This window comes from Canis aureus, chromosome 26, assembly GCF_053574225.1.
Source record: "Canis aureus isolate CA01 chromosome 26, VMU_Caureus_v.1.0, whole genome shotgun sequence".
NCBI lineage: Eukaryota > Metazoa > Chordata > Mammalia > Carnivora > Canidae > Canis > Canis aureus.
Genome location: NC_135636.1, coordinates 37,315,523 through 37,417,600, shown reverse-complemented (window position 1 = coordinate 37,417,600; position 102,078 = coordinate 37,315,523). Strand labels below are relative to the sequence as shown.

General features: G+C 47.7%; 3 protein-coding genes across 9 annotated transcripts; 1 reads left to right on the top strand and 2 right to left on the bottom strand.

Moving 5' to 3' along the window:
- Positions 1-585: 585 nt before the first annotated feature.
- On the bottom strand, positions 586-61,443 carry HNF4A (hepatocyte nuclear factor 4 alpha). Of its 7 annotated transcripts, none has more exons than XM_077873269.1 (10): positions 61,247-61,443; positions 22,198-22,372; positions 20,804-20,898; positions 15,790-15,896; positions 14,900-15,055; positions 11,389-11,476; positions 10,093-10,248; positions 7,788-8,054; positions 4,824-4,976; positions 586-3,762 (listed from the first exon to the last, which is right to left on the bottom strand). In XM_077873269.1, the coding sequence occupies exons 1-10, from the start codon at positions 61,293-61,295 to the stop codon at positions 3,620-3,622; spliced, it is 1,389 nt and encodes a 462-aa protein (XP_077729395.1). In that variant the 5' UTR covers positions 61,296-61,443; the 3' UTR covers positions 586-3,619. The 7 variants fall into 7 exon arrangements, with proteins under 7 accessions (XP_077729395.1, XP_077729396.1, XP_077729397.1 ...); XM_077873270.1 differs by lacking the exon at positions 61,247-61,443 and adding an exon at positions 36,519-37,110; XM_077873271.1 differs by lacking the exon at positions 61,247-61,443 and adding an exon at positions 35,255-35,390.
- A 7,579-nt stretch (positions 61,444-69,022) lies between these two features.
- On the bottom strand, positions 69,023-78,837 carry R3HDML (R3H domain containing like). Its single transcript, XM_077873273.1, has 5 exons — positions 78,553-78,837; positions 75,716-75,834; positions 75,465-75,597; positions 73,820-73,935; positions 69,023-70,213 (listed from the first exon to the last, which is right to left on the bottom strand). Exons 1-5 carry the CDS (start codon positions 78,808-78,810, stop codon positions 70,081-70,083), a joined length of 759 nt encoding a protein of 252 aa, XP_077729399.1. The 5' UTR covers positions 78,811-78,837; the 3' UTR covers positions 69,023-70,080.
- Positions 78,838-94,474: 15,637 nt separating this feature from the next.
- Positions 94,475-100,601, top strand: FITM2 (fat storage inducing transmembrane protein 2). Its single transcript, XM_077873264.1, has 2 exons — positions 94,475-94,701; positions 96,957-100,601. The coding sequence occupies exons 1-2, from the start codon at positions 94,529-94,531 to the stop codon at positions 97,570-97,572; spliced, it is 789 nt and encodes a 262-aa protein (XP_077729390.1). The 5' UTR covers positions 94,475-94,528; the 3' UTR covers positions 97,573-100,601.
- The last annotated feature ends 1,477 nt before the right edge of the window (positions 100,602-102,078 follow it).

Here is a 102,078-nt window from a genome sequence, read left to right as displayed (position 1 = left end):
AGCTCAGGTCATGGTCCCAGAGTCCTGGGATTGAGCCCTGCAACCTCAGGCTCCCAACTCATTGGGAAGCCTTCTTCTCCCTCTCCTCCCTGCTTGTGCTCTCCCTGCTATTTCTGTCTCTCTCTTTCAAATAAATAAAATTAAAAAAAAAATTAAAAGACAACACTTGCCTTTATGAAATTTCCCCATGCCTACGCATCCCGTATTGCTGGCAGTTGGTCCAGGTCCCTGGAAATGATCCAGGATAGGGCTCCATCTTGGACCTCTTGCCAGTCTCCCAGATCTTTCCAACACTCTCCCACCACATCCCTCTGCTCTTCAAGAGGGAGGATTGACTTTCACTCTCTCTACATAGTGAGCCCTTGGAATCAGGGATCAGAGTTAGAGTCCCGCTTCTACCTCTACTCTGAGCCTGTTTTCTTGACTATAAAGGCGGGCAGGAGGCAAGGAAAATAATGTCTAACCTGCTTACCTCTTGATGTGAGATTAAAAAGTAATAATTTTGCACACTGTCAAGGACCAGCTGACTATTCTCATTCTTACTTCTAACACCTGACAAGGAAGAAAGGACACCCATCCAAGGACTTAGAAAACATATGTGCCATTTATTTTGCTTTATAAACTTTTGTTAAAACACACAAGAGTAAGAAATATTTTTTTGTTTTTTGTTTTTTGTTGTTTTTTTGTTTTGTTTTGCTTCCTTGCCCCATTGGGTGGCAGTGACGGGCTCAGGGGTTAGCACAGGAGCCGGTGCATTCACACCTGCAGGAAGCAGCCTGCTTCCGGAATTGCTTGGTATAAATTTCACAATTCATCCCAATCAGGGAAAATCACAGAACAATTTGGCAAAAGTAATTGGCTTGGTCATCACAAAAAAACCAGGAGCATCTGTTTCCTAGCCTTCTCCATCCATGCTGCAGGGAGTTATATGGATTCTGGAAGCTCCTGAGAGCTGCCCAGAGAAGAGGCTGTCTTGGGGAAGAACTGTAGGGTCCATGCTCACCCTCCCAATCCTTCTTTAGTTCTCCAGATTTTATATTTTAGGACCAGAACTCATGTGCTGTAAGAGAAAGAGAGAAAGAGAGGGAGGGAGGGAGGGAGAGAGAGAGAGAGAGAGAGAGAGAGAGACTTTCCAATGCCATGTCCTCAGAATTAGAAAACTAAATTGCTCTTTGTTTTGTGCTTTGTACATTACAATAAAATTATTAAAATCGAATGGATTTCTCCTCCTGGATGGGTTAATTTGGGGTTGAGGACTGAGCCCCTGACCCAGAAGTCTGCTACCGTTAAAAGCCACCCCTACCCTACTCCAACCTCCAGAAAATTCTTATTCAACTTCACTCTCACAACAGAGGGCTGAGCAACACTGGAGGCTGGAGGAGCAAAGAGTGGAAATGACCAAAATGACAGAATGATTCCAGCTTCCTCACCTCGCCCCAGGTGAGTCTGGTCTCCCTGACTGGGATTTCTGGGGACTTGGAGTGAGGGATGACTGGGGAAGGCTTGGGAGCTCTGAGCAGGAAAGTCTCTCCTGGGCCTGGGGACTTGGTGAAGCAGCATGGCCAGGCTGCTCCTGGGACCACTGGACATGGAGAGGTCTCTCTTGGACATATTGCCCTCAAACTGCCTTATGTGCCTCTTTCACAAAAAGGAGCGATCACTAATAGTGGAATTTGGGGGTACTGGGTCTTGCCCCTGTCCACTCAGAAGGGTCAGCCTGGGGTGTCTAACTGTTCACTCTCCTCCCTCAGCACAGCTTTGGCCCCAGGACACATCTCTTTCATTCCCACTGGTTAGTGGCATTTTCCAGAATTTTCCCAAAGCCACCAAAATTCTGCATGGATGATGTACTAGCTGTTACATCGTGGGGCTTAGTATTTCCAGAGCAGTGCTCAAACCCAGGTCTCATCTCTCCCTGGCCCACCAGAACTATCCCACTTCTGGACTGCCAGCACACATCACCCAAGAATGAGACTCCTGCTACCCCTCCCCCAAGCTTGGGGAGTGAGGAGAGAAAAGGGGTCCAGCAGTTATGAATTCTCCTACTCTTCAGCAGACAGGATGCTGGACCCTACCTGGACGTTAGTATAACTCCAAGCCAATTTTAGTCCAAGATGTTGGCAGGGCCCTGGGAAGAATAAGACTTTGGCTTCTGAGGCTGGTGACGGGGGCAGGAAGTCCCTCAACCGATCACAGGGAAGACAGAGGGGCCCTTTTCAGCCCCCGAGGTTAAGAGCTCCTGTTCTGACCCAGGCACCCCAGGATCAAATCCTGACTCAGCCCCTTATCAGCTGTGCTAGTTGCAGGAAAATCGTGTAACCACTTAGATTTCAATTTCTTCTTCCTCAACAGTCTCTGGGTAATAGGACAAAGGAGATGTTGCATGTCAAGTGCCTTAACACAACGCCAGAAAAGAGGCAGAGTTTGAGATCGGCCCTGGGGTGGGGGTAGAGGACAGATGTGGGGGTTCCTCCTCCCTAACCTCCTTCTGAGCTGAGCATGCACCCATCCATTCTCATCTCCAGGTCTCCTCACTCTCACCTGGATCACATCCTCAGCCCCCATCTGTCCTCCCCAATCCCCCCACCCCCACCCCCTGCATGTCCTCCCAGCTGCTCTCGGCCTAGGAGCCCAAACCTCAGTGCCTCAGTCTGGCATTCAAGACCTCTGTGCTGTTCCAGCCAGCCTGGTCTTTCCATCGCCTCCCTCTCAGGCCCTTCTTCCAACCTGAGGTCTTGCCAGACTGTTTGCCCTTTGTTGGAAAGTCCTTTGTCACCTGCTCTACCAGCTGGAATCCGGCCCTTTCTGAAAGGCCTAGTGCAGACTCTGCCCCTTTCCCAGTGGTTTCTCTGACCACCTCAGCCCCTCCAAGTTCAGCTGTCCACCTGGGATTGTCCTCCTGCTGATAGCCTATGGGGAGCATCACCCCTGAAGACCCCGCCCAATTCCCTAAGAAGGGAGGAGCCACGCATCAGAGGTGGAATGGTGTCTTCCTTCTCAACAATCTCCCACATGGTGCCTCATCCAGCTAGTGCTGTAAGAATGCTTCTGGAATGACTGGGGGATTGTTTGCAAGTCTTCGGCAGCCTCTGGAGAGGTGGCTATGGAGAAATTAGGATGGCTGAGAGGAAGGTGAGGTGGCAGGTACAGGGAGCATTGGAGGGGGTTGGCAGCAGAACAGGGAAGGGTCCGATGCCCTGGTCTGACCCAGCCTGGAAGGGGTCTGTGTTGGGGACTAGGACAGTACTTGGAAAAAGGAGTACCGGTCTGAAGGGGAAGGTTTAAGTGAGGTCCCCTGTTGTCTCCAGACAGCTGTCCTTCGGGGCTGAAGCAATTGGCAGTAGGTATGATGAAGGGGAAGGCAGTGGCTTCAGTGAGAGAAGTTGTCCAGAAGATTTTCCAGCTGGGGTCTCTGCAAGTCAAAGCCCCATCATCCAGAGCAGGGGGTGGAGGACAGCAATGGGATGCGGCCCACAGCCCGAGTTCTTGGTCTCCTGGCCTTTCCACTGCTGCCCTGAGACTGGCCTTGTTGTCATGGCTTCCTTCACTGTGAACAAGTGACCACTGGGGCTCTTGGAGGGGGCTAGGGCCAGCAGAGCCCCTGACCCCCAGCGGCTTGCTAGATGACTTCCTGCTTGGTGATGGTCGGCTGGGGGATGGCGGAGGGGGGCTTGACGATTGTGGCAATGGCTCCTGGCAGGAGCTTGTAGGGCTCAGACCCTGAGCCACCTGGCGGCGAGGGCTGTGGAGTCTCAGGGGTGGCTGGAGGGACAGAGAGACAGACAGAGACCACTGAGAATTCCAGCACTTTGGGGAGTAAGTTTCTTTCCCCACCTCTGACTTAGTTTCCTCTTCTGTAAAATGAGAGAATTAAACTAGACAATCTCTAAGGTCTCCTACGGCTCAAACCTTCTGAGTCCCAGATCAGGAAATCTAAGTTTGATGAGGTCTAGAAGGCTGTGGCTGGGCCAGGTGTGGTCAGAGACTTCTGCCCAGGTCCTACCAACCCCTACCTCCCCCACCATGTAACATGGAGATCTGGACTGCTTCTCCCTAACCAGGGCCCAATTCTGACTCTCTTCAAGGACAATGGGACATGTGACAACAATATCCTTTCTTGGAGAGAAGGAGCAGCAGCTGATGAGACTCAAGGGTCTGGCCAACTGGCTCCAAAAATATCATTCCTTTGATATTTAGGTAGATGAATAATAGAAACTAATTGGCCTCACAGCATCACGTATTTGAAAGTTAACTTTGACCATGACCCACTTGGCCAACTTTATTCGATGGACAACTTCTCCAAAGAAAAATCTTAATGAAACACAATCTCTTTTTAGTGGATCACCTTATCCCAATGATAATCCTACTTTTTAGAGAACTTTGTCCAATGCCAAACTCACTCTTGTGAGATTTCACTTCAGAGGACTATCTTGACCAGTGGCCATCCTCACCCAGTGAGTAGTCTCACCCAATTGTCTAACGGATAGTCTTACCTAATCTGGCAGTCTTACTTCAAAGAACAATTTTACCTGATAGGCAACATCACCAATTGAAATTCTTATCCCAATGGACATCTTCACCCAATGGATCCCTTATCCCAAGGACAGCTTCATTCAGTAGAGGCTGTTAATTACCTCACTGAATAAATGGCCTCACTGAACAAATAGCCTTATCAAATGGACAATCTCACTCCTCTTTCTTATCCTCCCTGGAATACAGAGACCTGTTATATCCCAGGTCCCATCCTCTAGATCCATCCTTCTCCTGGCTCCTCTCTTGGGCCCCAATCTCATCCTTTGCTGAGTAGAGTTCAAATTGCCCACCTGCCTGCCCCCTGGGTCGGGGCCACTCACACATCTGTCCATTGCTGAGGTGAGAGGGCATCGTGTTGGCAACAATGACATTTGTGCCCATGTGTTCCTGCATCAGATGAGGATGCAGGGGATGATGGGCATGAGGTGCATCACTGGAGGACCCTGTAGATAGAGAAGGAGTCAATCAGGATGGAAAGTCTAAGATAAAGACCACGGGCCTGGGGGCACATCTTCCTCAGGTGTGGCCAATCAATCTGTGCATCCAATATTGACAATGCTTGTTGGCTACCTATTTCTGGGTTAGTAAACTGGGGCTTACCATTCCTATCCATAGGTTTTATGAGGGTATTGAGACAAACCAAAAGAACAAAAGTTTAAAGAAAGAAGGAGTGTGTAAAAGCTGTGAGATCTAAATATTAAAATGAGTAGTGTATCAATTAAATATTAATATAATTGATTTAATCAATGGCTCTCAAAGCTCCTTGGCATGCATGTCCTTCAAGCATTTGGTACCAACTCACCTTTAGCCTTGTCCCCCTCCCCACACCTCTGCTTCAGTTAAACTAACCTATTCATAGCCCCTAAGTGTTCCCTGTCCTTCCCTATCTCTGCTTTTGCTCATATGTTCCTTCCACAAGAGATGCTTTCTCCACACCCCCATGTCCACCAGTCCAAATTCCAGCTCAGAGAGTTCCACCTCTGGGAAATCTTTCCTGATTCTCCAGGAGGAAATAAACCTCTTCTTCCTTGGAATTCCTATTGTAATTTATCCCTAACCTAACTTTTGGGAACATCTACTTTTCTGTCCATGAATATTAAAATTACAGATGTACTTTTCTTCCTTTTGAGGGCCTAGCAAAGTGTCTAGGACTCAGTAACTACTTCAAAAAAGCATCAGAATAATAACACCATATAAAGTATAGTTTGGTAATAGCCATGGTCACTGGTGTGCCATGATGGGATTTTAAGGCTTCCAAGAGGCCTCTAAAGTTTCGATGACAGCTATCAATTATTGAGCATCTAATATGTGCTGGGTACTGTTTTATAGCACTTTTCTGATTTGAAATAATTGAATTCTCTTAACAGTCCTATAAGGTGGGTATTGTTATCATTATTGTCCCATTCTACAGATGAGATTACAGGGCCCAGAGAGATTAATTATTTTATCCAAGTTTATTGGCAACAGAGCACAAGCTCCATACTTTTTTTTTTTTTTTAAAGAGCTTACTTTAAAGTAATCTGCACACCCACTGTGGGGCTTGAACTCACAACCCTGAGATCAAGAGTCACACGCTCTTCCGACTGAGCCAGCCAGGCACTCATGTCCTAATCTTGATCTCAGTGACATTTGATTCATAATTCAGAGTCAAAGTAAAAGTGAAGTGAGTTAGTAGTTCTCAACTGGGGAAGGTGTGGGGCTGTCAGGGGACATCTGACAGTATCCGAAGGCATTTTTGGCTGTCACTCCTATGGGAGTGGTAGTGGCATCACATGGGTAAAGGCCAGGGATGGGGCTAAACAGTGTACACAACAGCCCCCACAATAAAAGGATTATCCAGTCCCAAATATCTGCTGAGAGGGGCCTTAGCCATACCATCACCAGTGACCGCATCACCTCCAAAATCCTGAGTTCAAGTATGTTCATTTAGATCCTGACTCATATCCTTCTAGCCTACTTCATCTAGTACTATCACTGTAAAAATTCTTCCACCCTACTGCCGCTTCAATTCACTGACCCCCATTTCTTAATGTCTATCACCACGGTCCCTAATTGCTAGAGCACCACAGAGCTGCCTTCTGTCCTGAGCTTCGAGCTTGTGCTCAAGCAACAGACTCAAACATGAAAGATATCCAGGGGGATATCTACAGTCATCTCGAGCTTTGCCAAAGTCTAAATGGTCTCTTGGTTCATCTCCACGGCCACCGCCATCTCAGCCTCAACCTGTTTTCCCTCTGTCTTCCTCAGTTCAGTAAGTTACTCTGTGATCATGCCTGTCACTCAAAGCAAAAAAGTGGGTTTCATCCCTGACTCTTCCCTTCCCCCGCTCCCCATATCAGATCTATCACCAAATCCTGTGTGTTCTTCCTCTGCACAGATGATCCAGTTTATCTAGGCATGTCTTCACCTCAGCCTCCACTGTCCTACCCCCGCCTGGTGCCAATAACATTCTCAGGGGTCTCCTGCCTCTCCTGTGGTCCTCTGAAATTTACTTTCTAGCTAACAATCAGAGTAGTTTGTTGAAAACAGGAGTCTGATTTTCAGTCTTCTTATGAAGGTTGCAATGAAAATGAAATCCAGATTTCTGACCGTGGCCTACAAGGCTTTCCGCTCATGATTTTAGTGCCTGCCCAGATCCATCTTCATCTCACGCCAGCCCCATCTCACGACCTTATCCTTTTTTCTTGAATACACAAACCTCTCCTGCCTCAGGGCTTTTGCATGAGTTACTTCTGACTGTGCCTGGACCATTTTTCTCTTGGTTTTTAAATGTTCTATTTTCTTTCACCCAGCACAAAAGTCACCACTTCAGAGAGGCCTGTCTCTGTTGGCCAAACTATTAAAATAGGCCCCTTTTTACTAAAATAGTGTAAAATAGAGTTACACTCTATCCTATTACCTGCTTATTTCAAAACTGTAGTTATTCCCTTTATTGTATACTTAGTTACTGCTGGTTCCCATAAGCCCTATGCACATGCGCACGCACACACACACACATGCACACACACTCACATGAAACCTCCAGGAAGGCACAGTTCTTATTCTCTGCTCAATCTGCAGCACTTAGAGCCATGACTGGCACACATGAGGCTCTCAGTGCCTGAATAAATGGACCATCATCCCCATTCTTGATGAAGAAACTGAGGCTCAGGTAGGTTAAGGGATCTGGCCAAAGCCACAGAGGAAGGAGGTGACAGAGGCTGAGAGGTGAGCCTAGGTGTGAGGCTTCTCTCTTGCCAGGGAGCCCCGCCCACCTCTCAGCCCCTCCTGGGCCTGGCACGGACCTCCCAGCAACATCTCCTGCAGCAGGTTGTCGATCTTGGCCATGCCGAAGAGCTTGATGAACTGGATCTGCTCGATCATCTGCCAGGTGATGCTTTGCAGGGTGGGCAGCAGGAGCAGCAGCTCACCGAAGCGGCCTCGGGAGTCGTACTGGCGGTCGTTGATGTAGTCCTCCAGGCTCACCTGCACCTGCGAGCGCAGCCGCTTGATCTTGCCTGGGTCGCTCAGCCCCTTGGCATCTGCAACGGGAGGGCATGGGCAACCTCCTCATTACTCACAGGGAAGATGAGGCAGGGAGCAGGGAAAGGATTTGGCCCAGGTCATACATCCAGTTGTTGGCAGATCTGTGATGGGGATTTGGGGCTCCTGATCACAGCTGAGATCCCACTGACCAGACCTCAGCACACCTGCTTCTGCTGGCTTAGAAGAGTCTCCCCGTTTCCCTCCTCCCTTGCCTGTGTCATCTTGGGGTCTCAACAGGTTTCACCTCCTCCAGGAAGCCTTCTCTGTTCCATCCTCTCATTCTTGCTTTATGAGTGTCCATCATGTCCTAGATTTCTGCAGCTCTCTGTCACTACTGGCCACACAGGATGTAACTGTCTCTTCCACTAGACTGTGAGCTCTGGATGGACAGGCATGTCTTATTGTCATTTTAAACCCACCACCTAGCACCATGCATGATCAATATTTGTTGAGTAGATAACTACATACAGGGATGGTTACATGGATAGAAAGAGGAATCAATGGGAAAAAAATCAATACATAATCAATACATAGATCCTTAACCTAGAAGGGGATTCAAGTGATTGTCCAATAGTTAAACTCAGTCTTCATCGAGGTAACGCATTTACTTCTTCTTTTATGGACAAAGTAAGTGGTAGAAGAAGAATTTCACCCACACTTCCAGCCCAGGGCTCCCTGCACTGAGCCACATTTGTGCATGCCTTCATTCTGTCAACAAACATGTATGGAGCATCATCTACATGCCAGGCCCTATACTGGGTCACCTGCTGTTCCAAGCCAGGTTGCTGACCCTGACTCAGCATCAATAATTCTCCCCATCTTACTGAACAATTACTATCTGTCCAGCTCCATGCTGAGCACTACAGGGGATACAGCATGGGTCAGGCTCTCAAGGAAACTGGAACCAGAAATCTTATTCTTCAAGAAATGGAGAACAGTGTGTGGTAGGTAAGAATATAGGCTTGGGAGCTAGATAGTCTGAAGTTCAAATCCAAGCTCTGCCATTTCCTGGTTGTGTGACCTTGGGCAAATTAATCAATTTCCCTGTGCCTGTTTTCCTGTCTGCGAAATGGAGATAGTAACGATTCCTACCTCATAGGTACCATGCTGTAAGTGACATAATCCACATAATGTATTTAGAATGGTGCCTTAGTGAGTGTTCCATAAACTATGGTCATCTCCCTCTTCATTACTATAATTACCGGAGGTCCTCTCCACATAAATGGAGCCTAGTACTAAGGGAGGGCAGGGCCTGGCACATGTAGGTCCCCTCTAATATGTTAGGAGGAAAGGAAGTAACCAAGCAAGGCTTTGGAGTCCAGCCATCTTGATATTGTGAAATGAAATCAGGCTTTGCACAAAGACATAGCTTAAAAGGCATTCTGTAAAAATGCGGGTGGAGAGTCAGTAGATGGAATGGAGAGAGGAGAGGCAACAACATAGACAATCAGTAGAAACACTAAAATCACAGTGAAAATACAGGAAGAAGATGGGAGAGAAAAGATGGGAATGGTGACAGAGAAAAGGGAAATCCTCAACCAGGGCAGGAGGAAATATATGACTGAGAATAGCTAAATCCAGAAAGAGAAGACTTAGCATTTTATGTAGAGCCCGAAGAAACACTTAGAAGACTCAGAAATGGTTCCCCCATGGGAGTAGGCTTTAGCAGGGAAAGTGGGGTGGGGGGACTGTTTGCATTTTAAGTATGTGCAGATCTTATTTTGATAAAAATGTTTTGGGAGTAAGAAGAAAAGATGAAAGGAAAGAAAAGAAAGAAGATAGGAGGTAAGGAGAGGATAGGAAGGAGGAGGGGACAAAAGGTAAAGGGGGGAAAGAACAGAACAAAGCCTTTGGAGTCTGTATGCCTTGTCAAGTCACATCATCCCTCTGAACCTAGGTCTTCCTCATCTGTTAAGTAGCTCACACAAACGGCCTCTCCCAGTTGAGCCTGGGAATGCAGGGTACTTAACCCAGTAGGAGAAGTTTGACAGAGGGTCTGGAGCATCAGGGGTGGGTGAGGGGTGTGGACTGTACCTGGGTCAAAGAAGATGATGGCTTTGAGGCAGGCATACTCATTGTCATCGATCTGTAGCTCCTGGAAGGGCAGCACCAACTCGTCGAGGATGCGCATGGACACCCGGCTCATTTCGGCCAGCTCTGGGCAGTGGCGAGGGACGATGTAGTCATTGCCTGGGTGGGTTGGGAAGGAAAGGGGATGACAATGCTATCTTGGATGTACTCTTCTCCCCAGCTTTGGACAGGCCCTGCCCTTTGCAGTTGCAATGCCACTGGTGCCCATGGGAGAGGGCCCCATGGGGATTGTCATGCCCATTTTTCAGATGAGGAAATGGAGCCCAGACTAAAGGAATGAGTTGCTTGAAGTCATTGGACTGGGCCTGGAGTCTGGTTTTCTAGGAACCTTTCACACCCCGTTCTCTAATACAACCTGTAAGACTAGTGACATTCAAGGGCCACTTGGGAGGCACCAGTGCATCAAGGTTAAAGGCTCAGATTCTAGAACTAGACTGCCTGGGGTTGAAATCCAGTTCTAAAAAAAAAGAAAAGAAAAGAAAAGAAAAGAAAAGAAATCCAGTTCTACCATAACTAACCATATATATTTGGATAAATTGCTTTCTGTGCCTCAATCTTTTCATCTGTAAAATGGGGATAAATAATAGAGCTTACCTCATAGGGTTTTATATTAAAAGAGTAATGTTTGCAAAGTACTCAGACTAGTATCTGGCCCGTAGTGTGATCTCTATAAGCATTTATTCTTTTTAAAGATTTTTACTTATTTATTCGTGAGAGGAGAGATAGAGAGCGTGAGACAGGCAGAGGGAGAAGCAGGCTCCATTCCAAGCAGGGAGCCTGAGAGCCTGATGTGGGACTCAATCCCAGGTCTCCAAGACCACACCCTGGGCTGAAGGCGACACAAACCGCTGAGCCACCCGGGCTGCCCATCTATAAGCATTTAAAATAATACATAAACATGCCATGGAAGCATAAATGACATAGGCTGGCGGGGGGGGGGGGGGTTGTGCCTCTCCTGGTGGCCTCTTGCCCCTGCTCCAGAAAGCAGACTAGAGTGCACGGACAATTCCATGGATAACCCCAACTGTGCTCTAACTGTAATGCTAGAGAATTTCCATTCCTTGCATACACATTTCCTTGCATCTGAGGAGAGGATCCAGTTGGGAGCACTGAGAATGGCCATTCTTGATCTCTCTCCCTCTTCCCTGCATGCCACCTTGGAAATCTCCTGTGCCTGGGTGCATCTCCCCTGGGGCATGCCCTCCTCGGAGCCCTGGCTGGGGCAGGCAGGCTCCTTACCTAGAAGCAGAACATCCTTGAACACCATGGATCGCTTGGTGGCTCCGAGTAACAGGTGCTCACCGGCATGGGCTCTGAGCAGGGCCACCTGGAATAGAGAAGGGATGGTGTCCAGCAGCTGCATCCCTGCAAAGGTGTCTGCACCCCCTGGGAAGTTGCTCCTAGCCAACCTTGGACAAGTCGGCTTAATGCCTCCCTTGCCTTTACCTGCCTGATCAATAAAATGGGCATCAGAAAACTGCTGCCTTCCTCCCATAATCAATAAAACCTGGAAAAGATTCAGCAGGAACCTGGAAGGGCAAAGAACATTTACTCCGAGCTCACTTTATCTGTGAACTGCTACATCCTTGGGCAAGTTGCTTCTTCCCTCTGGGCCTCATTTCTGTGCCTAATGAAACTTAACAACATTCTCAGTGTATTTTTTTTTAGCAGAGGTTCAACGCCTTTCATCAGACTCTCAAAAGAGTCTATGAGCCAGAAAGTTCTAAATCTGTGGCCTCGGGCAGCCCTGGTGGCCAAGTGGTTTAGCGCCACCTTCAGCCCGGAGCAAGATCCTGGAGACAGGGGGACCCTGTAGGGAGCCTGCTTCTCCCTCTGTCTGTGTCTCTACCTCTCTCTCTGTGTCTTTCATGAATAAATAAATAAAATCTTTAAAATAAATAAATAAAACTGTGGCCTTGAATTCCTACCCATGGGCCACCAGCTACAGAAGATTATGAAGAGTACTTTATAAAATGCAGATTCTTAGGCCCTGCTCCGAAAGATTCTGAGTCTGTGTGTACAGAGGTGGGCCCAAGGATCTGCATTTCATAAGCTCCCCAGTTGATTCTGATGTGCAGTTGGGTCTGGGAAATCATTGCTCTGGAAGGTCTCCAGGGCACCTGCTCACTTGACATTTTAAGATTCTAGGGTTTGGAGAGCTAATTCCAAGAATTTGAACATGGATGTTGGTTTCCAAGGCCAAGGTGTGAGCGCTGGTCCTTGGCAAGGGATGAGCTTGACGTATCCCTTCCCTGCAGAGAAGACAAAGTGGCTTTGGCAGCCTGAAGTCCGAGGCAGGGGCCCAGCCAGGATGACACTGTCTGTCCTTTCTGAACCATCATCTTTGGTGCTTGCATCAGGCCAAAGGATGGCAAACATAGCAGCTGGTGAAAAGTAGTAGCAGACCGGTAGCCTCAAGGATCCTGTCTGCAACATCGGGTGAGAGAATTTTGGAGATCTTTTGGCAGGCTAACCTAGGAAGTAGAAGTGCTTTTGTTCATTCTATTCATCTGATTGTTCATTCTTTTGGTCGTCAAATGTTAAGCGGCTACTAGGTGACAGACACTTCTTAGGAAGGAAGCATTAGAAGGAGGGATGGAGAGAGGGAAGGAGGGGGATGAGAGTCATGGAATAAAGAGCAACGGGACAAGAGGGGCTACATTAGATGTCTCTCTAAGGAGGAGACATTGTCGAGGGCACGAAAGGTAGTTGGCATATAGTAAACATTCAGTAAATATTTATTTGAATGAAGAAAGGAAGGAATGGGTGAATAGATAAATGAATGAAAAAAAAAAGATAAATGAATGAATGGACAAACTCATTAACTCCCTCTCCAGATCCAGCCCCTCCTGGGCAGTCACCTGCCCTTCATCTATTCTCCCCAGGTTATACCTTGTGAGGATGACAAGAAAGAGGAGAATGGCAAAGAGCCTTGCAGATGAGAGACCACTTTCCATGACCAGGACAAGCGAGGCCAAGGACACTTAATGCTGAGCACTTCCCACTCACCAGGCACTGTGGGAGGGCTTTCATCTCAAACCCAGGGGCAGAAGCCTGGGAACCAAATCCCCACCTGTGGCTGCCTTGCTCTGCCACCTGGGGTGGATCCCTTTCCCTCTCTAGACCTCAGCCCTTTTATTCGATGCTACTCAGCCTCCTAGGTTTCCATGGATGGAGGTGAGGCCCAAAACAAATCAAGAATCAAACAAACTTGGAAGATGGTTTCTGGGGCAACTATCTTGGGCAAGATGGGCTCCTTATACACCATGAATGGGGAGCTGGGAACCCTCCTGACATGGCGGCTATTCCAGGGGTGGACAGGCGGGGTGGGGGTGTTAATGATTGCCCTGTGTTGCTGGCCACCCATCACTGCTCTCTAAGAATGCTCTGAGCCCCAGCCAGGGAGGTTTGGGTGGGAAATTGAGGTTAACAATTGCTCAGCTTGGGGGTATCTTATTGCCCTGCTGAGCCCCTGGGAAGGAACAGAAGGGATTAAATATTAATACAGACTCTCCAGCAGAGGAGACCAGGGCCAGGACACAAGGAGCAAGGGGAAAGGCAGGGGCAGCTTGGCTGCCATCCCCGGCCTGTCATCCCTCCCAAAGCAGCGAAGGATCCATAGGACAAAGCCTCTGATCCAGGGACCAGCCAAACCAGTGAGAGGGACCAACCAAACCAGCGTTTCCACAGCATGCACCACCATAGGATGCCAACAGGTGTTCCAAAAGAGTCTGGGGGTTACCGGAGTTTGAGAAGCCCTGGGTCCCACAAAGTTCAGCAGCTTCCTGGCCTGAAGGAAGAAACCTGAATTGTCTAATATACATCACCAGGGTGTTGTGTACATGTTCAAAGGCACTGATGGGTCTGGGGTGCTGTCCATCAGCGCCCCCGAGCTTCCATCTGAGCTGAGAGGGTGACCCAGTCCAGCAACCCTTTGCCAGACAGGAGAGGCCTACGAGGTGCCTGGTCAGGAGTGATCATTTGCAGTATCTTGGAAACTTATCTGTCCTCAAACGTGCACCTCCATTGCCCCAGTCTCTTTCCCTGTCCCCAGGACGTTTTTTGATTCCAAAGAAGATACTTTGGGAAATAAAATGCAGAGTCAAACCATCTTGGTGGGATACAAGAGTGAAAGTGACATTTAGGGAGGCCAGCTGTGGCCTGGGCCACAATGTCGGTGCTCTATTAGATGATTAATGCATTTCAAATGGTGATGTCCTTCATTTTTTCTGAAACAGATATTTTAATTCCCACTTTACAGATAAGAAAACAGAGGCTCGGGGAGAGGAAGCAATTTCAGTCTCAGAACCAAGGCTCAAACTCAAATCTAATGATCCCTGGCTCAGGGGTCCCTGTCAACATGCCCCAAGGAGAGCTGTGTGGTGCAGGAGTGCAGTGGCTGGGTGCCTGGACTTTGGAGCTTGCCAACCAAAGTACACTTGTATGCATAGTGTTCTAATCCCAGCTGTGCTGGATACTAGCTGTGTGACCTTGAGCAAGTTACTTAACCTCTCTGCGCCCCAATTGCATCACCTGTAAGATGGGAATGACAATAGCACCTAACTCATAGGGCTGCTGGCTGGATTAAATGAGTTAATATTTGAATAGTGATTTAAAATCTCTGGGCACACATGAGCTCCATGTGTGTTCTGTTAAATAAAATCAAATCAATCCAAGGCTGTACCCTAAGTGGGCCGCAGGACCCACCTGCCCAGTGCTCCCCCTGCCTGCAGACCATGTCTTCTCTCACCTGGTCATCCAGAGGGAGCTCACAGAAAGCAGGAATGTACTTGGCCCACTCAACGAGCACCAGCAGCTGCTCCTTCATGGACTCACACACGTCTGCAATGCTGGCGATCTTCTTCGCCCGAATGTCTCCGTTGATCCCAGAGACAGGGGAGGTGATCTGGGGGGAGTGAAGGACAATGCTGGGGATGGCCAGGCCCTCCTTACAGTCTCTGTCCCCTGCACAGAGCCCACCCCCACCCCCCAGTAGTTTCCCTGTCTGGAAAAGGGGAGATGGACTGTGGATGCCTCCCAGTTCAGGAGGAAGCTCAGGGGCAAATGAAGAGAAGAAATGATGCCAAAGAAGGCAGATATGAGGAAAGAAGGCTCCCCCTGGGCCTCCACTTGCTTTCTGCACCCACCTCCTCCTCTCCTAGCTCCTTAGAACCCCAAGAACCCCTCAGCCTTATAGGAGAAGCAGGGGGATAAATCATCATTCTTGTCTGACAGGTGAAGAAACCACAACCCAGAGAGGTGCTGTGACTCGCCCAAGATCACATAGCAAGGGATAGCCTGAGCCCCTCTTTGTGGGGCAGTCCCCAATTTATGGGGACAATCTGTATGCTTGTCCACTAATCTTTTCTCTCGGGGCTAAACTGATCTCAGGCCCTCAATGGAAGCAAGCTCTGCTGGGCCTGCAGATGCATGCAAAAGGATGAACTAGAAAGTTCCACAGAGTGCTAGACCTGGGTTCAAGTTCTGTCTTTGGTACTAAGCTGGCTCAGTTTCCCTTCTGTGATATCCCAGGGCCCCTCCAGCTGTTGCTCTAGGGCCTGGCTAGGGAGGACAGGGGTGGAGGTGAGACCCCTCTCTGGTGTGGGGGATCGCCAGGTGGGTAGAGGGTCATCCCGATACCTGCTGGGACAGGACCTCGGCCTGCAGCAATGCATTGATGGAGGGCAGGCTGCTGTCCTCATAGCTTGACCGGCGAGTGCTGATCCGGTCCCGCTCATTTTGCACAGCTGTGAGGAGGCAGAGAGAGGTGAGGAGGGAGGACAGGGATGGAGTGGAAGGGAGGGGAGACTGCTCCCTTCCTGACTGCTGAGGAGTGGATGAGGTGTGAGGGGAGAGAGTCTGACCCACAAGGAGTACTGCAGGGCTGATCTGGAGTAAAGGAAACACGTTTGGGGGTGGGAGTGTGGGGGGGTACAGTTCAGGGGGGCAGAGCCTGGACGTAGGACTAAGGGGAGATGGATTACGACCCAGGGCATGGAGGAACCTTCTAAGCACCAGAACTGCCCTCAACACAGTGGGGTGCAGCAGGAGTGATCCACCTGTCCCTGGAGGGACGCAACACAGTGATGCCTTGGCAGAGGGTTCAAGATGGGTCTTGAGTATTGAGTGAGAGATCTGTCTAGATGACAGATTCTTAAGTTCTGTTTTGGAAAAGGGTCCCTTTTGTTCTAGATGAAAGTGTGTAAAACAAGCAAAATGAACTGCTCTGGGTGACACAGATCTGGCCCGGGTGTTCCTGAACAGGAGACAGAAGGCCCGGAGAAGGGGATCTGGAGGTCCCACCTGCCCTGACACACATCCATCAGCAGGAGCTGCATCTGCTCTGGGCCAACCCTCTCAGAGACAGCAAGAAAAAGCCCCAGCTCCCTCCTGCCCTGCTGCGGGCTCTCCCCCAGGAGCTCAGAGCTGCAGGCCTCCACCTACTAGGGCCCCACTCCTGCCTGTGCATCCCCGTCCACGTCAGTCCTGGCCTAAGATATAAGACGGACTTTCTGCTGCCCTGGCCCCGTCTCCTGGAGTCCAAGAGGCCTCACTGTGGGACGAGGCTTTGCTGAGGCCGGTAGGAGGGAGGGCGAGGCAGCACGAGCCCGGGGTACCTGTCTGGAACTGGCCACTCGCTCTCCGTGTGCTGGTACGAATCACATCCTCTCTCAGGGCCTGTTTCCCCGCCTACAAGCATGCCCCTCTCTCTCTCAGGGGCCACCCCTGCTCACGTCCACCTGCTGTCTGGAATCCCCCCCCCAACTCCGGGCTGGGCCCCGCTGCCTCTTCGCAGGAACTGCCAGGCTCCTTGCTTCTGGCCTCGCCCTGACCGTCTTGGCAGCTCTCTGAAGACAACGGGACCTGCTAAAACTGATCGAAGTCACATCCCCCCACTGCTCAAGACCAGGGAGGCCCCATCTCATGCTGAGTGACATCACAACCCCTCACCATGGGCCTTCCTGTCTCATCCCACTCTGTCCCCCAAACTACCACTGCTCCACTGCTGGGAGGTCTGCTCCCCCCACCGCTTAGCTGCTTCTTCACTCGGCCTGGCTCCACGCAGACGGCACCTGCTCAGAGTCAGGCCCTCTGACCACCCTGCCTGATGCAGCATTCCCTCCCTTGTGCTCTGCCCCCGATTTATCCTGCTTTCCTTTTCTTCTGGGCCCTTATCATAGAATCTCTTGTTCATTCTTTTCCTCTCTGTCTTCCGATGGGAAGGAATGCTCCAGAAACCTAGAACTCCGTTTCTGCTCACTGCTGTAGCCCCAGCGACTAGAAGGGAGCTGGGCACACAGTAGGTGCTCAAGAAATGTCTGCTGCGTGCATGAAAGAAGCTCTGATTCCCAGGTGGGCCTGAGGCCCTGTTTCTCGATGGCACATCCACAGGGCAGCCACTCAGCTTTCTCATGATTTCACACCTTGCTGAAATCAGAAAATGAAAGCCAGACAGTCTAAACCGAGCCCTGGCGTGAGTGGGTCCCGAGGTCAGGGATCTCTCCTGAGACCCACCAGCCGGGACAGGGCCAGCCCCCGACCGCTCCCCAGTGCACGTGGCAGCCCTGCCCGCCGACACCCCTCCCTGGTTGCCAGGGCCCGCACCCACCAGGGCGCCGAGGGGAGGCGGGCCCAATAAAAGGGCTGCTGTCAGCAGCTGCGGATTGGGCTTCCCCAAGGTTAGCCGGTGTTATCAGTGCCCAGCGCGAGCTCAGTCACGGAATGATGTTTTCCAAATGTTTGCTCAGTATTAGCAGGGTCGGGGACCTAATGTAACTTCTATTGAATATTAACCGACCTGGCCAGAGGCAGAGAGGAGGACAAGCCTGTCTTCCCAGAGAACCCCTGGACGGGGCCCATGGGGGGGTGGGCCAGGGTTCTGAGGAAGGGCCCATCAGACTGTCCCTGGCCCACCGCCAGCCTGTACCTGCTGCACCCTTGGGCTCTGCTTCCTGGGTAGGCTTCTGTCCAGGGGCTGGGCATTCGTCCCGGGTCTGCCAGCCAAGCCCCAGGTAAATGTCATCTCAGGTTAGAGGAGAGAACTCAAGACCCGCAGTTGGGCCCACTGACCCCCAGAGTCTTTCCTTCCAGGGAACCCACTCCGGGCCACTGTGGAATCTCCTGGCTGAGACTCACAGGCCTGTGAGACCTGGAGCCCTTTCCCGTGGTCAGGAGGAAGTTTCAGGAATCTAGACCGGAAAAGATGCCTCCAAGCCGAGCCCTCCCAGTTTCAGCTGGTGTGTGCCCAGCTCGGGGGAGCCTGAGTCCTAGTCCTGACTCCACCCAATCATGTCGCCTGTCTGGCTTCAATTTCCCCATCTGTAAAGTAGGGAGGGGGTCGATTTGGTGACCTTGCCTCCACCCGGCCAGCCCATAAATCCTGCTGGCAGCACAGGCCTTCCTGTCGTTGGGGACCACTTCTTGGTTTCAATTCCTGAATCCTAAGGCTATCAAAGAAGAGAAATGAAAACTTGTCTCAACTCTCCGGATCATAGAGGCTTCCACCGAGAAATCTCTCTTGGCTTTGGGGACTTGCCACCAGGCTGATGAGGGGTGTTGAGACTACAAGACTTCCGCAGAACTGGTAATATTCTTTCTTCCCAGAGCTTGCCCTCCCATGGCAACCGAACATCCTGCCGCCCTGACCTATTCTGGAAGCAACCAAGTGACTGCTGGTGCCATGATCTTCAGGTTGCCTGAGGCATGCAAATCAGGAACACTTACTAGCTCACACTCACTTGCCATCAGCCAATGCTCCTATCCTCCTGGCATAAAGCCTCCTTCCCTGAGCCAAGAAATGCAGGCTATTTTCAAGGCTACACTAAGGCAGACTGGTCTGGGGCTCTTTGTCCCCTTGCAGGAGCCAGGATATGGGTCTGCTGCCTCCTTGGCAGCTCGGGGGCAGGACCAGGGAACAGACACACATGTCCCCGTGGGGTCAGGTAAATCTGTGAGTGCATAGCTGGACTCAGAGCTGGAAGGCACCATTGTCTCCTCCTCATTTTATAGACGGGAACACTGGAGCCCAGAAGAAATGTCTTCCAAGTGACTGACACTCGTGTCAATGACTCTGGATGTTAAGCAAGAGACGTATATAAAGACTGACCACATGCGGGCACCAGGCCACGTATAGCCTAGGAAGGCGGCCAATCCTTTCCCTGCCTGTCTGTCACAAGGCCTGAAATTTTACCATGGAAGATTCAGATCTTGAATCCAAAACCGTAGGCTGTTGGGGAATAAAACCACTGGCTGGGAGACCCACAGAGCGTGAGGCCCCTGGTTCTCAGTCTCTTCCTTGCCTCCAGTGGCTCAGACGTGTGTCACAGTCCCATTTCTCACCTTCCTCGTTCTGCAAAGTGGTATCCAGTTTGGAGGAGAGAGACTCAACCCCACTGAAAGGGGACTTTCATTCCCCACTGAAAGGAGGAGGGGACTTTGCGCTTTGAAAAAGCCCCTTCTTCACCTGAGGCTTCTCACCCCCCTCCCCCACGATCTGGGCGCTACCATTATGAAGTTGGCAGCAGGAGGGGGCCTTGGAGCCCACCCAGCGCTTTGTTGAAGTTAGCAGGGTCCAAGTCCCCTACAGGACTTGTGAGCTCAAAGCAAGGCCCTGCGGGCATGACCCACAGACACATTCCTAGGGATGGGCCAGGCAAAATGGGGTGGGGTGTGGGGGGTGGTGTTTGAACAGGACTAGACCAAGGGCTGGGCTGGTGTGCCACAGCTGTGGGTGAGGAGTGAAGGTCTGGGGCCAGAGCAGGGAAGGTGAGCAGAGGGGAGCAGGAGATGGAGTAGTTGGAGGATTCCTGCTTCTTGAGCTCGGGCTGCAAACATTTTAAATCTCCTGAGGTCTGGAGGTCATAAAGGAGGCACTGTTGAGGTAGTGCCAGATAGTTGTGAACTCTAGTCCGAGGCACGGGGTACAGACCTCAGGTCTTGACCAGCTGTGGGGCCTCAGGTAAGCTGCTGAACTACTCTGGACCTCAGTCCTCTCATCCAGGAAAAAGGGAATGACAATAGTGGTGGCCACATAGGGTGCCACGTCACTGGTCACTCTTATCAAAGCCCAGCCCAGTGGCTGGCATCTGCTGGTAGAAGAAGGGAGGCCTGGGGAGACCTTCACAGCTATTGCGCTCTGGTCTTCCCCTCTGCCTCCACCCAGGGCAAGTCTGACACATTGTTCCCACGCCATAGAACGTGAAAACTTGGGGTCACCCGATACTCAAGAGTGAAGACTACAGAAGTGGGGGGCACTTATCCCTGGGACTGGAAGCTCAGGAAGAGAGCTCCCCCCACCCACACCTCACTGTGCACATTGGCTGAGTCTAGGTGGTGGGCACAGGGGCATCGGCAATGTCATCCTCGGCTCTCTTCCTGTTTGAAACAGTATATTAGAGCAAACGCCCAACTGGGCTGCCCATGGTGGTGGTGGCGGCTGGGAACCTGAGTAGCCCAGAGTGAGAGCTTATCTCTTTCTCAAGACCAAGCCCAGCCCCTCCCTGTGGTCAGATTGCCAGGCCCTCCCTCCTCTCAGCCATTAGCCATTCACCCTGGGGCCTGTCACCGAGTCATAAAGTGTGTGGCCCCAGTTGTAAACGTCCTCAGACTATGGGTGGGGGTGGGGCAGTGAGGTGGAAGGGGGGCCGGGGCTCACCTTCCTTCTTCATGCCAGCCCGGAAGCACTTCTTTAGCCTGCAGTAACGACACTGGTTCCTCTTGTCTTTGTCCACGACGCATTGCCGACTAAACCTGGGGAGGGCATGGATGGTTGGATGGAGAAGGGACAGCCCGCCTGAACGGAATCCTGGCCATCCCAGCCTTGACTCCCAGCCTCCTTGCCTCCTTGCCTTAGGACTCATGCTAACCATGAGAAAGGCCCAATGGACTCCAAAATTCTAGCCCTGTCCTGCTGAGGCTCAGAGAGGTGACACGAAGTCTGGGATGGCAACCTGATGGCAAAACTGAGCTGGAACCTCTAGCCCCTTGAGAACCAGGGACAACTCTTTCTACGACATTCTAGGAAAGTGCAGAGCCCATAGCAGGCTCCTGGTTATGGCTCAGAGTCCATACTTGGTCCACAGAAGTGACTCTCTGGAGGGGACTGTAAGCAGTAGTAGTACCCCACAGTGGTTAAGGGTGGCACCCTGAGCGTCAACATGGGTCTGCCATTAACTCAAGTTGGATGACCTTGGACAGATTCCTGGCCCTTTCCAAGCCACAGCTTCCTCATCTACAGCAACCATGTCAGAGGCGTGTTGATGGGTAGAAATGAGATAATATGTGGATGGGACTTGGCACAGCATCATTCTGTAAATGACAACTACTCATAACTGAGTGCTATTATTTTATTATTGTTGTTACTCAGAATGGGAGGTGTTGTCAAAGGAAGCCTTGGAAAGTCCTTGGGATAGGTAGAAAGGCCCAATGGACTCTAAGAATCAGAGATCGGCCCCAGGAAAAGCTCCAAGTTAGGGGGATGGGCCCCATCCTCTGAAGCTTCAGAGGAAGCTTGATCCCAAATGGATCCTCATTTGCTAAATAGGAAAAATAGGGATCCCTGGATGGCTCAGTGGTTTAGCGCCTGCCTTCGGCCTAGAGCATGATCCTGGAGTCCCAGGATCGAGTCCCACATCAGGCTCCCTACATGGAGCCTGCTTCTCCCTCTACCTGTGTCTCTGCCTCCCTCTCTCTCTCTCACTCTCTCTCTCTCTCTTTCTCATGAATAAATAAATAAAATCTTAAAAAAATAAATAGGAAAAATAATGATGGGCTTGTAGGGCCACTTAAATACACGCAAAGACTCAGTATATCTGGCATATAGTAAGCGCTCAATAAAGGGCAGTTGGTAGCTTTATGAGTGAGGCTCCTAGAGAGGATGTTCCCATCAGGATCCCTGAGGCACAAGAAAGCAGAGGAAGCTTAAAGGCCTCAGAAGGCAGATGCTTCTGGGACCCAGTCAGGGAGAAGATAGATTCTGGGGAACATCATTAGCCTCAGTGCACCCATTTCCCAGCTAGAGAAATCGGGCTCCAAGCAGGGGCTCCTCACCTGCAGGAGTACATGTGGTTCTTTCTCACGCTCCTCCGGAAGAAGCCCTTGCAACCGTCACAGCTCGAGGCACCGTAGTGTTTCCCTGTGGCCCGGTCCCCACAGATGGCACACAGAGCGCTGACCCCCAGGCTGTTGGGTGCGTTGAGGTTGGCACCTTCGGATGGGGATGTGTCTGCACCAGAGGAAACAAGAGTAACACCTCAGGACAGGCAGGAATTCACTTCCCAGAGGCTCTGCTCCCCTGATGGCTTAGATCCAGAAGCCAATATGAGCATTGTGGGGATCTCCACCACAGGGCTTCAGCCTCATCCAGACCCAGGTGCTGTTCCCACTCCCTCAATGACCTTGAGCAAGTCCCTTGGCATTTTGGAACTCCTATTTTGCATCTATTACTTAGTGATGGTTGTGACATGGCTTCAGAGTCCCTTGCGAGGGTGTGCTTCTCCATGGTAGAGGCTGCAAGGCCGTTTCCTCTGGGAAGTAATGAGAACCTGGCCACCCACTAGGATGCATCTGACTCTTAGGGACCCCAACTGACTGGGCAGAGGGTGCCGTGGAAGGGACAAATATTTCCCTATCATCTGCTCAGAACCTGCTCAGGTCCTGTCCCTCATTTCCCAATGTACCCAGAGGCCTCGAAAACTCTCCCAGGGAATGGGAAGACGCACATAATGGCCCATTTGTCCTCCTGGGAGGGTCATGGCAAGGTTCTGGGCATCTTTCAAATACCACCTGTCTCAGAGGCAAAAGCTTGCATCTGTATGAGAAGGGTGATAAGAGGCAGGTGGCAAAGATCGTGGATGAGGTGCTTAGGGTCCTGGGTGCTAGTCCAGATGCTGCCCCTAACTCACCTGTGACCTTGGGCAAGTTCCTTTTCCTTGCTTCAGGTCCCCCTAGGCCTCAGTGTCCCTACCTGTAAAAGGCAACCAGTTCAACTGGTCTGGTTGTTTGCCTTTTGCCTTTTTTTTTTTTTTTTTTTTTAACTTTCAGTAGCTGAACCATACTTTTGTAAGCAGATCTTCCATCAAGGATAGACCTCTTGGAGAAGATGATAAACACCATGGACCATCTCCTCAGAAAAATGCGTGCATATGCACACCATGCAGGCATATGCACACATGTTTTCATATATCTATGACTCCGACCTTGAATTCCTAGGGAACACCCCACTGAGAACTGGAGGGGGCATCATGCTGCAGTCAAGAGCACACACTCTGTAGTCCTTCTGCCAAGCTTAAGTCTGAGTTTGCCCACATCTTAGCCGTGTGACGTTAGCTGTAGGAGTTTACTTCTCCATGTCTTTGCTTCCTTGCATGTGAAATAGGGAGCATAATAATCCCCTAAGACTGTTATGAGGATTCACTGAATCAATGTATATGACATGCTCGGTACATAAAAAGCACAGTATCAACATTCACGAAAGAAAATCTTTTCTGCAGAATCAAACCCCTGGAGCAGATGATGTTCAGCCTCCAGGAATAAACGGACACCGTCGCATCTCATCTCTGCTGTCGCCTGGCTGACATCTCGTGGATTCCTAAGGGTGCCCAGAGCTCAGCCCCCTCCACTTGGTGAATTATTCCCGGAGATGGGGATAATTGTTAAGCCATGTTGGTGCCCTTTCTCCCTCAGCCTCACCTCCCTCAACCCCGGGGGAGATATGACCCCACAACTCCTGGCCATTCAGGTGGAGGCTGGGGGCAGGCGTTCCTACATCCTGCGCAGAAGGGGCTGGGTGCTGCCAAGTGTGTCACCTCACTGCTGTGTTCAGCAGATAGGTCCCATTCTCCAGGAGAGAATGCCAAAGCTCGGAGAGGACCAGTGATGTGCCCAGGGTCATCATACTCCTGTTGAGTAGAGGTGCCAGGTTTACAGCCCAGGTGTGCTGGATGATTCTGGCCCATGCTGCCCTTCCTGGGGTGGCAATGCCAGTGGAGAATGCAGACCTTTCTTACAGATGCCCAGTGTTCTGGAGACGACCCATGTGGGGCCAGGACCAGTTACCAGGGCTGAGTACCAGGTGCTTCATCTTACTTAATCCTCTGGTGAGCTCTGGGAGGCAGGTGCTATTATTCATTCCCATTTGACAGATAAGGAAACAGAAGCTCAGAGAGGAAAACCTCTTGTGGAGTTCACACAGGAAGGAAGGGTCCATGCCAGAATCTGAGCCCAGATCTTTCTGGCTCCTCAGTTGGAGGCTGTCCTATCTATGGGACGCCCAGCGGTGGCCTCCACCTCAGGCGCACACAACTCCTGGGAGGTGCAGGCTCTGCAGGGGTGATGGGGCTGGTCCCAGGGAGTAGTCTGGGGCTGGGCAGTGGCCAGGAGTGTGACAGTACATAATGTCCCTGTGGGGTCACACGACACCCTGCCTAGTACAGAAGCATCTTGTGTACCATTTCCTGTTTCTTTTCCCCTCAACTCCCTTACATGGACACCCCAAAAAGCTGGCCAGCCAGCAGGCCTGAAGTGATTAAACCCATTCTGCAGAAGATAGAGAGGCTAAGAAAAGGGATATGACGTGTCCAAGGTCACACAGTGAGTGGGTGGCAAGGGCAGGTTAGCACCAGGTGAGGAGGCTGACATGGGCAGGGCAGTCACATCTTTCTGACTAAGCCAAACTAACCACAAGCATTACAGACCTTGGCTGAGCCACAGAAGGAAGGCAGGCGGCAGGCTGACCTCGGCCACCTGCCCCCCACCTCTCCTCTGAGGCTGGCCTCTGGAAGCTACCTGGCTTCCAGGCTTCCTCCCTGCCCCTACCTCCTTGGGGAGGAGAACCTCCCACCCCTGCTTCAGATGAGCTCTTGGTGATGTGGGAGCAAATATATAAACCTGGGGAGAGACACAACGTGGGCAACAAAATCTGCGCAGAGAGAAATGGACGTGTGGCTCCTGTGAATCTCCTTTGGCAAACGGCAGTATCAAACCCCTGCGCGTCATGTGTTCATGACCATGTTTACCGGACAGTACTGATCACTCCCCAGTCCAGGAATGCACGCCTATACACAAGCAGGTATAAACAGGGGCCCAGGACAGAATGCCCATCTAGGACACATGTCCAAAAGGCAGAGGGCGCACCAACACAGATCCACCTCCGCAGCACAGCACATGTGTGCGAACATCCACAGATACACGTACACACGCTCACTGCTGCTCACATACATAAGCAAGACAAACACACAGGCACCCCCGGGGACACCAACCAACACAGACACGGTAATCAAATACGCATGGAAAGTGACACAGAACAGGCACACCCACCCAGACAAACTAACACAGACGTGCAAATGATCCCCAAAGGTACATACGTGTTTGTCAACACAGCACCCCCCACCCACACACTAGTGCCCAGAAACATGCGTGCACTCCAAGGAAAGGCCATGGGGACACCACAGCACACACTGCTGATTGGCATCTCATTGAACAAAACTTCCCTAAGAATTCCATTTTATCCTAAGTGGGGCGTTCACCCCAGGAAAGTCCCAAAGACACCCAGTTGTGCCCCCATCCAGCATCTCTAAGGACATAACATACCTTTCTACCTCTCTGGACCTAAGCCCAAAGGGTTCAAGAAGGGGCCTTAGTCGGGCCCAATTATTGGAGCCAGACACCAAGAGGGAGTTCACCATCATGTCACCGCCTGCTCCCAGGGACAGGCTGAGCAGAAGTAGCCTTGGGGTAACAGGGACCAGCCCGGCCAGACAGGAGAATACCTGGGATCGACTGTAGCTGGAGAGCTGCCCACGCAGGCCTCCCCTCACCTCTGGTCACTGTACCTGGGCACACCTGTTTCACCTGGAGACACCTGTACTGGCCTACAGGCCCGACCTGCCGTTTTCGATCACTCTTCTCCCAGCCCAACGCTGAGTGCCACAGATCCGCTCCCGTGTCTGGCATACCTGTTCCCGAGCGGCGCACCTGGGCACACTCGCCCCCACCTACCATTGCCCATCGTCAACACCTGCACGTTCTCGAACTCAAGGGTGGTGTAGGCTGGGTCCAGCGCGGCACTGTAGTCAGCCATGTCCATGTCGACGAGGGTTTTGGAGAGGCGCATCCTCCCCTTCCACACCTCAGCCGCTCGCCCTGCCCAGGATGACCACCCCAGAGGCTCGGGGCAGAGCCCTGGCCCCCGCCCTCCGCCCTCCCACTGCCTCCTCCCAGGGGCCCTCTCTGCCTTCCTGCGTTTCAAACCGTCCTCTGGGAGGATCTGCCTGGAGTCCTGGCCTAGCCCCTGCGGAGGGGTGGAGGCTCTGCCTGGGAGGGGTGGGGGTTAATGGTTAATCGGCTCCCCCACTGGTGGATAGGCTGGGCGGGGCTGCCGGGATTTGGCTGTTTGTTGGTTTCTGGTGGACACGGGGGTGCTATTACAGCACTTGGGGCCCCGATTCCCTGACATCCAGTTATGGATTTCTGTAAGACAGGCACACGAACTCGCCGCCACTCCCTTGACCCCTGACTCAGCCACCCCCCGTCGAGTCACGGTCACCCCAAGTCAGGCATCCTAACTGATGCGCTCAGACACTGACAGCCCACCGCCTAGATGCCCTGACTCAGTAACTTCCCAAATCATTGGCTTCTACCCTCAATGCTCTTGAAGAGAGAAAGCTGACTTGTGGCACATGAATTAAAGAACTAAATCCCAGGCCCCAGACACCAATCTTCTAGATCCTCCTTCCGGGAACTCCCAGTTGCCCACCTTCCGGGGGGGCAGCACGGACTCACCTGGGGTTCTCCTCCCCTGCTCCCTACCAGCCCCCCACGGCTTCTCAGGGCCCGCCAGATACCATCTCCCATTGCCATCCCGACTCCGGCTTCCTTCCCCCGCCCCCCTCAACAGCCAGAGACCTGGATTACACTCAGGCGCCTACCCCCTACCAAATCATGACTTTGGGTCAATGATTCTCCTCTCAGAGACTCAGTTTCCTCCCCTGTAAAAGGCATAATCGACCTCAAAGGATGGCTCGAGTATTAAAGGAGATGGTATCAGGCAGCACTTATCAAGCATCCAAGCCTCCTCCCCCCACCATTCTGTCTCTATCTCCCTCTTCTCTCCACCCATCGCCTCCTTCGGAGGAGCCTTTCCTTGTGGGCCTGTCACCTGAGCGGTCGCACGGGGCCCCTCACTTAGGTCCCCATGTTTGGTTTAATGCTTTGCAATCAATTCTTCAGGATTTCTGCAAGTTCTGCTACTGGTCCTGCCTGCCTTCTACGAGCGTTCCTGGGAGGTGAGGTCGCAATGCAGGACGTAGAAAGCATGGGCAAGGGCAGAAGGGCCTAGACTCGGGATCCTGGGAGCCTGTCCTCCTCTGCCAGCTGGAGCAAGCTGGTGAGCGGGTTAGCAAGCGGCGAGGGGGTGAGTTAGTGATGGAGAGGACGGAGGAATGAGCCAGTGAATTAGTGAAAGGAAATGAATCAGTGAATGAGTAAATAGGTGGCAGGGTTTCTCTGTGGGTAAATCAGGGGGAGAGGTGGTGTGTGTTCGAGGGTGGGCAGAGGCATCCTCCTCATTCTTCCAATTATTAGAAGTCCCTTCTCTGCCCTGGGTAGCCTTGTTCTGTCCCCTTCCATCTACCCCTCCAGGGCTGAGATAGGGAAGTGATCGTTCTGGAAGAGAAGAAAGACTTGATTTGGTGTCCAGAGACTCAGGCTTAGGAGCTAGCTCCGTCACTATTCGGATGACTTTGTTCAAATCACATCTCTCTCGGGGCCTCAAGTGCTACATCTGTAAAATGGGGAGATCTTGGCCCACTTGTCTGTTGGTCAGGACAGGACCCCCCAAGGAGGGAGAACCCAGAGAGGGAGGAAGACAGAGCCCCCCACACATAATCTGCATCTAGAGATTTGATAAAGGCCCGAAGGAGACTTTAATTCCTGGCAGGTCCCTCCCGTGCCCACTCGGGGACATCTGACTCTGGCTCCAGTAGCCAAGACAGAGCTCAGCTGGGCAAGAGACCTGACTAAGGGATAAACACAGAGGAGGAAGGACAGCTCTGAGGGCTGGCCCCAGGTCCTGCCACCTGTCTGGCACCTGTGATGGGCCAGACACAGCTACTCCTCTCACAAGCCAGCAATATTTGGCCTCCACACCTAGAGTCTCGTCAGTTCTCAGAGGCACACGCTCTCGTTACCAAAAGTGAGATGTGATTATTGGTGTGTCAGAGTTTCGCTGGTAACAAAAACAGCAAGTTTTCAATCTCGATCGATGACATTTTAGATTGAATTAAATAAAGTCTATGGTCAACTGGGGTGAGTCATGTCATGCCACACACAGGACCCATTACACATAAGAACCACCAAGGTAGACAGTCCATATATGACAAGCTACCAAGTACATAAAGCATGACATGAACACTTCACCAAACACACAACACGCATGATCCTCTGCTTCTGAGTTACAGTCTGGAAACCTGTTCCATACCCCGCCCACGTCCCACACATCACAACCTCCTCTGTATGCAAATCTATCCACTCTTGGACTATAACTACTGACACATGAGCTTCCGTAATTGATTATATACATGATTTATTTCACCCTCAGCCAACCCCAAACTGTATCTTCTAGATACATTCCCTCATATGAACAACACACCGCCTGTAAGATCTCCTAGCTCTGTGATCTCAAGTAAGTCACTCTATTGAAGCCTTGGTTTCTCCTTCTGCAAAATGAACCTAACTTGTAGTTTATCGTGAAGGTTAAATAAAATAACATAAGGGTTGTTAGCCCCCCTTCCCTCTCCCCCCCACCACTCAAGAGGGTAAACCACAGGCCTTGAAATCAGAAGGAGCTAGGTCAAAATCCAGGCGCTGCCAACTTCCCAAAACTGACATCAAGTTCAGCTCCTCCTAGCCTTAGTTTTGGCATCAGATAAATGGGTTGATAGCTTCTTTGCAGGGATGGTGTAGACATTAAATGACCAAGTGTAGGCATCTGGTGCAACAGGGGCAATTATCATCGCTGGTGGTTGACTCCTTGACCCACTAGTCATACAATTGGTGGCAATCAGGACCCCTGCTCAGGAGAACTCCTGGGGATGGCCTGCCCAGCCATGGACAAACCCTTGCCTCGGTGCCATCAGCTCAGCAGCCACTTTTGCTCTCTGCCCTGCCCCATGGGCTATCTGACCCCACTTGACATATGGTGGCTCTTAGCAGATAACAGAGGACTTCAGAGCTCATGGAGAGGTCCAGCTCCTTCATAGCATAGATGGAGAGATGGAGGCCTCTAGAAGGGCAGGAGGGCTCATTTAGGGCAGCCAGTGGGGAGGGGTTGCCACAGACCCAGCTGTGGGCAGGGTGCTCAAGCCTCTGGTGTGGACAGTGGTTAAGAGCGTTGCCACTCTGGACCACTTCATTTTCCTTTTAAACTATAGTAATGGCTAATGTTTCTGGAGAGAGCCTGTGCTAGGCCCGGTGCTAAGAACCTTCCACTCTTCCCATCTTATCCACTCTGCTTTACAGATGACAAAACTAAGGCCCAGAGAAAGAAGGGACTTGCCTAAGCCCACACAAGGGGGACTGTGATCTGAGCCCAAGGCTGACTCCAGAGCTTAATAAGGGCTTCACCCCCTATGTACTGCCTCCCTCTGGGAATTCCAGAAAGAACACCAGAGTTCTGGAGCCCTGGAGCTGGGGACTCCATCACATTACTGTCCGGAGCTCAGGGATCTGAGGAGCCAAGGAGCCTGTCCCTGGTCACCTGCAAGTTCAGAGGCATCCTCCGGACACTGGCCACCCGAGGCTGCCTGGCATCTCAGCTTCCTCTGGGCTCTTACCACCCCACTATCTCTGGTCTCTCCTCACCCCGCCCCCACCGCCTGGGGAGTGGTGCAGGGAACCCGGACTTATCAAGACAAAGAACAAAAGTCGTGGGGGAAAGAAGCCAAGAGCCATCTCCACTCTGGGGTAGGGCCCTCCAGTTTCGCCCCTTTGAAATTTCAAATTCCAGTTTGTGGACAAAGTCCTAAACTTTCTCACAATATAGGTCCCCAACCACTGACCAAACTCCAGTCCAGGCAGCCAGCAGGCCCCGGGGCTGGTGTGGCCCTGCTGTTTCCCTTGGCAGTGCTGGAGTCCAGGGGAAGGGTCCTGGGCCAACCAGGGTTTGCCGGTTGCAGCCTCACCCCACAGGGACCCCTGCCTCCCATCTGAGAGGACAGCTCTCTTCCTGGAGCTGGGATCTGTCGCTTGCTGGTGGCAACAGCAGAAAACAGGTAGGCCCCTTCCCTGTTCTGGGCATCTTCTCTCCCCCTTGAATTCCTAAAACACTGCCCATACCACCCTCCTTGCCTGGATAAGGCTACATTGGCTTAATCCAGTCATGACCTCCCAGAACCTCAAGACTGAAAAGGGTGTCTCAGCCAACCCACCCATTCGGTGGATGGAAACACTGAGGCCCCCAGGGTAGTGGCAGCTGGCTGTAGGTTGAGCCACAGACCTCAGGCCTCTCCCTGAGCCCCAGAGGGTGGAAGGGACCTGCTCAAGGCCGCACAGCGGTAGAGGGCTGGGTGGAGAGGGGCTTTGCCTTCAAAAGAAGACCTCAAGCCCTGTGAGGACTCCTGTCCTTCATCCCAGCCCTGGCAGGTGCCTCCTGGGGACCCGGCACGGTAGACCGTTAGTTCTCTCAGTCGCTGATGGCCCCTGGGTTGCCACGGGAGGACTTCCGAGAGGAAGATGAGGGAGCTCGGGGCTGAAGGCCAGTGGATTTGGAAGGAAACAACATTCATGTGGTTAACTGATAACCCAGCCCCATCCTTGGGCCCCCAGAAGCCTCCTTCCTCCCTGTCCTCAGCACGATTAAGACGAACTTACTTGCCTGCTAATCATTGCTGAGCCTGTTGATTTTGCCTTAAAAAATTAACTGGGCATGAGTTTGCGGTTTGCCTCACCCCTAACCCTGAAAAGGCCTGGGTGGGCAGGAGGCCACCCGGGTTATGCAAGAGGCTGCTGGCCTCCCCACGCACATCCAGCGCCTCCTCTCCTGCTCTCCAAAGGGTAGGTTTTGCTCAAGAGTCAACAGTCTGCTTGTTGCCCCTGCTCTAGGTCCTGAGCAAATTTGCTCTGTTACCAAAGAGAGAGATAAAGGCAGCTGGGGGGGCGGGTGGGGGCTTTACAACAGAGATGCAGAGCGGCAGCTTTGAGCACGGGATTCTAGAATCCTGCATGGTCAGAGCCCGGGGAGTGCTTAGGAGGATGTGCGCCCACGGCCTTTAAATGAGATTCGAGGCTCCCAGGAGCTGAGGGACCAATGCCCAGGCCCCACCTCACACTGGCGCCTCTTTGCTGTCCTCCTTTTAACATTTCCTTTGAAAGGTAGAGCCAGAGCTGATGACAGGACAGGAAGGGTGCCGGGCCAGCCTCAGCCCCTCACTCCCGATGCAGATGGGGGGAGGGGGGCAGGATGGTCCGGGGACAGGAGGTTGCCCAGGTGTTTAGCGTCTCCAGGTAGCCTGAGGAAGACAGGGGCCGTCTCCGGACTCAGTGGTGTGTTCTGGACATGAGTAAGCAAGCCGCCCTGCTCTGCCGTGCACCCCCTTCCCCTGGCTGGCTGGAAGCAGGGTGGCCGAGAGCCACCTAGAGCCTGGGGAATCCACCCGGCCCGGGGCCTGCGGGCCCTCTGAGGAGCAGCCCTGAGCTGTAAACCAGAGGCTCCAGGTTAGAACCTCCTCGGCCTCGTCCTCTCTCTGGAAGCCTCAGGCCACAGAGAGAGACGCAGGGCCCTTCCCTGAGTCGGGACCTCTCGTGAATCTGTTCCCTCACCTGTGATTGGGAAAAATAATACCTACCTCCCAGGCTGGTTGTGAGGATGAAGCGGAGCGCGGACAGCCACGACTGGGGCTGATGCAGCTGTTTGGGGGGCTTTACACGGGTCAGTGCATTATCCTTACAACCAATCAACAAAGCAGGCAATAGTTTTAGCACCATTTTACAGACCCGAGGCACAGAGGTTTGGGCCGTGTGTCTGAGCTCATTCAATGTATAAGGAACAGGAGCGGGGATTCCAACCTGAGTGGTCTGGCTCCAGAGTCTGTGCTCCCAACCCCGGGGCCACCCTGGCCTTCCAGGGCTGACACTCGGTGCCCAAGGCAAGTTGGCCAGGATGATGACAAAATAGGCTCCATCCTGAGGCCCGTGTGGGCTTTGTGCATGGACTGCGAGGGCTGGAGAGGCCCTGAGAAGGAGGGCACGTCTCTGGGCTGGGGTGGTCAGGGATGGATCCTTGGGCAGAGGGAACATCCAGAAGCGGACAACGTGGTGGGTGATGACAGGAGGACAGGGAAGCCGCTCTGGCCAGAGAGCAGGGCATTGTGGGAGACGCTGACCACAAGGCTCAAGAGTTAGGGTAGAGTGGATGGTCTGGAGAATGATCAGGAGGGAAGCCAGGAGGACTTGGGTCTGTGTGGGCAGGGCCTCCCTGAGGGCTGCCTCCTGCCAGGTGGCTTGTGACTTCTGGGCTGAGGCTGTTGTCATCCCCCTGTTTATGTCCCTCCTCCCTCCTGGTTATGTTCCTGACTTTATCTGCACAAGTGACCTTCGGAGTTAGATGGGGCCTACTCAGCCCCTATGGGGCCTGAAGGATGATAGCAAGCCCCTGCCTGGCCCAGACCTTGGTCATGGTGTAAGGAATGAACCCCTATCCCTAATGAATGAGTTACCCCTATCCATGGTGTAAGGAATGACCTGGGTCTCCCTGCCCACCCTCCCCTTCCCCTGCCCCTTGTACTGAAGGGCCCCAGGGATTTGCCTGAAGGTCACTGAGATGTAGTGTTTGGGAGTCCTGAGACTCAGGCTAGGGTTGCTGCATACAGTTGTACAGGTTGCTCACTGCACAAAAGTTCTTTGTGCAAGAAAGTGAATCAGTGTGGAAATCTGTTCCATTTATCAAAGCAAGTGTCCATGGAGATTTATCTGCCCAGAAGAGAGCGCCTCTTATTTTCACAAAGGCTCCATGAGAGCCCTGCCTCAGCATTGCTTCCAGCCACTGTGTGACCTTAGGCAAGGTCATTTCCCTCCTTGGCTTTGGTCTCCTGTTTGAAAAATTGTCTAGCGGGGATCCCTGGGTGGCTCAGCGGTTTGGTGCCTGCCTTTGGCCCAGGGAGCGATCCTGGAGTCCTGGGATCGAGTCCTGCGTCGGGCTTCCGGCATGGAGCCTGCTTCTCCTTCGGTGTCTCTGCCTCTCTCTTTCTCTATGTCTATCATGAACAAATAAATAAATCTTCAAAAAAAAAAAAAGAAAGAAAAGTTGTCTAGCTTAAAGCAGAGATTCAAATCTGACAGTGAATCCGAATCACCTGGGACCTTTAAAAAAATACTGATGCTCAGGCTCCATCACAGACCAATGATCAAATCTTGGGATTGGGGTGGCTGGGTGCTAGGCATCCATATTTGTTAAAGTCTCTAGGTGATTCTGATGTGCAGCCAAGATTGAGACACACTATGGGAGCTAGAAAGGCCTAGATATGCATCCCTGTTCTGCGACTCACTAGTTGCAACTTCAGTGAGGCTCAGTTTCCCCAACATCCCCCATGGGAACGATGATAGCTTCCTGGTAGACAGAATCCCGATTCAGTGAGATGATATTCAGACAGCGCCTGGCACTGTGGCCGGATGCAGGGAGCTCCTGATTCTTGGTACCAAGGACCATTATTTTGCTACCGACAAAACGAGATTGGCTTAAAATAAAGGGCCTTTCCAGGTCAAAAATTCAGACTCAGAGGCAGGCTTTCTCTGTTCTTTGTGTCAAGTCCTCGTACTTTGTTCTCAGCTTTGGCCGAATGCCTTTCATATTATTGAGGCAGGTGCAATTATTATTATTACCACTTGATATTTTACCTATTTCGTTAAAATTTTTGAATTATTATTTTTTGAATCCGTACTACATTCACGTGGCTCAAAAAGCAAAACAAAACAAAACAAAAAGGTGCACGTTGAGAGGTCTTGGTCCCCTCCCACACTGCCCACCAGGCCACTGCCCCTCCTCACCACAGGCCACCACTTCTCTCGCTTCCTTAGCCTCTTGCACACTCATTTCCTGCCAACCCAGCAGTATAGGAGGCCGTGTCTTAGCACCCTTGCCCCACGCACTGTTCTGCACTTTGCTTTGGTCTCTCATAGCAGGCCGCACACTCTTCCACAGCATTGAGAACAAGCTTTGAGGAAGGAAGGGTTATTGTCTCCCTTCACCAGCGAGGACACTGAGGCCCAGATTGCTGAGTGTTTGAGTTATCTCTACCTGGCTCCAGAGCCGTGTTTATCCCCTGCCCCAATGTGGCCTTCCAGGAAACCTGGCCCAGTGAGCTTTGGAGCCTGACCTAAATCTCTCTGGAGCTGGCCTGGCAACAGGTAGGGTGGGAGTGGGTTGTCAGGGCCCTCACTGTGTCGGACCCCAAAGAAACAGAGGGGAACAAAAGAATGTCTAAAGTCATCCAGATGGTGACCCAGCCGGGAAATGTCCCCTGCATGGGGACAGTTAGGACCTGGTGGCCATGTCCTCCTTTGGAGTGGAGCCTATCAGGAACTCTGTGCCAGAGTCAGGCTGTGCAGGAGAGGCAGGGAGGATCAGGAGGAGGAGCGGGAGGGAGGGGAGGGAAGCATGGCCAATGGGACAGGCCCAGGGGAAGGAGACTGAGGGGACCCCCTTCCTGGAGGTCAGGGAGGAGCATTTAGAATTCAAGGAGGAGGGAGCAGTGCCATCTTTGCCAGTGTTTTCTGCTCAGGCAACCTCAGGGCTGCCTCTGGATTGTCCACCTGCTTCTGTTCACTAACTCCTTGACTTTGGCCAAGCACTCACTTCCCTTCTCTGTGCCTCAGTTTCCTAAACTGCAAAACAAAGATTAGGTAGTTGGTCTTTAGCTATAAGACTCTGTGAGGCTCCCCTCACCTGGATCTGCCACCATCAGAATGGCATCAAGGACCCTGGGCCTTCCTGGGTTGGGGGCTAAGGGCGCCAGGCCTCTAACTGCTCCAAAATCTGGACTCCTCCCCTTGGTCCCATGTCTCTCTTCCGCCACCCCGTCCTCCTCTCCAGGTAGAAGTGGAGTCGGGACCATACCTGGGGGGTGCTGGGGGAAGCCCTGGCCCCAGTCTGACATCCTCCTCCTGGTGCTATGGGGTCCCGCACAGTGAGCAACCTCTTCATCCTTGAGGGGGCTCCTGCCGCCACCCTGGCACCCAGTACCCTTTGAGGGCTGCCAGGCAATGTTAATCTCTTAATACTGGTCACAATGAGATTTCAGGGACGAGAGGAGGCGGTCTCCATGGAAACAGTGGACCCGCCCAGGACCCATGCAAGGAATTAGCCACAGGGCTCAGCAAGGGGGTCCCGGAGACCCAACCCAAACAGGAGTAGGAAATACAGCAGCCTCGACTCCTGGGTCCTCCCCGGCCCTCCCGTCGTCTCAGAGGGCTCGAGACAAGCCATACCCTTCATCCCACCTCAGTGTTCTCCTATTAAGTTGGAGGAGCCATAGTCACAGTGATGGCCCTGTCACCTTTCTGAGGCTGTTTCTTCATCCTCCAATTAGGGTTCCAATCCTTAACCCAGGAGCTTTTCCAGAACAGTACAGGCTTCAGAGTCTGTCAAACATGAGCTTGAAGCTCAGCTTTTCTCACTCTGACTGTAAACTCAGACCAGGCATTTCATTTCTCTGAGTCTCAGTCCCCTCATCTGTGCAATGGGCACAATAATACCAACCAAGCATCGCCACTGTGCCTGATCGGTGGGTAGGGATGCTCAGTGAACGAGTGTCCCTCCTCAGCTCTTTCTGACAGCCCCCTCCCCCCCCAGCCACTGGCAGCTTTCAGAATCCCACAGCCTCCCCTTGGCTCTGGCCTTTGCACATGCCAGGCCTTCTGCCCAGAGCAGCTGTCACACCTTTCTTTTCTCCCCTTCCCCCCCTCCAAGTCCCATCTTCATCATCTTCCTCCTGCAGGCCTGCAGGCTCCTCCTCTGTTCCCACACAGCCCCCAACACCTTACACCATCGCAGCGTAACCAAATGGTGGCTCCTGCCTCCTCCATTGGACTGTGTCCCATTTACTGTGCGATTCCCAGGCCCCAGCTGGAACTTCACATAATGGGCGAGTCGGATGAGGGAAGAGAGGAAGGAACTCATCCACGCCATCATTTACCATGTATTCACCACCTCCCATTGCCCTGCTGGTGTGGAGCCACAGCTGTGAAGCCAACAGGCAAGAGCCAGCCCCCGCTCGGTTGCGGTTTTAGCAAATCAGAATACAGGGTGGCCAATGACACTGAAGATAAACAATGCATTTTTAGTATAAATATGTACCAAATAAGGCAGGAAGCATACTTACACTTAAAAAATAAGTTGTTGTTTATCTCAAATGCACAAATGCACATGTCACTGGGCACCGTGGAGTGTCTCTGGGCCTCCCTCCTCCCTCCGTCACAGAGCTCGGATGTTGGTGTGGAGGCGTGATAGCCAGATAGTAAGCAAGGAAATACATTTTTTAAAAGACTCGAATTTCAAATGGTGATGAAGTGCAGTAGCAAGACCATCAAACAGCAGGTCGCGCCAGGGCCTGGGGATGAGAGCTGGTGGCCCCGAGCCGCAGGGCACAGTCCTAAGCTCCAGCGAGACCCTCCTCTGCAAAAGTCCTTTAAGGATCCGAAAGGGCGCGGTGGAGAGAGGGGGGCTCCGGGGGCCCGAGGGCGCCGTGGACGGAAGGGGCGAGGCGGCGTCTCCTCCCATAGACCCCACAATTTTGCATTTTGGATCGGGCCCTTCACAAACCCTCGCAAACGCGCTACCCCAACCCTCGCTCAGCCACAGTCCTCTGCGGAGCTGGGAGCCAGACGAAGGGGCCAAAGGGGCCGTGCGGAGGAGCGCGGCCACCCGCGCTGGAGCTGGGAGTCCTAACACGGTCCCCCACCCCGCCCCGCCGTGGCCTGAGGGCACAGCGCAGGAGCAGCGCCGCCGCAGAACCGGAGGGCCTCCGGGAGGAAGCGGCCCCGACCCGCGGCAGCGCCTCGCTTTGCGCATCCCGGGCTCCACCTAGTGGCCAACGCTGGACTGGCGCTCGGCAACTTCTCAGCTCCCTCGCGGGCTCAGCCAATCAGAGGGGAAGTAGCGCTACAACCCCACCAATCACAGGCCGAGGAGGCCCGACGACCAATCACGACTCGCTGAGTTTGCTGCCGAGCCCGCTCGCGTCCCGCCCATCACACCCGCCCTGGGCGACCGCCCCGACCCGGGAGTCGGGCCTTAACACTCCTCACGTCTCACAGCAGCTGGGAAACGTGTATTCCCCACGCGCCGGCGCCTGTAAGCAGGCTCCCAAGCTTCGTGCCGGCCCCATTGGAAGTCTGCATTTACATTCGGGGGCGTTTATGTATTTTAATATTGAATGATAGTAAAAGCATTAAATTAAAAAAAATTAAAATTAAAAAAGCATTAAATACCCCACCCCCCACCCCAGTCTAAAAATTAAGGTAGTTGTCTGGGAGAGTGGGGGAAAGTATGCTCTTTGGAGTAGACACACCTGAATTGAAGTTTAGTCACTAGGGTTTGAAGGCCAGTTCGCTCACGCCCCTTTCTTCAGTCTTTGAAAGAGAACAATAGCAATCCCACCTACAGTTGTGGTTCTTCACCCCATCCCCATCTCCGATATTCAAACCCAAACCCCGGGAGTCACTGTCTTTGTGTTCTTCCTCCCATCCCTTCTGGATCATCAGGAAATCCAGTTCTTGCCACCTCCAAATGGATCTCAGATTTCCATCGTGTTGTCATCCCCACACAGCCAACCTGGTCCACGTCAATGTAATTTCTGCGGGTCTGCAAAAGTCTCTGCACTTCTATTCTTGCAGGTGCTGGCTCCCCTATCACCCACTCTTCACCCAAGGGCCAGGGATGATCCTCACAGGTCTGATCAGATCAGACCTTACTGAAACTTCTGTGGTTTCTCATGCACTCATAATAAAACTGGTACAATGCAAAACTCCTCTAGACTGTGAGGTCTTGATGACCTTGTGTCTCTATCCTTACATCTCCAACTCCATTTTATTCCACTCACTCCAATCCCAGTGGCTGCTGCCACACTGGCCTTTCATTTGTTCGTTTTTCCATCTCAGGATCTTTGCACATTCTTTTTTCTTTACCTGGAAAATAGTCCTTTGGACCCTATCCTTGAAATCCTCTCCTTTCCAATTCCCTTCTCTGCATAGCTTTTCAAAGTGGTGACAAAACCAAATCCTATCCCTGCCGAAGCCCACACTGCTGCATCTACCTTCAGGGAACAAAGAAAACTGGACCACACAGTTCAGCCCACACTGCTTATGAAACAACAGCACTCCCATCTAAAAGAAAGCTTGAGTTGCTGCCTCGGAGCAGTATTGGCTTAACAGAACAGTGTTGTCAGACTGTCTTCTCGTTGGTAGACCAGAGTCCCTTGTCTGAGAACAGATATGAAGGCCACTTGGGGAGGCTGGTCATAGTGGTCTGACTAATCAGGTGACTCAGTCTACCTTTCTAGACCCGCTCCTTTATTCATAGCCTATCTGTGGGCTGTTCTCAACAGTTCTACTTCTCTCATCTCAGGCACATGACCACTTTCTTGCTTCCTTTGAAGTTAGATGTGACCACATGGCTTGTTCTGGCCAATGAAACAAGAGCAGAAAGAGGTGTGTCACACTTGGGCAGGAGCTTGAAGAGCTAGCGCTGGGGTCATAGTGGAAGCAAGTGTGGATATGGAGTCACCAGGATGAGGAGTGCACCCTGTGGGCCTCTGATGGGCAGGTACTGTAGGTGATCGATATGCTCAGCAGTGTTAAGCCAATGAGACTGGGACTTTTTGTCACTGCAACCCAGCCTCACCTAACTTGACTGACTCTGATCTTTCCAAAGATCACTGATTTTTCTGTGATCATTATGATTGTTGTCATATCTGAAAACCACCTGTACTATTACTTAATATTTTTCTTACATCAACTCACTTGCTTTAATTCAAATTTATTTTCAGAGGAAATGATTATTTCCAAATGAAACACTAGCATCATAAGTAGAAAGCAATGGGGAAATAAGCAGAATGAAATAAACCATTATACTATATAATACTGTTGCCTTTCAAGACTTTTGGCCCTTGGTCTATTGTCTCTTTGTTTAAAAAAAAAAAAAAAAAGGAGGTCCCTAGGTGTGTGGCAACCTTTTGGACAACCCCTCCCCCCCCAAAAAAAAAAAAAGCTGGCTGAGACTGTCAGATGCTTGGAGGCAGCACAGTATAGAGGCTGAGAGCACAAAATCTGGAGCCTGGCTTTCTGGGCTTGAGTTCTGGTTCTGCCACAGACTGTGTGACCTTAGGTGAGTTACTTAACTGTTCTGTGACTATTTTTTAATTGGCAAAATAGGGATGATAATGATATGTATGTCATTGGGATATTATGGGGATTATCCGTGCTAATATACAGAAAAGACTTAGAACTATGCCTGGCACACAGTGAGTTTTGCACAGGTGTGAGCTATCAAATAAAGGCAGGATCAAGATCCACATGGATTTGAGAAATGTTTGAACTCCATGAAGAGGAATAAGAAATCCTCCACATTGGTTGAAAATAAATCATCTGGACAGTGTGGCTGGGGAGAGCTGCCTTAGCGGCAGATGACATGACTAAGTTCTAGAGGTTTCACTCGGCAGCAGCTGCCCACACCTCTCACCTGGTTTCATGTGACATCAGGGAGGAGGTAGTGCTCAGGTCAAAGGAGCTAAGAAGTCCTCTGTGTCCTCCCCTTAAAGACCATACATGTGACACCAAAAGCAAAGACAATAAAAATAAACAGGTGGGACTATGTCAAACGAAAAAGCTTCTGTCCATAAAAGGAAGCCATCAACAAAATGAAAAGGCAACTATGGAATGGAAGAAAATATTTGCAAATCATATATCTGATAAGGAATTAATATGCAAAATATATGAAGACCTCCTGTGTCATAGGATGAAACAGGATGAGAAAACCATGTCTTTTGAAGAATAATTAAAGAAACAAAGGAGGGGCGCCTGGGTGACTCAGTGGTTGAGCATCTGCCTTGGGCTCAGGGCGTGATCCCAGGTCCAGGGATCCAGTCCCCCATCGGGCTCCCCAAAGGGACCCTGCTTCTCCCTCTGCTCTGTCTCTGCTTCTGTCTCTGCGTCTCTCATGAATAAATAAAGAAAGAAAGAACCAAAGGAGTTCTGGGCTGGCTGCTGGGGATGAGGAATGGGGAAGCGTGACAGAGTGATCAAGGCCACTGCTTTTGAAATATCAGTGCTGCCATTTACATAACTGACTTGTGAAAATCATATGCTCTTTAAGCCTTATTTGCTTCATCTGCAAAATGGGAATCAGTGATAGGACTTGTTAATCAATTGCTTCATGGAATAAATGTGATAAACCTTATAACCTGGCATATAGTTCCCTATCATATACTTCTGTTACTTAAGTCAAAATACTTTGCTTTGGGAAAGAATGTATATCTCTTCTTATAGCCCCAGAAAAGAGGCCAGGACCAACAAATGAATGCTCCAGAGAGGAAGGTTTTTGCCACAAATTAAGATTTTTCTTCTAGATATAGTAGTTCTACCAGGGGAGAAGCTGCTTTATTAAGTTGTGAGCGTCTTGTCACTGGAAGCATCAAGCCCAAGCTAAGTGACCACCTGTCAGGAAGGATAATGAAAGGATTCCAGCAATCAACCAAAGGTTAAATCACAGTAGCATCTCCAGGTACAGAAGTCTTTTTTTTTTTTTTTAATTTTTTTTTTATTTATTTATGATAGTCACAGAGAGAGAGAGAGAGAGAGAGAGAGAGAGGCAGAGACACAGGCAGAGGGAGAAACAGGCTCCATGCACTGGGAGCCCGATGTGGGACTCGATCCCGGGTCTCCAGGATCGCGCCCTGGGCCAAAGGCAGGCGCCAAACCGCTGCGCCACCCAGGGATCCCGGTACAGAAGTCTTAAATAAAATTTGAACAAAACCAAATTCGTGTTGGAAAAACTGGAGATCCACCTGCAAACAAATGAAACTGGACTCTCAGCTTACACCATATGCAAATACTAACACAAAATGGATCAAGACCTAAACATAAATTCTAAAACTCTTAGGAGAAAATATTCATGACACTGGATCTGGGAGTGATTTCTTTGGATACCACACCAAACGCACAGGAAACAAAAGAAAAAATAGATTAATTGGACTGCATTGAAATTAACAACCTTTGTGCACCAAAGAACACTATAACAATGTAAGAAGGCAATAGCTGGAATGGGAGAAAGTCTTTGCAAACCATGTGTCTGATAAGGGGTTCATATCCAGAGTATGTAAATTCCTACAACTCAACAACAATAACAAAAACCAGATTTTAAAGTGGGCAAAAGATGTGAATAGACATTTCCTCAAAGATAAACAAATGACCAAGAAACACATGAAAAGATGCTCGTACCACTACCAATCATTAGTGAAATGTAAATCAATGCAAAACCACAATGAGATACCACTTCATACCCATTAGAATGGATAGTATTAAAAAAAAACAGATAATAACAAGTGTTGGCAGAGATAGGGAGAAATACGGACCCTTTTGATCAGCTGGTAGGAATATAAAATAACTCAACTACCATGGAAAGCAATATAGCAATTCCTTAAAAAATTAAAAATAGAATTATCATATGATTCAGTAATTCCACTTCTCAGCATACACCCAAAAAAATTAAGAACATGGTCTGAAAGATGTTTTATACCCATTTCATAGCAATGTTATTCACAACAGCCAAAAGGTAGAAGCAACCCAAGTGTCAATTGACCAATAGCAAACAAATATGTGTTTGTGAAAAACAAACAAAATGTGATGTACACACAAACCAAAAATGTGATATATACATATAATGGAATCTTATTCAGCTTTTAAAAAGAAGGGAATTCTGATATGCTGTAACATGAAGGAACCTTCAGGACTTCATGCTAAATGAAGTAAGCCAATCACAAAATGACAAGTTCCATTTAAATGAGGAACCTAGAACAGCCAAATTTGTAGAGACAAAAAGTAAAATGGTGGTTACCAGAACTGGGGAGAAGAGAGGCATGGAAGGTTATTTTCTAATGGGTACAGACACTCAGTAGGGGAATATGAAAGAATTCAAGGGATGGTTGCATAACAGTATGAATATACTTAATGCCTCTGAATTGTACAATAAAAAATGGCTAAAGTGGCAAATTTTATGTTTTTTGTATTTTACCACAATTTTTAAAGTCTCAGCAATGTATAAAATATATATCTATTGCATCATGACCAAGTTAGGTTTATCCTAGGAATGCAAGAATGGTTTAACATTCTGGAGAATATTTATTTACGAATTAGCAGATTTAGGGAGAGAAAAATGTGACTTTCTCAGTAGGTGCACAAAAAGCAATTAAAAATACTCAACACCACTTGAAAAACAGACAAAATTTCTAGCTTACTTAAAAAAAAAAAATTAAAACCTTGTAAAAGCTACCTACCAAAAATCCAAAGCAGATATCATGCTTAAAGAGGTCAAAGAGTCCCTTTAAAGTGAAGAATAAACAAGGTTGTCCACTGGCAGAGGCTGTGAATTGTCCAATATCATCTAGTCTCCTGATCTTCCTTTGTAATAGAACTTCCATTTTCCTTTGATGCCCTCCATCTATTTCACATAGATGCCCTCCCAAAAGATTAACATCAACTTAGGTGAAACCACACACATATGTTTTGGTAAATGAAATACAATCAGAAATGTAATGTGGCAGCTTCCAGGATCTTTTCTTAAGGGACAGCTGCACCAGGACTTTTACTCCCTTTTCTCCTTTGTCCCCTTGCTTGGTCTTTCTGTAACGAGGACTTGTGGCTGGAGCTGTGGCAGCCATCTTGGACCATGAGGGTGAAGACCTCACAGAGATGAAAGAGCAGAAGCTGAAGGGCCTAGATTCCTGAGGGCTGCTGTGGGGAAGAGCTGCCATCCTAACCTTAGATATTCTACATCTGGACTTCCACAGAACTGAGGAATAATCTATCTTGCTCAAGCTATTATTATTTTGTGCCTCAGCTACTCACTGACAAACTAAAACCCTATCTGATATGCACATTATTACTGCTTCTATATGATATTTTACTGGAGGCCCTAACAATGCAATAAAACAAATTAAAAACATGCAATAAGAGAATTTAGCATTTTCAATACATTAAAAGCATTTGGTTTGTGTACACTAACATCAAGAAATGAGAAGATTCTGTTTTAAAAATTACAGTAACGATTATAAATTATCTAAGAATGAATCTAACAAAAGACTTTGGATTATTGAAATGATCTAACTTTATTAAAAAACATAAAAGCAGACCTATATAATCAGTGTGTCATATTCATAGCAGAAGGATTTATTATGTAGAGATGTCAGTTCTTCCCAAATTAATCAATAAATTCAGTGGAGTTTCAATTAAAAGCTCAATAGTACAAAGCCACTTAGCACAGTACTTGGCAAATTGCAAGTACTCAAAATATGGTAGTTGATTTTACTAAAATCCAGTGAAGGAGACAAATATACCATTGGTCCCAAACCTTTTTTCTGTCCTATTCAGCATTATCCTAAAATTTATATAAGTGAATAATGAGAATAGACAAGATGGTTTTTAAAGAACTATACTATGAGAAAGACATGCCGTATAATATAGAAAGCTGTAGGTACACTGTCAAACATGGTAGCTACCTACCAGCCACATGTGACCACTGAGTATTGGAAATGTGGCTGGTTCAAATTAAGATGCATTGTATGTATAAAATACACATCATATTTTGAAAACTATGTATTAAAAAAGAACAAGAAATATTGTTTTTTATTGACTAGATGTTGAAATGATTACTGAAATTATATATATATGTAAAATCCAATCTATATATAATTCAATATATATATATATAACCCAATATTGGATTGTATTGGATTAAATGAAATATATTAATCAATAATTCCAACCATTTCTTTTGGGGGCTTTTTTAAAAATTAAACTTTTTATTTTAGTAAATTGTGGATTCACTCACTTGGGTTAAAAAAATTTTTCTTGGGATCCCTGGGTGGCGCAGTGGTTTAGCGCCTGCCTTTGGCCCAGGGCGCGATCCTGGAGACCCGGGATCGAATCCCACGTCAGGCTCCCGGTGCATGGAGCCTGCTTCTGCCTCTGCCTGTGTCTCTGCCTCTCTCTCTCTCTCTCTGTGACTATCATAAAATAAATAAAAATTAAAAAAAAAATTAAAAAAAAAATTTTCTTTATTGTTTAACTGTGGCTATTAGAGACAGGTAAGTGGAACAGTATACAGAGCCTAGAAACAGATCTACGTGTATTTGGAAATGGAAGAAAAAAAGAAATGGCATTGCATGCCAATCAAGAAAGGATGTCTGGAAAGAAAGAAAAAGAGAGAAAGAAGAAAGAAAGAAAGAAAGAAAGAAAGAAAGAAAGAAAGAAAGAAAGAAAGAAGGAAGGAAGGAAGGAAGGAAGGAAGGAAGGAAGGAAGGAAGGAAGAAAGAAAGAAAGAAAGAAAGAAAGAAAGAAGAAAGAAAGAAAGAAAGAAAGAAAGAAAGAAAGAAAGAAAGAAAGAAAGAAAGAAAAAGTCCTATTTAATAAATGGTGTGGGACCAATTAGTTATCCATCTGAAGAAAAATATAATGGTGTCTCTATTTCATACCACACACAAAAATCAATTCCTATGAATAAGCATCTAAATGTGAAAAATAAAACTTTAGGGGGCAGCCCTGGTGGCTCAGCGGTTTAGTGCCGCCTTCAGCCCAGGGCCTGATCCTGGAGATGGAGTCCCACGTCGGGCTCCCTGCATGGAGCCTGCTGTGTCTCCCTCTGCCTGTGTCTCTGCCTCTCTCTCTCTTTGTGTCTCTCATGAATAAATAAATAAAATCCTTTTAAAAATTTTTAAAAAAGAAAAAGAAAACTTTAGAACTTGAAGAAAATATTTAGTATAATAACTTTATGGTCTCAGGGTACTGCAAGATTTTATGGACAAGATGCAATAAGCACAAACCATAAAGTAAAAGATTAGGAAATTTAACGACCTGATTTGTAATTTAACCAGAATGTAACTTCCGCATAACTCTAAACTTCTGTACAACAAAAGAGACTCTAAAGAAAGTGAAAAGACAAGCTGCAATCTTATCAAAGATATTTTCAGCTAATATAACTGAAACAGGATTTGGATCAAGAATAAACAGTGCCTGGGGCCCCTGGGTGGAGCGTGAGACTTTCCACCTCTGGGTTGTGAGTTTGAGCCCCATATTGGGTGAAGGGATTACTTAAAAAGAAAATCATAGATAGATAGATAGATAGATAGATAGATAGATAGATAGATAGATGATAGATAGTTCCTTCAGATGATAAGAAAAGTTGAATAATGTAACAGAAAAATGGGCAAAGGATATGAACAAGTACACTCCCAATACAAACTCAAATGACAAAAAGAGCCTTTCTTTCTCTAAAGGGTAAATACAAATTCTCATATTACATTCATCATCTCTCAGAATCAAGTGCTAGTGAGAATGTGGAGCATCCAGAAACCCTAGACGCCGCGTTTTGTTTTATTAAGATTTTATTAATTTATTCATGAGAGGCAGAGACACAGGCAGAGGGAAAAGTAGGCTCCTGCAGGGATCCTGATGTGGGACTCGATCCCAGGGCCCTGGGGTCACAACCTGAGCCACAGGCAGATGCTCAACCACTGAGCCACCCAGGTGCCCCTAGACGCTGCGTTATTGAAGTGGTTAGTTGGTGGGCAAGATGGAGCAGTTTACGAATCTCTCATCAAAGTGAAAACACCCAAGGCCTGAGATCCAGAAATTCCACGCCTACGTGTCATCCTAGAGAAACCCCGCAGCCACGGGTATAAGAATGTTCTTTGTAGCATTGGGTATAAGAATGTTCTTTGTAGCATTGTTCAAAGTAGCAAGAAATGGAAATAACTCCATTGTCAAAACCCAGAATCAATACTTGGGACGTTCAGACACAGCATTTTCAGTGAGTGACCCAGTGCTACTTGTGTATGCATGGGAAGATCCAAAAAGCTATTATAGGAAGGAACAAAAGGAAGGTGCTGAAGAATACGGACAACATACCATTAGAATACATTTTTTGGATTTACAGAATAATAGTATATATTTTTTACGCTAAACAGCACAAGTTGACAGTGGTCACCTCCAAGAAGGGTGACAGGAAAAATAAATGAATAAATAAATAAATAAATAAATAAATAAATAAATAAATAAAAAGAAGGGTGACAGGGTGATGGGATCAGGGAAAGGTACAAGGGAGCCTTCAACACTAAGAATAATATCTCACTTCTCATTAAAACAAAAAAAATGAATCCAATGAAAAAATGGTCATGCAGTAAGATTTCACAAAACTGAGTGATGGGCATGTCGGTTTCACAATGTCGTTCTCTATACTTTTCTGCATGTTTGCAATATTTCCAACTTAAAAGAAAGGAAGGATATTATGAAAAAAATAGCTTTCTATCTACTAGCAACAGACGATTTGAATGTAATTTTTTAAAATCATACGATTTAAAATACCTAAAAAGCTGGGACACCTGGGTGGCTCAGCAGTTGAGTGTCTGCCTTTGGCTCAGGTTGTGATCCCGGGGTCCTGGGATCGAGTCCCACACTGGGCTCCCTACTGGGAGCCTGCTTCTCCCTCTGCCTATGTCTCTGCCCCTCTCTCTCTGCATCTCTCATGAATAAATAAATAAAATCCTTTTAAAAACTACCTAAAAAGTTATTATTTTTTAAATCTAGGAGTGTATCTAAGCTATTGCATTTCTCTGCTTGTGGGCGGGGAGAGCTTTCATGGGTGTTAATGTTTTTTAAGGGGCTCTGTGATGAACCATTGTGGGCACTCTAGAGGCCTCTCTTGGAGTGCCCAAGGCACTGTCATGTGTTAAGGGCTCTGAGAAGTGCTCAGTAATGAAATCAGCGCAACTTCTTTCAACACTAAGAATAATATCTCACTTCTCATTAAAACAAAAAAATGAATCCAATGAAAAATCCAGCTTTTTCAAACAACTAACAATAGAATCTGTCTTGTCTGAGTGGCCTTGGGAAAGTCTGACCTGGTGACCTCCCTGGGCTCCATTCTAGTTCTGGCTCTGCCACTAACTTGCTGTAGACTCTGGCCAAATCACTTTTCCTCTTGGAGCTTTGGTTTAAGATATAATATGGGTATGTGTGAAGTTTAGACTCTAAGATTTCTTACCTATTTCCAGATCTAATACCTTGTATTGGAGCTCCGTGTTAGGATGACATTTCCTCTTAATTTTATTCCTCCTCTCTCTACTAACTTTTTGTTTGTTTCTTTCTTTTAAGCAGACTCATGGTAGGAAAATCATGAAAATGCACTGAAGCAAAATAAAAAATGATTAAAATGATCCCACCTTGCCCCTGTGGACTTTTTCCCAAAAAGTGTGATGATAGCCTCGCATTTATGGAGCACTGATGTGCAAAAGCACTGTGCTAGGATAGGTCTGTCCTTATCCCCATTTTACAGAGGAGACTGAGGGTCATGGAGGTCACCTATCCAAAGCATACAGCTTGCATAGCTCTAAGCCAGGTCTTCCTGACTCTGTAACAGGTTCGAAAGCCACTACCAGACAAGGCCTCTCCATTGGAAGGGGGTTCTTCATTCCTGCCAAGATTCCTTTTCCCTCTTACTCCCTGAGTCCTTCAGGATTCTCTCATCCCCCCAGGGGGGCTGTGGACATTATCTCTTCCAAAAACAAAGTCTGTGCCTTTGCCATAGAAGGACCTATGTCCCTCCCCCTCAACCCGGTCCCCCTTATCTCTGGGAAAACTATGACTTGCCCTGGAGAAAGGGGAAAAAATAAGCCTCTCCCCACCCCAGCTCCACCCCCAAAATCACTGGATTTGGGGTAAATTGGGCAGGCTGGAGACAGAAGAATGGGTGTGTAATTAAGTTTCAAATTGACTATTGTTTTATGTGAATGTCTGATAAAGAAAACACAATGGCTGCCAGATGAGGGCTGGGAGGTGAGATTTCCCAAGTGGAGACTTCTACAAGACAGGACTGGAGTCCTGGAGCCTGGGTCCTCCAGACGGACTAGCAGGCAGCAAGGGGTGGGGACACCGGAGATAATTGTGGGGAGGAGAGAAGAGCCAGCCAGGGACTCGAGCCCAAGAGGTTTGGCTAGGACCAGTCTCTTCACTGTGGGACACGGAGACAATGAGTTAGCAGTGACCTGGGTCACTGCTGTGGCATCCAGGGGCTAGAGCAACTGTTCAACAGGAGTACAATGGGAGCCACGTATGTAATTTGAAAAGTTTCAACAGCCATGGTAAAAAAATCTACGAAATAGGAGAGTGCTCTCACAAATAATGAGCTTTCCCTTGGTCTTCGCAATCAGGGGTCCCCAACTCAACTGCCCTCAATGGTATATGGAGCAGATGGCACATATGCCAATCTCACACTTCCCTGAAAGATGACCAGGGCAGCGGACAATGGTTTATGTTCATTAGCATAACTTTAGTGTAGGGGTATTAAGGAATGGTGGGGACTGCAGCAAGTTAGAGAAAGCACACCCAGGCCAACTTCTTCCAGTCGATTCTTGCCTCATGGCTCTGGGGGACCAGTGTTACTAGAGCCTCCCGTTTTTTTTTGTTGTTGTTGTTGTTTTTTTGCTTTTTTTTGAAAGGAGCAGAAAGTTGGGATTTTTAAAGGTGAGGGGTCAATTCAAATCATATTCAAAAAACCCCAAACTGGGTGGGCTGGATTGCAACCTCTGATCTCCATGAAACCCTTGACCATGTTTTACAGAGAAGCAAACTAGGTTCGGAGTGGTTAAATATTTTCCCTACTCATATAGCAAAGACAAAGAACTGGCTCTTCTGGTCATTTCTGCTACTTCTCCTACTGACCAACATTGATTTTTTTTTTTTTTTCACTATCCTTACTGAGAAATGGACTAGGTGCCCGGTTCTATGCTGAACCAGGAAACCATGAGGGAGGTACCGTTTATGATACCAGATTTAGAGACGGGGAACCAAGGCTCAGAAAGGTGGAATTAGATTGCCTGAGATCACACTGTGGGGCTTTGAAGCTCGGATCTCTGATTAGAAGAGTCTAGATGTTCCCTCTGGCAATACTTCTTCCACTCCCCAGCACTGAGGAAACTCAGAGACCAAGGAGCCTGGTAGTTTTTACCCTGGAGCTACTCCAAAGGGGCTGGGGGCTACAGTGTGGGGGGCTTTTTGCACCTCCACACTTGGTTTAAACCGAGTGCCTCCATCGTATCTTTCCTATGAATTGACTTTGGGGTAAAATTCTGTTTGAAGAGAGACTACCGCCATTTTTTGTTTGTTTAAATTTGGAAACCACTGACCTGCCACAGTGCCTTGATTTACAGAGAAGGAAACTGAGACCCAGACCCAGAGACCCCACAAGCAAGTGCCTGTGGTCCGTCTGCAAGTCAGGACCCGAGCTGGGACTAGAAGTGGTCCTGGAGGCCTGGTCTGGAGGCCAGGCCCCGCCAGGAAAACTGCCCCCTGAATATGCCAGGGCCTTCCTCCAGCCTCTCTGGGCTCTGCCCAGGGAAGGGCCCAACCGTTCTCTCTGTGTCTCACCACAGACTCCGCCCTTCCTTATGCCTGTTTGGATAACTTTTCAACCTGTTCCTTCACAAGCTCTGCCTGAGGTGTGGCTCCTCGGTTGCTTGTCCCAGGGAATCCTGGGGCCTTGGCAGTGTGGCGGCCCAGGCTTGGCCGGTCCCACAGCAGACAGTTGTCAAACAGTGGCTGTCTGGGCAGAGGGAGGCCTGTTTACCCAGGGCAGAGCCCAGGCAGGGGCTGCAGCTTCCACCCCATGCCACTGGCCCATCCAGCCCCTCAGCATACTAACTCAGCTGTCCCTGGCTGTATTTGCTCATTCCATGAATTTTTATGGAGCTCCTACTGTGTGCCAAGCACTCTTCTACATGCTGAGGATTTAGCAAGGCAACAGAGGCCAGATTTCCTGCTCTAATGGAACTTACATTGTAGTGGAGGAGATAGATTTGTAATTCCAGAACTGTAGAAGATAAGAGGATTGATAGTGATGGGTGGAGGTGGGGCAGTCTTAGATTTGGGCAGTCAAGGAAGGCTGGCCACTCCAAGTGGGAAACTTTTGAGCTCAGACCCAGATTATAAGAAGAAATCCATTATGAGAAGAACTGGGAAAAGGGTGTTCCAGGCAGAGGGAATGAAAAGTATCAAGGCCCTGGGGCAGGAATATGTTCAGCATGATTTAAAGATAGTTAAAAAAGGGTCACTGTGGCTGAAATAGAGTAAGCAAAGGGGACAAAGACAGGAGAGACCAGCAGAGGGGCAGACAAGAATCGGAGTGCATGGAACCTCTTAGGTTAGGGAAAAAGACTTGGGTGACACAAAGGTACCAAAATGTGTTCAGCAGGGATTTTGAACACAATTGTAGTCTAAATTTCTCCTGTAACTTTAACTCTGCTTTTTCCCCTCTGGGGCTTTCTGTTATTCAGGTATACTCAAGGGTGTTTGAAATAGCATTTCATTATTCTCTTTTCCTTTTTAATTTAAATTTTCTTTTCAAAAGTTTAATCAAAGCTGCATAGGTGCAGGTGTACGGTTGGAAAAAAGCAACTACTTTTACAAAGCTGATAATCAGTAACAGTAGTTGTCCACCTGCTCTCTCCTGAATCTAATTCCCACTACCCAGAGGCAACCACTTGCAACTCCTTTAGCTAGTTTTCCTCTCTTTTTCTACATACCATGGTTATACTACTACTTCTTGATTTTTCAGTCTTAGATGTAACATGTTAACTCGCTAATAGGAGAGATCCTAGGTAACTATGTCCCAGTTTGGAGGTAAGTCAATATTCATTGTTTTCCTGTGTATAACCACATTGCTGTCATTACTGTTATCCATGGCTAATGTCCTGTATATGAACCAAGAGTTTTCCCCGCATTCTCTCAGTTAATCTTCACAATAACACTATCAGGTATGTGTTGGTCAACATAACAATAATACTAACACTTTACATCCAACAACATTGGTTGTACCTGCAGAGGTATCCTGAGAGGTAAGCAGAACTGGCATTATTCATGGAGCTCAAAATGACAAAGAAAGTGCAACCTATCACCGTGGAGTGCAGTGGTTAAAATAAAACTCCTCTTCCAGCCACAAGAGAAAGAGCTGACATCCCTGAGTGAAGGAGATAAACTCTTCTATCTTACATTTTGGGTTTGTTTATTACACCAGCTAGCATTGCCCTTCCTAATACAATGCCTGGGTTTGAATCCCAGCTCTGACTCTTTGTAGTCCGTGTGGTTTGGGGTAAGTCATATCTCTGGGCTTTGGTTAGCCCTTCTGAGAAATGGGTATGATAGCAGGACCTAACTCAATTGGCAGTTGTGAGAATTAAAGGAAGTAATTGTTATAAATTATTTAGTTCAGAGATGCCTGGGTGGCTCTGGTTGAGCATCTGTCTTCAGCTCAGAGCATGATCCCAGGATCCTGGGATCGAGTCCCACATCAGGTTCCAGCAGGGAGCTTGCTTCTCCCTCTGCCTATGTCTCTGCCTCTCTCTGTGTGTCTCTAATGAATAAATCAATAAAAACTTTTAAAAAAATTGTTTAGAACAATGCCTGGCCCATTGTAAGTACTATTGAAGTGATAAATCAGAACTAGAAGATGAATGAACATGGACCCAGATATGGGCCATGTATGGCCCAGAGACATATATGAATCTTTAAAAGTATATTTTATATTAGTGCTTTAATATGCTGGTTATAAAATTTTCTAACACACAGTAATATAAAGTAAGTAAGATTTTAAAATGTTTGTCCATGTCCTCCTAAAATCAGCCCTACCCTGTGGGTACACCTAAGGAGAAGGACGCTATTTTTAGGTCTATAAAGAACCTTTGGGAACATTCTGTCCATGGCTTTGAAACCATTTTGACCATGACCCCATAAAATAGAGACTCTGAAGCCTGCCTGCCTGGTTTGGAACTTCAACATTTCCTCTTAATGCCTGTGTCACTTCCACTGAGTGAGTCAACCTCTCTGTGTCTCCATTCCCTCATTTATAAAACAGGGACATCAGTAATATCATCTACATCAGGGGGTCATTGTGAAGATAAGGAGTTAGTGTGTGTAAAGCTCCATAAGTACTTTATAGAATTTTGCTATGATCACAACCCCACACACACATCCATAAACATGTATAAATGAAACCAAAGTTTCACATAGGCAGAATTTATTCTCGCTGCAGTAGACAGACAAGGTAGGATGTTGTCTATTCGACTACTTCATTTTTCAAAATGTGATCATTGTGAAATTTGACTTATCCATTGTGATTTATAATTCATGTTCTGGTCTGTGTGAATGTTCTACTTCAGTGAAACTCTTTTTTAAAATGGTATGTTTTTCTTAAAGACTTTATTTATTTATTTTGAGAGAGAGCACACATGGGGGGAGGGCAGAGGGGGAAGGAGAAAGAGACTCTCAAGCAGACTCCCTGCTGAGTGTGGAGCCCTGATACAGAGGACATGGGGCTTGATCTCACGACCCTGAGATCACGACCTCAGTGGAAATCAAGAGTCAGATGCTCAAACAGCTGAGCCACCCAGGGGCCCCAGATAGTACATTTTTATTCAAAGAAAAGGCAAGAAATGGAAAAAAAAAAAAAAACCAGCTGATTAAGGATGCCTGGGTGGCTCCGTGGTTGAGTGTCTGCTTTCAGCTCAGGGCATAATCCCGGGATCCTGGGATGGAGTCCTGCATCAGGCTCCCTGTAGGGAGCCTGCTTCTCCCTCTGCCTATGTCTCTGCCTCTCTCTCTCTCTGTCTCTCATGAATAAATAAATAAAATCTTAAAAAAAAAAAAAAACAGCTGATTATATGAACAGCAAATGTGCTAAAATTATTTTGTCTAGCATAGTAAGGGAACATTAATAGACTCAGGGTCCCGGGTAGCTGGGACATGCTGATCTATAATTTCTAATAAAGACTGTTTAATTAAATTAATTATATTTTAAGCAGGAATAATATATCTGCTTAAAATTTTAAAAAATAGTGCTTCAAAGGCTTTTTAAAAATCATATATTAAAGCAAGAGTCATCAAACTAAAACCTCTTGGCCAAATCTGGTCCACTGCCTATTTTTGTAAATAAGGTTTTATTGGAACACAGCCACATTCATTCATTTACACGTTGCCTATGGCTACTTTCATGCAGTCAAGTCGTCCAACACCAGAGCTGAGTGGTTGCCACAGTTCTATCTGGCCTGAGAAGCCCCAAATATTTACCATCTGGCCCATTACAGAAAAACTTAGCCGGCTCCTGTATTTAAGTTACAATTCAAAGCCCCTAAGCTTAAATTAAATCTTTTTCTATGTATAGCTTGTTCTATTCTATCCATAAGTCTAGCAAATTTTAACAATTATATTTTCCACAACATTTTACTTTGAAAAATTTCAAACCTACTAAAGATTGAAAGAATAGCACAGTGAGCTGACGTATCCCTCACCAAGATTCACCAATCAGTAAGTAGCAATCTCTCACATTTGCTTTATCACCATCTATGTTTCTGTCTGCACATTTTTATTGAAATATTTGATGTTAAAAACTGTATATTCAAAAAATAAAAAATAAAAACAAAAAACTCATATATTCACATTTGCTATATATATTTGACTGTGTGTGTGTGTGTGTGTGTGTGCATGACCCCAAGATAGAGGTGGTCAACTGGGTAGCAACAAATTCATATTTCCCCTTCCATAATTTAGAGCTATTCCTGGAAAATAGCTGGCCTATAGAAACCACACATGCCAGATTCCTCTGTTTTTGGCCAATGTTATATGACTAGTTCTGACCGATGGAATGTGAGCAGAAATAACAAATGCCATTCCAAGAGAGGGCCACTTCTGGGGTTCCTGGATGACTATGTGACAGAGGTAAATAAACTTCTAATTTCCATTTTGGTTTTTTTGGTTGCATCACCTAGTGCTGCCCTAAATAATAAACCTAATAAATTGCATGAACCATTAATGGGTCAAGATTGCAGCTTGACACACTAACTGGTCCTCTGGCTTTCCCAACACTGTTGAAACATGGAGTCCTTTCATCAAATGTTCCGTGCAAAGACAACATGCAGCTTCTCTGGTTGAACCAGAGGTGGTGAGTGGGGGAGGCTAGGAGTCTGGTCCATGTGAACACCCAAATTGGCCTCAAAAGTGAACCCTGGGGCATCACTCTTGACTCCTCAAGGTCTAGTGAATACAGCATGATGTCTCCTGAATAAGGAACACACTCCCTTTTCTCAGAAGAGGAGGTAGAGAGCCAGTAGAAGGACGTGAGTGGGATCACAAACAGCTCTCTGGGGCCAGAGCCTTTTCCCACATCTGCGGCCAGGGCAACTCTGCTCCCACTATGTCCATGCCTCCCATCTACTTCCCACAGCCCCAGGCTCATGAACCAGGCCCCTGAGAACAGACCCCTCTGACAGACTTCAGAGGGCATCTGAAGGCTTGGAAGTAAACTTTGTTCTGACTCTCCACCAGGACAATCAAGTCCTGTAAACCAGTTACATAGCCCTCCTTCATTTCAGTGTGTTCCACAGCTTCTAGAAGATGCCCAGCACACAGTAAGCATTCAGTTATTTTCTCATAGTAGGTACACACTCTATAGGTATTGTAATAATCATTAAAACTTGTCTAGCAGTTTCCTTGCACATGACACTCAACACTTTCCAGATATAAACCTCATTTGATTCTCACAACAACCCTACAAAGTGGGTAGCACTATTATCACCTCATTTGACAGATGAAGAAGGTTGCAATTTGAACCCAGGCAGCCTGACCCTGGGGTCTGAGCTGCTAATCATGGTAGCTCCTAGATGTTATTGTAGGGTGATAGTTGTAGCTAAAAGAATGAAGATTTGGTGTCAGACTGACTAGGTTTTCATCATTTGTTTGCTGTGTGATGCAGCAAAACTTAGTGACTCTGAATCTCAATTTCCCTGTTTATAAAATGAGGATGATGCTTCTCACCTGATGGGTCATTGCAAGGATTAAAAGGGAAGAAACAAGGGTGCCTGGCTGGCTCAGTTGGTAGAGCATGCGACTCTTGATCTCGAGGTCATGAGTTTGAACCCCACACTGGGTGTAGAGATTACTTGAATAAATAAATAAGTAAGTAAATAAAATTTTAAAAAAAAGGAGGGGGGAAGGGAGAAGAAATGTGTGGGAAATATCAGAAAGGGAGACAGAACATAAAGACTCCTAACTCTGGGAAACGAACTAGGGGTGGTGGAAGGGGAGGAGGGCGGGGGGTGGGGGTGAGTGGGTGACGGGCACTGAGGGGGACACTTGACGGGATGAGCACTGGGTGTTATTCTGTATGTTGGTAAATTGAACACCAATAAAAATTATTTTATTAAAAAAAAAAGGAGGGGGATAAAACATCTACAGTAAAGCCAGAGTCCTGCCTGTCACATAGGAAGGGCTTCAATGGGAACAGATTCCTTTCTTCTTCTCAGGTCCACCCTCATGCTAGAGGCATGTGAGTCAGTCAGAAAGAAATGGAAGGCATAGTTCCTACACGTAAGTATCTCCTAATATTTTAGGAACAAAATAAATCATTCCCAGAACAATCAGAAAACTCCCAAGATATTTTCAATAAAGGACAGAATCAATTGCAGTCAAGTGCAAGTAAAATCTGTGCGTGTTATGCCAGGCTCTAGGCCTTTGCATATGGTATTTCCTTCCCTCCCCTCTCTTGGCTGATTCCTGTGAAACCTTTGGGTTTTAGCTTAGATATCAGTCGACTCCTCCAGGGTCAAGAGGTCCCTGATTCCTTGCCCTCCTCCTAAGTCCCTTTGTGTCCCCACAGTTCCATATCTATGTATATCCTGTTGCTCTGTCTTTGATGATGGCTAGGCCATGTGTCTTCCCCACCAGATGAGGTAATCCCGAAGATCTGAAGCCATATTTTATTCTCTTCCATCCCCACAGTGCCTACCAGAGTGCCTGTATTCCATAAGCCCTAGGTAGAGGTTTATTGAAAAAATGAACTAGGGAACAGTGACTTAATGAATACAGGAGCCTCCCAGGTGGAGATAGGACCCACTCTGGGCATTGATATCCTCCCTTTATAAAATGGGATGAAATAAGATGATGGTTTCTGTACTTCAGCTCATCTGGACCCAAAATCACAGAAGCAACTTAATAAAAAGAATTAAGGATTCTTAAAACTCACCCCAAAAGATTCTAATTCACCAGGCCTGGGGTGGAGCCTCAAAACAAATCATTTTAAGGAGGCTTTTATTTGCAGATAGGTTTGTGAACCAGTGAATCATAGAGGCTGAAATTGAGTTGAGGTGAAATGGGAAGAGGTGATAAGAGAGGGAAGACTATACTTGGGGAGCAAGGAGTGGGAGCAGCCATGCCTGACATCCAACACAGTCCTGTAGCTGGCCAGCATCTGACCCCAACCCAACTTTGGGCCCATCAACACTTCAGGGAAAGGGAGCATTTTATAGTTTATGATACTTCCTCCTTCATTAGCTCATAGAATCCTCTCAACAACCAAGTTTCGTTTGATGGATGAAGAAACTCAGAATCAGATGGCTGAAGCAAAGTGTTAACTAACCATTGTACAGCTTTCAATGGGAGAGCCACATACTCAAACTGCCTCTGACAACAGCTCTGAACTGGCTTGAGACTGATGCTATTGGTCAAGGAACTAGACCTACCTCCCCAGGAAAAAACAGGCTCATCTGTCACTTAGATATGCTACCCTGCTGGAAGAATGTTGACCAGTGGCCAAATCACCCCGTCTCCTCATTTGTTTGGTCCTAAGCACTTGCAGGTGCTGCCAGCCCAGCCCAGCATATCTCATCCATCCATCCATCTATCCATTCATCCACCTATCCATCTACCTATCTATCTATCCATCCATCCATCCATCCACCCAGCCATCCACTCATCTATCCAATTACTTATTCATCCACTTATACATCGTCCACATATTTCTTCATCCATCCCATCTATTTCTTTATTCATTTATCCATCATCCACCATAACTGCCCGTCTGCCCATCTACCCACCCACCCATCACATCTGTTCATTCATCCAACCATCTTCTCATTCATTCATTTATTCATTCAATAAACCTCCATCAAAATCAACATAGGGCCAGGTCCTGGGGTAGCCTGTAGTAAAACAACAAGGATCAGAAAAATACAGACCTTGCCCTCAAGAGATTTGAAATGCTTGGAAAAATAACAAACTCCCAAAGGACCAAAACAAATAATTAAGGGAAGGTAAGAAAAGCATGTTAAAAGAAAAAGCATAGGAAAGGGTAGGAAAATAGTGGAGCCAGGAGTCTGGTTAGCACACAGATAAGCACACCAGTGCATCTTATACTCATAATTGCTAAGGGCAGCTCCAGATTTGCCTCTGAGCTAGTTCCTGGCACCCAAAGCAAACACTACCACATAAGAGTCACAGTATATTCAGTTGTGGCAGACACCATGCAGCACCTATTCCTGCTTCCTCATAACACAGTAGTGTTGTACATGCCCAGGGCACATTTAGAAATGTCTGGAGACATTTATGGTTGGCACAACTGATGGGGAGGGATGCTACTGGCTTCTAGTGAGTCAAAGCCAGGAAAGCTGCTAAATATCCTACAATGCATAGGGCAGTCGCCGCAATAAAGAATCATCCAAGCCAAAATGTCAATAGTGCTGAAGCTGAGAAACCCACTCTGAGAGAACCCTGATTTTGTTTGGAGCAGCATTGTGCCAGACTCCAAGAAAAGAATATCGTTGGTCTAAGCCAATCTTGGCTTTCAAATTTCTTTCTGCTAGATACTTAATCTCAGCTTTCCTTGAACCAGGGAAGTCTGCTGGGAGGTTTCTGGGGGAAATTTGCTTTTTGATAAAAGAAACAAATGCTTCAAGGAATATCCCTTCCAGCTTCAGGCACTTGAGGGTAGATGTGATGCTTGCTACTGTGCCAGCCATGTTGGGTCTGTAAAGCCACCACCGTGAGCACAGAGAGAGGAAGGAGGGAAGAGCATGATCTGGCTGACATTATTGACTATTATCATAGGGTTGTTTCTTAAAACCCCCTTCAATTCACTCATCCAACAAATGCTTATTGAGCATTTATTCTGTGCCAGCCACTGTGTGAGACGTGCAAGGCTGAACAAACCACTGAGAGTCCCTGACCTCGTGGAGTTTATAGTTGAGTGGGGGATACAGACTCCACAACGCACACCAATGCTATCTGATCAGTCATGATGAGAACTATAAAGAAGAAGCCAGTGTACCATGAGCGCATTGCAAGTCCAAGGGAGGGTCAAGTTCACCCAGCATCACCACGCCAAAGATCAGCCCCTCAAAGACTGTCCTACTAGGGTTCAAAAAATGTGAGATGGCAACTGAGATTTATTACATGCTTACTCTGTGTCCGGCACTATTCTGAGTACACAAGTACTCAGTACACAAGTTTTAACTCGCATGATCCTAACCACGACCTTGCCTGTCAGTGCCTCTCCTGAGGCTCTGCTATGTACCACATCCCTTACCCTGCAACTTACCTCTGCAATTGCAGCCTTAGGGGGTTTGGTATTATCCCCATTAGAGAACTCCAGGAGAAGGGGTGCTCCTCAAAGCACTTGTTTCTTTCCTAGAGCTTCCCAGTCCTCTTCCCTAGTTCATTTTATAGGTGAAACATGAGGACTCAGAGAAGGGTAGGCCACACAGTTTTAAAGGGAAGGGGATGCTAACCTAGATTTATTTTCTTTAAAAAGTAAGGTCTTTTAGCCTCTCTCTGTGTTTCTCTCTCTCTCTCTCTCTCTCTCTCTCACACACACACACACACACACACACACACACACCAACAAACGCCCAACTGTCCCACGCCAACAATGTTCTTCTGTTGATGTTTGCTGCAAATCTGGCCATAGGAGCTCTCCTTTCTCTGCCCAGCCAGGTCTGTAGCTTTAGTCAACAGAGTCACAAATGGACTAAAGTCAGATAATTTTTTTTTTTTTTAACAATCCTGAGCTTTAGTTTTTCTCCTATTCTTGGAGATAACAATATTGTTTATCTGGAACAACTGTTGCAAGAATTAAATGAAGAAATAGGCATAGAACATCCATCCATCTAACCATCTACCCACCCAACCATCCAACAACTATGTTTTGCATGCTTGCTTTGTGATGAGCACCACCGAGAGGTCGGGATGAAGGGGCGTAAGGACACTACAAAGTACATAGACCTGGGAGACAGTGAGAGGCTATCAGGTTAGATTATTACAGTATCCCCTGGGAGGAATGTGGGGCGCCTTCTATTCATCTCTAGTGTAGGGTTGTGGCCTGGGGCTCTCCATCCTCAGAAGCTGACTTTCTGGTCCCTATGCAGACAGCGTCTTCCTCTGGCTACAGGTCAACCAAATCTTAATTGTGTTTTAACCTTGGATGAAACAACTAAGACATATCTAGCCCTCCAGCTATGCTATCTCCTCTCCTCTCCTCTCCTCTCCCCTCCTCTCCTATCTCTGTGAGATAGGTCCTGTCAGGTCTCTCTATTTTGCAGGTGAGGAAATAGATGCAGAGAGGGGAAGTGACTTGCCCAAGGTCATATAGGGGGTGTATGGGGGTGGATCCCCAGGCTACTATTGGTTGGTCAGCCTCCGCTGCTATTACTCTCCCCGATCACATACTTCTTCTTGATGGCAGATCAAAGAAAAGATCCCCTGGACCAGTCAAGAGACCAGACCCTGATTCCTTAAGGCCATCCATCCTTAGCTAATGACAATGTTAAATAATATTTCTTGAGTCCTTATTATTACCCTAGTGGCAAGAGCACTTGGCCTCCTTTCATCCTCTGTGAGGGTCCATAAGACACCTTCTCTCCACCGCAAAAAGAAGGCAACCAAGGCATACAAATGTTGAATAATTTGTCTAAAGTCACAAAACTAGATCCTGGCTTCCAGAGGCCGAGCACTGTGTGTGTTCGTGCGATTTAAATCAATTTATAAAATGCACCTGATGTTTAAAAAAAAAAAAGTTAAAAAGATTTCTTGAACCTCCCTCCTCAGCAATAAAACTCTGTTACTGGTCTTTCTGTCCTTTTACTGGTTTTCTATGCAAATACAAATATGTGTATACATACACATGCGTATATCCGTTCTGTTATCAGAGATGCAAAATGCTACACACGTTTCTTCAGTTTATTTTTTTCACTAAGTGTAACCTAGAGGCCCTTCCCTATCTGTACACAGATCTGCATTTTTTAACCTTCAACAATAGGATAGCATTCCTTGCTAAAGATACATCATGCTTTGTTTACCCATCCTTTACTGTGGGACACTTGGGTTACTTCCAATTGTGGGGTCACCCCAGCAGCAGAGCCTGGGCTTTCACCCTCAGTAACACACTCTTCCTTAGCCTTGCACCTCAGTTTCAAACATCTAGCGCGAGATCATTTCCCTTTCCCTACGCCCCATGCTGTGTGCTGCTTGGAGCGGCTTCCCTTTGGTGAATCATCCAGAGCCAACGGCCCTCATCAGAGGGATCGGCCAACTCTCCCCTTGGGTCCCATCCCGCCTAGACCATGAGCCAGCTCTATGCTAGGCCCAGCCGAGCTCCCCGTCGGCTTGGACTTGCCTTGATAACCTGGAGTTGGCAGTTCCAGCCCAAACCTCTGTGGAATTTTGGAAAGACCCCTGGGATTTAGCCCCAGGAGAACAGGCTCTTGGCAGGCAAAATGAGCAAGCCCCTGCTCCGGGGCTCCTACAGCCCCTCCCAGCACTTCCCAGACCAAAAATGCATGCTCCTGTTTGGGACTTTAGTGAAGCAAGTCACATGCATCCCCTGGGCTTCCTGCTATTCTCCAGGAGACTCTAGAGTCTTTGGGCTTCTTAGAAATGCATAATGAGGCGTCCCATGGCCTCCCAAACTTGACCATGGTCCTGCCCTGTCCAGTCCTCCCCCAGCCCCACCACTGGTCCCACTCACCATAGGGACTCTCCACTGGAGCCCCGAGGGGCGCGTTCACACTGACCATGGCCGAGCCCACCCAGCCAGAGACGCGGGGGCATGGAGGAGCCGGGCTCCACACACAACAGCAGGGCCACCGGGAGCCAGTCCACCAGGAAGGCAGTGAGCACAGCCAGCTGCCACCGCCTGGTTATCTTATTGATTCTTCTAATCACCCAAGGTGGGTGGATACGTTAAAGAGTAACCAGTCACTTAGGGAACCTGCGGCTGAGGACTGTCACTGTTACCATGACAGCGGCAACCTGGCCAGACCCGAGGTCCACTTGGGCCCCAGTTCTGCACTCTGGGGTTGAAGACACCTGGAGCCAGATAGAAAGGACACCAGCCCCTCACCCCAACTTGAGGTAAGGGGACTGGCCAGGAGGGGATGAGGAGGTGAGAGTCCAACCTGGGTTGGGTTTTATGGCTCCACATAATGGGTGTGGTGAGTGGCAGGAGGGAGGGGTAGCAGAGAAAAGGAGGGGGTGGAAGACCATACATACTGAACACCTATCGATGCTGGGAGCTGTACACAGGCATCACCACGTTTAAATTAAACCTCAAGGAGGAAATTGAGCCACAGAGAGAAGTTGCTTGCCTGCAGTCTCACAGCTGGTAACAGAGGAGTTGAGTTAGCATTACAAACTACAATCTCCCCTTCATCTAATATCTATTTACTGAGCACCCACTGTGTATGCCAGGCCATGTCCTAGGCTCCAGAGATAGAGAAATGGGCAAAGTAGGCATCATCCCCGCACCCATGGAACTGTGGACTACTGGGGGAGACGGGAATTTGTCAGACTATATTGAAGATTATTCAAAGACCTTATGACACGGATATGATTACAAACTGGGGAGGGCTATGAGTGATGGAGAGACACAGGCCTGACCTCCAGGCCCATGGACCAAAGGCACTCTGCCCACCCCCTCCCCTGGTCCTTTGGCCTCCTTCCCATTCAAAAGGCAACCTACTGCTGAAATTCGCTTCCTGCCCTCCGACTGCAGAGCCCCCCTCTCCGCATCTCAGCCCTCTTGCATACTTACTGTACACCTGCTCTTTGACTTCTTTTGGAGCAGTCCCATTTCTTTCATCCCAGTGTTGAGTCTGACGGCTTGATTTGGATTCTGAAGTCACCTGCTCTGATTGAGCCCTCCATGCTGCCCAGAACTTCTACCCTGTTTCCCGTCTCCTGGCTTTTCCAGTTTATTTCCAGTATTTTCACTCCTCACACCTTTTCCATTCTCATTCTCAGCAGAGAAGAAAGAAGCCTTAAACCTGGTCCTGCCTGAATCCCCCACCAGAATTTACTCCCCTACTTTCATCCAGATCCACCCGGTATGCACCTGCCTCTTCCCCCTGCTCAGGAGCCCTGCGTTTGCACGTGGGGATGATTTCTCCTATATATTCAACCTCTTTAGACTTTTAAAATCAACTTTCTTGAGGTATATGTAACATATAATCAAATGTACCATTTTTAGGTGTACAGTTTAAAGAGTTTGCATAAATATATATACTCATGTAACTATAACCTTAATGGAGATACAGAACATTTCCATGACCCCCAGAAATTCTCTTTATTCCTCTGCCATTAATCATCCAGCACCTCCCTCTCTGGGAAACACTGACCTGCTTTCTGTCATTCTAGATTTAATTTGCCTTTTCTAGAATATCACAGAAATAGAATCAGACAATATTTACTCTTTTGTGTCTGGCTTCTTTTGCTTAGCAGGTTGGTGAGATTCATCTACATTCATGTCCCATTTTGCTAAGTTGTAGCCTACTGAATGGATGGATACACTAATTTGTTCACCCATTCACCTGGCCACAGTCATTGGGGTTGCCAGTTTGGGTCTATTATGAATCAAGCTGCTCTGTATGATCGTGAACAAGGCTTCATGGAGACATAGTTTTCATACCCTTGATTAAATTTCTAGGAAAGGAATCGCCACTTGATATATGTTTAATTTATAAGAAACTCTCAAATGGTTGTCCAAAGTGGTCATGCCATTTTGTATTCCTGCCAATGGGGTAAGAGAACTCGTTTTCTCTGCATCCCTATCACTATTTATTGGTGTCTGTCTTTTTAGCCTTAACCATGTGATATGATCTTTCCTTTTGCTTTCATTTGTATTAAACTAGTTTTTTTTTATGAAAAAAAGTAATACATTCACATGTTAAAAATGAAAATTGCACAAACAGTATATAATGAAAAATGAGCCTTCCTGCTACCTTAGTTCCCACATCTCACTCTAAGGAAATTTTAAACAAATTCTTGTATATGTATATATTTCCAGCACTTAAACATAACACTCACATACACACTGCTATGGACTAAATGGTGTCCTCACTGAATTCATATGTTGAAGTCCTAACTTCTCAAGGTGACTGCATTTGAAGATAGGACCTCTAAGGAGCAATTAAGGCTAAATGAGGTCATAAGGGTGGGGTCTTGATTTGATAGGATAAGTGTCCTTAGGAGCGGTGGCACAAAGAACTTACTCTCTCCCCCTCATGTGGGAACACAGTGAGAAAGTGGCTATCTGCAAGGCAGGAAGAGAGCTCTCACCAGAACGCAACTATTCTGGCTCCCAGATCTCGGACTTCCCTCTTCCAGAACCATGAGAAAATCATTTTCTGTTATTTAAGCCATTTGGTCTCTGGTATTTTGTGTTTTTTTTTGTTTTGTTTTTTTTAAAGATTTTATTTATTTATTCATGATAGTCACAGAGAGAGAGAGAGAGAGGCAGAGACACAGGCAGAGGGAGAAGCAGGCTCCATGCACCGGGAGCCCGACATGGGATTCGATCCCGGGTCTCCAGGATCGCGCCCTGGGCCAAAGGCAGGCGCCAAACCGCTGCGCCACCCAGGGATCCCCTGTCTCTGGTATTTTGTGATGGCAGCCCAAGCTGACTAATACACACAAATGTAAAAGCACAAAACACACGGGAAGGGAACATGCTATACATGCTCTCCTGCCACTTGCTCTTTCCCCCTTAGTATCCAAGGGCTATTTCTATACCAGCATATCTGCCTCGTTCTCTTGAGTACTGACCCAGCTGTGTGACTGTCCCATAAGTGATTTGACTAGTGTCCTGTTGCTAGATATATATTTTTTAAGATTTTATTTATTTATTCATGAGAGACACAGAGAGAGAGGCAGAGGGAGAAGCAGGCTCCATGCAGGGAACCTGACGTGGGACTCCAGGACTACACCCTGGGCCAAAGGCAGATGCTTAACAGCTGAGCCATCCAAGGATCCCCTGTTGCTAGACATTTAAGATGTTTCCAGGCTTTTGTCACTACAAGCAGTTGAATGCCTTCCTACACATGTCTTGACCCTCATGTGGGAAGTATATCTGTAGGACAAATTTCTACAAGGGGAACCGTATCAATATTTAAATATGCTATAGTATCTCTTTTATTTAAAAATAATCCTCCCCTAATAACTTCCTTCCCCATCTCTGCCACTACATCAATTCTCTCCTCCCTCTACTGATAAACTTTCAAAATAGCAGTTTACACCCAGGGCTCTCTTTTTCCCATCTCCCACCTATGACACTTCCCTCTTCAGTCTGGTTTGTTCCACCCCTCCCCACCGCCATCACACACACCACTGAGTCTTCATTAGTGAAATAGAATGGCTCCATACCTGAACATTCAAATGACATTTTACTGGACCCGCAACTACATTTGACAGTTGACTCATCTTCCTTTAGCATCCATACTACTATCGTCTTCTGGATTTCTTCCTCTTGACTGCTTTTTTTCTTCTTCTCTGTCTCTTGACAGTTCATGCTTCTCTATCTGTCTCTAAATACTAAACTTCCTTAGAGCTGAATTCTAGATTTACATTTTTTTTCCATTCTGTTATATCTCCTCCCATAATCACATTCATTACCATGGTTTCAATGGCCAACTATACACTTGCGATTCCCAATTGTGTATCTCCAATCTAAATTTCTCCTCTGGAGGCCAGATTCATATATCCAGCAGCGTCCTAGATACCTCCACTTGTGTTTCACGGCTATCTCGAATGTAATATGCCCCTAATTGCACTCTTGCTCCTCACTTCCATCGAAACTCCTTCCCTTACATTCCCCATTTGATAAAATGGCAGCCTCATCTACTCCACTTACTTCACACCCACAGCCAACCACTACAAAGTCCCCTTGAATTCCACTTCTTTTTTTAAAAAAGATTTTATTTATCTATTTGAGAGAGAGAGCGCAAGAGCACAAGAGTGAGCAAGTGCAAGTGGAGAGAAAGGAGATGAGGGGGAGGGGTAGAGGCCTGCAGGGGCAGGGGTGGGGGGTGGGGATGGGGATGGGAAGCAGGCTCCCAGCTGAGTAGGGAGTCCAATTCTGGGCTCTATCCCAGGACCCCAGGATCATGACCTGAGCTGAAGGCAGATGCCCAACTGACTGAACCATCCAGGCACCCCTTAACTTCCACTTCTTTTTTTTATTTTTTTAAAGATTTTATTTACTTATTTGACACAAAGAGAGAAAGAGAGCACAAGCAGGGGGTGTAGCAGGCAGAGAGAGAGGGAGAAGCTCCCCACTGAGCAGGGAGCCCAATGACTCAGGTCTGGATCCCAATGGGCTGGATCCCAAAACCCTGGGAATATGACCCCATCCAAAGGCTGACACTTAACTAACTGAGCCACCCACATGCCCCTCAAATTCCACTTCTTAAACATGTCACAGATGTATCTACTTCTCCCTGTCTTCAGTGCCACCATCTTGGTTCAAACCATCCTCATTTCTATTTATTTATTTGTTTGTTTGTTTGTTTGTTTTGAGAGAGAGAGCACAAGACAGGGAGAGGGGCAGAGGGAGAGGGAAAAAATCTCAAGCAGACTCCCCACTGAGCACGGAGCCCAACTCGGGGCTCTATCTCACAAACTCAAGATCAGGACCTGAGCCAACATCAAGAGTCTGATGCTCAACTGACTGAGCCACACAGTGCCCTGCCATCCTCATTTCTACCTGGATGACTGAAATAGCCTTTTACTTGGATCGCAGCATCTACTCTGACCCTGTCAAATCTTTTCCACTTGAATGCAGCCAGAATTATCTTTCCAAATGTAAATCTGACATGTCATCCCACTGTTATAATCCTGCTATGCCTCCTCATTGTCCTTGAGTGAAGCTCCAAGATTATTTCTGACTTGGCCCCTGCCTCCTCTCCTAGGGTCAGTTCACTCCCTTTCCTTCTCACACAGTACACTTCTTTTGGAACCTGACCCTGCCCTGTGCTGTTTCCCCCAGCTTTTTTGCCCTCATTATCATCAATGCCTCAGAGCCTGACCAGCTTCTCTTCTTCATTAAAATATATCTTGCAGGGAACCTGGGTGACTCAGTCAGTTGAGCATCCAACTCTTGATTTTCACTGCATCATGATCTCAGGGTTGTGGAATTGAGCCCCGCATAGGGCTCCGCTCAGCACAGAATGTGCTTGGGAGTCTTTCCCTCTGCTTCTTCCCACCCCACCCTGCTTGAGCTGGCATAAGTGTGTGTGCATGCTCTGTCTCTCCCTCTCTTAAATAAATAAACAAACAAATAAATAAATAAATAAATAAATAAACAAATAATTTTAAAAGATTTATTTATTTATTCATGAGAGACACAGACTGGGAGAGAGAGGGAGAGACATAGGCAGAGGGAGAAGCAGGCTCCCCGCAAGGGGCCTGATGTGGGACTTGATCCCGGATCCCGGGACCATGACCTGAGTCAAAGGCAGGCGCCCAACTGCTGAGCCACCCAGGCATCCCACAAATAAATAAAATCGTAAAAAACCACACACACACACACACACACACACACACACACACACATCTAGCTGCAAGAGACCCACGTGACTATCCATTCTCGTTTAGATCACACTCGTAATTCCTGGTTCTTCTCCCCATGGCACTTACTGCCATTACAGTAAGTTGTTCATATTCATCTTCTGTTTCATGCTGACCATTACACTAGAATTAAAAGCTCCAGAAGCATAGGTTTCAGGGGTCAATAAACATTTTCTATAAAGGGCCAGATAGTAAATATTTGGGGCTTTAGATATGTGATCTCTTGCAACTACTCATGTCTGTTGTGGAAGCATGAAATCAGCTATTGACAATACATAAACAAATGAGCATGGCTGTGTTCTAATAAAACTTTATTCATAAAAAACAGTCAGTGGGCCAGATTTGGCTTGTGAGCCATAGTCTGTCCACCTTGACCTATATATTAGTGACCACTGTGCTCAGAGCTGACACTTTTATAGCACTTACTATATGCCAGAAACTGCTCTAAGTGCTTTCTATGTACCCATTTATTTAATGTTTTGTATGATCTCATGAGGCAGGTACTGTCATTATGCCCACTTACAGATGAGACAGGCACTGAGAGTTCACGGTAACCTACCCAAGCACACTTAGCCACTAAGTTAAATTTGTACCTAGGCAATCTGGCTCCAGAGTCTATGCTCTAAACCTTCTTACTTGGTGAATGAATGTATGAACAAATAAACCATAAAATGAGATTGGGCTATGAAGATCTTCAGAAAGTGTAAAATACTACAGAGGCTTGAATGTTGTTTCCGATTTCTTGCAGCAAATGTTCTCCTTCAGTTAGAACAGCAGCTTAACAAAGCAGGATGCTATGAGCAACCCCCCTCCCCCTGAGCCCTCACCCCCAGGTCTGCAGCATCCAGGCCTTGGCTACCATGAGCAAGCCCAACCTGCTCATTTCTCTGTTGACATGTTCTCTTCTCAAGGGCAGTTTCAAAAGTGGGGAACCTGGGAAGTCATCCACCCCTACAATGGCACTTTTTGCTTAATCATCCTTACCTTTGTCCTAGCTCTGAATTTCTGCTTTCCTTGTTGAGAGGCAGAAAGTAAATGGGCTTAAGACATTGGGCTTTTGAGTCACATAGTACATATTCAAATCTGACTTCTTTAGCCTCAGTTTTTATGCCTGTAAAAGGCAGATAGGAACGGTACCTATCTCTTAAGATGGCTGCGATAATTCAATGAGTTTAAGAGTGTACTAAGCAGTTCATAGATGCCAGTGGTTGTCATTGTCATTCTTCTGGTACTCGAGACACAGGAAGGCAATGTGGGGCAGTCAAAATAAGGTTATGAGGTCAGATGAAGCTAAATTCAAACTTTATGCCTGCTCCCTACCAGCTATATAATTTATGTATACCATTTAATTCAAGGGGTCACATGCTACTTAAATCTCCAGAAAATTTTAGAAAATTGGCATGATAGCAAGCTTCCCCCCCCCATATAAGGACATTATTAATTTTTTTAAAAATCTAACGTGTTATCACTATTGTTTTATGAATGAAAATACTCCCTCAAAAAAAAAAAAAAAAAGAGTAGGAAGGATATAATCTGCAAATAATAAACTCACAACAGCATCCTTGTTTCTTTTCACTCATTTCCAGCATTTGGAAATGCTCATTTATCCCTAAGCCTCATTTATCCCAGCAATAAAATGGAATAGTAATACACACATATGCATGTGTGCACTGAACTAGTTGTCACGCTTGGCACAGAGTAGGGGCCGTGAGCCCCCTCTCCTGGCCTTTCTCTGGAGCTGGTTTTGCCTTTACTCCATCTCCCCCTACTCAGTTTCCTTCCTTCCTTTTTTGACCCCCTCTGAGAGCTGAGAGAGGGAGGGGCCAGAAAGAGCCACTGCATCAGATCTCAAAGGACTTTATTGAGGAATGGGGAGGAAGGGGTGGTTGTTGACATGCTCAGGTTATGGCCTAGGTGGGAATGACTGAGAGGGAAGAGAAATTCATTCCATCCAGCTTGGTGTAGGAACTCCAGGGAAAGGGGCTGGTTTTCCATCCAGGTCTTTGAATGGTGTGCTCTCTGGCCAGGCAGGGAGTGGGCCCCAGCTGGAGGGCAAGGTCTGAGGGGGAGATTTTACTATCTCTGGAAACAAAAGGACTTTTGTGTGTCATGATATCTGGGTGTGGTGGGGTGGAGAGAGAGGAAATGGTTTATGGGAATGAGAATGAGATCCTCCAGGGATGTGGAGGAGAGAGAGACGGATAGGCTCAATGGAGTGATAAAAAGAGAAAAAGACAGGCCCAGAAGACATTTCCCTCGGGCCAACTTTGATTTTGCACTCGCAGTCCTGGCCCTCAGAAAGGGTATGTCTGGGCCTGAGCTCTGACCTGGGTGCTGCTGGCACAAGCTGTGTAGCTATCAGTAGATCACACCCCTCTGCTGAGCCTCAGTATACCCATCTGTAAAAGGGGAACCTGAGCCCTGGAGTAGCCCCAGTAACATGCAGTGGGAATGGTCTGTCTACAAGTCAATTTAAATTATTATTTTTTTAAAAGCTTGGGCCTGAAATGTTCTCAACTCAGGGAACAAACCACAAGTCCTCCACGTTTGGCTGTTAGTGGATAAAGGAAAGTGGGTTTCAGGCTAAAGATTTCTTAATAAATACCCTTCACTGGTTGGACAAAGACTTGTGGGTTTGGGACCTGAGAGTCATAAAACTGCTGTCACCCTACAGCTCCATCCAGCTCTGACTCTGAGCACCTAGTCAATGAAAGAGACAAGCCTCTTTCCCGGAAGCCAGAGAGAAGAAAGCTGTAAGAAGAAAGACAGAAGGCCAGGAGGTTATTTTCTTCTGGCACATGCTGACATTTCGGGAATGGAAGGAACCAGGAAGGAAAAATTCAGATCGGTGGTGTGAGCCCAATAAAGTCCTTTAAAAAAAAACAATTATTCTTTCACCTGGTCTTTGGGGAAGAAGTCTTTGGGGGAGGGCCAGAGGCACCACCGGGGCCCAGGGAAAATTTAAAACCACAGAAGCCTATTGGATTTGAGTCCAGAGAAGCACATGTTGCTACTGCAGGTACCTTGGTAACTCGGAGGGCAAGCAGAACATGGCCTCCCCATCTTGTATGGTGCCTCGCCGATCCAGTTCCCCCTGGAAGAGAAAAGATGCCAAGGAGACAGGGACAGAGGAGAGTTAATGTGGGCAACCTTCATATAGGTTTCCAAATCTCAGCACCGCCGCTGACTGGCTATGTGACCTTGGGCAAGTCACGTCTGCAAGCCTTGGTTTCTTCAGCTGTAAAACCATGAGAAGACTCCCCTGCCTCACAGGGAGGAGGCAAAGATCAAATAATGAAGCCGTGTGTGTGGGCACCTAGCACCGTGCCTGGCAAATACCTGACTCTTCAGTAAGTATTGATCTTCTTATTCCCTCCACCCTCCCTCCCATTCCCGACTCAGGCAGCTCTGAGATCTGGTCCTAGGTTTTGCCACCAGCCAGCTGGTGACAAAATAAGCCACCTTATTTCTTCTGAATAAAATAAATGAAATGGTATCCACAAAAATGATGTGCAAACGCTTTAGACCTCACAGAAGTGTTGTGCAAATAGGAGTTAGAATAATCAGATGCTGAGTATAATCCGATCATGGGGGCACATGCCATGAAGACTTGTCATGGCCACCACTGCCCATTTTCTTGATGGCCAGATCCCAATTCCATCCTCCCTGCTCCTGAGTTAGTCCTCTCAACAGACTGTGGCCTTTTAGGGGAAGTAGGGTAGAGAGTCATGGCTTAATAGTTACAGACCTTCTCTTTGGGGTGATGGAATAGTTCTGGAAGCAGGTAGTGGTAATGGTTGCACAAAACGATGAATTGCCACCGAGGTGTACCCTTCTAAATGATTAAAGTGGCAAATTTTATGTTATAAATATTTCATATCTATATGCATAATGAAAACAGATTAATAATCTAATATACCAAAACCCATTGAGTTGTACACATCAAATGGGTGAGTGGTATGGGATGTGAATTACACCTCAAGAAAGCTATTAAAAACAAACAAACCACCTTCATCACATTCTTCTGCTCAAAAACTTTTAGTGGCTTCCCCTTACCTGTGCAAGGAATGGCAAATTTCTTCAGGTAAAGGGCCAGATAGCAAACATGTTAGGTTTTGTGAGCCGGATATCTCTATTGCATTGAAAGCAGCATCGGATAGCATGTAAATGAATGGCATGGCTGTGTTTCAATAAAACTTTATTTACTAAAACAAGCAGCTGGTGAGGTTTTGGCCATGGGTCCTAGTTTGCTGATCTCCCTACTTACAGAAGCACATCTGTAGCTTTTGGTCAGTCATTCTAGACTGCTCTAGCAGCCGTGCATCCTGTTCACATAGCCCACCTTTCCACATCTCTCTTCTCTGTCCCAGTGCACAGATTTTTCTTTTTCTCCCTCCTCTTCTCAAGGCCTAAAATCATCTCCAAAACTCATGTTCATGGCTGCCTGGTAATCTCACCACCAGCCTGTAGTGTTATCTTTGCAAGTCCAGGGTCTTCTTTTCTCACACTTCATATGAACACTCTTTATGGGCAGATATGGAATCTTTTTTTTTTCTCTAAAAGTGGTTGTTGAATGATTGTAAGTAAACTCAGCCAAAGTCCTTAGAAAAGTATGCATTTCTGGTTTTATAAGGGGTTCATTCACTTATTCATTCAACAAACACTTCCAGAGCATCTTTTGGGCTTCAGGATTTGTGCCAGATGCTGTGAGTGCAGTTTTCAAAAGGTGCTCCCAGAAATTTGAGGGCAGGGAAGATGGGAAGTGGAAATATCTGGGGGGTAATGGAATAAAAGTCATTCTTTTTTTGTTCAACTTAACCACTTGGAAAAAAGTTTTGCTTAAAAAGGGGGGGGGGGCGGGGGCGGAGATCCCTGTAGTAAAAGGATATAGGAATGAATCAGATCTATTTCCCACCCTTAAATAGTTCCTAACCCAGTTATAACAACAGCCACCATTTATTCAGCACGTACTATGGGCTGAATAAATGTACAGTGACTATGTACAGTGATCCTCTGTGAGACAGGTAGGATTAGCCCTATTTTAAAAGAGGAAACCGAGGTCCAGAGAGATGAAACGTCTTATCCAAAGTCCTTATACGCACATGGGAGAGCTGGACATCACACCCAGATCTGGTCATAGCAGTAAGCAACAGCATGTTATCATGAGCCTGGGGGTGTTACCTGGGTCAGATCACTTCTCTTAACAATTCAGTGAGTAGGTACTATTTTATTCCCATTTTCCAAATGAAGAAACAGGCATGGAGAATTTAAATCACAAATTTGAACCTTAACAGTCTTGCTCCAGAGCATGAAAATCTTAACAACTATAGTGTTGATACTCAATGCTGCAAAAATTCAATGTATCCTCAAATTGGAACAGCCTCGTAAGCTATTTGTAACAAAGTTTGCTTTGTATTTTTGTATCTGATAAAGCTGGGCTGATACTTTTTAATAGATATCACCATTAACAAATAAATAGCTTGAGAATCTGTGTTCAAGCTACCAGTGACTTCTAGAGCATCCGAATAGTATAGTAGACAGAACACAGACTAGAAATCAAGACTTGTGTTTCAAACAGCTCTGCTACCTCCTGGCTCTGTGACTTTTATATATTACCTAACCTCTCTGATCGTCAGTTTCTTGCTCTTAAAAAAAGAAAACATTTTCCCAGTACCCCTCCTTCTTTCCTTCCTTCTTTCTCTTTCATCTCTTCAATGAGATAAGGAGGCAAAAATATTTTGTAAGTGCTGAAAGGCTACTTGAGAGTAAAAGGTGGTTATCAGTATGTAATCTTGAAATTCTAAATATCATGTTTACATAGAACTTTTCTTATTTTTATATGAGAATCAGTAATGTTGGCAAATTTGTGTGTTGTACGTTGGATGGGAACTCCCATCCCTCTTTCTCCATGTTTCCAAGAGACTTGCATACAAAGGCCACTCATGACCTCTCTCCCACCAAGCTGATTGGGGAGCCTAGAGGGAGGAGCTGAGCACACTCATTCTATCCTTCCTTTCTTTCCTTTGGGATGTGCCTGGCTGCAGGGAGCCTGTGTTCTTTGTTGCCCCACTTCCTGTGATGAGCTTAGAGGAGCTACCTACACTTGTTGGGAGAGGACTGTGGTTGTCAGGTGTTGCCAGTCAATGGGTGTGCAGCTCTAATTCGAGAGCGAGATATTTGCCAACTCGCTTGTCTAGACATCTAAACCACATTCTCTACTGTTAACTTCATCAGCGAGGCTACGTGTCCACCTGACCTGGTCCTGTCTATCTTCCAGTCACTTTTGGCAATAGAAAAGGAAATTAGAGAATTGGGGGGGTGGGGGAGTAAAGAAAAATAATTATTCATTGACTCTAAAACTACCAGACTGTGGGACGCCTGAGTGGCTCAGTGTTTGAGCACCTGCCTTTGACTCAGGGCGTGATCCCAGATTTGAGTCCCACGTCGGGCTCCCTGCATGGAGCCTGCTTCTCCCTCTGCCTGTGTCTCTGCCTCTCTCTCTGTGTGTCTCTCGTGAATGAATAAATGAATGAATGAATGAATAAATAAATAAATATTAAAAAACAATTGTATGGTATCGAGTTTACTTAGAAGGGAAGAAGGCAGGGTGTCCTGGGCTTTTTTCCTTCTCTTGGAATTCTGTTCATTGCACTCAGGGTCCACCTCCTGCCCCTCAGCCCCATCTCAGTGCTGTACTTACTTAATGGCATAGTTGCAGACCAAGTACACCGCCTGATGCCAGGTGTTGCCCCAGACGTTGATACTGCCACAGGTGTGGATGGCACAGCCTAGCCGATTGGAGGAAGCCCACACCATCTGAGGAAGGACAATGACAGGGGAGGCTTTGAGATGGACTCGGGGTGGGGGCCCAGGTTCCTTGGGGCTGAGAGGCCCCTGGACATGGTTCAGGGTGGATGCATTAGGTGAGGTCTTCCCGTGGGAGACAATCTGCCTGTCCCAATGTTCCTGGAGACACATTGTGCTATAATGTTTCTCAAGCTTTTTTTTTTTCTTTTTTTCTTTTTTTTAATTTATTTTACTACAACCCACCAGTAAGGAATAAATTTTGAATTGTTACTCAGCATACAACACGTAGGCACTTGGGACAAAAGTTCTGTGAACCAACATTTAATCTTTTCACATGCGATCTATGCTCTTATTTTCTGTACCGTTCTATTCATTTTCTTTCTTTTTTCCCTAGCAACTACCATTTGAAGATCATTATTTTTTTTTTTTTTTTTTTGAAGATCATTATTGTGTTAGAGGTTAAAACACAAACTTTGGAGTTAAACAGGCTTGGGTCAGAACCTCAATATCACTAGTGTGTGACTTTGGCCAAGTCACTTAACCATGCCGTGCCTCAGTTTCTTCTTTGGTAAAACGAAGGTAATAATTTTAGGAAGAACATTTGGTTTAGGCCTCACATTTCCTAGAGGGTCTCCAATGTAGATTTCTGACATTAACTCTGAATGAATCACAGAGAGATGGACAGACCAAAAGAAAATATTTGTCCTACAATGGGAAGGTTTGGTCCCATTTCCTGCAACATTATATTGCATTATATTTTTATGTGTAACAAGTGGTAACATATTCAATATTAGTACTCAAAATATAGTACAGTTTTTGTTCTCTTATTTTAGCATTTCTTTTCTTCTTTTTTTTTTTTTTTAAGATACTGGGATCCTAGGGGTACCTGGGTGGCTCAGCTGATTAAGCATTCAACTCTTTTTTCTTTAAGATTTTATATTTTATTTATTTATTTGAGGGAGTGAGAGTGAGAGAGCACACATGCAGGGGTGAGGGGCAAAGGGAGAAGCAGACTCCCCGCTGAGCCCCTGTGGGGCTTGATCCCAGGATCCCAGGATCCCAGCCTAAGCCAAAAGCAGGTGCCTAGCTGACTGAGCCACCGAGGCACTCAAGTGTTTGAGTCTTGATCTCAGCTCAGATCTTGATCTCAGGGTTGTGAGTTCAGGCCCTGTGTTGGGCTCCACACTAGGTGTGGAACCTACTTAAAAATGATAATAAGGAGGAGAAGATAGTAGGATCCTTAGAAGACAGAAAATACTAGAAAATAGGTTTGGACCTACTGAATTCAAAAGCATTCTTGAACTTGTCAGATCACACATCTCCATTTTGGTGGTCAAACTATCTGGTGAGCCCACCCAAGACACTCAGATCCAGTCAGCTCAACTCACTATACACACAACTTTCCAGGAATACACTTATCATATGGAAGGAAGTCCCTAGGGCTTGTATGTTCTATAATTTCTGTTCCATCACATTCTTTTTCTTCTAAGCTACCAGGATTTGTTCTCCCTCAGCCCTCAGTCCCGACAAAGTGGTACCTGGGTATAGTGGGAGCAGACAGGGCCACTGCACCGCCAGGGGCAGTGCGGCTGACAGTCCCTGGGGGCCGGAAATGAGTAATGGCGCCTTTCCTCAGACCAAGACTTCACGAGATCCACCACCGAGCGGTACCTGGGGAGGCAGAGAAGATGGAAGATGCTGGCTGAGGAACGGAGAAGCTGCTCTGCCACCACCTTGCTTGGGGACTTTGTTGAGTGACCAAGAGAAGGAAGGGCAGAAGGTCACTCACCGGCCAGAATGGATGGAGAGGTTCTGGCCCACGTATCTCATCAGCTGTGAGGGCCCATGGGCCCAGATGCACTGGGTGGCCCAGGCCTCGGCAGACCTGGCCAGCCGCTCGTCCCAGACCTGGGGAAAGAAAGGCCATGAAATTCCCCAGGAGGGACATCACCAACATCCCAGCAGTATCCAAAGATGCGCATTTCCCTGGTGCCACTAACTCCATCTCTTCGGAACCCTGCACCAAATCCACTGGACAAATTAGGAAACTGAGTCGGAAACAGCAAGTCCTCACCAGAGCCAAGACCCACACCCAGACCTCTGACTCCTCTTCCAGCAACCTTCCCCCTCCACAACTGGACCTCAAGCTGGAGGTTCTCTGCTCTGAGCAGGTCCGGGGCTATTTGTCCAGGAGTTAGCAGTCCCTACAAGTGGCTGAGCCCAGGGTGATGGGGACGGAACTGGCTTTTTATTTTATTTATTGTATTCTTAAAACATATTTATTTTAACATTAAATATTCAAATTCAAAATGTTTTTTTCTGCATAGTGAAAACATGCACAAATATAATATATGAGATACCCAAAGGAGGAAAAGTGGAAAGTCTCTCATCTCAATCCTATACTTGTTCCTCCAGCCATCCTGCTCCTTAGAGGCAACCATCACTGTGATTCCTGGCATCCTCTTCCAGAAATATTCTATACCTGTACAAGTATATATACACACAAGTGTGTGTGTATATATATAATTAATAAATATATAATTGTATATACATATATAAAATATTTATATATTTATAATATTTATATTATACACACACACACACACACACACAAATGACAGCTGGCCAAACTGTCTATCTGACCCCTTGCTGTTTTCACTCAATCAAACAGGTTATCTTATCTTAGTGGTTATCCCACATCAGCACATAGAGAATGCCCTCCTCATCTCTCCTAACAGCTTCATAATTTTCCAATGTGTGAATGCCCCAAGTTTTATAATTTGAAAAAGCATCACTTTAAAAAAATACCAATTTCCTTCCACTCTGACTTCCTGGGATTTTCAGAGATATGAGTCATGCATTCATTTTATTTGTTCATTCAGCAAATATTGAACAATATTTCTAGGCACCCAGGACTCACAGTCTAGTAAAGATGAGACATTAAGCAATCATTACAATCCTGGTGGGTGTGAAAATGTGAAACAGGGGACTGGAACTTTTGGGGACGCTGTGGGAGAAAAAGGGCTCCTTGAGCAAAGGGTACTTAGTCAGATGCCTGTCCTGCAGGCAGAAGCCAGCTAGCCAAGAAGACACAGGGATACCAAGGAACAGGTCCAAACATGTCCTCAGGGTTGTCCGATTCACAGTCTTAGGAAAAGCGAAGGAATATTTTCTTTATGCAACAAAGGGGTAAACTGAGGCAAGGGGTATGCTAACATCAAATCCACATTCATTGGCCCTACTGGGATCCATGGTGAGATATTTAACTCTCTCTGTTCTACCACACATGTTCTAATTAAACACTTACTAGGATGAGTGCCTTGCATGCACAGTAAATGTGTCACTGTTTGAAAAATGAAGGACCTTCCACGTGCCAGTCACTGTGCTAATAAATGAATGAGTCTTTCAATGAACAAATTAATAACCCCCACCTCCAGCTGCCTGCCATCCTGGCTCCTATCCCCACCCCTCTCCAACATCTAATTCCTACTTGACATTATGTTACCCATATCTTAACACCTTATTCCTGTTTGACATTATATTACCCATATCTTGTGTTGTGGATATTTGTTTTTTATCATGTCCCTGAAGGAAGACACTTGTCCATCCTGTTCTCAGCAGTGTCCACAAGGCTTAGCATGGTACCTGGCTCTGAGCAGCAGCTAGCACACAAGTGAATAGACACATTGTAAAAGCATAGGAATGTTCAGGCTGTAGCATGTATTTGTCTTGGAGGGGGGTGGACTGGCAACCTCTTTCCCTAAAGAAATCTGTGGGTGGGCTAGAAGCCTATCTCTCCAGGTTGGTCTGGGACAAAGGTCCTAGGGGAGGAACTGCGATAAAGAGAAAGGTCCCCTCTTCCATGCCAGAGTCTGACTTCTGGGGGATTGGGGTGACAGCCTCTGGCCCTGCCTCTTTAAGGAAACACATCTCAGCTTTTTCAGCTGGTCACTTGCAGGTTTTCCTCTGCTTGAGACCTTCAGGTGCGAGTCCCCACCACCAGTCCCCAAACTCTGCCTCCTAGAGGCAATCATCACTGTGATAACTGGCATCCTCTTCCTGTCTGTGTGTCCATCAGACCCTAAAGCAAAGAGACAATTGCACAGAAAGCTCCAGCCACCCACCCTGCAGGTCTCTAGCAGGAAGCCAAAACCCTGGGGTGGAGTATCGTGTCTGTTAAGACCACAATCTTAGTGTATGTGCTGCTGAAGCAAGCACTAAGACCACAATCATTAGCAGCAGGCAGACCTGGATTAGAATCCCAGTTGGATGACCTTTGGCAAATTAATTCTCTGTATCTCAATTTCTTTATTGGAAAATGGAGATGATAATCCCCATCTTGAAGGAAGAGGAGTCCCCTCAGGGTTGTGTGTAGGTTATGGGTAGGCACACAGTAGGTGCTCCATACGTAGCAGTTAGCTGACCCTGCTTCCCAAGAGGACCTGTGCAACTGCTTTAGTTTTCTCATCCATTAAATGCGTAGATCAATTCCTGCCCTTTCCTCAGGACACAGACCCCCAGATGCTGGCCGGTGGGGCCAGGCTGGTGATGGTCCAGCCCTTCCAGAACACACTGGGTTGACCGGCAGTTGCTAGAAAGGGCGCAGGGGAGGGCATGGGAACTCACCATATACTCCATGTTGGCCGCAGGTGGGTGCACACTGGCCCGGATGTGGTTGTGATAATCCAGTAAGGCACTCATGTCCCCAGCAGAGATGTGGCGCTTCCGCCGGTACCGGGGCACCCCCAGGCCACTCAGAGGCCACACAGCTGTGCCCTCGGTCTGGGCCAGTGCCAGGGTGGCATTGGGCATCAAGGCATTCACTGTCTGGCCTCCCCAGAAGAGTAGGCCTGCCAGGCCCACGGTGCTGGGCAGCAGGGGCATAGCTGGCTGGAAGGGTCACACGTCACCTGGTGCAGTCAGAGTCGGCTGCCTGGAGGGGGTGGGCATGAGGGCACCAAACCCTGAGTGTTCTCCAGCACTGCCACCCCGATGATGCCAACCCCTGGGAACTTGGCAAAGATCTCCCGACTCAGCTCTAGTCCTGGTGCCCAACACCCTGTCCTTCCTGCCCCAGTGGACTCAGTGTATTGAGGGATGGAAGGAAATGCCCGGATGGTAGCTAATCCTGATCGGGCCATGTGATGCAGATGGCACTACCACTTCAAAGCCAGGGCTCCATCCCACCAGTCCAGGAGACGGACACCAGTCCTCTCCAGCCTGGACACCCTCTTCACCAATCCTGCCCCAAGTGGGCTCCATCGATGCCCTCAGCAGCGCAGGGCCAACAGTCCCCGGGGCATCATGCGGCGGGACCCTCTCGTCTTTGAGGTGCTGCATTTTTGAGGTTGAGAGTGAGACACAGGAAGAACCAGATGGCAGAGGATGAGAGAGGAAGAGAAAAAGAGAAGCAGAGAGGAAGAAAATGAGAGAGACCAAAAAGGCATCTGGAAAAAAAAGGTACAGAGAACAGGGATGAAGGACATTGGAAGGTGGAAAGATAAGGCGCGGATGGGACACGGTGAGGAGGGAAAGAGAAAGAGCATGGGAGAGACGGAAGCAGAGGGAAGGAGAGAGAAAGACAGGGGGAAAGACAGGGGAAGGAAGAACAGAGAAGACAGAGGGAGAGATGGAGTTAAGGAGAAGAGAGCCAGAGAGGGGAGCGCGGGAGACCGGGCGGCAGCCTCCCAGGGGCGCGTACCCAGGCCGGGCAGCCCAGGCGGGTGGCAGCAGGCGCCGAGGACGCAGGGACCTCTGTAGACACCCTGGCCCGCCTGGCAGCTCGGCGACTTTAATGGTCCCCTGGGAGCTGATGGCATCTGACGTCCGGGCCCCGCAGCCCCCTCCCCTTCCAGCCGGGCCAGACTGGGACAGGAGGCTCCGCCTGCCCGGTTGTGGGCTTTTCCCTCCCTCCTTCTGGCGCCTGGGCTGCTCCTGCTTCCACCGGGGTGTCGGGGTGTCGGGGGCTGGGGCCCAGCTGCTGCTCCGGGTAGGGATGGGACAGTGGCAGGGACTCCGGGGGGAAATGCCACCCCTCACCTCGGACACCCCAGATGCGGAGGCTTTTCTTTGCCTTCCAGACCCCAGCACTGGGGAGAGTATTCTCGGACTGCTTTCCCTACAAAGCCGTCCAGCCTCAGAGCAGGCAATTAACTTGACCCCGCCTGATGAGCACCTACTATGTGCCAGGCCTGGGCTGAGCGCTTTGCGCATACAAGCTCAGCCAGCCCTGAGAAGCAGATACTATAGCTCCCCATTTCACAGATGAAGAAACTGAGCCTGAGAGGTGAAGGGACACACCCCAAGTCAAGCCAGTGTGTCTGCGATTCAAATTCAAGTGTGACCCCCAGGACCCTGTTAGTATGTAAAAAGGATGCTACTTTTGTAACCAAACCAATATCAATGCAAAGGGGAAAAGCCTAGGAGGGTATTGACCACCATGCTGCTCTAACATAGCATTAGGCAGCTTCATTTATTAAGCGACGGCTCTGGGTTCAAGTCCTCATTTCATTCACTAACTGGATGTCCTTGAGCAAGTCAGTCAATCATTTTGTACCTCATCTGTAAAATAGGGGTAGTGATGGTACTTACCTTATAGCATTGTCATGAGGATTGCACAGCTCTTGTGGAGCACTTAGGACTGTGCCTGACACACAAGTGTGTTCTCCATTAAGTGTGTATGAGTGTGTGTGTGTGTTCTCATACAGATACATGCATAAGCAAGCAGATGTCTATACGTGTGTGTGTGTGTGTGTGTATTATCAAAGCCCCTTTGGTCTCCAAGTTGCTGTAATTATAGGCTAAGAAAGAGTTAAAAAAAAAAAAGAAAATTTAATTTCTCTTCTCTGATTACTTGTATTCCTCACAAAGAACAAGCAATATTTCCGTAATGGAGGGGGTAGACCTACAAGAAAGATGTTATAGAAAAAAAACAAAGTCAAAGCATTTGGAAGCCTTCAGCCTTCTCTTCCAGGGACTTCTGAGAATTCCCAGGCAGTCTCCGGGTGCCAGGCTGAGCCAGGTGGCAGCGAAGGGCTGTGGGCTGGGGTTCTCCCCAGACACATGGAATTCCCAGCCTAGGCAGCCACCCGGCCTCAGCCTCCCGGCCCAGACAGTGCCTGCTGCCAAAGCACACACCTTCCTGCTGGACGCCGGGGGAGTGGGGCAGGCAGAGGCAGGGAGGGACGGGGGTGCTGACCCTGACCTAGACAGGCCCTTACCACCACGCCAGAAGGACGAGGGAGCTTGGCTCTGATCTAGCCCCGTCCCTGCCTCCAGAGTGCTGGGTGTCCTGAGGTAAGGCCCTGTCCTTCTCTGGGCCTCAGATGTCCCATGAGAGAAACTGGACGAAGGGCTTATGTGCCTGTGGCAGGCTGGGGCCTGTGGCACCCTGAGGGAACTCTGCAGCCGCCGGGAGGCACATGCAGTCTTGGCACTTACCCAGGAGTGCCAGCAATTGCACCCTACTCTGTCAGCATACTCCACAGAACTTCTCCCGTGTCACAGGCCCTTGCACGGGTATGGAGCTTCAACATCCATGACTCCATGGTTTTCATGGCTGCCTTTGAGGTAATAACCCCACCCATTGCACAGCTGGGGATATTGAGGTGCACAGAGCCTCAATGACTTGTCTTGGGGCCAGGAGCTTCTTTGTGTGGTAACTGAGGTCTGCAGTGAACATCCTCACATGTTTAGAGAATGCATATGCCTCCAGTGTACACAAATCACACACACCTGCATGCACACACTCCCATGAGCACGTCCTTCTCCTACAAACCAAAGAGAAGCTCATTCTCCTGGCACCTTAGATCCCTTCCACTGCGTACCCTTAGGTGCCCTCACATGCATATATAGGCACTCATCCCTTTACATCTTTAATCCTATAAAACACATATGTTGGACATATCTGCTCCTATCTCGGTGCCCAGCACTATTTTAAGCACTTACCTGGATGAGCTCATTGAATCTTCAGGAAAAGCCTATCAGGTTGGTACCATTACGGTCATCATATCAATTTTTATATACAGGAGGAAAATAAGGAACAAAACAGTGTGTCGTTTGGTGGGGTCACATGTCCAGTGGGTGGCACAGATGGGATGGGTTCCCAGGCAGGCTGGCCATGCTGCCTCTGCCCAGAGACAGACAGCTCCACACACAAAATCCTCATCTCCTACTGCACATGTTCACACATCCACAGAGACCCAGGTGATTGCCCTGGGCAAGCACCCTGCATCACCCCCTGGCTGCTACCCCAGGTGGGACCTTCTCTGCTGTCCTCATTGTCTAAACCTGTTCCCAGGTTCACTTTGGCAAGTTCAAAATGGTAGGGGTGAGGCAGGAAATAACCAGGGATGGTTCAGATTAATGCCCTGAGCCGGGATCTCATTTTAGAGTAAGAGTACCTCCTCCCTTCTGGATTTTATCTCACTGGATTCAGCTATCCTCACCCCTCTTGGAATTCCCTCTGGAAGCAAAGGGGCAAGCAAAGGGGAATTCTTCTAGAGAGTAGTAATATTTGAGGCAAGATAGCTCAGTGGCTAGCAGAGTAGCTTTGGATCTAGACAGCCTAGGTTCATGACTATCTGTGTGACTCTGGGCAAGTTACCTAACCATTCTGTACCTTAATTTCCTCATCTAGAAAATGAGGCTGCCTCATGGCATTGTTGGGAGGCTTAAATGAGTCAATACATCTTAAGACATTTGACACGGTGCCTGGCACACAGTAAGCAGTCAATATATGTTAGCCTTAACAAGAGCCAACAGCAATAGCAGTAACAGTCAGCGATTGTTTAGCACAGGCTAGGTGCCGGGCACTAAATGATTCAAGGGCATGATTGTATGTAAGCCTTGGTCTGGTTTCCTGCATTGGGTACCAGAATCCCCATCCTGTAGATGAGGAAGTGAAAACTCAGAGAGGTTAATTAATTTGCCCACGTTCACAGGGCTAGTCCCAGTAGAAGCTGGATCCCAGAGCCAGGTCTCTCTGATCCTCACACTGTCAAGTTGCTTTTGAGCAGAGACTGTAGGACAAAAGCCTGGTGTTTGAAGGAGGAGACTGAGAAAGCTGGAAACTTTAAAGAGTGTCTGGGTCACTCTCTCTGCCAATTGAAGAAACAGATTCAAAGAGTGATTTGTCGGGATGCCTGGGTGGCTCAACTTTTAAGCATCTGCCTTTGGCTCAGGGCCTGATTCCCAATTCCCATCGATTCCCAGGATCGAGTCCCACATCTGGCTCCTTGCATGGAGCCTGCTTCTCCTCCCTCTGCCTGTGTCTCTGCCTCTCTTTGTGTCTCTCATGAATAAATAAATAAAATCTTAAAAAAAAAAAAAAAAGAGTGACTTGTCTAAGGTCATATAGCAACTGGCAGATTGGGGACTGGAACCCAGATCTGCATCACTCCAAATCCAAGGAGGAGAGAGAGGGAGCTGAGGGTGGGGGAGCACAAATGAAAAATAAGTGATGGTGCCCAGACTTTTCAAAACTCTCCAGGTCAAATGTTCCAGATTCTTCCAAAAGTTAAACTAGGAAAATGCAAGGAATGAAGTGGGAATCAGTAGAGACTTAAAAGATACATATATTTTTTTTTTATACAGACAAGACTAAACTATAGGGTTTAGGGATGTGTACTTGGGCAATAAAACTAAAGAAATACAAAGAAATACTGTAAAAGTCAGTCTGTGATCAGGGTGGGACATCTGAGCGGCTCCTTTTTTTTTTTTTTTTTAGAGAGGGAGAGTGGTGGGGTGGGGCAGAGAGAGAATCTTAAGCAGGCTCCGTGTCTGAGGTAGAGCCACCACCGCCCCCCACCCCCATGCAGAGCCCGCTGATGCAAAGCCCCCCACCCCCGATGCAGAGCCTCTCGGTACAGAGCCCCATCTCACAAACCTGAGATCATGACCCAAGCTGAAATCAAGAATCAATTGCTTAAGGGACTGAGGCACTCAGGCACCCCAAGAGGCTCCTATTTCTTGATCTGACTGGTGGTTACAAGTGATTTGCCTTATGGGGTCCCCATTTGTTTTGTGTGACTTTCTGTACTTTTTAAATTTTACAAAGGCTTTTTAAGAAATAACAGTAGTCATTTATACAGTGACATCTTCCATCTGTTACCACCTTAACCTATGCATGAGGATTTTAATCTCCTTTTCATAGTTGAGGATGTGAGGTTCAAAGAGGGAGGCAACTTGCCCACAGTCACGCAGCGAATAAGCCTGGGAGCCAGGCCTCCACCCATGAGGTTTGGTGTGTCTCTGCAGCACAGCGGTGGTTGGGCTGCCAGTGGTAGATCCTGGCCCTCTCCAGCACCAGAGAGGCCTCATGACAGATGCAGAGAAACTGAGTCCTCAAAAGATAAAGCACACTCAGAAGCACCTCTGGGCTCCCAGATCTGTCTTTTTCTCTCTCTGCACCCAGATGGCAGTGTCACCTCTTTGGAAGGTTACCTAGGAGGAGGCAGGATGGTCTAGTAGTGAGCAAGGAGCAGAGCTATAGTTTCAGACAGGTGACCTGGCTCTGAGCGCTCTCAGAACCTCAGTCTCCTCTTCTGTAAAATGGGAACAATAAATAGGTGCTAGCTTATTTGGCAATTATGAGGAATTAGGTGAGATATGTGAACAAAGCAAACTTTATTCAATGTTAGCTGTTAACCTCCCCAAGCAGAAACACTGTGATTCCATTGATAGACTTCTCAAGAACAGGTAAAACTAATTTAAGGTAATGGAAGTCGGATCAGTGGCTACACTCAGGGGCACGAGGCAACTCCCTATGAGGGGCTATATCTGCCTTATATTGTCATCCAAGTAGTGGGCACAGCATCAATATGTGCAAAAATTCATCTTGCAAACTGGAGATTTCAGCACTTGATAAAAAATTTAGTTATATATGATTTAAAAAACCTTTGTTTAATTTAAAAGAGTTCTTTCCACAAGTATAAAATAAAATCCTACATAAGAAAAAAAACACAGGCCAACAGAAATATCCCATTCTTGTCTCCCCAACAACACATACTTCCTCCCCCATACACCCACCAAAACCTCCAACACTACACACGTAGCCTAAGACCCCAAGATCAATGCAAACAGAAATCATCATCCAACAGAGCGGACACGTCTGGACTCCCACTCAACCTTACAGCACATCCATTTTCAAATATAGATGTTTTTCCACTCTGGGTGCATGGAAACACACCCTCCATGCAAACACACAAACAGAGACACACACAAGCCAAACCCATAGACCAAACTGACTCAATGAGTAGATTTTGTGAGTCAGACAGACTCCATTTCCTCACCATAGGACCTGAAGCGAGCCATCTAATGCCTCTGAGCCTCAGTCTCCTCATCTGCAAAATGGGCCCAATGAGATCTATTCTCATGAAATGAAATGAAATGAAATAAAATAAAATAAAATAATAAAATAAAATAAAAAAATGGAAGACAATGAGCAAATACGCTCTTTGAGGGAAGGAGCTGTATGATTTGTGTCTCTATGTTCAGTGACTCCAACACATCACATCATTATTAGTGAACTTGGGTGTGTTGTCAGTTCTCACCAGATTAATTTTTATTTATTTTTAAAGATTTTATTTATTTATTTTTTTAACCCAGAGAGAGAACACAAGCAGGCAGCAGCAGGCAGAGAGGGAGAAGCAGGCTCCCCTCTGAGCAGGAGCCTAATGTGGGGCTCAATCCCAGGGTCCTGGGATCACAACTAATGATGAAGGCAGATGCTTAACCGACTGAGCCACCAATGTGCCCTCTAGATAAATCTTTAGATTCAATATAATTCTAACCAATATTCTAAGTTTTCTAGAGGAAGTTGGTAAGCTGATCCTAAACTTCATGTAGAAGAGTCATGGCCTGAGAATTTTCAAGACACTCTATGAGTGGTAATGTTAGTAGTACATGATGATTGAGCAGGAGCAGAAAAATGAGTGGAGGATGAAGCTGGGACAGAGGGGTGGGGTTGGGGGGCAGTAGTACAAGGTGAGGAACAGCATGGGCAAAGGCTCTGAGGCAAGCTGGAATCTGGCTCATGTGAACTGAAAAAAAAAAGCAGGTTAAGGAAGACTCTGGGGATAAAGTGTAAGAGGGAGGTTGAGAGATGGGATCAGAGGTAAGCAAAGGCTCTTTCTTGCAAGTAGGAGGCTTTGGATGTCACGGCAGCTGCAGAACGGGCGAGGACCTGAGATCCTCCTTTGTGCTTTGCCCTATGCCCAGTCCTACCAACCTGTGGGGGCCCCGGGGCTGAGAGGGAGGCAGGGAGAACAGACCAGGGCTTAGCCCTTTAGGGAGAGGGAGCACCTCACCCCAGTCCAACCTTTTGGGAACTGATTCCCCATGGATCCCCAGAACCCTGAAACCAAAGGGGTGCCTTTTAAGGGTCCTGCCTCTCCCACTTAAGATTCTAAGCAAGATGTTCACAGGGGCTGAGCCAGGAAGCCCCTCACCTCCTGGGTGTCGGAGAGGACTTGTCTCCTCCAAAAAAGGTGGGGGAAGCTGGAGGATGGGGCTGGCCAGGGCGCTTAAGCCGCTTAAGCCGAGGGGGGCGCCCGGTGCTCCAGCGCCCTGGCCCGCAGTCCCCGCGTGAGGCCGCCAGGGGTCAAGGCCGTGCCCTGCGGGGCCGGCGTCCAGGGGACTGGGGAATCGTCCTCCGGGTCCAGCCTGAACAGCTGCACAGCCAGGTGTGGTCGCGGAATTTGCTGTGTCGCCGGCCGGCGCAGCTGGAGCGGAAAAGCCTCAGTGTCAGCGCCCCCAGCCTGGCCACCACGGCCGAGGCGCCCCACATTCCTGCGCCAGGCGGAGCCCAGCCCCGCGGCCACATCCTGGCAGCCGCAGGACCCTAAGAGCTCAGCAGGGCCAGGGCAGGAAGGGACCAGGGAGGGACCAGGGGGAGTCGCTGGGCCTCCTGGCTCCTCTGCGCCCTGAGAACTGAGTCAGACCTCTCATCTATTCAGGGGGGACAGTGACACGGTGCTGGGCCTGTCTCACAAGTTACTATGAGCGGCCAAAGATGAGCATCTTTATTTCAGATGTGACCATCTATTGTGCGCCTACTGTATGCATGGCATCTGGTACAGTAGGTCTCGCTTATTTATCCGGGCGAGAAAGCTGACACCGTAGGGTTCTCATTTTTTCAGATGAAGAAACAGAGAGGTAGGTGACTTGTCCTACTGGCGTACGACCCGGGTCTGAATCCCAGGTCTGATGCCTTGCTAGCTGTGTGACCTGGGCTAAGGTCCTTAGCTTCTCTGTGTCTCAGTGTTTGCATAATGAGGTAATAGCAGTACTTACCTGTGTGGTTGTGAGAAGAATGAGTCAAAAACAATAAAGCACCTAGCACAGTGCCAGACAATTAGGGTTCAGTTAAACTAGGGGCACCTGGGTGGCTCAGTGGTTGAGCACCTACCTTTGGCTCAGGTCATGATCTAGGGTCCTGGGATCGAGTCCCACATCAGGCTCCTTGCAGGGAGCCTGCTTCTCCCTCTGCCTGTGTCTCTGCTTCTCTATGACTCTCATGAATGAATTAATAAAATCTTTAAAAAAAAAAAGTACAATAAAACTAGTTCTTCTTAGAACCTGGGTATTTTATTCCCTGTTTGGTGTTCTTTTTAAAAAATATATACCATCTCATAAATTGTGAAATATAACAAGTGTAGTAGATTTATAAAATATAAATATGTAGTTTAATCAATTTTTTAAAGTAAACATCTGACTACCTCCCCAGGTAAAGAGCTAGAACACTGCCTGTACTCCTTCTGATTCCAACGCCCTCCTTTTATCCTACAGGTAACTGCTCTGTGACACTGGGATACTCCGTTTCTTGCTTTTCTTTCTAGCTTTACCAGCGTTTTTTCAGACAACAAAACCTTAGCCCTGTGACCACCTGAGATAGGAGGGTCTGGGGGCTGCAGGAGACTGTGGGGGTGGTGGAGGAGGGAGTAGGGTTGGTGAGGGTGGTGCAGAATCCAAGGCAGCCCCTCCTGCTGCTCTCCCTGTGGCCTGCAGATGAGCAAGGCCGAACCCCACCCTCCTGCACCAGCCCTTCTGACTCTGTGCCCACAAGAGGAGCAGCCTGGGGCTGTGTGTGTTGGGGGCACCGCCAGAGGATACAACCCCCTCCCTGTTAGCAGTCAGGCAGCCTGGCCTCTGGCAGACACTGGCTTTGCTCAGCTGCCTCACCCCAGGGAGTGGCTAGTCGTCCCCTCTGGCCAGAAAGAGGTAGCCAGAGGTTAAGAATGGGGGAGGCATTGCAGAGGAGAGCTCAGAAGGAAGGAATTGTTGCTGGCTGGCCAGGAGCTATGGCCAGTGAGGGCTGCCTGCTGGGAGAATTACTGGGCTGCCTGCCCCCTCCCCCAACCCACAGAGAATTATTTCACACGCACACCAGCCAACAAAAGGGCACCTGCTGGTTGCTCTTCCTGGAATGGCTGCTTCCCACTGTTCTCCTGAACAACCCCTGGCTTCAGGGGCTCTACTGCAGACGTTTACACTTACATAGAGGTCATATCCTCCAAGACCTTCCCTGACCTTTTCTTGGTCCTATGGGGTCTTCTCCTCAGTGGCCCCAAGCATCCTCTACTAAATCCACTGTCATTCCACTGCAGCATCGTTCACACTTTATGGACCAGAAAATCCCTTTCCTGGTGATTTGTAATCTTGGAAATCCCATAAGATTAGAAAATAATAATTTCATAATTATTATTCTATCTTCTCTTCAGTTTATTAAAAAAAAAATTCACTTTAAAATAACTTCCTTGGGATCCCTGGGTGGCACAGTGGTTTAGCGCCTGCCTTTGGCCCAGGGCGTGATCCTGGAGACCCGGGATCGAATCCCGCGTCGGGTTCCCAGTGCATGGAGCCTGCTTCTCCCTCTGCCTATGTCTCTGCCTCTCTCTCTCTCTCTCTGTGTGACTATCATAAATAAATAAAAATTAAAAAATAAAATAAAATAACTTCCTTTACATCAGCATATTAATAATGATTCATTAATTTATTTGACAACAACAAAAAGAGTGCTTAGTGGGTCCCAGCCATCGTTCTAGATACTCGGGATCCTTCAGTGAACAAGAGAGGCAATGTTCCCTGCCTTCTGGACTTGACATTCAAGTAGTGAGGACAGAAATAAACTAGTGTGGGGCACCAGGGTGGCTCAGTTGGTTAAGCAGCTGCCATAGGCCCAGGTCATGACCCCAGGGCCCCGGGATTGAGCCCTGCATCAGGCTCCCTGCTCAGTGGGGAGTCTGCTGCTCCCTCTGCTTGTGCTCTCTCTCAATCTGTCAAATAAATAAATAAAACCTTTAAAAATAAACAAGCGAGTAAGTAAATTGTAAAGTGTATTTTATTTTTTAAGTCTTTAAAGTGTATTTTATTTTTAGTTTTTTAAAAAGATTTACTTTACAGAGAGAGGGAGGGAGAGAGAGAGGTTGGGAGGGGCAGAGGGAGAGAGAGTCCTAAGCTGACTCTTCGCTGAACATGGAGCTCAACCCGGGGTTCCACCTCACAACCCCAACATCACAACCCCAGCTGAAACCAAGAGTCAGATGCTTCACCAACTGTGTCACCTGGGCGCCCCTAAAGTGTATTTTTAAAAAGGATCTTTAATGATTCTCCTAATTCATAAACGCCTCCTGTTCTTTGCCATTTAAACAAGTGATTCAGGCCAATAATACTTTAAGACAGACCAAAGATGATTATTAAAATAAAGATCTTTTTTCCAGGGCAGCTCTGGTGGCTCAGCGGTTTAGCGCCGCCTTCAGCCCAGGGTGTGTTCCTAGAGACCCTGGATCAAGTCCCATGTCAGGCTCCCTGCGTGGAGCCTGCTTCTCCCTCTGCCTGTGTCTCTGCCTCTCTCTCTGTGTCTCTCATGAATAAATAAATAAAATCTTAAAAAAAAAAAAGATATTTTTTCCAATGGAAGCAAACACTGAGATTTTTATGTATTCCACTCTGGAAGAATGTAATCTCTATAAATCAAGGGCACTATAGTGTAATGTGATAATAAAGAAGAATACTTTTTTTTTTTTTAAGATTTTATTTGTTTATTCATGAGAGGTACAGAGAGAGGCAGAGACACAGACAGAGGGAGAAGCAGGCTCCCTGCGGGGAGCCAGACGCAGGACTCCACCCCGGGATCCTGGGACCCCTGGACCACGCCCTGAGCTGAAGGCAGAGCTCAACCCCTGAGCCACCCACCCAGGCGTCCCCAGAAGAAAATTGCATTATGAGAAGGCAGCACAAACTTACATTTTGCTTTTATTGAATCTTTAGCTTCTATATATGCATGTCCAACCTGGCCAAAGCACAATGGTAACCTCAGATGATTTCCATGCAACCATTCCACAGAGTTAGTGATTCTGCCTCCAACGAGGGAAATTGTGTTTTTAAAGGGTGATAAATCTTCAGTTATTAAGGAAACTCACCTATTCAACACATTGGAAGTCCTAACCTGTAGCCCAGTTGTTGGTACATAGCAAATTAATAAATGTTGCTTGGCTGAGTAAATGAAGGATTATCACCTTCACTAGATTTTAAGTTCCTTGAGGTCAGAGACCATATACTTGTAACAAGTACTTGGTAAATAGATAAAGAAAGGAATGAAACGAGTAATTGGGTGCTACCATGGTAGCCTCCGGCGGTGAGAACCCTGTTATTCATGGTCTTTTATCACCCTCTGGTGGGGAAGGGCAGGGCATGGTCCTCCAATGCCTTAAAACCTCCTATTTTTCAAACTACAGAACCCATTTGTGAGTTGTAAAATCAGTTCGATGGGTCATGATCAACATTTCTAAAAATTGAATTTGTAACTCAACAGAAAATATCAGAACATCTCATACATAGCAGAGGCAAATTCCGTCAGTAACTATCATAGAGTTATATTTACAGCTATGTCTTTGTATCTCTTAGTGGGTGTCTTCACTCATATGCTACATATACATTTTTATGTGTATCCTGGATTACAGCCAGTGATTTATTGCTAAGTGTTTAACAGCTAGCTCTCTAAGAAAATGTATAAGGGTATATGTGCATAGCTCTATCATAGTTTTCTTAATATAAAGTAGCATATAATTTACAGACAATAAAATACACAAATATTGTTTACTGTAAATTTTATATAGTAAATTGATTCTCACAGAATGCTTCCACTGATTTTTGCTGGACTCTTTTTTTTTTTTTTTTTTTTTTTTTTTGCTGGACTCTTGTATCTATAAACAACTTAGTTTGAACCATACTTGACAATGGAGTTGCATCTCAATCTAGACAATCAACAGACCAAATGAAGCCCTGATTTATAGTAATTGCCAGTTTCACTGGTGTAAAGACTTCCATCATGGCTAGTTTCAAGCTACCAGGGTAATGCTGCTGAACTCACAATTGGGAAAATTGCACTGTAATATGCCCTACAGATACAATGGATGTAAGTAATCCCAAGAGCATAGGTAAATAAGGGCGTATAGTAAAAAGATTAAGAAATAATGAGTTTGGAATATTTATGTTGAGTTTGTTAGTTTATATAATGTAACTTTAAATAATGGCTGTGTTTAACAGTCAGCTTGAAGAAGTTCTGAAAGCCTAACAATCTGCTCTCCTAGGCCTGAATGGGTTGGCTCCAGCCTACCAATGGACTCACAAAAGAAACATAAATTTTCTAATATGGGTTGAAGTTGAAAGAAAGGAAGAAGAAAGACAGAAAGAAAGAGAGACAGACTTCTCTAGAGACCTACAATTTTTCAGGTCTGGGTTTAACCTAGTCTTCAAAATTCTCCAGGGATGAAGTTATATAGGCTCCTAAGTGGAAACCCAAATCCTTTCTACAGAAATACAAATCCTGAAAGTTTCAGGAGGTGTATTTTTGAAAGTTCATTTGGGTGATGTCTGAACAGAGTTTCTATTCACCCAGCACCATTTCACCTTTTCTTGGGTTGGAAGGGCAGCATCTGGATTGTCACTGATGAAACCATTTTATTTTATTTTATCTTTTTTTTTTTAAGATTTTATTTATTTATTCATGACAGACACAGAGAGAGAGAGGCAGAGACATAGGCAGAGGGAGAAGCAGGCTCCATGCGGGAAGCCTGACGTGGGACTCGATCCAGGGTCTCCAGGATCACACCCCAGGCTGAAGGCGGCACTAAACCGCTGGGCCACTGGGGCTGCCCTGATGAAACCATTTTAATAATGTTCAGTGTACTTCCCTGTTCTTCACCATTATGGAGTTTGCTATGCAAAATAACAATAATTGAGCACCTGCCAACCTTCAGAACATAGAGATGGTTTCAGATACTATTTATAAGCTGCCTTCACTAATAACACCTTTCAGTTGTGTAGTTTTTATTTCCAATCATGAGAAACCAAAGTGGTGTGATCACCATTATATTTTCTTTTTAAAACAACTTTTTGAAAACCCAGAGACATCTTGCTATGGAAGAACCCTGATTAGATAAATGCAAATTTACAGATATGAAGATCATCTTAAGATGGTTTTAAGGAATTAATGCTTTTATTTTATTTTATTTTTTTTTTAATTTTTTATTTATTTATGATAGTCACAGAGAGAGAGAGAGGCAGAGACATAGGCAGAGGGAGAAGCAGGCTCCATGCACCGGGAGCCCGACGTGGGATTCGATCCCGGGTCTCCAGGATCGCGCCCTGGGCCAAAGGCAGGCGCCAAACCACTGCGCCACCCAGGGATCCCTGGAATTAATGCTTTTAGTCTCATTAATTAATTCTCTGCGTGAGAGTTTAAACATCAGTCCATGATAGGTATAAATCAGGCCAGTGTTTCCCAAAGTTTGGCAGCTATCATTGATTTAGGGGCATGAGATTATCCTAGGCAGCTAGCGATGACGAATACTTCAATATAAATGTTTTATTGTAATAGAATAAATATAACTGGCATACACAATCCATGATTTCAAGGATATTTTTGACTTGGGAGGCTATTCAGTAGGCATTTAAGTTTGAAATGTGTGCTGTTTAAAGAAAAGCTTTAAGTAAATATAGTATTGATGGTGTATGGACATAGCAAGAGCACTTAAGGTGGCTGTAATGGCTTGAACAGTGATTCCCAAAAAGATATACCTTAACCCCTGGCACTTGGGAATGTGACCTTATTTGGAAATAGGGTCTTTGCTGATATAATTAAGGATCTCAAGATGAGATTATCTTGGATTTAGGGTGGACCCTAAATTCAGGGACTACTGTCCTGATAAGAGACAGAAGGAGCGAGACACACAGAGGGGAGAAAGCCACATGCTGAGGGAGGCAGAGACCGGAGTTATACAGCTACAGGCAAGAAACAGCAAGGATTGCTAGCAGTCACCAGAAGCTAGGAGAGAGGCATGGACAAGAGGCTCTCTCAGAGGCTCTGGAAGGAACCCACCCTGTCAACAGCTTGGGGCTTCTGGCTTCCAGAACTGTGAAAAAATAAATTTTGGTTGTTCTAACCCAAGCAGTTCGCAGCAGTTTGTTAAGGCTGTCCTAGGAGACTGATACAATGGGGGAGGGAGCCTGAAGTTTGGGAAACCCTGAGTCAGGCATCCAGCCATGATGGGGGTGAGAGCTTAGCTCTGTGATAAACCGAGTGACTGAGGCACTGACACCCTCATCTAATCTTTACCCCCAGAGTCCAGCATTTTCACTCAATACAATAGTTGTCTCAAAAGTTTCTACAAAGGGCACCTGCGTGGTTCAGCCCTTGAGCCCTTGAGGGTCTGCCTTTGGCTCAGATAATGATCCCGGGGTCCTGGGATTCAGTCCTGCATCCCTGTTTGGTGGGGAGCCTGCTTCTCCCTCTGCCTATGTCTCTGCCTCTCTGTGTGTGTTTCTCATGAATAAATAAATAAATAAAATCCTTTAAAAAATAAATGTTTCGGGATCCCTGGGTGGCGCAGCGGTTTGGCGCCTGCCTTTGGCCCAGGGCGCGATCCTGGAGACCCGGGATCGAATCCCACGTCGGGCTCCCGGTGCATGGAGCCTGCTTCTCCCTCTGCCTGTGTCTCTGCCTCTCTCTCTCTCTATCATAAATAAATAAAAATTAAAAAAATAAATATGTTTCTTAAAATTTAATAACGTAACATTTAAATTGGGTTTGTTTTACGCACTTCTATTAAAAAAAAAAGTAAATCTCATTTCCCTATACCTGGGTCACCGTAATGACCTGGGCTTCGTGGAGTAACTCTCGGGAAGTGCTGAACTCCTCCTGTCTCCCCATTCTACAGATGAGAAAACCGAGGCACAGATGGAGCAGGTGTCTCCCAGCTTCCGAGAGAGACCTAACCGATGCCGATGCCGTGACCACTGCTCTAACTCCTACAGTGCTGCAGTTCTTCTTCCCCATCTCCAGCAAATACTCCCTGGAGCTTTTTTTCCCCCAGCCCCAGGGCAGGACTCCGCGCCTGCCTGCCGCCTGGCGACCGCGCCGGGAGAAGGGAGAAGGGAGGGCCGCGGGGTTCGGAACCGGACGCGCTGCAGAGGCGGCCGGTGGCCGGGAGGGGGAGCGCGAGCGCTCCTCGGGGGGCGGGGCTCGCGGGCGACGCGCATGCGCCGGGGGGAGGCCGCGGCTTCGGGGCGAAGCGCTAGACGGTGGCCGACGAGGTCCGGCATGGAGCACCTGGAGCGCTGCGCGAGGCTCCTGCGGGGGACGCTGGTGCGAGCGGCCGTGCGGCGCTACCTGCCCTGGGCGCTGGCGTTCTCCATGCTGGCGGGCTCCGTCCTCAAGGAGCTCTCCCCGCTGCCCGAGAGCTACCTCAGCAACAAGCGCAACGTTCTCAACGTGTAAGTGAGCCCCGGCCCCGCCGCCGCCGCCGCCCCGGTCCGCAGAGCCGGGCTTTAGCGGCCCCGACGCCCGAGCCGTGGGCCGGGGAGCAGGCGCGTGGCGACCGCAGGGACCCGCGAGCGGCTGGCGTCACCCGCAGCTGGGGTTGCACGCCCGGGCGGGGAGCGACGGGCGGGGCCGTGTGTGTGTTGGGGGACGGGGTGGGGTGGGCGTCGGGGGAGCCTCCCCTTGGAATCGGAGGCGGCCGGGACCTGTTGGGGGTGTCAGGCCTCCCCCTCCCCCCCCCCCACCCCGCCTGTGACCGTATCCATCACCACCCAGGCAAGGACCTGCCTTCTCCTGGCCCCCAGCCCTGGCGACCCGGCCCGGCCTGCGAAGTCCCGGAGGAGGGGCACCCTCCGGCCTCCGACCTTTACCCTGCATGACCCTGCATCTCCTTGGACCTTCTCAGCCGCCCAAAGTCCATGGCAGTAGCCCAGGAAAGCAACCAGCTGGGCTCTTTGAGACATCCTAACTCCACCCACTCACGCTCTCTCTCTCTCTCTCTCTCTCTCTCTCTAACTGGTGGCTTTCAAGAGTTTTGCACAAAAACAGTGTTGCATTAGTGAAGTTATAAAACTGCCTTGAAGGGAGCTTAGATTCCTCCTTAGAACGGCAGACTTACAGCGTCTCCCAAAAGGCAGCCCAGCTTTGCTTCATCTACTCAAAACCCTGGTTTCTCTCCCCAGCAGTTTTGTCAAGTGCCTGGCAGGTCTGGCTCTGGCAAGGTCCTTGCATATATCATCAGCCCCAGGGAAGATGTGAGTGACAGGCTCTGGAGTGGTGTCCCAGCGGCGATTGGAACCCAGGAAAAAGTCGTCCTGTCCTTGACTCCCCCTTCCCTCCTCACCCACCCCCCGTGGCTGCACTAAGAATAGATGATGATGATGAGTGTGGTTGTAGCCCCAAGTCTCCCTCCCGTGTGTTTTCCGTGGCTGGTCCCCAGGTCAGCCACTTCTGATGAGCAAGGGGAGGCAGACAGGCAGCTGCCACTTCATCTGGCTCCGGGTGAGCTGGGGACCCAGTGGCCTGGCAGACAAGTCCCTGTTTGTGGGTAGCCATGGATTCTGACATTTTGTTCCAAGCCTCTGTGATGATTGGAGGGAACCACTGAACCATTGGCTGTGGGAGGGATTTTGTCTTTATTTTTATTTTTTATTATTTATGATAGTCACAGAGAGAGAGAGAGGCAGAGACACAGGCAGAGGGAGAAGCAGGCTCCATGCACTGGGAGCCTGACGTGGGATTCGATCCCGGGTCTCCAGGATCACTCCCTGGGCCAAAGGCAGGTGCCAAACCGATGCGCCACCCAGGGATCCCCCTGTGGGAGGGATTTTTTTTAAAAAAATCACTGGGTCTCCTTAGCTCTATTTTACAGCTAGGAACACTGAAGCCTGGAGAAAGTCATCAGAGCAAGTTGAGTCAGAGCCAAGACTTGAACCCAGTCTTTTTTTAAAAAAATTTTTTTAGAAAGATTTTATTTATTTATTCATGAGAGACACAGAGAGAGAGGCAGAGACACAGGCAGAGGAAGAAGCAGACTCCCTGCAGGGAGCCTGATGTGGGACTCGATTCCAGGACTGCGGGATCTTGCCCTGAGCCAAAGGCAGACATTCAACCGCTGAGCCACCCAGGTGCCCCGAACCCGGTCTTCTAGCTTGAACTCAAGCTCTGTTCTGAGATCATTGCTGCCATGTAAGAAAGAGCCACAAGTAGAAAAATCACGGGCTTTGGGGCTGGCCAAACCTTGATTTACTCCGGGCTTGCTGGTGGTGTGATTGTGACCCTGGGCAAAATTACTGAACTTTCCTGACCCTCACCTTCTCTAGAAAATGGTGGCAAATGAGACCTTCTTCTCAGGGTAGCCATGAATATCCTGTGTGTCCACCATCCCAGGGCCTGGATCACAGATTAAGATCACAAGCCCTGGAATCCAATCCTAGCTCCACCGCTTATGATCTCTACTTTGGGTATGATACTTCTGTACCTCAGCTTTCTTATCTGTAAAATGAGTATCATAACAGTACCTACCTCGCAGAGCTGTTTAAGGAGTAAGGAGTTATTATATTTGAAACTTAGTAAGTGAAGTTGTTATCTGTAGTTTTTATCAGCTTTTCTTATTTCCCCTCCCTTGAGACTCTAGAGACCCGAGTCATGACATAGTTTCCTCTCTACCGTGTCCCCTCTCTTCACTTCCACTTTCCTCTCCTGCCAGATATTTTGTCAAACTGGCCTGGGCCTGGACCTTCTGTCTCCTCCTGCCTTTCATTGCCCTCACCAACTACCACCTGACAGGCAGGGCTGGCCTGGTCCTGCGGCGGCTGAGTACCCTGCTGGTGGGCACGGCTATCTGGTATGTCTGCACAGCCATCTTCTCCAACATCGAAGACTACACGGGCAGCTGCTACCAGTCACCAACCCTGGAAGGGGTCAGAAAGGAGCACCAGAGTAAGCAGCAATGCCACGGGGAAGGAGGCTTTTGGCATGGCTTTGACATCTCAGGCCACTCCTTCCTGCTGACCTTCTGCGCCCTTATGATTGTGGAGGAGATGGCCGTGCTGCATGAACTGAAGATGGACCGAAGCCACTGTCTCCACACTGCCATCACCACCCTGGTGGTGGCCCTGGGCTTCCTGACCTTCATCTGGGTGTGGATGTTTCTGTGCACGGCCGTTTACTTCCACAACTTGTCCCAGAAAGTATTTGGTACCCTCTTTGGTTTGCTGGGCTGGTATGGGACCTACGGGTTTTGGTATCTGAAATCTTTTTCCCCAGGACTTCCTCCCCAGAGCTCTAGTTTGAATTTGAAGCAAGATAGTTATAAGAAGTAAAAGCAAAACAAAAGGGGTGATAGTAGGACAATGGCTAATATATATATTTTTCATTATTTTATTAGTTATTTGACTAAATTATCAATCCTGCTTCAGAGAGGAAGCTTACCAGGCAGTTTTGGGGAGCGGTGGTGGAGGCTGGGGAGTGAGTTTAATTCCCACACTTCTTGGCCATGTCACTTTGTGTCACAAGCACCACCATTCCCAGTCAGGCACTTTCTGTCCCTGGCAAGACTTGACCTTAATCTGGAATGTTCCTTTTGTCTCTAGAGGGCAGAGCTAAGGTTCAGTGAGAGGACAGAATCAGGAAAGCCTCTGCTGTGTGGCCAAAGTGGAGGCCAGGGCCTCAAGACCCTTTGCTGCTGTCATTCTCTCCCTGATTCTGGGTGTCTTGTATTGTAATGGCTGTTAACACTGTGGTTTAACAGTATTGCCCTCTGGTCAGTTTTGCATAAGCACTTATTTCCAGCAGGGTTTTTTATAAAACAGCCAGCTGCCTGAAAGACACTCTCCAGTCATGGTATTCATTTATCCTCAGAATGTTATGTATTGCAACTGACTTGTGATTAGTTACCAAAATAGTTAAACTGGAGTGCCTCTCTGGCTGAGTGTTGGGTGATATTTATGTAACGAACGTTGCCGGTTTACTGTCCATGTTGTCTATTGTGTATTGGTTTTTGGAACAATAAGGTTACCTTTTTTCCCTATTATTTTGAGCAAATGCTTGATTGTTTTTAATAACAACTATGGCATTTGCTCTTTGTTGACAAAACCCCTGAGAGTAATCCACAACTTCAGGGCTTCACTTTGGTACGTGTGTGGATAGATTTGAGTTTTTGTTTTTGTTTTTTTTTTAGAACACTAATTTACTTTTTATAATCCAAACTCTTGGCTTATGGTATTAAATTCCACCTCACTTTATGGGCTGTTTTCTCTATTAAAAATAGAAGCCGGGGTGCATGGCTGGCCCAGTTGGTTAAGTGTCTGCCTTGGGCTCAGGTCATGATCTCAGGGTCCTGGGTTTGAGCCCCACGTCTGGCTCTCGGCTCAGTGGGGAGCCAGCTTCTCCCTCTCCCTCTGCCATTCCTCCCTGCTTGTGTTCTCTCTCCCTCTCCCTCTCTCCCCTTCAAAGAAATAAATAAAATCTTAAAAAAAAAATTAAGAATAAATCCCAAAGGCAGACATTTTAATAACAACTGGATGAATTTTAAGCTGAATCAGAGTAACTTTGCAAAATGCATACTTGCACTGACACTTTCCTGACCACACATCAGTGGTATAATCTGAACAGTGTGCTGATAAGCTCATTGATCAGTCTGCAGTGGCCCAAGGAATTTTTACATTTGGACGAGATTATGATAAATCAGAGGTGAAGGAAAATGTCTTCCATTACCTTCAATGGCAAGGAGCCAACCCATTTGCAAAAATGTCCCTGTTTAATATTGGAGTGACTTTGGCCCCCACCCTCCTACTTGTACCAACACCAGACCAAACCTGGGCCTGTTCAACTCGCCTTGAAATCGATCTTTTCTGTCCCCTTTGCACACTTCTCAATATCCAGCCTTGTCCTTCTGTGGCCTGTCACCTCCACCCACAAAGGTGCTGCTATAGCTCTGTTGATAGGACAGCCTGCCACCCACTGGCCCCCGCAGGCTGCGTCCTTAGGCCTTCTATACCCATCCCCTTGCACTTTGGGTAATCATCCTGGAAGCTTCCTTGATGTTCCTCCTCTCCCCACACCAAGTTAAGCCTGATAATAGCATTAACTGACAAGCACTATACTTGACTGCCTTAACTCAAGCTTAGATTGTTAGGAGCTTGAGGCCTGGAAAATCTTCAGGGTAAATTGTATTTCATACAAAGATGTATTTAAAATATGTAGTTGGTATTCCATCAGGTTGCATGTTAATTCATATCCATCAAAACGTGAGCTGGGATACATTGTACCCAAAAGTGGCAGAAATTCTGGCACTGAGATTTCAGAGGTGTCACCAGAGTGCTTTGGGAGCATTGGCCAGATGTCATGGGCCCCCTGAAAATCTTTTTGCCCTCTAGAATTTCTGTGTGTAAACAGGGAATGAAAGCGGGGGTGAAGTAGGTGGCAGGGGCTGGTTGAAGGGGTTGAGGGCTCTCCTGAGTTTCATGTTCAGCACCAACAGGCAACAGGCACAAGATGACTGTACACGTTCATTTGTCGCAGCTAAATCCCCAGCCATTTCTCTCTGGCAGATCTGGTTCAGGCTCAGCATTGAGTTAACTCTGTGACAAGTGTCTGTGACTGACCTCCGTGTGTTGAGTGGTCTTCCACCATTTCCTGTTCAGTGTTAGCACCCTTGCCTTTCTCCTGGGAACATGCTCTGTACCCCTGTGTAAGATGGCATGCTGAAGCTGAAAGAGTTTGGGCTTAGGTAAACCCAAGATGTGGGTTCCAGTGTTGGTACCAGCACTGAGGGTCGTCTGACCATGGGCAAGCTTCGTGTCCACATCTGGACAATGGAGACGATACCATTAGGATTAAGGGTAATGATGTATGTAAACTGCCCAGCACCTGTGCTCAGCAGACGCTAATCTCCTGTCTCCTTTTTCTCGACAAGCCTTTAGAACTTCTTGGCTCCTTAGGAAGGCAGGGAAACAAGCCTCTACTTTCTAGCACTCAGCTAGAAGTCGGGCTACCTGGCTTTGAGCTGGATCCTGCTGCTCCGTGTTTCGAGCACCATTTGGGGTTTGGGTCTTCCATTGAAAGAGCCTTGCATCATCTTCTGGAAAGTGTCTGTTGTCCCAGGTGCTAAACAAGAAGCTTTTTTTTTTTTTTTTGAACAAGAAGCTTTTAAGGGCATCTGTGGTCCCAGAATGCTATGCTTGTTTTGCCTCTCCATGCTGAGGTTCAGTGACGCCTCATTCTCATGTGCATCTGTCATAGTCTGAGTACCAGATTGTATTTAGAGAATGGCTCTTGCCGCTGTTATGCACACAGAGATAGTGTGTGTAAACAAGCAAATTTAGTAAACTGGAGATAATGAAATCCCACATTCCATGTCTCATGTGGTCTTTTCTAAAATCCTTGAGAAAGCCGGGAACCTGGAAAGCTCAGCCTACTTGATGACAATGATGAAGCTCTTACCTGAGCTACTTGCTACATAGGGTGTTTCATGACTGTACTCACTCTTTCTGTGTCCTCCTAAATCCTACAAACTAAGTACATGCTTGGTCATACATCCCTTAGCTTGATTGACTTCTTCCCTCATATCCATATCTGAGGGTCCTGAGGTTTGGGTCAACGGGATTTGAGAGTTTTCCTGGCAGAAGGAGAAGAGTTGAGTTTCATGGAAGTAACACTGAAGAGGAGTTACAAAGTTTGTTCGCATGAGGTCGGCTGTGAAAGTGCCCTGTGCCCTGGAGGCCTAGACACATGTGACGGCTTTCTCTGCCTTTTAGTGCCCACTCATTTGTCAGCCTGACCTGCTTGGCACCGCGAGGTAGTGTCTGTTGAAAACTCCATGGCTCCAGGATTAGAAAAGCTCCTTACACTGCACAACTTCCCCATGCGGATTCCTTCAGTGGCGCCAAACTTCTGAGTTCATATATGAGCCGGGGGCTGATAGGGTAGGATACACCCCCTCTCTGCTGCAGTTTGTGGTCCAAAGTCCATGCCACAGGAGCTTCAGGTGTGTGCCAGGGTTTCAGAGGAGAATTTGACACATCTGTGCAGTTGAGGAATTTCCAGGCTTATGGAGAAGACACAGCAGGAGCCAGCAACCACCATCAAGTGTTCTGAGTGCTGGGGCAAGGTCAGGGCCTGGGACCATAGAGCAGGGAACAACCAGCTGCCCTGGGGAATCAGAATATTTTCACGGAACGTAACTGCTCTTGTGGGTCTTGAAGGATGGGGAGGAGTTCAGGCACTTAGGCAGAGAAGGGAATTCCAGGAAGTGAGAATAGGATGCACAAAGGCACGAAGATAGACATACTGTGGTGATTTTTACCCAGACAACACTTCTCAAGAAAACTGATAGTCCCCTCATTTTCAAGAGCAAGAGAACACATAGAAAGGACAGTCAGTGGAGGTGATGGATGGGCCCTGCTGTGATCTGAAGAGCACTCAGCTAGAAGTTGGGCTACCTGGCTTTGAGCTGGATCCTGCTACTCCTTGTTTTGAACTTTCCTGTGTAACTGGGAATTCATCACTCCCCATCTCTGGCTCTCAGTTTCCTTATCTGATAAACAGCAGAAGTAGACTGAGTAATCTCACAACTCTTCTGGTCTATTCTGTTTCTCTATTCTGTTTGGCAAAGCTTCTCAAGCTGGTTATGACTCCTATTTCAGGAAACAACATGAAAAGAAACTCAGAGCTGAGGTGGCAGCTGGTTTTCCAATGAGTGATGGAGGAGCCTACCTCTGGTTACTCTTTATCCCCGCCCCCCGCAACAGTCTGCTTCCATAGACTAACACAGCTCAGACCTGATTGCATGTGTTCATCTGGACTTACTGGACACTGGGGGGCTCAGC

Bases quoted from the DNA above. Each gene is read 5' to 3' on its own strand.
- HNF4A (XM_077873265.1), bottom strand. From the start codon at position 26,260: ATGCGCCTCTCCAAAACCCTCGTCGACATGGACATGGCTGACTACAGT. The intron at 22,373-26,145 runs GTAGGTGGGGGC...CCTCTGGTGCAG, and splicing joins GGTGTTGACGATGGGCAATG to ACACATCCCCATCCGAAGGT. The intron at 15,056-15,789 runs GTATCGGGATGA...CACTCCCCCCAG, and splicing joins CCGAGGTCCTGTCCCAGCAG to ATCACCTCCCCTGTCTCTGG.
- R3HDML (XM_077873273.1), bottom strand. From the start codon at position 78,810: ATGCCCCTGCTGCCCAGCACCGTGGGCCTGGCAGGCCTACTCTTCTGG. The intron at 75,835-78,552 runs GTGAGTTCCCAT...TTCTTTCCCCAG, and splicing joins CGGCCAACATGGAGTATATG to GTCTGGGACGAGCGGCTGGC. The intron at 73,936-75,464 runs GTACCACTTTGT...GTCCTTCCTCAG, and splicing joins TCTGCTCCCACTATACCCAG to ATGGTGTGGGCTTCCTCCAA.
- FITM2 (XM_077873264.1), top strand. From the start codon at position 94,529: ATGGAGCACCTGGAGCGCTGCGCGAGGCTCCTGCGGGGGACGCTGGTG. The intron at 94,702-96,956 runs GTAAGTGAGCCC...CTCTCCTGCCAG, and splicing joins AAGCGCAACGTTCTCAACGT to ATATTTTGTCAAACTGGCCT.